The sequence below is a fragment of the Dicentrarchus labrax genome, unplaced genomic scaffold (assembly GCF_905237075.1).
Source record: "Dicentrarchus labrax unplaced genomic scaffold, dlabrax2021, whole genome shotgun sequence".
NCBI lineage: Eukaryota > Metazoa > Chordata > Actinopteri > Moronidae > Dicentrarchus > Dicentrarchus labrax.
The window spans coordinates 3,336,164-3,480,342 of NW_026136711.1; the positions used below are offsets into that span (position 1 = coordinate 3,336,164).

General features: G+C 40.3%; 1 protein-coding gene and 1 long non-coding RNA gene across 5 annotated transcripts; both read right to left on the reverse strand.

Annotated features, from left to right (window-relative positions):
• Window positions 1-5,019: 5,019 nt before the first annotated feature.
• On the reverse strand, window positions 5,020-109,051 carry phf14 (PHD finger protein 14). Of its 4 annotated transcripts, none has more exons than XM_051415285.1 (18): window positions 108,952-109,051; window positions 104,442-104,552; window positions 102,972-103,711; window positions 99,434-99,566; window positions 87,562-87,721; window positions 86,598-86,709; window positions 84,121-84,258; window positions 82,604-82,750; window positions 80,561-80,831; window positions 78,495-78,601; window positions 76,805-76,900; window positions 67,805-67,911; window positions 67,380-67,511; window positions 63,442-63,592; window positions 57,227-57,289; window positions 55,499-55,620; window positions 28,834-28,951; window positions 5,020-6,448 (listed from the first exon to the last, which is right to left on the reverse strand). In XM_051415285.1, coding segments are annotated over exons 1-18 (2,781 nt in total). In that variant the 5' UTR covers window positions 108,953-109,051; the 3' UTR covers window positions 5,020-6,376. The 4 variants fall into 4 exon arrangements, with proteins under 4 accessions (XP_051271245.1, XP_051271243.1, XP_051271244.1 ...); XM_051415283.1 differs by having other exon boundaries at window positions 63,430-63,592; XM_051415284.1 differs by lacking the exon at window positions 108,952-109,051 and adding an exon at window positions 108,587-108,843 and having other exon boundaries at window positions 63,430-63,592.
• LOC127372075 (uncharacterized) lies at window positions 11,487-24,973 on the reverse strand. The gene is made up of 2 exons (XR_007886532.1): window positions 18,357-24,973; window positions 11,487-12,148 (listed from the first exon to the last, which is right to left on the reverse strand). It is a non-coding gene; the product is annotated as an uncharacterized LOC127372075 (long non-coding RNA).
• Window positions 109,052-144,179: the final 35,128 nt, after the last annotated feature.

A 144,179-nucleotide genomic window follows, 5' to 3' on the forward strand; every position in this document is an offset into this window, starting at 1 on the left:
AAGTTCCTACAAAGACAATATACGTTAGAATAAACAGCAGATACATGACTTGACTCACACACTGATGTGCACGCGCACTCGTACACACAGTGAAGCAACAGAGTTCGTCATTAAAGTAAAAACTTGAAAAGGTCATCCAAATATCTTCACCACATAGAGGAGATGTTATCTCAGGAATTATCATCAGCAATTAAAGTGGAGAAACACAGAATCAGAACGTACTCAAATCTTCTGGTAAATGTCACTGTGAAAGCAAATCTTACTTTGCTGCCGATGTAACTCGCAGGCTGCGTGCGCCCCTGGTGCAGACTTAACTGGGGTGAAGACATCAGGACACCTGATGAGTGCTTCAAAAACATCTGACACTAAGTCAGTACCAGTTCAGTTTGGTTTAGGACGATTCATTTAGGAGCGAACAACGTGTTTCACCTGTAGCTTCCTCAGGTTAGCTCAGCAGAATTACATTAGTTCTCACAGGTGTGCCCATTAGGCTGCGTCTGGGTCACATGACCATCTGTCACGGTCATAATTTTTATCTTTTTTAATTTAAAAGTGTTTTATACATTTTACAAAAGTGAAAGTATATAAAAACATAATAAAAATACATTTAAAAACAGCATGATTACATCACAAGAATACCACCACTTAACATGCAACAGAAACAAAACACCTAAATATACAGTAGTATTATGTAATATAACACACCACTTAATATATGGTATACCAACTGTCGCGCGACAACGTGACGTCACGGAGCGCCGTGACTATATAGATTGCGCGTGGTGGTCGCAGCACTAGTTGCAGTCTTCTCCTGAACAGAGGTGTCGCTAGTGAGGAAAGGCTACCGACTTTGCTATTTCTACGCACTAGAAAAAGAAAAAGTTGGGGGGTTTTGGGGGTTTTTCCCAAATCAGACACAAAATTTTCCAGCATATGTCCTCCTCTATTCCAACATTAATGGCGATTTCTCGCCATGAATTCTGGCACCTCTGGGCATCTGTGTTCCTTCATTGAAGGATCGTACAGACCGTCCATCTTCCTGTTCCCGGTTTGTCGCGCACAGCTGAAAAAAAAAGAGTGGTGCGCAACGTCGCGCGACCAGGCCAAAATCCTGGCGCGCCAGCGAGATCTACGTCATTTTGACGTCACGTTGTCGCGCGACAGGTCGACTGCGGCGAGTATACCAGGCGCTTATGGGCATGGCTAGGTGCTACGTCATCATATCCAAAAAGCCACGTCCGTGTCCATTCGCTAATACGGTTCAGTAACAGTAAAATGGTGCAGTACGATGGAGTATAAGGCCATGCTAAGAGAAAAAAATAATTCTTTTTGGTGGAAATTATGAGAATAAAGTCATAATATTACGAGAATAAAGTCATAACTGTTTAACGACAAAATGATGAATACGTTAGCTTACCTGTCGACTGTACGGTACGACTGAGACAAACAGCGGCTGCTGGGCTCAGACTGAGGCTGCTGATTGGTTGAGCTGCTCACATCAGATCTTGATAACTCTATCGAAGCCTTAATAAAACAACTTTTTTTCTTGTATTATTATTACATTATTCTCGTAATATTGCGACTTTATTCTCGTAATATTATGACTTTATTCTCGTAATTTCCCAAAAAAGTAGTGCAGTGCTGTATCCCGTGTTGCAATAACAGAAACGACGTGAACAAAACAATCTCTTATTGCCGATTTCCCCTCAACAAAAAAGATTAGAAGAGATGGTTTGTTTTGGGTGCCGGGGCCCTCTTCCACACTTTTGTTAGACTTCCACCTGACATTGAACTAACTGTTATTACCCTATTTGAATTATAGGAGTTTTTGAACAGACTTTGGGATGTCAGTAAAGTAGGCTGTCACTGTATAATAGGTGACCAGTTCCTGTGCTGTAGCCATTGTTGTTTACGTGACCTAAAAATGCTAATGGACACGGAAGTGATTCCTAACGATTCCTTATGTCACACTAGCCATCCCCATACCGAGCCCTTAAGGGTCCAAATCACCTTTTGAGAGAGATACAAGTTAACAGCTCAAATCCCGATTAGTAAGGTGCATGCAGTTTTGGACAGTGATGCCAGTTCACTTTGTTCTAGAGCAAGATATCGCCACGAGTACGGGCAGATTGCTACAGCATTCATTCATGTGGGTCGCAGGAGATCTTATTTGGGTTGCAAATAAATGTGCAGAATTTCTCCCTCCTGCTAAATGCATCTTTCTTCTCATTTATAAAGTATTTAAAATGACTCAAGAGACTCAACTTTTCCTTAATGCATACAGTATATTCTAGCGAGCGCACAAAACCAATGGTATGGTATTTAGTCTCATTTATTAAGTATTTATAATGTGTACGTTGTTTTACTTATGATGAAGTTGTGATTTCTCAAACATATATCTCTTCATGAAAATAAGAGGTAATGCAGAAACAGCAGTAAAAATGGTCAGGAACAATTATTTATGCCCAATTTTGCCTTTCTCACTATGAATTGGGTTGCCATGGACATGTCTAAAACAAGTTGCAATATGTTTTCTGAGCACATAAATGTGTGACCCTCTTGTTTTAACCCAATGATTTTCATCTAACAAACTCAACACATTCATGCTAATAGATTAGCAACATTGACAATATTTAATCAAAAAAGATGTTATTTGTATAGCGCCAATTCATAACAGAAGTTATCTCAGGACACTTTTCAAATAGAGCAGGTCTAGACCGAACTCTTTATAACATTATTTACAGAGACCCAACAGTACCACCATGAGCAAGCACTTGGCAATGGCGGCAAGGACAAACTTCCTTTTGAGGCAGAAACCTCAGACAGACACAGACTGTAGGTGGGTTGCCGTCTGCCTCAACCAATATGTTGTTTTTTCCGATGGACACTTTTGTGCTGTGGGGTCAGCAGCTTCTAGTGAGCCTTCATACCTTAATTTTTACGTCTCCACCCCGGTGATAGCATTCGGTTTTCAGGTTGTCTGTCCGTCCCACTCTCGATATCTCCGGAATGCCTTTTCATTTAAACTGAATTGAATATTTCACTATTATTACTAACACTTCTACACTGAAGTCCAGTGGATGTTCTGATTAAGATACAGTCAGTGATGTAACAGTAAATACAAAGATGATAATGATACTGCACAGTGGAGATGAGACATAAAAATGGAACAAATATGGAAGTATGATACAAAACCCAAGTCACATGTTCTACATGTTAAAGACTTGTAAATGTGCAGCTTAAGTACAGATTCTGTAAAACTGCTGTGATTGTAACAGACTGATGTGTTTGCACTGCACTGGCAGTATCAGCATCAGGAGTGTGTTCTGCGATGGGGAGGATGTAACGATGCAGCGAGCAGCGTTTCCTCCGTCGCTCTCCGTATTATTCTCTCCATCAGAAGCTGTTTAGTATGCTGCGGGTGTAAATGGGAGATTGGCAGGGCACTGGGTGGCAGAGCGGGCCACTCTGTCATTAATGTGCCCATCGCTGTTATCATACGCCTAATGACATCGCTCTCAGATGGCATGCTGGGAGCTCGACCGCAGGGAGCCCGGCTCAAACGTCTGCAGGCGCCGACGCCTCCCGCCATCAATTCTACATGTCTCTTCACCAAAAATCTGGGGCCTCCAGATAATGTCTTTCACGGTTCAGCAGTCTTACAGGGCTTCCCTCCTGCCTGGCCTTGAAATGGGCAAATTAATAGTTCCTTTAAAACAAATTGGAATTACACCCCTCGATGCCTAAATGTCAGAATGCAAGCGTGTTGATGTCCCGGGTCTGACTGCTGTTTTAATATGAAGATATGAGGGACATGCTGGAGAGGAGGACAGTGTGAGGGGGTGTTAAGATATGCAGGACCACCCCCCCCTCACACACACATACCCCCCTCTCCCTGCTCAGCATGGACCGGTACAGTACTGTGTGTGAATGGAAGTGTTTAATCCTCGGCATTGAGAGGGAAACCCTTCAGCCCCGTCAAACACCATGAGACTGATCTCTAAATGTCTTGTTTTTTATTGAGTTTGATTAATACTATTCAGCATACTGTTGTTGCTTTTTTTCTCTCTGATCTGAGTTTTCTTGGTGAGACGTCACTGTAGTTCCTAAATTCTTAGGGAAGGGACATATTTTATGCTTAGGTTAAAGATTAAGGTTAAGTTTATGGCTTGATTAGCCATATTTTTAGTTCAAAAAATAATCCCAGAAAATCCTTGAAAGCCACCAAGATCTAAACCATCTCAAACTGGATAAACAGTCAATATATGACAGCTTCTGGCAGACAACCACAACACTGACGCAGGCACAAAGGGGATATGACCAGTGGTGTAGTACAGGGTTTACACAGAGTATGCCCACTTATTTTTTAGTCAGCACTGGGTACCTACTTCTAAACCCCCTCTGCATCATTCAGAAGCGTTATGTGATAAAAAGTTATTTTATAAACGTTACCTTTTGCAGCTTTAATTGACAATGCAAATACTGCTGCCCCATTATTGGGTGAACTAAGTATGCAATAGAGCATTTATCCTTTACTAGAAAGGCCACTTAAAAACACATTTGCGGCATCAATAAGCAGTATACCTACTTCTCCAGCAACCACTACACAACTGTATATGTTATATATATCATGTTACCTGAAAAAAATGACAGATTTCAGAGAGTTTGAACATTGTTGGAAACAATTGGGATAATGGAAGTACACAACTCAACTACATATAGAACATAGCTATAGTATTTATACACAGTTTAATGTGGAAATGTTACACATTATAGCTTTATATGTAATTAACCAACCAACATGTTCACTGAGTAACAGTAACTATTATTGGAATGTGCTCCAGACAGGATTGAAGCATGAAGGTCACCTCAGTTGCAGCCTATGGCTTTATATAAAATATAAATTAAACTTTTTGCAGTTATATAACAATCATTAACTGCTATCGTTGTGTCTCTACAGTCAGCACACTGATGAAAACATTTAATGTGCATTAAGTATCAGCAATAGAGAAACAAAAGTTGTTTGCAGTTCAGATTTATTGGCACTTTAAGGGATAATTCCAGATTTACTGTGAGAGTCTGAGTGCGTTGGCCTGACAGCAGTCTCTGGTCACATCTAATGGTCTGTTAGCTCTGCGATAACAGTCATATCAACTAAATATGATCATCACTTCAAATCAACTTTCCATTCCTTCTTATGATGGGTAAAATCACACATGTTTAGTGTCAAACTACACGTATAATTTGATTTTTTAGATAATTAGACTTGAATCGCCTATGTGGCATCAATTAATTTTCAGATGCTAAACTTTTGCAGACAAGTGAGTGATAATTCCCAGAGAGCCTAGAGACCTGGACCACAGACTACTAGCAGGTCATAGAACCATCTGGCTAAGAAAAAGAAGAGAACCCAAAACTAATTCTACTTTACAAAGTATGTAAATACAATCTCTGAGAAGACACATCTCCTAAACATGGAAAATGTTTTATTACAAATCCAATGACAATATAGATTGGTATGTAAGCACTTAAAGCTGCAGTAGGTAATTTATATAAACATATGTTTTCTCTTGCAAATACCATTAAGAGCCATAGTCAGAGGAACCTGATTTTTTCATGGATTATCTGTCTAATGTTCTACTGTCAGGATATAGTGAAAGAATTTTTTTTTATAAAAGTTACCTACTGCAACTTTAAAGGTACTATAAATCAAAGATTAAAAAAGAAAACAAAACTTCACATAAGTGAGAAAATAAGTAGGTATTTAAAATTGGGGGAGTAAGAAGATATGCATGAGCTATAAAAATAAAATCCTCCAGTCCAATGTCAAGTGAAGACGGTGGAAATAACTTCACTGCTGACGTCAGACCGGTGTGAGCGTATTCGGCAGTGAAGAGGAAGTGTTCTGTGGACTCACAGCCACTCTGCTTGCTTCGTTGTGTAAACAGGACACTGAGGATACTCTGTGTGGACACGCTGTCTGGTGATCATTAGTGTATGAAAATAGATTACATGGAAAGTGTCATAAATACATCATGTGGCAGAGTGTCAGCAGTCAGACACATACAGTATCTCTGCTGTAGAAGGAGCACGGTGGCGTGTGTGTGCGTGTGTGCTCCTGTGGCTGGATGCTTCATGAAGATATGTCTGTCTGTCCAGCCACGTTCATCACGTGAATCTACAGATATCACTGTTCAAATTGTGTTTGCTAAAATTCTCCTCTGCTTGCTAAACCATTGGGAGTGGAGGCTAACTGCTGGCTGCCTAGAAACTTTGGGAGGCTAGTAGAAAGTTGCGTGTGCTATTAGTCTGAACGGAAATGCTAAGAATGGAGGTGGAGCCACAGAGCAGCGTTGTGTTTGTGTCCTCTCATAGCTCAGTTCGGAATCTCCTGCTCTGCTGCCTCCTCTTTGACCGAGTCATCTTCCTCCGGCTGCTCCTCTTCCTCCTGCAAACACATGACGTCACATTTTAACAAGTCAGTGTTAGCAATGAACAAAAAATAAACTGACCCTTCATCAGTCGACAACACACTCTCAGTTTACCTCATATAGCTCTGGCTCATTCGTGCCTAAAGGTCCAGTGTGTAGGATTTAGTGGCATCGTAAAATGCCTTATCTAGAACCAGTGTTTGGTTTGTCCCTTCTGGGCTACTGTAGAAACATGCCTGTTTCCGGTGGAATTTTGCAAATACCATTAGGAGCAGTAAGGGGAGACAGAGGAACCTGATTTTTTCACAAATTATCTGTCTCATGTTCTACTAAAAAAAAAAAATTACTGACTGCAGCTTTAAGTTTCATTAATCAGGCAGATGGTGTTGGACCCACTGCATGTTATTTAAAGATGAATCATGAACAGAAAACCGTAGCTGTACCTGTATTGCTCACCTTAAATTTAAACCAGTGTTGTTACATACACTTTTCTGTAAATGACAAAACAAATGTGTATGTGAGTTTTAAAGCCGACAAAAAGAAAGTGACACACAGAGAGCAGGAGTCATGGTGGGCCAACCAAGGAGCCAGCTGATTTAGTAAAGCAGACAAAGTGAAAGTGACAGTGGTGAGAGCTGCAGCGGTGATTAAACGACTCTGACAGATACAATTATCCCCCCTCCAGAGGTTAATGAACACATCTACACACCAGAATGTGTGATCACCGGGTTAGGATCTGCAGCCCGCAGCACCTCATGAATCCACATCCCTCCAGCTAGCTGAGAGCACATATTAGTGAGGTTCTAATTCTCTGTCAATCAAGCCTGCTTTCACTGTTGTGTTCTCACATCAATGTACAGATATTGTAAACTTTTTTCAACAGACTCATCCTCGCACAGTTTGGTCCACACCAACATAAAAATGTTCAAAACTGCATCCAAAAAACAAAACCCATACTGTGAGTGATTGTTGTCTTGTTAGGCCGATCCACAGGGAAGCTGTTAATACTCCAGTGTGTCCTGACTGCGCATTGCTAATTAAAAATCTCTTTGTCTTTGAAAAGACGAGCTTCAGAATACATCTTTTAACAATAGATTGCATGGGGAAATTCCATTGGCTGGCTCATTTCATATTAGACTGTCATGCAATAAGCACATAGATGTTTATGTTCATGTTTTTTAGGGTTGTAAATATCTGCAAATGTATAACAATAGCTCTTCATTTTAAACTGTTAAGAAAGTTTAATGAGTCCAGGGACCAGATGCATACAACTCAGATTCACCACCAAAACTGAAAGAAATATGCATTCTGCTCGTCAGATTTATAAAGCCGTAGGTACGCCTGATTCTGCACGAGCTTATTTTCCTCTCCCACAATTATTCGTAAATAAATGTAGAAATGCCCTGACTGCGCATTGCTAATAAAATTTTTAGTGCAAACATATATCGGTCTGAAATATCGGCTATTGGTTTCCTTGATTACTAATAATCAACATCTGTATTGGCCCTGCAAAAGCCATATTAGTCGATCCCTAGTTTAAACTTGACTGCAGAGGGCTGTGGCCCCCACAGACCCCCTTATCCTGTGCTAATGCGCTGTGATGAGCAAACTGTGGACGACTTTCTTTAAATCACCAGAGAGTCTGTACTGATGAAATGAAGATTCCTGTGCAATATCTCATTCAAGGCTTTTGTAAAAACACATGTTGGACATGACAATACATAATACAGATTGAAATTTAAACTGTCACATAACCTGGGATGAAGATGAGCTCATGCATTTCCTTGGTTTCAGCGTAAATAAATCAGAGTGGAGGATGTGCGGGGCTATTTGTAGCAGTTGTTAAGGCGTGTGTAGAAACAGTAAATTAAGGTTAGGGTTAATGCAAAGGATGGCCCATGTATCATCTCTTTACTAACAGGAACCTTGTCGGTGTCTCTGGAGCAGTCTTGATATGCAGTCTCCCCTGGAGAAAAATGTGCTACTTTTTCCTGAACTCTGGATACTTTCTGGTGCCGGTCCATAGGTCTGATATAAATCTAGCTGTGGGGTGACACCTCATGAACTCCGCCATCGTATACATTCGTGCCATCCACCAAATCTCCCTGACAAGCCTGCCAATTTTCCAATTACCTGTGGCGCCATCCGTTATCGGAGGGCCAGTCAGCTCTTAAATGGGAAACAAGAGGGGAGGAGGGGCCAGCGCATGCTAACTATCTCATAAAGCCAGAAATGTGCCTCCCATGCCTCCTCTTCCACTGATTTACTGTGTGAGGGGTGACACCAGTCCTCCTGGCCTCTCAGGGCCTTCACAGAATTTCTTGTGTGCTCTTTATCCTCCCCACTCCAACCTCTCAGCCACCTATCACTCCTGTGCCTGCCTGAGGGGAAGCAGACGGGTGTCAGCGCTCCACGCCTTCACTGTTGCTGGTATTATCCTGCTGTCTGTGTGCCCGCAGAGCCTCCTCCTCCGGTCTGGGTAGGAGGACGGCAGCGGGGAGAGAATCTCCATCTGTTTTCATGTTTCTTTGAGTTTCAGTGAAATGCCGTGCTGGAAGTGATACTACAGCTTAAAATTGCCTTCCGTTAGGGCCCACTCCTCATTTATCTGCCCTTATAGTCAGGCTTATGGAGTGAGTCTACAGAAATTGCCTGTGCGGCGTGCAATTTAAAGCGTCAGAGAGATGGTGAAGACAAGCTGTTAATCATATTTGAAATGCACACATCACCTGGGGAGTATCTTACGAGCTGTTTGAGGAGAGCCTGTATCAGACAGTCAGTCATTATAATTCTGTAAAGGAGTGTCATAGCATTATTGAGCTGCCCTGAAATATCTGCGCTGCAATTAAACGATGATCTACACCTTTTTGAGAAGTGGAGCATTATTTAAAGCCACGTTCATTGACTTCTTGGCCACTCTGGGGCATCAGAACAAGCTGTAAACACAACATATTGTGACATATTGTTCCCTATTTACCAGAGTTGTGTCCATACCGATACCAGTAACGGAAATGCCCCTGATACGTAATTTATTGGCTCTGAAACAGGACCCTGCTACACCCCAGAAGCGTTCACCATTTTTTTCCACCAGATGGCAAAGTCATGAACTCTACTCTGACTCTGACTGGCTTACAGTGATATACTCAGACCCAAACCAACAAAGGCAACAAGCACTGAGAGTCAGAGCAGGGTGGGTCATCTACCAGTGGGCACGGGCAAATACTGTTCCAGAGTGACGAAGAAGAGTTAATTTCCGGTAGCGTAACATTAGCCAGTTAATGTACTTATCGTATCAGATTAGTTCTTGGTATTGGCCAATATGCAAAGCCCTCTCCCTTTTTTTATATTCCCATCATTTGTGGTGGCTTCTTATAGTTGCCCTTTTCAGGCCGTGGAGGAAGTGTCTGGGGACCTGTTGTGAATCAGCAATACAAAAAGTCTGTGTTTGTCTCAATTTACAATTTATGTAACATCCACACCAAGGTTATTATAGTTAACAAAGTGAACTAAAAACTAAAACTAGGTGTGAAAAAAATTGGTAAATGTTTTTGCATTGTAATTGCTATTTTGACAAAAAATAAATAAATAAACTGAACTAATACAAACTAAACTAATTTTGTGAGACATGTGTTATTAAAGTTTTTTATTTATTTAAGGTCGCTCTGTCCAGTTTGTCTATACTCATGATATGATGATACTATGGTCTACTTTTCCAGCTCCTTGTATGTGATTTGGAGGCTGTCAAACTGAAAATGAATGTTTGTCATTAATGCCTTCGTACTGCACGTGGGGACCACCTTTTTTGATTGGGGTGGCACAAGTGTCAGTGACTTATGCAGGGGTAGCATCTGTGCCTGAATTAAACCCCTTCTTAAAAAGCCCATTCTTGACCCAGGGGTTTTAGACAACTATAGACCGATCTCTAACCTCCCCTTCCTCTCTAAGATTCTGGAGAAAGTAGTCACCAAAGAGTTGTGTGACTTTTTACATAACAATAGTTTATTTGAGGATTTTCAGTCAGGATTTAGAGTTCATCACAACACAGAGACAGCTGTGGTTAAAGTTAATAATGACCTTTTGATTGCTTCAGACAATGGACTTGTCTCTGTACTTGTATTATTAGATCTTAGTGCTGCATTTGACACCATCGACCATAATATTCTTTTACAGAGACTTGAGCATCAAATTGGCATTAAAGGAACTGCACTAAGCTGTTTTAAGTCATATTTATCAGATCTTTCGCAGTTTGTACATGTTAATGATGAATCTTCAATAAATACTACAGTTAGTCATGGAGTTCCACAAGGTTCTGTACTTGGACCAATACTATTTACTTTATATATGCTCCCTTTAGGCAAAATTATTAGGAATCTAACTAATTTTTAACTTTTAACTTTCCCTGTTATGCAGATGATACACAGTTGTATCTATCAATCAAGCCCGATGAAATTAATCAATTATCTAAATTACAAACATGTCTTAAGGACATAAAATCCTGGATGAGCTGCAATTTTCTGATGTTAAACTCAGAAAAAATTCTTGTACTTGGCCCCAAAAACCTCAGAGACTCACTGTCTAAAGATATAGTTACTCTAGATAGCATTACCTTGGCCTCTAGCACCACTGTCAGGAATCTTGGAGTTATCTTTGATCAGGATTTGTCATTTAATTCCCACATGAAGCAGACCTCTAGGGCGGCCTTCTTTCATTTACGTAATATTACAAAAATTAGACACATCCTGTCACAGACAGATGCAGAAAAACTAATCCATGCATTTGTTACTTCAAGGCTGGATTACTGCAACTCTTTATTATCAGGCTGCCCCAATAAGTCCATTAAAACTCTCCAATTAATTCAGAACGCTGCAGCACAAGTACTGACAGGAACTAGAAAAAGAGATCACATCTCTCCTGTACTAGCTTCTCTGCACTGGCTCCCTGTAAAATGTAGAATTGAATTTAAAATCCTCCTCCTCACCTATAAAGCTCTTCATGGTCAGGCCCCTTCATATCTTAAAGAGCTCATAGTACCCTATTACCCCTCTAGAACACTACGTTCTCTGAATGCTGGGCTACTTGTGGTTCCTATAGTCTCTAAAAGTAGAACAGGAGCCAGAGCCTTCAGTTACCAAGCTCCTCTCCTGTGGAACCAGCTTCCAGTTGTGGTTCGGGAGGCAGACACCCTCACCACATTCAAGAGTAGGCTTAAGACATTCCTCTTTGATAAAGCTTATAGTTAGGGCTGGATCAGGTGAGTCCTGAACCATCCCTTAGTTATGCTGCTATAGGCCTAGACTATCGGGGGATTTCCAATGGTGCACTGAGCTCCTCTCTTCCTCTCTCTTTCTGCACTCATTCATGTCCCATTAATGCATGTTACTAACTTCACTTCTTCCCCGGAGTTCTTGTGCTTTCTCGTCTCGCAGGTTCTTATCGATTCTGGTGGAGCCTCCTGCAATGGTCCTGCTAGATTGCTATTACCAATACTGTTGTTGCTGTGTACCTGTCTGTCTGTCTCTCGCTCTCTGTGTCTCTCTCTCTCTCTCTCTCTCACCCCAACTGGTCGAGACAGACGACCACCCACCTAGAGCCGAAGGATCTGTCCTAGGTTTCTGCCTTTTAACAGGCAGTTTTTCCTTGCCCTTCTCGCCAAGGTCTTGCTCATGGTGGTACTGTTGGGTCTCTGTAAATAATGTTATAAGGAGTTCGGTCTAGACCTGCTCCATTTGAAAAGTGTCCTGAGATAACTTCTGTTATGAATTGGCGCTATACAAATAAAATTGAATTGAATTGAATTGAATTGAATTGAAAATTGAACCAAACAAGTTGCCAGTACCCTAATAACCTAATAAAACCCTAACTCTAGACACAACAAAATCCTAGCCCTAATTCTTTGTTTTTTTTATCCTGTTTAACAGACATTTTCAGTGCTGTTTTCTTAGTGTTAAGCTAGCTGTGTTTACATGGAGATGCAGATCCAAAATCTAAACTTGCAAGGAAAAAAGGAAAAAAATACTGAGGTCTATACCTTGGTGACCTCAGTGGTTGGTCTGGCCATGCTCAACAGAGCTGGCAGTACTAAATCAAAAGTAAGGGTACTTATTTGGACCAAAATCAGAAGTGCCAGTACTCAGTATTGGTAAGTACTGGCACCTTGCACATTGCGGTCACTGCTCAGGCCCTAAAACCTAATAAATACAAAACTAAAATTACTCTGCTTCACACTCAAAAATAGTCCAGCTGCCTTGCAAGGTTACTGGGATATAAAGATAAAAGCAATTTACTAAAATGGCCTTGATTGCTGTAAACAAATATACTGCTCTGACATGGAGGAAGTCCTCATATATACTTTTGGCAATATTTCATACAGTTAGACAGATATTGGCAGACAACCACCTGAGAACAGGTGTAAACTTAGATAGAATTTTTTACTTAAAAAATATGTTGAATTCAACTGTGAACACTACAGTAAATGCATAATCCATCACATAAACATGTCTAAATCCTGCTTTTAGACAACATAAAAAGATAACATCAGAACACAACTGTGTTGTGAAAACGTGTGCTGCCGTATTAAAATTTGTAGCACGTTAGCTGCAGCCACTGATCCAGAGAGGGAGGACGGAGGGGAAGCAGCATCCTCCTGTTCTCCCACTGTGGACTACAGAGGTTCAGGTACGGAGCTGCGTTTTGCATCAGTGGCCCCCACTAGAAGACGTTAGCTTTGTGGAGAATGAAGAACCAGACGTCCACCCCCCTTCCCTCCCCCTCTGACGAGCCTGCAGCAGCTGACGGGCTCTGGCATTGTGGGATATCTCCATCAATTCCCTCTGGGGAAATGAGTGGGGGGAGGAGGCCGCGTTTTTGTTTTTCACCGTTTGCTTTCCATAGGCTGGCAGGCCCTCTGGCTCCAACATATACATATATGATAATGAAATGCCACATTTTTCATTCTGGTTGAGGTCGGAGCTTTAAAGGGCAGGAGCGGAGTGTCGTCTCTATCGCATGATGCAGGGAGAGGAGAGCTCAGGCTGGGCCCTAGGTGGCAACAAAGACCAGTCGAACTCTCACTCACAATGCTCAGTCTCACATCCTGACTGCTGGCATCAGTAATTGCAACCCCTGAACGCACACAATGCACGCACGCACGCACGCACGCACGCACGCACGCACGCACGCACGCACACACACACACACACACAATGCAATCAACCTTCATAAACTAGGATAAAATTTACACTGTAGAAGAAACATAATGTACAACACAGCGTGTACTTTAATAAGCCTTCCTTTATCAAGCCTATACAGTCCTCAAAAGAATTAGCAGTTAATTAGTGTGACTGGTTTTGTTATGTTTTCTGCGTTCACTGTATTTATTTATTTATGAGCGCGTTTTACACACTGCACAATGTGTGTGTGCAAGAGGGGCTCGTTTTTGAATTATTGTTTAAAACTCAAATCCATACACATCAGCTGAATTCATATCTCAGTCATGTATACAGTACAAATTGGATTCATATTTCAAAATGCTCAGTAATGCACACAGCTATGCACTTTTATTACTATAACCAGTTGAGATAAAATCTCCTTTTCAGTGGTGACCTGACCAAGATGTTTTACATCGGGTGCACGGCATACGATATACTCTGTAATGATTAACTCAACATTTTTAAGCAACATTAACTCAATTTTGTAAGTTAAAAAGATTCTTCATGTAGCGGCTTTTACAAGTAATTTTAAGGGGCACTAACTTAACTGTAAATTAAAGAAACATTTCTGATTGTTTTCACAGTACAAATAAAAATTACAAAATTAATTGTCACTTAAAATGACAAAAGCTACTTGATCAAGGATGTTTTTTAACTTACAAAAATGAGTTTGTTTTACTTAAATAATTATGTAATTTTCATACAAAGTACATTACAAACAGTACAGGATAAGAACTAATATCAACACATCAACAGCAGGGACTAAATGAACACAGAAAGACAAAATGAATTATATGCATTGTAGCAAAAACATTTTGTAATAAAAACTAGTGCTGTCAAACGATTAAAATATTTAATCGCAATTAATCGCATTAATGTCATAGTTAACTCGCAATTAATCGCACATTTTTATCTATTCTAAATGTCCCTTGATTTCTTTTTGTCTCATAATTTTTTCTCATTTTAATGCTCTTATTAACATGGAAAAGTGGATCGGCTTGCTTTGTGCAAATGTTTTTTTTGAAAACAACATTGGCATATACTGTAGTGTTCAATTTCACACTAACATCATCCATTGTCGCCTGGCTTTGTCGAGGGGGCGGAGAATTTGCATCAGCTGTGTGCTTGGCCATCAAGTGGTATTTCAGACTGGACGTGCTGCGATTATAGCTCAGTTCACAACGACAAAACACACAGATCACTTTGGTCTTGTCAATGGAACCATTTGGCAACTTTTTAAAAGTAAACTTTCCATTCAGAATATTATTGGCACCCATTTCGGCGTCTCGCGCTCGCCATCCACTCAAAACGTAATGTCTACTACTCTTAAACAAGTGTGTGCGGCGTGCCTGTTGTTTTGTTTCCGGTCTAGCTAGATCCGGTGTGGTGTTGTAGTTTTTCTAACGTTACTAGTTGTTGCAACAGCATGTGAAAAAAACTACAAAGTGTGCTAGGCCAAAAAGAACGTTAATCTTGCAATAAAAAATTGTACGCCGTTATGGGTTTGCGTTAACACCGTTAATAACGCGTTTAACTGACAGCACTAATAAAAACTTTGGTTTTTTGTAAAACTGGATAGGGAGACGAGGAAGGTTGATGCAGGTCATTCCAAGACCAAGGACTATTAAAAAATAGACTCACCGGTGGCACCTTTAAGCCTATTGTCAGATCTAAGATTGTATGTATTACAAATACAAATTTAGAGTATATATACATGGGTAATCTGCCTAGAATGGCCTTTTACATACCAGTACTGCAGTTTACTGAGTCTACAATATGCAGTGATGAGTCCTGCAGCCTGAAATTGAAATATATCTCAAAGCAGCATGATAAAGTGGGTCAAGTAACACCAAAGTAGTGGGACAAGCAAATCCGTAAATGGTATGACTGAGTCGGGAATATACCTGTAACCAGCCGTTTACGTGAGGACTAAATGCTCTGTATTGCACAGCGATCAGCTGATGTACAGTTTATGATACAATAATGTATTCAACTATAGAAATGTGTTCAAACAGCAGTAGGTAACTTTTATAAAAATAACTTTTTGTCATTATTGCTGACATTTTAACTGTGTTCTAACAGTAGTACAAGACAGATAATCTGTGAAAAAATCTGGTTCCTCTGGCTTGTTAGCTAGAGCTTTTAATGGTCATTGTAAGAATCCACTGTGCTTGAATGAAAACAACCAATCAGAGCTCAGAAAGATAGACAGATGCTTTGGGTTGGCTTGAAGGTGGTTGTTTGTTGAGTCTCATTCCCAGGGTCCCATATATTTGAGACTCAACAATCAACTATCTTTCTTGTTGTTGTTTGTTTTACAGATTATTATATGTACTGATGTTAGGATACAGTTAAAGTTTCAGGAAATATGTCAAGACATTTTTTTAGAAAAATTACCTACTGCAGCTTTAAAGCCACCAATCCCTCCAATTGCATTTATAACTTAGCCGATACACTGTGGTCAATTAGTTTTCATATGATAATAAAAGCCCCCAAAAAATATATTTAATATTGGCCATTTTGGTGTTCAGTACATAAGCTTGCATTGACTATAGGGACTATACCGACTTGCAAAAAACATTGTTTTATCCTTTGTATTTACTTACATTGTATTTTTCTTATTGCTTTCATTAATATATTATATTTATATATTTTCTTACACTGACATTCTAAAGTTATTATAAGTGCCTCTAATGTTGTTTACTATTGTGCTATAGATTGTTGTATTGCACTGTATGTACTGTATGTGGCCTCAACATTAAGACATTAAAATGTGCTAAATACAATACTACATTTGGAAGATAGATGTACATCCTGGGGATTCACCTGGAGCCGCAGACGCGGCTCCACATGCACACTGGCATTGCGTTGGCATTCAAGAGATGACACAATTGCAGCGGGTCATAAACAGTGGCTTCATTAGCCTGTTCAGGCAGTGCGTTACGCGCTACATTTAACCACCTCTGCCCCCAGCGCCTCTCCTGCACCTCTGCTCCTCAGCACCCACAAACCAGTCACCAGAGAGCACAATTAAATTTCATGACTGCGCATATTTGCAATTCCCATTTCATTTATTACAAAGGGCATTCTTTAATGTCCTTTTTTTCCTAAGAAACTTATTTCCATTTTAGTGAGGCATGACTAATACCGAGGTGAAGTTACCAGGCAACACCTAATTTAATCAGAGGTAAAATTCACAAGCAGGTTTTTCTTTTTATCGCATCGTCAGGTAACTACACATGCATCCTGGAAGAGGATATACGGTCGGGAAAAGTAGAGCTTCTCTCTCTGTTTCCAGTTTAAAGCATTTAGAATAAAGCAGGGAATCGTAAATAGGTTTGAGTGCTTAGAAAACTGATTGTGTATCTCTACTTTATCTCTGAAAAAGCCTAGGAACACTCAACATGTCGAGGAGAAAATGTCAGACGTAGGCCGACCCTATTCAGCTACAGAGAGTTCACTCAGGAGGCAGGTTTATTTCCAATAAGATTATATATTGTTGACTGTTGTTGAATACTGAACAGAACCAGTTCAAGAACCAGAGCTGATTTGGTGGAAAAGGGGTCCTCCTGTTGGGAGGCTGTGGCTCAGAGGCAGAGCGGGTCGTTCCTTAATCGCAAGGTTGTGGGTTCAATCCCCGGCTCCTGGTGCCACATGTCGAAGTATCGAGCAAGATACTAAACCTCAAATTGCTCCCGATGCCGTGCATCGGTGTGTGAATGTGTATGAATGTTAGTTTCTGTTTGATGGGCTTTGCCATCACTGAGTGAATGTGTGTGAAAGGGTCACAATGTCTCACGTAGTGTAAAAGTGCTTTGAGTGGTCAGAAGACTAGAATGGCGCTATACAAGTACAGGTCCATTCACCATTCCACACTTCTCTTCCTAATAGTTCCTGTTTGGTTCCACAATTGAAGTGTATTTGAACCATTCATCTGACATGCACTCACTATCTGATCATCACATTTTAGCTCCTAACTAATCATGGATGTATGCACGCTATGTTCATAAACGAGGCAGGTTATAGAACAAAATATTAAAATAATACTAAAAATAATTTAAGTTACATTTCAGTAATCTTATCATTAAAGTATTTTCAATGGAAATTTTGTAGTACTTAGATGGAGTCTTATGTGGCCACAATATAAATGATTACTACTAATTTGCATTTTTAGCTGCCAACTGTTACAATGACAAACATCAGCTGTAGATGATTAGACGTAGGGAAAGTTACAGGACCAGTGTGTAGGATTTAGTAGCATCTAGCATGCATCAATGTCTGTCTGTCTGTCTGTCTGTCTGTCTGTCTGTCTGTCTGTCTCTCTCTCTCTCTCTCTCTCTCTCTCTCTCTCTCTCTCTCTCTCTCTCACCCCAACTGGTCGAGACAGACGACCACCCACCTAGAGCCGGAGGATCTGTCCTAGGTTTCTGCCTTTTAACAGGCAGTTTTTCCTTGCCCTTCTCGCCAAGTGCTTGCTCATGGTGGTACTGTTGGGTCTCTGTAATTAATGTTATAAGGAATTTGGTCTAGAGCTGCTCTAGAGATTTAAAGCTTTTGGCTGTTGTCGAGTTAAGGTAGTGTCTGCCCTTGGCCAAAGATCATTTGGGACGGAAATGTATACACAAAAAAAGCATCTCTCTAGTCCCATGTCTCTTGATACTAGTGGTGGCAACTGTTGGGTCTCTGTAAATTTTTTTATAAGGAGTTCGGTCTAGACCTGCTCTATTTGAAAAGTGTCCTGAGATAACTTCTGTTATGAAGTGGCGCTATACAAATAAAAATGAACTGAACTGAATAGTCCTACACTCATTCGTTTTCATGTTATGCCCTTTTATGTTAACATGCATCATCATAGAACCATAATTCCATTCAGTAAGGGTTAGGCTTTATCAACACTAGACTTATCTATGGTTTTTGAACCCATGGATGCGCAAAGTTTAGTAAACCTGAAGTTTGTGCATTACAGTGATTACACTGTGTCCTCAACACAAGTTAAAGCCAAAGTATATCCAATGCCCCCCTATGTTTGACTGAGGTGGGTTTATAAAAAGAAATGTTAAACTATAGTTTATTATGTATATTTATTGGAGTTGTGTCCCTACCCAGAATGCCATTAGAATATATCATGCTTTCTGCCCACGCAGCAGGAGCCAGGGGCTTGTGGGAACGTTATCTTAACGAAGGCTGGTAGTGCTGCTGCTCAGTGTCTGCTATGCTGTTTATGGCCATAAAATACTGAGAGGGGTCTGGAAAGTGGCCTCATGTACACTCTATCTAAGAGGGTTATTAGAATGAACCAGGTCCAGAGAAATGGACTGCTGGGGCCACTGGGGACCCCGGCAGCAATCACACACTCCTGTTTACTCCACAAATTGGCCCCTGAGAGGGGCATTGGGCGTCTGTAGCGCCTAGTTAAAGTGATTGAGGTGACTCCCAGCCATTGATTTTCTCTTTGTCTTCGGTGTCCCGCCTGGCCACCCTTGACCATGTCCTGTGCTCCCTGCAGGCTGCTTTAGCTAGCCACCCCTGTTTAGCTGCCACCGCTCGCCTTTAAATCACATTAAACAGTGGTTAAACTTTAGCCACATCTAAAAGACAACCATCATTGATGAGGTTATCATGCTTTAAGCGCCTCACTGTTGGGCTTATTGATCGCGTGGTCCTTACGGCATTAAGATTAAACTCGAATACAGATAAGAGAATGAGACCAACAAATTCAAATCACACTCAGGGATTTATCTTCATTCCATAAATGCACCAATGATACTGATTGAACCAATCAGACTGCTAATGAATAATGCCTCACTGAGGGAATAAAACCAGGCTAAAGGTTAGCGTTTTCCACTCCCGCTGGATGAGGAGTTGGTGAAAAATGCATTCCCTCCACTTCACTCTAAATACCAGAACATCTGATGAGTAATGATGCCTATTTTTCTTTCAATTTACTTGATATAGTAAAGTCAGCCAAGTGTGACACTTCATTAAGTTAATTAGGCTAACTTAATTACAGTCTTTCACAGGTCAAGCAACGGAGCTTCTGATTGATGGCGCAGCTTGTAAAGGTAATCTTCCTCTGAATGGAGAACCACATCAAAATTAATATTAGCCGGTACAAACCATAAAAAATCCAAACAATTTCCGTACATGTGTCTCAACACTCCGTACTGACAAAATCCAAACACTATCCTTAAACCCATAGCTGTCACATGTACATAAACAGAAGTGAATCCTCTGAGGTCATAAAGGAACTTCAAATGCAAACAGTTTGCTGAGTAGGAGTAGGCCTATGGCTGTGGAGGAAGTGAAGAAAATGAAACTTTTACACACTCTAATTTCAACAGTTGCAATCCTTTTGATGACAACAAGTCTGAGTGCAGCTAAAGTAGTGCATCCCACACAAGTTCACAGTTGAGTACTTTAAACACTGCCTGAGCAACTTTAAGAGCTTTTGGCATTTCAAACCTTTTATCCAAATCTTCTGGTCTGATTCACCGTGGAGCCCTGCATGCCAGGCAGCGCTGCAAGGGTGTAAATAAAGCCTGAAACAAGCGCCCCTTGGCACGCTAACAGGCTTGAATTAAAGGCCATCCGTATATTACGGCAAGACTGTCACTTTATTACTGAAATCAATTCGGTGAGGGCCTGCAGCGACAGCGGGAGGGATGTGGCCTTGGTCAGAGCGAGGTTTATCTAAGCCAAGCAGGCAGAGAGAAACACAGCGTCTATAATGAACTCAAGCCTGTCTAATAAAGCCTTTTATTGCCCCTTTGCACAACAGAAACCTGTCTGCAACAGCACCAACACTCAGCTCCAGCATTCTCCTGCAACACTGTAAACCAGCAGCTCCTCTGTAATGACTACCGCCCCTACAAACATCTCAACAATGCAAGCAAATCGCAGGGACAAATTATCATCAGAAAGGTACTGGTATTATATTGTTAATCAGGACTGCACAGACAGATCCCAGATAATAAGAGAAACGCAGTCTATGTATGACAGAACAATCCCATAATAGCCTGGTTTAAGACCACTGAATCACCACCAAAACCTCTGATTTGTCAAGTGACTGAAAACTTTTTTGCTCACTGATGGCTGTTTTTTTGGAGGAAACATCACCCAAGCAGAGCTTTGTGTAGCCAGATATAGAATGGGGATGTCATTTTGCTACATATAGCTAGCTACTGAGATAGATCCATCAAAATTAATGGCAAAACAAAGTGGCCCAAAGAGCGCGACAAGCTTGAATGAAATGGATGCAGCAGTACAGGCCAATCGTCATATTTATTTGATCGCTGTGAAACTGTTCCTAAAAACTCCTACCACTGCTTCTTTGTTGACTGAAAGTGTTCTTTGTAGGACAGATACATCAGTTGTAGCTGAACATAAGTCATAATGTCTGTCTAAATTAATTATTTCATTAATCAAAAGTAAAATTGATCATCTCCGTAATGGCAGACAATTTTATAGAATCAGATTAAAATTGATCTTTGTGGAAAAAAAGGAGTTAGTATTTTGAGAAAGAAGTTGGGAAATTTCAGTATTTCTCTCTTGGGGCCGAAAAAAAAAATGTTGAGGCTCCTTCCCAGGTCGTCAAACGCAGAAGCTTTGGGACCCTTGAGTGAGACTCAACAATCAGCTATCTTCAAGCTTCCAACTACATCAACTGTCCAGTCTAGTCTAGCATCTTTCTATTTTTCTTGGCTCTGATTGGTTGTTTTCATTCAGGCCTGGTGGATTCTTGCAAATACCATAAGGAGCTCTAGAAAGAGCCAGAGGAACTGAACTTCGCTGATTATCTGTCTCGTGTACTACTGTCAGGATATCGTGAAAGTTTCAGCAAAAATAACAAAAAGTTATTTTAAATAAAAGTTACCTACTGCAGCTTTCATCTTCAGACATGGACAGATGAGACTTGGTATGACCGAGACCTTGATGTTTGATGTATCTTGCTTGCGTTTTACTTATTTCGAGGAAAACTCTGAAATCTTGCAACACACAAACAGGCCAGTTTTCAAACATTTAACTAAAACTGTGGTCAGCATTGCATACTGTAAGATACTCCCTGACACTTCCTGCGTACCACTCCCCTTAGATGGCATACATCTTCCTCTCAGATAAGAGCGGTGTCTGCAGGGAGCTTTGACAAATCACTTCCTGTACTATTCTTTGTAGCAGGCGGTCAGGCAGAGGAGTTGACCGCAAGCTATCTTTGCCAGCAGCTGAAAGTCAGTCGCAGCGATCAGGTAATATTCTGCACTTAATGCTGGCATTTAAAAAACATCCCCCCCCCCACAGGCAAAAACGGTGCATGGCTTGGCATTTAAAAGCAGATAATAAAACTTTCCTTAAATACAGCTCTCATCTCAGAGTGCTTTTTAGATGCCCTTAGTGGAGTCAATTATCTCCCCACACTTGCTATTACTGAGACACTCTGAGCACCTTGCGCCTTAAAAGGTCTGTACATCATGCTTTCTCAAAAATGTCAGATTCTTGACTGCCTCTCAAAATGTACACCCTGCAATATTATTAATGGTGTACACGTGTTGGCTTCTTTCATCCATTTGTTGCTTAAACATGCCTCTTCAATGTGTCGGCTGAACTCAAATCAAATCGTGAAAATGCTTCAGAATCGGATACCATGCACCCCTTGTGTATTTTTATGAGCTGACTTCCCGTAGTAGATCATAAACAGATTGCTATAATCAAAGCTTTGAACAGGCTTACAGTTATATAGTAAACGCTCACACTAATTCGTCACGTCAACACAGCAAGTGTTATTCTCCTGTCACCAGTGAAATGTCGCCCTGCTCTAGGGCAGAGAGAGCCAAAGCTAGAGGTTCTCCCATTTGATGTTAACAAGTAGGAGGGAGTAGGAGGAAGATGGGAGCAACTTCATAAGGACAAGATACTCCAGAGGGAATGATACCAAAGTCAAAGAGATGGCAGAACCAGGGAGATGACACACAGAGTTGATGTAAAAAAGCCACAGAGAATGGCTTAATACTCACTATATTTGTCTTGTCCATACCGGTAGCATTGGTTGATTATTCAAACAAGATTTCCCTGACAAGCACTCTTTTGTGGCCATGAGAATAAGATTTGTTCATTCTTAGAAGCAAAGGTTGAAGTAGTGTGAGGTGGCAGTAGTAGTTGAAGAATTCTGATATTTTGTTTACCTTGTGATATTTCCTTTAGTTTCCATTCATTACTTTTCAACAAGAACATCATAAAATCATTGTCTGAAACCAAGTCCACCCAAAATATATTAAACATGAAACATAATGTTTACCTCACAGACAACATTTTTGTTCACGTATACTGCCATTTTGGATTTTGATACACATGATGAGTATATTTTGAATGTTGACATAAAGTCAAATGACTGGAGTCCTTGACCCATCCCCTGCACAGCCTGTTAAAAAACCATTTAAGGCAGCCATCGTGTGTAGAATTTGTAATTATTGCATCTACCAACTACTTTATCTGGATGAAGTTTTGTCGAGAAACAATCCTGGTTAAATTTTGTGCAGTCTATGTTTTGCTTTTTGGGTTGGATCAATGTGGGGGAGGTAGCAGCATACTGCCAAAGTAAAAAAAAATAAAACATTCTACACAGAAGGGCTATAAGCTTGATATTAAGCTGATATCAGACTGTATTACCATTTTGTTTCACTTCATTGCCACACTATCTCTTGAGGATTTTCCAAATACAACCAAGCTGGCAAATGAAGCAAACATGGAAATAACACAAGCTACAGTTCCACCTAAGGCTGACTCCAGAAGTGACCTATATTAAAATGTCCAACTTTACAGCAGAAATAAACATGTTTACAGCCTGGTACCAAAAACACTTTTGGTCTCTATAGCTAATTTCCCATTCATGACAACTGTACAGGGGGTGAATTTGTATAGAACTCCCCTATGCATAATTAATGGTGTTACCACTTTGAATGACATGCGGGTTTCCACAGGTGGCTGTTTTCAGTAACCAGGCATTATTCAGACCGTCTTAGCTCCACCCACACTTCATTTCTTTGCTCGTTTTGGATTGGCCACACTGAGCTTCATAATGGCTCTTACCTATGAGTGACGTCAAGAAGACTATGGCCATTTTTAATTATACAGTCTATGTTTACAACTGACAACGAGTTATCTATCTATCTAGAGTTCTACAAAATCTGTATGAGAGTTGACTGTTGGTTGTATGTAGTGTATGTATAGAGTACAAGGCAACATCATTGTTTTGTCCTGAGGACTAAATTACTTCATCAGATGATCTATTTGAATAATAAAGTGACAACAAATATAATTTACTAACTGAATGAAGTGAATTTCAATCATCAACAGAAACTAAGACTAAAAATATAAATCCATCAAGATGTCTAAAAACTTGTTTTTTCTCAGTAGAATGATGCTGAGGTTCATTAGAAGTTAGAGTGGAATCCCAGTGGACTGGAACTAACCTCAAATCCCTTTACGGATATAAGAAGACAGATGTTCACATCTGATAGCCAAACATGCTGCCTGGACTAATGCTCATATTCAGCTTTTCTTCTTGTGTTTATTGTTTGTGTTAAGACTACAGGACAATTATGCCAAAAAACACAGATCAAGACTGTTCCTGATAAAACGGAAATCTCCTGCACCCCCGTCACATTTGGGACGTGCTTTACTGTCTCTCCAAGGAAGGTCCAATGCATCTGACAACGTCTGGGGCCCCTTTCTTGAGTACGGTATGAATACGAATATGTTTTCAGATATCCTTAACTAATAATTTAAAGCTGCAGTAGGTAACTTTGATAAAAACAACTTTTTGTCATTATTTCTGAAACTTTCCCTATATCCTGACAGTAGTACACGAGACAGATAATCTGTGGAAAAAATCAGGTTCCTCTGGCTCCTCCTAGTGCTCCTAATGGCATTTGCAAAAATCCAACAGACAAAGCATCTGTATTTGATCCCCTGGGAATGAGACTCAACAATCAACTATCTTTCTCGGCTCTGATTGGTTGTTTTCATTCAGGCCCGGTGGGTTCTTGCAAATACCATTAGGAGCACTAGGAGGAGCCTTAGGACTTTTATAAAAGTTACCTACTGTAGCTTTAATTCTGGAGATTCTGGTAAGGTGTAGCACTGTGAAGGTTCCTTTTTTTGTTTGTTTTATGTACATAAAAGGCAATTGTATTTCTCATTGATACAAGTGCTGTATATCGGTGCAAAAAACCCCAATAAAAAATGTTTAAAAGCTAGCTAGTTAGAAGAATAAATCTATGTATGAATATTTATATGAATGTAAAAACATACAAAAGGTGCACTGTAAAACACATTTAAAAAAAAAAACATATATATGTATATCGGGACCACTTAACATTGAAGAGAGCTTTAAACTTTTTTTCTTCCTGATAATTGACTGTTTCGTTCCTGTGATTCAGCATTTTCACTATGGCTTTTATAATTTACTTCCTCTGCAGCAGCGTCAATCAGTCCTGATTTTCCACATAGATGGAGCATGGGGGGTCATACTACTAGTTTCTAGAGAAATTAAAATGGGGATACATTTATCAATTAGGTTGAGAGGTGGCCATATGTTACCCTTTATTGCAATATCATTTATAAAAAACAAAGAAACAACTAAAGAAAAATAAAAAAAATTAAAGATGCAAGCAGCGTTGGGCGGGACCTCGCACTCCACGCAACTCGGGGCGTTCTACGGCCGCATCGTGTGCCGTCGTAACATGTGCGGACCAAAACATGAAATTTCACGTAAATCAGCTCAAAATTGCCTAGGTGCCTGTCCTAGGTTTCTGCCTTTTAACAGGCAGTTTTTCCTTGCCCTTGTCACCAAGTGCTTGCTCATGGTGGTACTGTTGGGTCTCTGTAATTAATGTTATAAAGAGTTTGGTCTAGACCTGCTCTATTTGAAAAGTGTCCTGAGATAACTTCTGTTATGAATTGGTGCTATACAAATAAAAATTGAATTGAATTGAACTGAATTGAATTGGCACGGTCATTTCACGTAACTCAGCTCAAAATCGCCACGCAGCGCTTACTTCCTGTTGCCAGTAGGTGGCACTATCGCTATGTCTGAATGTTGTCATATAGATGTGTTCAAGGCGAGAGTGTTATCAAACACGTGAAGTTTCATTGAGATTGGACCACATACGCTGAAGTTATGAGGACGTGTTCAGGGCAAAACTGCTTCAGAATATATGAAGTTTATTGGAGAGTGGACATTGCACACTGAAGTTATGAGTACTATTTTATGGCGAATCTGCTGAAATTGACAAGTTGTCACTGGCATGTGGTTTGATATACAGTCACAAATAGCTCAACTTTTCAATCAGTTTGTATGACCACAGAATTCAAAGTGGCCAACTTTGACGGCACGCCAGGGACACGCCCTTCAACGTACAAGCACAAATAGCACAACTTTTAATCAGGACCATTTTTTGTCTGGACTGACCAATTTTGAAGTAGATCCGATAAATTCCCTAGGAGGAGTTCATTCAAATACAACGCGAAAAATCACAGAAAATGACCAAAAAAATCAAAACGGCTGACTTTGATGGCACGCCACGGACAAGCCCTTTAATGTACATGCACAAATAGCACAACTTTTAATCAGCACCATTTTTTGACTGTACTGACCAATTTTCAAGTAGATCCGATAAATTCCCTAGGAAGAGTTCGTTCAAATACAAGGCGAAAAATTCACCGAAAATGCGCACGGAATTCACTATGGCCAACTTTGAGGGCACACCACAGACACGCCCTTCAACGTACATGCACAAATAGCAGAACTTTTAATCAGAACCATTTTTTAACTGTACTCACAAATTTTGAAGCATATCCGATAAATTCCCTAAGAGGAGTTCGTTCAAATACAACGCGAAGTCCGCCGAAAGTGAAAATGAAAATCAAAATGGCCGACTTCCTGTGGGGTTTCGGGTATGGGTCCAAGAGGCTTTTTTGTACGTCCCGGCATGTTACACGTGCCCACCGAGTTTCGTACATAACGGTGAAATGTGGCGCCGGGGCTGCTGTTTTTTTATCCTGTAGGGGGCGCTACAAACACGATTTTTGGTATGTAAACTTCAGGCACCACTCTACACGCGCCCTGTGAATTTCATATTCATAACTATTACGGTCTCCGCACAGTGATTTATCCTGCCTCACATTTATTAGCGAGCCTCAGGGAGCCATGGGGAAGCATCGTACCAAGTTTCATGTTAATCACACATACCGTTGTAGAGATATAAACTTCTTCATTTTAAAGAGCGCCACCTAGTGGCAATGGCCTGAAATTGTGCACAATGCTTAAGGAAGACATGAGGAACTATGGACCCAAGTTTGGTGTTAATCGGACATACCAATGTGGAGAAATGGTCCGCTTCCTTTGTTGACGAAAAATTTACAGGGAGTGCTAATTCTATAACGTGCTTATTTTTTGAAATATCAAAATTGTTTGAATTACTTTTTTGTTAGGACGGTCCCCAGATGCTACGTGAAAATTTTTGTGCGAATCGGACAAAGCACATAGGAGGAACATGAAAAAGTAGTTCATGGACATTTCGCACTCTGCTGGAAAAAAATTCCAGGCGGAAGTGGGCGTGGCCTATATTGGGAGATTCAGCTCTATTCACTGAACGCGTGGATATAAGGTTTTTGAATGTGTGACAAACGATGCAGGAGTTATTAGCCTAAACGCACTTTTCATGATAGTAGCCCCACCTAGTGGCGGACCCGAAAGCAACACATAGAATATCAAATTTTTCACCAGGCCTGACCACTTTGTCAAATAAAATTGACTTTTCGTATATGTTCAGAGGGGCAAAAACGCAATCAAAAGTGCTAAAAATAGGGAAGAAGAAACATAGCAAATACAATAGGGACCTCCAGCGGTCGCTGGCTCGGTCCCTAATGAAATTGTTATGCAGAGATTATAGCAATATAACAATAACAGTGAGTTCCCCCAGAGGAGTCCTCCTGTGAACACACACTGTTCTGTTTGCATTCATTGTGTGTATCCTTGAAGCCTAACAAATGTGTTGCATACATTTCTATCTCCATAAAACAATTACAAAATTTGTGGAATATTTTCAAACTTGCACTGTTAACCACAGTCTTCTTTTTCTCTTTGATATGTTTTTGGGCATTACAGATACCAACCTTCAATGAGAGTAAAGTCATAAAATCGTCTGAAGGAACATGTATGACATCACCCATATGCTGTTGTGTGTAAGCATAGGATCCAAACAAATCAAGGAGCCACTCATCAAAACATTGCTGTAAGGGAGCTTGGTTGTTTTCGTCTTGATGCAGTGGATTCTATAATAGATATGACAAAAAGCTATAGCTAAATACCTAACTGAAGCTATTTATATGGTTTGACAACAAGGTTGTCAACACCAATGTCCATCTTGGAATAACAAACTATTAAAGCCTGTCCCACACATACACCCATCAGCCATAACATTGTGAGCACTGACAGGTGAAGTGAATAACACTGATTATCTGGATATCATGGCTCCTGAAGTGAACATTTTGTCCTCAGAGTTGATGTGTTAGAAGCAGGAAAAATGGGCAGCGTGAGGATCTGAGAGACTTTGACAAGGGCCACATTGTGATGGCTAGACGACTGGGTCAGAGCATCTCCAAACTTGCAGCTCTTGTGGGGTGTTCCCGGTCTGCAGAGGTCAGTGCCTATCAAAAGTGTTCCAAGGAAGGAAAAGAACCGGAGAAAGGGTCATGGGTGGGGCCAAGGCTCACTGATGCACGTGGGGAGTGAAGGCTGACCCGTGTGGTCCGATCCAACAGACGAGCTACTGTACCTTAAACTGCTGAAACAGTTAATGCTGGTTCTGATAGAAAGGAGTCAGAACACACAGTGAATCACAGTCTGTTGGTATGGGACTGCATAATGTTGGTCATAATGTTATGTTATTGCATTGATCAAATGACAGTACCAACAATTCCAGTTGGTATCAATCCCCAACATAGGAGGCACAATCACTGACGAAAAACAAACGTTAATGTTAAATGAGAGCCCTCTCATTGGTAAGTTAAAACAAACATCAAGCCTAAACGTACATACTGATATCTTATCAAACAAGTCATTCCTACCCCAAATCAACCCCATCCCCCACCACCCTCCCCCTCTTTATTGCTTGCACACACATACAGCAGGCACTTACCTTAGAGGAGGATGTGTCACACTCTTGGCAGATCCAGCCATATCCTGTCTGCTTGGGAGATTTCTTCAGCGGGGGGTCCAGACACCCAAAGTGATAGCAGAGCCGACACTCGTCACACCTGAGGCATGGACAGGAAGGGCATGTGTTACTGCTCACATAAATAAAGCCACTGTCTTCCTCCAATGATGAGGCCTGCTCAGGAGCTATGATTGATGGTGACAGAGCAGCTAGTTGTCAGTCATGAGACTTTGTTAATGCATTCCAAAGTCCCTCTAATCACTCCACTCCCTTGACCTTACACAGCCATTGACTGTCCAATGGTTCGTATCAGTGGCCAAATAAATACAGGCCTTGTTAGTGTCAGATAAATGCCCGTTGGCTCTCGTAAAGCTGGAGTGACTCTGTCCTCAGGTGAGGTAACAAGGGTCAACACAGAGGACACACTGAAAAACTTTAAAGAAAATGTGCATGAAGAAGATGACTACCATGCTTATACACAGAAGCTGTGTTGATTGAGAATATCCATATATTTATTCAATTTTAAAAGCACGGACCGATAAGTCTAGATGTCATTCATCTTTTTAATGGGTAAAAACAATTGCTTGTGCTGCTGAAAATGTGTAATTAGCTACAGTTACTAGTTACTTCTCTCAAAAGTAATGGAATTACTTTACCAATTGTTCTCTTATTAATGCACACACATGTTTTAGTACTGCTGTGGGACAAATGTATCTAGTTATTAATCCTCCCGACCACCAGAGGACAGCAACAAGTAGCCACACTTATTATCTTGGTTAGCAGACAGCATATATCTATGAGCAGACAGGAGGATGTAGTAGAAGAAGACCCACACAGATGCACACATTAACCGAGCTTTGCAACAGTAGCTAGTTAATAAAGCTTAGCTCACACTGCCTGAACTGTTATGCTCCACTGTAAGAATCAAGCAGCTGTCCACTATTTTCAGGTAAGACAAAAGTAACGAGTCCATTTAAACATCCATTGCCTAATTTATGTTGCTTGGGGGTCTCTCACATCCAAACTATAAGAAAAGTTTTTGGATCATGGGAGTTGTTCACCACCATTGCCTACCAAGGTTAACCCCCTTCCACAGCAGTTAATAGATTAGCTACTGTTACTCCTGTGTGGTCCAAACTGGGGACGTGCAGACCGCCATCTACTGTAGGTATTATAGTCATGGAAAAAATTATTAGACCACCCTTGTTTCTTCAGTTTCTTGTTCATTTTAATGCCTGGTACAACTAAAGGTACATTTGTTTGGACAAATATAATGATACCAACAAAAATAGCTCATAAGAGTTTAATTTAAGAGCTGATATCTAGCCATGTTCTATGGTTTCCTTGATAATAACCAAAATCACTTAAGTTCTTACATCAATAGCTAGGGCATTGTACTGCCAAAAACAGTTCTGTTAGGCATTCCATGTTTTCTTTTCTCTGTTTTAGTCACATGATACACACAGGATTGCATAAATGGTAAATGGACCTGTACTTGTATAGCGCCTTTCTAGTCTTCCGACCACTCAAAGTGCTTTTACACTACGTGCCACATTCACCCTTTCACCTTTCACTCAGTGATGGCAAAGTCCATCGAACAGAAACTAACATTCATACATTCACACATACATTCACACACCGATGCACGGCATCAGGAGCAATTTGAGGTTCAGTATCTTGCTCTTTTGGACATGTGGCACCAGGAGCCGGGGATCGAACCCACAACCTTCCAATTAAGGAACGATCCGCTCTGCCTCTGAGCTACAGTCGCCCACATAACCATTAATTTTGATGACATGCGTCTTGGCATGCTCTCCACCAGCTTCTGACATTGTTCTGCTGTCACAGCAGCCCATTTATGGAATTAGATTTGTGGCAAATGAAACAAACAAAAACAGGAATTTGAGAGAACATAAAACTAATTTCAAAAATAAAACTTATAACTTGCAATCAGATAATTTGTCAAATAGTGTAAAATATTGATGTTATTGTGTTCACGGTTCCCTCTGCTTCTCTCTCTAAGCTCAGACTTTTGCGCTGACTCTCGGTTTTTCGATCTCTCTGATGCTCTCTCTCGTTTGCGCTCTCTGATTTTTTGTTTGCAGTTTTGGCACAAACCTCTCGGGTGGGCGGGCTTTATCAGCAGAGCGTCCCCATTGGCTAATTCGTTTTTGACTGACACAGCACAGTAGGCTCAGTGCCCCGGAAGTTACATGTAGGTAGCAAACGGTGCGCTAACGGAGAGAAGAATAAGAAGAATAATGCACAACAAGAATAACTAATTAAATGTAAGTATTTACTACATACATATATTGTCTGAGTAACATTTTGTTGTGTTATAAGTTATAAGTAAAGTAAAGCAAGGTTTCGGAGAGGAAAGAGGAAAGAGGGATTTAATTTAGCTTTCCTGTCAGAAAGGCTGTATAACAGCAAGGTAAAGCACTGAGTGAGTGACATTAGTTGAGATACTGTATATAAACGTTATAGTGCTTTTCATTCAGAGAGACGCCAGCTCCTCTACTTTTTACTCCCTTACTAGTATTTGTTTACAGGGCTGTATGCCCGGTCCAGTGTAGCGGCTGAGCCAGATGTTGAGGTACACTTGAATTAATTTGCACAGCACTGTACTCTCTTTAAAGTTCTGTCTCAAGCAAGTTTAATCTAAAATCTTCACCAGGAATTTGGCAGGAATTATTTCAAAGGGAAAGGTAGGAAAATAGGATTCTGGAGCTTGCAGCCCTGTCTTTAAAATATTATCCCCAAGATCCTGTAAGAAATTATTTCTAGCACTTTATGATGGGGAATAGTTACTCATTTTAATTTCCCAAGGCTTTAATTTGAGCCAAAGTTGACTGTTGCAGCAGGTTAAAATTTAATTTCCAGTATTTCATCAGCAATGGGTGTCTACTCCCCTAAGAGCAAACAGACCCTAAGGTGGGGTTACTGGCCTAGGTCTGTCTCTCTGAGCAGTATTGGTCTAACTTGCTATAACTTACTGTCTTTCAGCCAATGGAGGATCTTTTCAGGGATCAATGTGTTGATGCTGACCCAGATGATGGAGTGTTAGTGTCAGAGATCGCTTGCCCCCTGTCAGACCTGAACCTTGCTGCCCTTCAGGGATTAATAAATCTCATGACATCGACATTAAATCATCGGGAGCTTTATATTCAGACACTTGATCTTGTGCAAAGACTATGTTCCTGCAGTTGAACTCCCAAAAACATGTAGTTTTTGTATTTTGCTTTTATTTTTTGCCTTTTGTACAATATAAGGCATATAGTTACAACTGACCCTAACTGTAAGTTCCTTTGAAATGACAAACTAAACTGCATTAAACATCAAGTTTGTGGCTATGCAAAGTTGTTGCAAAAGTTAAAACTAGATATATCAAAAACAAATCTTAGAAGTTTGGAAAAACACATTAAAATCAAACAGAGTAAACATACCCTTCAGTTTTAACACTGAACAAAAAAGGTAATATACTTTAGATTCTATGAAAGCCTGCATCACATTTGATAGCAGTTTCCATATTTGCCTTGAAATCACAGTAATCAAGACAATGTGCAGTGGGAAATGTGATTGTCTGTGTGCATGCGCTAACAACTGGGTAACAAATTGTGGTCAAAGTGGACAGTGACAGTAAATGTCTCTCTCTCTGAGAAAAGTAGATGTCTGTGTGACTGTCCTGTCAACCACTGCATCACGTCCGGGACAATGAGTGCATCCTCATCCTCTGCAGTTCCATCTGAGGACATTCAAAATAAGACAATGTCAAACAGTTTCAGTTGCTTGATGAGAGGGTGTGTAAGAGAAAGAAATATAGATCACCTCTGAATGAGTCATGTCTTCATGCATGAGCAGAGTTCTCTTCCCCAGACCAGCCTGCATGTGTTGTAGGTCCTGAGCTGGTGAGGGGGTTGTTTCACAATTTTTGTGAAGTAGATAAACTGTGAAATGAAAAGGGTTCCACTGTTTGGCTATCTCTGCTGGCCTATTAAAGCTTACTGAGCTTCGCCTGGACCCTCGCCTAGAAAATCCAGGGAAAAAATGTTTCACAGTAAATAAATAGTACTGTATGGTATATTCCAATGCCATTTATCAGTTATAACAAATAAGATGGGATTTGTCTGATAACAATTACAATAATAGAATATTATTCTGTGGATTCATTGTTGTTACACAGTGTTTATTAATCACTATTTCAAATCTTAGACCTGACCATTTCTTGATCCATGCTTGGGCGCTGCCCTGGGCTCTGTCCCTGACTCTTTTCTGTGCTGGCCTTGCCCAATGACTGGTTCAAAACTGAAAGAATACTCTGTACAGCTGCTGTGGCTGCCTCAACACCAGAGGTTGCATTCTGCTAGAGAGTGGAGATGAACCAGTTCAGAAGTGCCGAAACAAAAACAAACAAATTTGCTTTGTTTTTGGGCTTGTGGTTCTCCATTTTGAGTTTGATGATGTTCCACAGGTTTTCAATTGGATTTAGATCTGGTGATTGAGCAGGCCAAGGCACGGTTTGAATGTTCTGGTTCTCCATCCAGGCTTTAACTGACCTTGCCGTGTGGCAAGGGGCATTGTCTTGTTGGAAAATCCAGTCATTCAAGGCAGGTAAGAGTTTATCAGTTGATGGAAGAAGACTGTTTTCAAGAGTAGCCCTGTACGTGACCTGGTTCATTTGCCCTTCACACAATTGCATTTGCCCTGTTCCACCCATACTGAAACAACCCCAGATCATCACCGATCCACCCCCATGTTTTACTGTAGGGGCAAGACAGTCTGGTTTGTAGGCTTGTCCAGGCTTCCTCCTAACCAGTAAGTTGGCTGGAGTGGGCATCAACTCAAAATTGGATTCATCACTGAAGAGAACCTTAAGGCCCGGACACACCAACCCGATTATTGGCCGTCGGACGTCGTCAGACAGTCAGGCGAGGTCGGTGACTTGAGTCGGTTCGGTGTGTCCCATGCCGTCGTCAGTCGGCGTCGGTGTTCATTTTGGCCAGTGGCCGTCGGCCTCAATGACCAATCTGATTGGTGGAGTGCTAGCCCTTGACTAGCGAATCAGTGAGTGCACGAGAAAACCGGAAGTGACGATGGTAAACATACTACGCCAACGCCAGTGTCTTGTTATTATTAGCCATTGTATTTTCTGTTCAGCGAGTAATGACAATAACGATCCTTCTTGACTACTATCAACACTCTGATGAAAACGATGACTGATGACAGCGTGCTCTGTGTTTACTAGGTCTGGAGTGATCCGTCATTGCCGGTTTTAATTTTTTTTGGGCGACAACAAAGATTAGCGCCGCCTGCTGTTATGGGGACGTATTACGCATTGCGCACGCGCAGAACGTACACTCCAGTCAGCGTCGGTTTTGTGAGTTCGGAGGCACTTTTTTGACTGACTCGGGGAGACGGGAGCCGACTGATCAGTCCGACTGCTTTTCTGCCGACGGTCGGCCGTCGGGTTGGTGTGTCCTGGCCTTTAGCCCAACCATCAACAGTCCAATCCTTGTGATCCCTAGAAAAGAGTAACCGTGTGTTCCTCTGCCTTTCGTTGATGAAGGGCTTCTTCCGTGCCCTGTGTGACTTCAGATCAGCTTCAAGAAGTCTGTTTCGAACTGTCCTCGCTGAACAAGTCACATTTCTCGACAGTGCCCACTCATTTTTAAGGTCCCTGGAGGTCTGACGAAGATTCCTGACACAAGAACGGATGAGTGCACGGTCATCTCGTGGGGTAGAAAGACGTTTCCTGCCTCGACCAGCTAGCAATTTGGTAGTACCATGTTCAGCTTGCTTTTTCTTGGTGTAATGAACGGCTGTCTTGGAGATCTTCAGTTTTTTGGCTACCTGTCTCTCACTCATGCCATTTTCCAGCAGTGCCAAGATGGCTGCCTTTGTGGCTTCACATAATTCTTTTTTTTAGGGCATTATGTGAGAGCTGACAACACTGAGTTGTGCTACGGCTTGAATGTAAGCAGGAAACCACTCTAGGCCTTTACATGTGCAGTGCTGCTTATGACATGAAATGGCCTCTTATATACCCTGGGAATACAATTAAGCTTAAGTATGTCTAATAGGACATAAAGTATTATGGAATCAGCTGCATTTTTTGTCGTGTTCATTTCATTCTTCAGGTAATGTACCTTTAGTGGTACCAGGCATTAAAATGAACAAGAAATTGAAGAAAACAAGGGTGGTCTAATGATTTTTTCCATGATAATATACTATGGATAAGTACCTCATACAACCCCAAATCCAAACTAACCCTTCAAGCCCTGTTCGGACTTGATTTATTTTTTGAGAGGTGATTTGAACATTACCTGTGCCAATCAGTGATTTTAATCCTGTCCAGAGCGCATATGTGGGTAATTTTTCACCCCCATCCAAGTAATAATTACAGCCACAATAACCTGCTGTTCTCCTGTGAACTCACTGGACCTCCTGAAATTAAATCCCATACAGAGTGATGTCCTTAGATTTAAGTGGAATTTGTGCAAAAATGGAACTGAAAAAGTCTAAACTATTTTTGCTCATCTGACAGACAGAAACATGTCAACACCAACAAAACATTTCACTCCCACCTCCCCCTGTAATGTTAATCCTGTCTGAATGGGGCTTTAGATTGATATGGTGTTCTTCTTGGTATACTGCTCATTTGCAGTTTCACAGGTTAGAAACAACTCTTAAACTCTACCCTGAAGATTACTGAGGTCTTAAAAAGTCCCACTGAACCTTGCAGATAGACTTGTCATTGCTGTGTTTCTCTCCCGGTCTTTAAACCCCTCGTGCTGTTCTTCTGGCCCCAGTAATGGAAATGAATAGAGAGGGTTCAGGTTGACCTCACTGGCTGTTAAGCTGTTATCAGATTTTCATTGGAGAATGTGAATCTCCTTCATTGATTAGGACATAATTGGCTCTAATTGGAGTGTGTGTGTGTTTACCAGACAGGGGGAGCTTTTTGAAGGGCAGTCAGCCTCATAAATGATTAAAAGAAAAGCCTGCTCTCTTTGTGCTACAGGTCAGCCTGTCCTGGTTTAGATTTAGATTTCCAAATGAATACATTGTGAACTGAGTGTGAACAATTTCATGTGAAAATGAAATGTAAAATCAGATATATATTTAGACTGTTTTTCTGCAATCGTGCAGCATCATCTAACTTCAGTAATTTCTACATTGGAACCATCAACCTGTCTGTTAGACCCCATCCCAACTAGGTTGCTTAAAGAAGTCGTACCCTTAATTGGCCCTTCTTTACTGGATATGATCAATCTTTCTTTATTGTCAGGATATGTACCACAGTCCTTTAAAGTAGCTGTAATTAAACCTATTACCTAATGTATTACCTTGGCCTCTAGCACCACTGTCAGGAATCTTGGAGTTATCTTTGATCAGGACATGTCCTTTAATTCCCACATAAAGCAGACCTCTAGGACTGCCTTCTTTCATTTACGTAATATTACAAAAAATAGACACATCCTGTCACAGACGGATGCAGAAAAACTAATCCATGCATTTGTTACTTATAGGCTGGATTACTGCAACTCCTTATTATCAGGCTGCCCCAATAAGTCCATTAAGACGCTCCAATTAATTCAGAACGCTGCAGCACGAGTACTGACAGGAACTAGAAAAAGAGATCACATCTCTCCTGTACTAGCTTCTCTGCACTGGCTCCCTGTAAAATGTAGAATAGAATTTAAAATCCTCCTCCTCACCTATAAAGCTCTTCATGGTCAGGCCCCTTCATATCTTAAAGAGCTCATAGTACCCTATTACCCCTCTAGAACACTACGTTCTCTGAATGCTGGGCTACTTGTGGTTCCTATAGTCTCTAAAAGTAGAACAGGAGCCAGAGCCTTCAGTTACCAAGCTCCTCTCCTGTGGAACCAGCTTCCAGTTGTGGTTCGGGAGGCAGACACCCTCACCACATTCAAGAGTAGGCTTAAGACATTCCTCTTTGATAAAGCTTATAGTTAGGGCTGGATCAGGTGAGTCCTGAACCATCCCTTAGTTATGCTGCTATAGGCCCATACTATTTCCCATGATGCACTGAGCTCCTCTCATCCTCTCCCTGTCTTTCTGCACATATTCATGTCCCAGTTCAGTTCAGCCACTTTCTAAATGAACAGAATATACTGAGAAAGTAAGGGGGTTTCAGGATGAATATCATGAAATCACATTATAGACTCTGTCCAAGAGGCTGTCTGAGCATGATTTGTGGCAGCCAGTGTTTGGATATCAATTACTAGTCCTCAAACAATGAAGCCAGCTTTGTGTTGGATGTGTGAGCAGAAAGAAATTAGACAGTTTGATGGTATCAGATCTGATGGCTGTACAGGCAAATGCAATACGGTAGATGGCAACAAGCCTGTGGCAAAATTTTAAAAATTCAGTCTGAACATGAAGTTAAGAGCTTGTGCATTCTTTGGATCACAATTACCTAGATTCTGAAGCATTTTTTGCATATTTTTTATCAATCACAGGGCTCCAGACTAACTGTTTGCATTGGTTGCACTGGTGCACCTAACTTTTCTTTTTTTAGTTGCACCAGCACAAAATGTAGGTGCACCCAAATTTTTCATTGCGTTGCCTTTAACGCCATAAGGTCATCTTTTTATCGTTCTCCATAACTTTCATATAATGTGAATGATTTTTAAACAAGAATACGGTGTAGAGAAATGCTTGTCTTTATTTGATGCACAATTATATATAAAAAGAAAATAAAGTGTTTAAAGTGCTTCACTGAGCTGAAATTGAAACTAAATTTCAAACTAAAACATTAAGCAAAATAAAACAATTCCAAATAAAAGTTTGATACGAAACGTTGTTGACCCACTCATGAATGCACTATTTCCGGCCATATTCTGACCGCACTCCTCACAGTACACGCAGTGCATTGCGTTACGTCCTTTGTTGTACCTCAGCCAGGGAAATTGTTTCAGACAGTCCTGTCTGAAGGAATATATTTTGGCCTTTTTAATTTGGGTCTCGGAGCCGGGCTCTATCCCAGACTCGGTTTCCTCCTCTGGTTCCGAGTCTGATGCTGTCGCCGAAGGACCGGGGCTCGGCAATTTTTAAACACACACAATTGAGTGCGGTGAACAGGACCACAGCCAATCAGAGGCAAAGACCCGCCCGAGCTCTGTCTCTTATTGGTTTAGAACACGATATGATCCTACCATGAGTGTGTGAGTTCGGTCTCAGGAGAACACAGAGAGACGATGCGCTTGTGAAATAAATAAATGTTTTCACCCGGGCAACGTCAGGTGCACCAGTGCGACCTAGAAAAATTATTAGTCGCACTCTTAAAAATTTTGGTCACACTCTGGAGCCCTGAATCACTTATCCCTGACTTTCTCCTCGGTTGCCTGTGGACTGATTTATATGTGTTTCTGTGTCGGGATGCAGGTCCGAATTTCTGCTACGTTTATGCATGCAGTGCCTTCTCTCTACACTTGCCTACAGTGTCAGTGGTGTGCAACACTAGCTAATGTTAGCCTATAAATGGAGTCCACTTACTTCAACAAATGACCAGCACCCACCACAACACAGAGTCTGACACAAAGTCAAAAATCTAAGCTAATATTACTACAAAGCTTGTGGAATATATTATAATATGTGGTTTTAGCTGGCTAATGTTAGCTTGCTTGCTAAAATGGACCAATTCCTAGCTGGCTAATGTAGCAAATTACTGTCAGCTAGCTTCACCCAGATTAATCTGGTGTCACTAATAACGGTTTTCTGAGAGTTATATATAGAACTTTTAAGTTTCTTTTATTTTCTAATGATGTTCCATTCATTTTCCAAACATACAGCAGTCAAAAGAAGTTCAAAATCAGTTCTCTGGATAAAGTTCAAAGGGTCAAATATGTGCAGTGTTACCCGCCATTAGGGAAAAGACCAGTCTGATTCTTACTATCCCAACAACAATCCACAGTAGTTGAGCAGTAATTCATACAGGTCCTCCACACACAGCTCTCGTCTTTCCATTGGAACAATTAATAATATGTCTTATCTTATTGTTTGACATTTTTGATTGGCTGTTTAAATAAAAGTAGAATGTCATATTTCTAACCATTTCTGATTGACTGCTGTTTGTGATACCTAATTAAAGCTTGAATGTCAAAATTCTAAACTATGCATTTATAAACACTCATATAATTTTTGTTCTGTTTTTTTTTCTCCAGGGGAAACTTAAAAAAATCTACACAGTATCTTTTTTTCCTTCTTTTTTTCATTTGGTTCACTTTTGTGAAGAAAAGTAAATGTAAAACAAATTATCTAATAGAACGAAGGTCAAGTGTCAGGGACAAGAAAACACTGAATTTGTAAAAAAAATGAAAAAATACATAATACAGACAATTGTATAAAACATTTGCTAAACAGAAAATAATCTGCAGTTACTGAGTTCACTGTTTGGGTTCATTGTACAGTTTTGAATATGACATGAAATATCCATAAAATATGTCTCTTAATCAGTGGCCATCAGTTTAATAAATGATAGAAAAGGGGTCCATTGGGGAAAAAGGTTGGGAACCACTGTTTTAGGTAATAAGTTTGTCATTGGCTTTCGATTTTTTCTTCCAAGTAAGTTTGGGTAAGCTGTGCTTTTTGGTTCTAACCTGTGAGACAATGTCACCGTGATCCTAGATGTCAGCTATTAATTTGTTATTACTGGGAATGATGGCCTAAAGACAGAAATATGGCACAAGTTGTAATAAACCAGGATTATCCTCTAGCAACAAACAGAACACACGGGGACTCAACCTCTTTAGAGTGAGACGGGCCAAAATCTAATAAGCATAATGTTATGGAAGTTAGCCCTCTGGCACTAGACTAAGAAAAGCTGTGAAATAGGTCTAATAATATACCTGTAGTGCTTGTAGTGTTTACACATTAAGCGTGGCAGATTTACTAAAATCTGAGTAGAAATTTAATTGGCATATATAATTGGCATCTTATGAGTTGTAGGGGCATAAGCTAACAGCTGCTGCACATTAGCACAAATATGCAGAGGCAGGTGGATCTCTCTCTCTTTCTCAAACACACATACACACAAACACTCATAGCAAAGAATCTTGGATGGGCTGAGCAGGCATATCTGCCTAGGAAACGATGGGAATTTAAAGTGCCCTCCGGCCACCTAGTGAATAGAAGACAAATGACCAAAGTGTGTGTGGTCCACTAATGAGCACACTCCTTTTGTTGCACACAAACCGCCAATTGATTTCACATGAATCTTCTACTAAAGCGAAAAAGGAAGGAGCAAACTCTTCAGTTTCGCTGCTGGAGACTCTTTAAGACCTTCCAAACTCACAGGAGGGCTTCTTTTATTTGGCAAGACTGTGACGACTGCACACATGCTTCCCTAATTACTTTACCTTAATGAACCCTTTGTAATGTTTGTTGTGTATTGTGGGGAAGATGTTTGAATTAAAGCAGTGCTAACTGATGCAGACGCATGGTTTTCTGTGTGTGTGTGTGATAATGTGGTTTTTACTTTTCATTTATCTATGGAAGGTGGGCTAAACTTGATCCTCTTTTTCAGCAGAACAGAGCTTTAAATCTGGAAAGTTCCACACATTCACACTAGGAGCTGACCAACCCACCACAGTCCACTGCTGTAAGGATCTCGCAAAACACATACATTTACAACAGATAATGTCAAAAATAGATCCTATTCTAGGCGGTCAGATAAATTGCTCATGGAATCAAAGTAAATGCACAAGGAGCTTTCATGTAGATTACCATTTTGGTTAACTTTGGTGCAGTACTGTAGTTTAGGGCCTTGACCAATGCAGGAGGTGCGCATTTGCTAGCTTTTTAATGAATGCAGCGAAGCAGCACTCTCTGCTGTTTCTCTGTGCCAGACCACACTTCGTCCGTGTGACTGGTAGTAGTCTGCAGCAGTCCACAGGCACAGAAAGTACAGCCAAGCCTTAATACAAGGAGGTAGGGTGGGACAAGAGTTGTTGGTGTAAATAATCTCTCTCTCCATAAACATGGTAGTAAGCAAACCAGTTAGCTACAGATGAGCTTGGCTGTGCAAGTAGTCACCAGAGTTCCACCTATTGGGGGGCTATGTGCTAAGGAACATTGCAGAATTTTGGTAAATTTTGTCTTCTGCCATCAACCCAATAGTCATTCAATTGATAACTTTCATCTGTGTTTTGAACACAAATAGATAGAGGACAGATACAGATCAATTTTTAATTTTAACTGCCAAGACAACCACAATATCAGTCATTAAAACATCCATTTCTAAACTTATTGGTGACACAGACACGTCATCCATGTTTTCCTACAGTGTTCATCCAGTGTTTGGTTGGTTAACTACCAATTACCCACATGGTGTGGAAACAGATGCTTCTTGCTTGTCTTTGATCCATAAAAGTCAAATTTTAGCAGCATTTAGCCCTTGAGGGATGTTGAACTTAGATCCTCACTGTCCCATCTAGGAAATGTAACCAGTGTCGTCAGTCTCTTCACTGTCTGAGCCACCTGCTACCACCAGCCTATCTGCTCCCAATACTGCCCTTACACACCCAGTCACAGCAAGGTCCTTGATGTTATCAAAGCAATTTGGCCCTGCTTTAATCATTGGGAAAATTGAACAGCCACCCTCCCCCTCCGTTGTACTTTGGAAGCAGACAAAATCCAATCACTCATAAGAGAGGTTATTGATTGATGTAATCTTATTGGAGGTGAGGTGGTGGAAGGGACATGATTGATTGCTTTTGTCTGCTACACGTGTTGCTCTCGATTGGCGATTCGTGTCCACTTTCATCTGGTATTTAATCTCTGTGTGAAGTTCTCAGTTCCCCTCCTCCCCTCTGGTGTCACCCCGGGACCCTTCCTCACCAAGCAGGGCTGATGGCCCACAAATCTAAGCAGGCTTCGTTTGATCTCATCCACCTCTTCAATATCGCTGTCAAATTTCTGTCCATGTCTCATAAAGAGGAAGCGGCATTATCTGAGGAACCGCAAAGAGCCTCCATTCATCCACAAATCCTGCAGAAATGTTCAGTGACATTCAATTCAATTCAATTCAATTTTATTTGTATAGCGCCAATTCATAACAGAAGTTATCTCAGGACACGTTTTAAATAGAGCAGGTCTAGACCGAACTCCTTATAACATTATTTACAGAGACCCAACAGTACCACCATGAGCAAGCACTTGGCGACAAGGGCAAGGAAAAACTGCCTTTTTAAAAAGCAGAAACTTAGGACAGATCCTTCGGCTCTAGGTGGATGGTCGTCTGCCTCGACCAGTTGGGGTGTGTGTGAGAGAGAAAGAGAGAGAGAGAGCGAGAGAGAGCGAGAGAGACAGACAGACAGACAGACAGACAGGCAGAGGTGCACAGCAACAACAGTAGCAACAACTACACTAATAGTAGTGACTGATGATGATGAACATGAAGAAGAGACAGCATGTCCATAAAGTTTGCTAAAATTAGTGAACAGAAGTTACTGCTCATACCAGACCAAGTAAAAGGGTCAGCATGCTTCAACCGAAGTGCTTGTTGGAGGGTCAACAATGTAGTACCCTCAACTCCCTCCTTTCTGATGACAGAATTGTCAAGTCTGAAAGTCAATTCACCCTCTTTCAGGAGGGATGGACCAGGTATGAGAAAGTAGCCTGTCTACTTTCTCATATTCTGGGGTAGCCCGTTTACTTTCTCGTACCTGCTTCTCTCTAAAGCCCTCTTTTTCATTCTTCACAACACTATTTCTGTCACTTTTCATGTGTACAACCCAGTGCAACACTATGGATATCTGTTCAAGACTCTCCCAAAGTGTGTACCTTTACTCCCACTTGAAGGATTATCAGGTCTTACCACTCACTATGATGGCTAGCGCTATTTATACTGTTGTCTTCAGACATGTTCGGACAACACGCCATAAGTTAGCTTCCAGCATACCCAAGCCTTAAACGTACAACATGTGAGTTCTGCCTCTAGGTGGTCTCACATCAAAACAATAACAAAAGACGAAGTTTGATGAGGAGTTGTTGTTGTCTTCACCATTATTGCCGTCATTGCAGTCAGCTTCTCCCGGTTAGGATTCCTTCAGTGTTCATGGTTCAGGAGGTTTCTACCGGGAGTCCAATGATCCACAGAGGTCTCTTCCTCTCCAAAACAAACTGATTAAAGCCGCTTAAAACATGAAATAAAGCAGTTCCAGATTAAAAATCACTGCTTCTCCCAGGCTGTTGGGCAGACAAAGAACGTCCTGGAGGGGCTGCGAGCCGAGCTGCTGCTAACGTTAGCTCAGCTTGTTTCTCTGATAACTTAAGATCCAGACGTGCGATGACTAAAATCCTTCATCTGGTTCAAATCTAAACAGTGGATGGTAACAATGTGGCTTCAAACTGGATAAACAGTCAATGTATGACAGCTTCTGGCAGACAACCACAACACTGACGCAGGCACAAAGGGGAAATGACGCCATCGACAGGCGACCGGTGAAACGCAGCGTTACCTGAATAAAATGACAGATTTCTCTGAGTTTGAACATTGTTGGAAACATTTGGGATGATGTAAGTACACAACTCAACTACATATAGAACATAGCTCTAGTGACCCACCTGACGCCAAATTGAACAATTATGTGATATTATGTGAAATGCAAAAACATTAATATTTGCCATTAAACATTAAACCATAAGCTACCAGCTGTTTCTATCAGACTAAATAGGGGCATAGCAATAAACCCCTGCTTGTACTGAATTGAACAAGCATGTGTTTTGTTCCTTTGAATTCAGCTTTTCATTTGTAAGACAAAGAATTTCTTTTGACAGTCTTGCTTTAAGTGTTAGTATATCAGTTAAATGGGAAACTGTTTTTTACTTAAGGGAATTATCATTTTGCCCATTTTGATTAGCTTCTGAAGCGTCTGAACCCCTCGAGTAGCTGTTTAGAAAGGCGTCAGCTCCCATGTTCTCCTTTCCTTATCAAAACCAAAACAGATTACTACAACAATGACACAAATCAAAACCACAGAAATGACGCACCAACCTAAATAACCCTAATGGTGAGACACAGAACCTGTGAGGTTATTGATGCTTGTTGCTTCCCAACTGCTTTGTATCCACAGTCATGGGTCCATGTATTGACAGTGGGTATGTGGACCTCAAAAACTTCTTTTCTTTCCAGCAGTCCTCGTGTCTGAGCCCAAGTGCCTGAAACAAGGCAATGAATTTATCACAAGTGGGCAATGCAATTATCTTGGGAGTGGCCACGTGACAGAAATCAATATGACACAAAGCGCTCAGCCATTGACTCTCATCCATGACAAAGTGTGCCAGTGCCTTTCCATAGAAAGGACTGGATTATTGGACTTTGTGAACCTCCTACTTTTTTGATTTACTGTTGGGTCAGTGCAACATTATAAAAGAGCCATTGTTTTACAAGAGGGGGAAGTAATGAATGGACTGCTGAAGTCGCACCTATGGAGGAAGCCAAGTCAGAGCGGCTGCCTTTATTAGCTCATCTAGACACAACTCATTCACAGGGCTGGAAGGGAAGGGAAGAGGAGTGATCTTGCTTTAATGTGTGTGAAGTTTCTAATATTTTCCAGCAGGGGGCCCCAGTGAACTGGGTACAAACCTGGAGAGGAGTTGATTTCAGAATCAGGTCTCTGCCCTCACTACTGCGGGACAAACTGGAGCCTTGTACTGTCTGACCCGGCCAGAAACTCAAGACTACTCTACCAGTACTATGCTACAGAAATTCCACTAAAAATACAAACAGCTTGTAGCACACTGCAACTCCATTAAAACAAGTCTATGACAAGGTAATCAATTAAGATATAAGGCTCCCGTAGGGCTTTGTGGTTCATATCCGGTGTGTAATGATTAAAGAATGGGTTAGGAGGCAGCAAAGTGAGGTAAAAGGATGATAAGACAGAAACCAGTTAGGGAGGAGGAGAGGGAAGAGCGTGTACCTCAGGAAGCATTTGAGTGCACCCACACTGTGGCGGAATCAGTGGGATAAAGAGACGGGGGAAGAAGTTGAGGAGTAATAGATTTTAGCTGCTTGGCCACACTTCCCACACAGTCCCAGTCCCAGCTCTTATGTTTTCTGTTTTAATAGGGGGGAAAAAGGGTGAAGTCAGCAAAAACAAAATGCCGCCATTAAATCATCTCCCCAGATCCGGTGTCAGAGCAGTAATGGGAAACGCACTCATCATCGGAAAGGTTACTACTTTCCAGAACCTCCCTGCTAGCTTTTCTCTCTCTTTATCCCTCGGCCCCTCCCCGTCCTGTGCCTCCTGGCCTCAGTCTCATCCCCTCACCAGAAACCAGCTGTAGCTGAGCTGATCTCTGGTTTGCCGGCTGCTGTTCGGTCCCCAAGGACCCCGGGGTCGGGTATGAGGGATTGGGGCAGCTACAGTTCGCCACGGTGAGTTGATTCCATCTCGCAGAGATGCCACCATGTTGAAAACGAAAATGTCTCTCTCTTTCTGTCTTCTATGCAATTGTTAAAAGAACAAAAGCTGCCCATCCACCTGCAGACAAAAGGCCTTTTGCTCTAGTATTTTACTAAATCTTATGTTGGCTTTTTACAATGCTGGGGGCAGCAGTATCAGACAACAAAAAAATCTCAAGAACTACTGGCAATTTGACAAACAATTCTTCCACTTACTGGAACATTTCCAAGGGTTTCAGCCACATCTGGTGGCCTTCATCAGCAAATAGTTTTCTCAGATGTCATGAAGAGCTGTATATGTGAAGAAAAGTGATCAAGCAACCTAATCCTCTGATGGAGGTCATAAGTATGGCTGAAAGCCCTAGAAAATGTCCAATAAGTGTTTAGGTTTTTTGTGTAAATGTTATTTTAGACACATTCAGGTTAGTGATGAACTTAAAAGCTCAACTACTGCCATTAATATGTTTCTAGTGACCCCCCCTAACCTTTTCTCTAAGTTTACTCTTACGCCAGCATCAAGCTTCATTAAGATTAGAGTCAGACCAAAAAATATTAGCTAATGATAGATGTATTGGCACATATGTCAGGTGAAGTAACAGGAAAAGTTACTTAGTCTTCATTGTTTGTCCACTAGGGAGAACTGACAAATTTATGGGATTTTTTATGAACCAAATTTAAAGGATATTTATCAAAAATGTGTGTATATTTTGACTTTTGACTCTCAAATATAAACTTTGGTATTGGCTTAAAATCTCCAGCATCGGTTAGGTTCAGATCAACGGTTAAAAGGACCAGTGTGTGCTACCCTACAAAGGCAACTACAGTTTTCGTCAATTCGGTTCAATTCAGTCTTATTTGTATAGCGCCAATTCATAACAAAAGGGCAGGAAACTTTTCAACTAGAGCAGGTCTCGACCGTACTCCTTATAAAATTATTTACAGAGACCCAACCGCTCCCACCATGGCCAAGCACTTGGCGACAGCGACAAGGAAAAACTTCCTTGTGATTTAGTTATGATTGAAATTGAACTTTCAAATGTTTTATCTTGTGACAAATTTTCCAGTCCAGAGTTGCTCTGCTTAAAAATTACAGTAACTACAAATTCCAACGAAAACCAATGTTAACCGCAGTAGGTGTAGTTACTGTGTAATGTTTATTAACCTGAATTTGAATTATATTATTCTGTTAAGAGAATAAAATATATTGTAAAAAAAATTCTAAAAACAGGTTTACATCAATTTTAAACTTAAAATAAATGTGTCCAGTCATCTTAATAGGTCAAACCTCACAATACTTAAATTCTTAATTGCTCATCTATTTTAACTTTTTAATGTAATAACACATCAAATTAGACATTTAGAATTGCTCAGAAAGACACTAAGACTGCAGTTACTGCACTGATTGAAAATAATTAGTCATGATTTTTAAGCCATGAAAACTACTTAAAGAATACATATTTAATAAGCACATACAGTGGGTACGGAAAGTATTCAGACCCCTTTAAAATGTTCACTCTTTGTTTCATTGCAGCCATTTGCTAAAATCAAAAAAGTTCATTTTATTTCTCATTAATGTACACTCAGCACCCCATCTTGACAGAAAAAAACAGAAATGTAGAAATTTTTGCAAATTTATTACAAAAGAAAAACTGAAATATCACATGGTCATAAGTATTCAGACCCTTTGCTGTGACACTCATATTTAACTCACATGCTGTCCATTTCTTCTGATCCTCCTTGAGATGGTCCTGCTCCTTCATTGGAGTCTAGCTGTGTTAAATTAAACTGATTGGACTTGATTAGGAAAGGCACACACCTGTCTATATAAGACCTTACAGCTCACAGTGCATGTCAGCGCAAATGAGAATCATGAGGTCGAAGGAACTGCCCAAGGAGCTCAGAGACAGAATTGTGGCAAGGCACAGATCTGGCCAAGGTTACAAAAGAATTTCTGCAGCACTCAAGGTTCCTAAGAGCACAGTGGCCTCCATAATCCTTAAATGGAAGAAGTTTGGGACGACCAGAACTCTTCCTAGATCTGGCCGTCCAGCCAAACTGAGCAATCGTGGGAGAAGAGCCTTGGTGAGAGAGGTAAAGAAGAACCCAAAGATCACTGTGGCTGAGCTCCAGAGATGCAGTAGGGAGATGGGAGAAAGTTCCACAAAGTCAACTATCACTGCAGCCCTCCACCAGTCGGGGCTTTATGGCAGAGTGGCCCGACGGAAGCCTCTCCTCAGTGCAAGACATATGAAAGCCCGAATAGAGTTTGCCAAAAAACACATGAAGGACTCCCAGACTATGAGAAATAAGATTCTCTGGTCTGATGAGACCAAGATTGAACTTTTTGGCGTTAATTCTAAGCGGTATGTGTGGAGAAAACCAGGCACTGCTCATCACCTGCCCAATACAATCCCAACAGTGAAACATGGTGGTGGCAGCATCAGGCTATGGGGATGTTTTTCAGCTGCAGGGACAGGACGACTGGTTGCAATTGAAGGAAAGATGAATGCGGCCAAGTACAGAGATATCCTGGAAGAAAACCTCTTCCAGAGTGCTCAGGACCTCAGACTGGGCCGAAGGTTCACCTTCCAACAAGACAATAACCCTAAGCACACAGCTAAAATAACAAAGGAGTGGCTTCGGAACAACTCTGTGACCATTCTTGACTGGCCCAGCCAGAGCCCTGACCTAAACCCAATTGAGCATCTCTGGAGAGATCTGAAAATGGCTGTCCACCAACGTTCACCATCCAACCTGACAGAACTGGAGAGGATCTGCAAGGAAGAATGGCAGAGGATCCCCAAATCCAGGTGTGAAAAACTTGTTGCATCATTCCCAAGAAGACTCATGGCTGTAGTAGCTCAAAAGGGTGCTTCTACTCAATACTGAGCAAAGGGTCTGAATACTTATGACCATGTGATATTTCAGTTTTTCTTTTTTAATTTGCAAAAATTTCTACATTTCTGTTTTATTCTGTCAAGATGGGGTGCTGAGTGTACATTAATGAGAAATAAAATGAACTTTTTTGATTTTAGCAAATGGCTGCAATGAAACAAAGAGTGAAAAATTTAAAGGGGTCTGAATACTTTCCGTACCCACTGTAACTGCAGTTCTACCAAAAATGCATTTGTCTGGCCAGTCAAAAAAGTTTGAAGTAATTTTTCTCAGTGTCGTTGTTAGCATACTTACTGCGGTTAGCCTTTATAGGGCAGCGTAGGATTTAATGGAATCTAGTGGTCAAGTTCCAGATTGCAACTAACTGAACACTGCTGGCATCTGCTGATGACCTAGTGAGAATGGGCTGTGATGTGTTTAGGAAAGTACAGTGACTGTGAAACTTGAGAAAGGCTCTATCTAGAGCCTGTGTTTGGTTTGTCCATTCTGGGCTACTGTAGAAACATGGACTCCATGGAAGGTGGCCTGTGGCATCTGTAGATAAAAATGTCTTTGTGTTCTCTGCAATGAGCCCTGTTTCTGACTTGTATTCTTTAACTGAAAATAATCAGTGTGGTTCAACTCTGCTACGATGTGAATTAAACCATTACCATTAATCAAAAATGATTGTGAGATTGATCAATGTTTAATCTGGTTTCTATGGGTTGCTGCTTTTAGGGTCCCATGTTCTTAAGGATTTTTAAGATCCTTTTAATCAACTTCCAGGTGTTTCCATGACTGGAAAACTAGTCTCTAAATTCCCAGGTTTTCCAGGACACATGGGAACAATGAAAGTGCAATATCCAAATTGCAGCAGCAAGGTAAAATGTGTGACAAAACAGCATTATAATGACGTACTGTGGTGCCGCTACAAATGTTACATCATCCTGATTTCAAATTCGAAAATGAAAATTGTGACGCAAAAATGATCATTTCCACTAATTGTGAATCATATCACAATCACAATATCTGTCAAAATAATATTACAAAAATATTACTCTTTTACCAAATCGTGCAGCCCTAGTGAAAATGGCCAAAAGGTCAAGACACTGGCCATCAACAGCTACAACAGTGTTTAAAAATGTCTATGCTTATCAAACCTAGTGAGTGACTGCAGTAAGAGAATCCTGCAGATCACTTCTAGACTGTAGTGGGCTGAGAAGCAACATTTCATCTGAGCCACCACCCCCCACTCTCCCCAACAAGAAGGCCACTTCCCAGGTGATAAATCACAGATGACAGAGGGCATTACACGCACAAACGGACCGCTGCTGCCGCACCTTTAGAACAATTAATTAGCTGGCTGACACTCATTTATCACTGCAGCAATAAGGTGAAAAAGTCAAGAGTTTATTAAAGCTCCGCTTAATTTTCAAGAGCTATAGGCCAGAGGCTGAGACACTTCACATACACAACAGCAGCAACATTCACATTCTTACTTCATACAGTATCACAATAGCACAGTATACAGTACACAGTTAATCAGAAATATTCCCTTAAAGCATGTAAACAAATGTTTGGCAATTAAAAGAAAATATGTAAGTCGCTTTAGGACTACATCACAAATTAGAGTTGAACTCTGTTTACAACACAAGCTTATGATATATAATCAAGTATGTAGGCATAAAAAAGAAAGACATGTATGTTTGGCCTCTTCAATAAATACTGTACACATTGTCACACTACACAGCTACCTGGCATTCAAATTCTACAAGACCACATCACTTGTTTTCAGGTTTAATTTACTGTACAGATCTGAGTAGATAGATATAGCCATGCATTCAGTCTTTGAGACTGGTTGAGTGGGAGTAATGGGAAAGGACCGGTCAGGAAGTCATTCTGCACCAAGATCTCATCGCCAAAGACAAACCCAGGGTGGCTTTTGTTTGTGGACACACTCCAGAGAGACAAAAAGCAGTAAACTGCATGGATTTGACTGCTCCCGAAAGCATGCATATAAGGCCCTGGATAGGCAACAGAGTGACATATGAGGGCAGAATATGACACTTGTCATGAGCCCTGACACAGCAGCAAGCAGCTGTTGTTTTGACAGCACTGACTATGGGCCACCAGGGATGTGGAGACAAAGCTGGGCTTCTTTCTGAAGACATGTCAGTTTAACTGTCACTTCAAGATGTGGAGACAGAGGAAGACTTCTAAATGCCTTAAGACACTAGAGACATTTGGACCAATATGTGCTATAACAGCTAACTACATTAGTTTGTTCTACTACAGATGCTTTATGGTAGCATTATGGTAGCTGCTACACATGAAACACAAGAAACAAGTTGGCTTTTCTATACACGACACTGACTTTTTCTTAATTCTGGTCCTCCATTTACTTAGAAAACACAACACAACACTCAAGTCTGGGAGAGCCTAAGTTCAAGTATGTCTGAAGTGAACCGAATTCACACTGAAATGCTCAGGGTGATTGGGTGTCAGATGACTTCAATCAAATAGTGATTGGTACTGATGAGCAGTTGTATGGGGAGGGCAAAAGCCTCATACCAATGGGGGAAAAAAAGAGCTGATCTAAAAGAATTCGCATACAGGTGAGCACCAAGAGGCGAAGAGAGAAGTTATTCAGGATAGCGCCCTAAGTCAGAAGATGCAAAAATCAGCTGAGTGCAGCAGTTTATTAGCACTTTTTGCTGTCCACACTGTGAGCAATACCATCAACAAGCCCGAAATCTTACATTTCCTGCAGAGGCTTTGGACACACTTATTACACTCAACAGCCAAATTTGAAAATCTTAAAGATTCCATGGGCACTTGAACTATCTAGAAAACGGTGCTTCTTCAAGGAAAACCGGGCATCTTCAGTGGTCTTCAATAGTCACTAGTAATCATCAGTAATCATCAGTAATCATCAAAAAACTGACTGTCCTATCAAATCAAACTGCTTTCCGCTTCATAGCTGATAGATCGTCACTGTCTAACCTCTGTTTCTAAAGGAAATACATCAAATTAAAGCTGCAATAGGTAACTTTTATAGAAATAACTTCTCTTCATTCTTGTAGAAATTGTCCCTGTGTTCTGACAGTAGAACATGAGACAGACAATCTGTGAAAAAATTAGGTATTATGACATTTACAAGAATCCACCAGACCTGGACGAAAACAACCAATCAGAACCAAGACAGATATAGAGACACTTTATAGGGTTGGAAGCTTGAAGATAGCTGATTGCCAAGTCTCACCCTGGGAATGAGACTCAACCATCTTGCTTGCCTCTGATTGGTTGTTCTTCACTAGGAGGAGCCAGAGGAGCCTGATTGTTTCACAGATTATCTGTCTCATGTACTACTGTCAGGATATAGTGAAAGTTTCAGTAAATATGACAAAAATTAGTAAGTTACCTACCGCAGCTTTAAAAAAGTATTGACACAGACTAGGAGTCTTACAAATGAAATCTGGAACACTTGTATGCATCAACTAGCTCCATAGTAAGCTCTCTGGTCATTCTCTACTTATTTGCGTTTAATGCTACCTAAGTAGCACAAGAGAAGTGTTGTGGTTATTTGCCAAAATGGTTAAATACATTAACTGTATCAATACATAACTTTTTCTTACTTGGTCAAAACTTTGTAGATGCAGACAACTGCACTGATGCAACTGGAGCTACAATTGGCCTGTTAGTCATAGTGTGTAAAAGCAGTCCAACATTAACCAAAAATGTTTGACAGTTCCGCTCAATTTTTCGTTGGACAGTTGTTGGTCCAGTTCGGATCAGAGGAGGTTGCGGGGCAGCGTGGCGGTCACATTCTTCAGTCTGACTCGAGCACCATTCTTCAAACGCCTCAATTTGCCTCTCTCTGTCTCTAAGCCAACTGGTCATCTGTCCCCGAGTTTTTATGGGAGGTGAGGTGGCTGCCCCGGCTCTCACAACCTGTGCAATGCAAAGATACAAAGAGTCAGGGCAGCACACCTCACACCCCGACCAGCAACCCTTACAACTTAAACACTGCTTCAAGAGAATGACAAATAAAACACAAACACTTTGGTATTCAAGTGTAGGGCTTTTTTTTTCATCTATTTCCATGATTCTACTCTTGCCATGGACATATTTCTAAAAGCAGTAGAAGTTGTTACTGCATAATACAGTGAAAAGGTAAATTCTTAAATAAAAGGAAATATTCAAAAATGGCTGAATCTCAAATAATAAACCTGTACGCACAAATAAAGCCTTACAAAGAGCAGGAAAAAACATGGGGGTATGGTGGGTGTTGAAACGACCTACCTTACATATTATTTTCAGCATATTGTACATTTTGACAGCATTAGTATAATCAGTACAACAGTCATGTCATACTCACCACTCTGCTGCTTTAAATATCTATTACATTATATACAATAATTCCCAGTGCTTCAACTTTGTTTTTTTCTATCACTGTTGAGGGATAAACAAAACGGCAAAGTCAATAGAACACAATACTACCTACTTCCTGTGTATTACATTAACATCCTACCACAAAAGGGAGGGATTGCAATCATTATTATCTTACATAATTAACTTGAATGAGTATACAATTTACTCTTTCTAAGATAAAAGAGAACATATACTCACATCTTAAGTTAGCGAGCTAATGTTAGCAAATTGCTATCTGACAAGCTAATTTAAATCAATCTTTAGCTAGCTAGTCAATCGTTAATTAGCGAAAACATTTTGCTGATATTAGCTAACTTAAGATGTGACTACTACTTTTATATTTTAACCCTCTTTAAAATTTGGTTGTCTTTTTAATATAGACAAGCCTACCACATCAAATATCTAAGTACAGGAAAGGAGGAAGTTGACCAACATTCTGACTGAGGCTTGCTCAACTGTTATTATTATAGGAAGGGTAAATTATCATAATAGTTGGTTGAGTTTCTGCTGATTGTTTAAGGTAAAGAATGTAAAACATCTGTGCAGGCACTGCTGAACAGCAACTCAAAAAACAGCAAAAGCAGAAGCAGTTGGACTTAAAGCTGTGGTGGATAATTTTCATAAAAAACTTTTGTCATATTTGCTGAAACTGTCACTATATCCTGACAGTAGTATATGAGACATCTGGCTCCTCCTAGTGCTCCTAATGGCATTTGCAATAATTGTTGTTTGTTGAGTTTCATTCCCAGGGCGCCAAGTACCGACGCTTTGGGACCCTGGGAATGAGACTCAACAATGAACTAACTTCAAAAAGTTATTTTTATAAAAGTTTTTGACTTCTTGTCATGTTTAGCAGAGTGGTGAATATGGCATGAGTCTGCTGAATTAGTGCTGTAGAATGTACATTTCTCTGACTTTATCATGACAACAGGTGAAGATGGAGAAAGTGTGGAGTTTCTATCAACCGCTAATGAAAGCACGAGCAGATGTGAAGTGGAAAAGAAACAAGGGAGGAGATTAAGCATTTTATATAATTTTGAAGAAACAGCACCAAAAAATTCTGAATTAATCTATATTATAACAGTCTAGAATATGTATTTATTGAAAATTATGAAGCTCTGAATTACTAACCTATAGTTCCAGAGGTAAAAAAAAAAAAAAAAAAAGCAGCCCCTACTGACTAACAACTTAAAAATAGCACGTTAAAGGGGACCTATTATGCTTTTCCTTATTTTATGTCATATATATCATTACAATGTCAGATGTTGATATTAAACAAGGCCAAAGTGTCAAATAATGAGGTTAACATATGTAACAGTATACCCTGTGAGCAAACGTTCAGAATTCAGACAGTTCTGAATGCAGCGTTTCCAACCACTTTTTCTACTTTACATAACTAGCGGATGTTGGCTCGTCATGGATTTCTTTATATAGCTGCTCAAGGCAGAGCAGGGCTGAGCCCGCACATAAAGTACAAGGACCGGCTCAGTCTGTCTAAGTTATCGACCGCTCTCTTCAGGAGTCAGGATTCAACCTTTAAGTTTCTGCATGCAGAAAGTGCTTTTTCGGTCGTGAGTGAAAGTTAGATATTTTCTGTTGTTTCCTATAATATTGTACGGCTTCTCTGCATCAACTCTTTACTGATGGACATTTACTTATAGCTATCAGCTAACCGCAAAGGCTATATTTCCATTAGGAAATTTGTAAATCACTGAAAGCTGAAGCAGAGAAGCCGGAGGACTTCAGAGAGAAAAACTGAAAATTTGACCCAGTTTCATCAAAATCAGTGAAAAGTTATAAAAGTTGTGTGCTTTTGTACAGTAATCAGTGAGACCCGGTCACCAGAAAAGCTCTGGTGGCGTCCATCATTTTTCCAAATTCTTGTCTCATTTGTGTCGCCTGATAAACAGTAAATCCATCAAATTTAGAGCCCTGCATCACTGTTGTCCAAGCTAAGTTACTGAAGCTGTCGAAACTGTGTTAACAAGCACTGAGGAAGCCTGCCAAGGGGCAGCAAAGAAAGAGAAGAAAGTGGGCTTTTAGCAAGGGGGGCTTAAAGAGACCGCTTGTTTCAGACAGAGGATGAACTGAGGGGCTGTATGAATGGCCAGTTTAAGATAAATAAGTGCTTTTGAAGAGTCAATCATGCAACGCTACTCTAGCAGAGTCTCAATATAGAATACAGAGCTGGAAATTAGCCTGATAGGTCCCCTTTAAGAGAAACTTGCAGTGTAGTCTCGTACTTTGACTAATTTGAAAAGCTGGATTTGTGCTCAGCTCAGCTAGTTCTTTAAGCGTTGCAAAGGAAAATGATAAAATCCCACTGTAGACATTAACGAGTTAAGCAATTGGTAGAATGTAAAAAGAAATGTTTAGCGTTATGTTTCAACATAACAATTCAAAAAGTCAAGAACTCCAAGTAGCAATGAGCCAATGACAGTTCTGGAGGGACAATATCAAGTTCATGTAGGGAATTCTGGTACGATGGGACAATTTTAATGCAAGATATTCATCACATGACAATATGCTGACAAGGTGCCTGCTGTGATCTAGATTTTTATTTTCTCACAGAATTCCAATGTCAAAGGAGAATCCTGGTTATTAGATGCCTGACACCTGAAATCCCAAGAAAGAAGCTGAATAAATTGTGCTATTCATTATGCCTTAATGAACTGTGCAAATGTATGTGGCAGGTCAATATAGGGGGCCTATGGAGAAGATACCCTCAGCCCCCTCATTCTGCAGAGCCCAGGCGGCCAGAGCTTAATGAAGACTGAACTTTAATCATCAGGAGGATATGGCTGCCTCACGAGACCCACACACATACACAGACACACACAAACAGAGACTGTCTAATAACCCCACCGCCCTGTTCCCTCTCTGAGCCACACACACACGTTCCCTCACCTGACTAGGTTTTCGTTGTCGCCTGGTCCTTTGCAGGTTGTACACTCAGTCCTTGTGTCGTCAGCTTTGGGTTTTTTCTGCATTGCAGACTGGCGTTGTCGCCGTTCTCGTGGCAGTGGTTCCTATGGAAACACTGCTGATTAGAATCAAGAGCTATATGGGCACTTGTTGGTGGTTGGGATGCAAAAAGGAATTAAATGTTAAACTGGGGAGAGACGGACAGTGCACTAGAGTAATATGTCCTGAACATAATTCATGAGAGTGACTTTGGGATTTTAGATGATTAAAAAATTAAAAAGCCAATGAGAACAAATTTATCCTAGTTTTGCTGGGTCAGATCTATGGAAGAAGCAGCTGATTATGTGGTTTGTGTGTATAAAGTATTGCGGTCACAGAGTCAAGAACTTAGTAGCAACCTCCAGAATTGATTAATTGTCTATCTTCTTCTCTTTTTCAAGGGCGGTGCCCCGAGGTGAATTTCATGCAAGTTTACTTCTGTTACTCAGTATAAATACAGATTCTTCTGATAGTCGGAGTTAAGTGCAATTACTCTACTACATCTTTTGTACCAATATATGCGTTTACAATGCCCGGTGTGAGGCCTCATACCTCATATTGACTGCATATATGACTAACCCTAATCCTATATATGGTCCCCCATGCGAGTTTTATAAATGATCGTATTTACCCTTTAAGGTTGGGGTGCAGCAGATCCCATAACTCACGGTTCAGAAAAAAAGTTAACAGTTAATGTCCCACCCACAGCACTGTCTGATTGTTTACAAGTCACAAGTAACAGCCAATCAACACTGAAAGCTGATGTGCCACAGACCACCACAGTTGCACCACAACTTTAGGGCATTCATGTTACTAAAAAATTGTTACAGCACATAACTACCAATGACTTATAGTTTGTCCATCAAATTAGCTCTGGTTCTTTAACCTGCTCTGTTCAAGATTCTTGAAACCTTGATACCTTTTAGTTAACCAGCCCCTGTTTTCCACCAGTTTTGGGCAGAACCACTGAATTCACCAATGGAGTGCGCTGCACAATGCACAATGACCTGTAGAATATGACATGTCCACTTTGGTCACCAATAAAAACGTCTGGTTCCATGTGGGAACAAACTTTTCAGGTTCTGAACCAAACCAATTTATATCCAACATTACAAAACTAGGTGTGCGAACTGAAACGGTGTCGGTGGAAAAGGCCTACAAGTTCAGTCTAAACTAGGCTAAACACCTCCTGGCTCCAGCTCTGTATTTAATGCCAAAACCATTACTTTCACTCTTGGAAAGAAAAACAAGTTCATTTTACAAAATTTTGAAGTATTTCTTTCTGCTTCTTTCTGCTAGTCAATCAGCAGTGAATCAGTAAATCTACTGACATAAATTATCCAAGCGTCTTAATTATATATCAAGTAAAAATACCAAACATCTGTTTTGTATATCTTCATAACAAATGCAAAAAGTTGCTTGCTTTTCTTTATAACAATTTAGGTATTTTATCTGCTGTTTGGAAAGATTAGAAGACATAACTTTGAATTCACGAAATTTGTTTGCTTATTATTTGTTTGTTGGCAATTACCTATTATTAAAGTAATTAAAGGGGCAATTAAAGCAAATATCAGTGAACGTAAAGAACAGAGCTGAACTGGTTCATAAACAACTTGAATATGTCAGGAGCATGTAAGCAGTAGTTTCCTGCAGCAGAATGAAGTGACAAACCTCAATTTTATCTTCTCTGTCTTCACAGATAGGAACTCTCTTCCTCTTCTGCCCTCTGGTTCTCTGCAAAACACAAACATTTCACTTTTAAGCAGTGGTCAAAACACAACACACTACAAATCTTGAGTGAACATTTTTGCTGAAATCTCTGTCTAAATCAAAATGTGTCACAAATTTCAGTAATATTTCAAGAAAATCAGTAAAAGAAAATGCAAATGAATGCTTGTTTCTGTCCACTACCGCTATGCAATTAATAAGCGCTGGTTCATCAAGATGTAAGGTGGCACCAATTCTTCATACGGAAAACCAGAAGAATGGGGAGAACAAAGTGACTTTAAAACTTTAAAAAAGCACCAGTTGAACCTCATGCGGTAGAAAACAATGCAGAAAATTGAATATTTTTGTTAGTTTCATGTATTAATATGAGGAAGGTTCCATCAGATCAGTGTGGAGAGATCATGGATGTAGAGCAATGGGAGCGATGAGGAGACTGTTGGAGCAGAAACGGCTCATCAGTCATGTATATGTTTGATATGTTTGAAGAATTTAAGTACGTTTTTTTTTTAAAGTTTTTCCATTTCACATTAAGTGCATAAGGTTCTTTGCAAAATTGAGAAAGTTTTTAAAACTTTGCTGTTTCAAACTTTTCTAATGTGATATTTCAAAATGCACATCAAAATATGTTGACGGAACAAGGCTGCCAGAATCCAGATGACTGAAGTTGTGAGTTGATCAGAATATTGATAATGTTTGTTGGCTTTAATTACTACAGTAAGTACTTTTACTTTTTTACCAATGGAACTAGACATGATCTTAAAGTATGGTTAATGGATTATCATAAATGTGTGTGTGTGCGCAACAATTGTGGTCTTTCTTTTTATTTTTTGGTTGCAGGAGACTGAACAGAGCATGAAAGGAAATAAAAATCAAGCATCTCCTTCTTGTTGCAAGCAAGCGAGCGTCAGAGCTGCTGGGGAGGGTTTAAAAGGGGGAGAAAAATCGACAACATATTTAAACAGATTGTGAAAACAATTCCATCTGTCGCCTTTGGCTTGCTACCACTCGCCAGATGGAGCACTTATCATTAAGAATGCTAACTGCAAGAATGCTGCCAATTGGCTCCTACAGACCTTCACTATTTCTCCTGCGACTGCACCACCAAACAAAAGGCCTGACATTATTTTGTTATTTCTGCATTAAAGCGGTGTCTGTTAAAGCAATCTATACGGCCATGGAGAGAGCAGGGTGCACTTTGGTAGCTGGTTCAGCTAAAAAACGCCACACAGCACAGCTAATCTCAGGCTCTGCTCAGGTGAGGAAATTAAAACTGCAGGCAGTTTAGAAGTCCCAAGCAAAAATCAATCTTTTAATTAAGTACATCAGTGCATCTTTAACAAGCATGAATCATTTCACACAGGATTAGAGAAATTAACAGAGCATAGAAAGTGGTAGTAACTAGATATATTAACTTAATTCTCATAATTTCCAAATGATTAATGGCATATGTTCATATGGGAGGTTTTAATGTTAGCACTGTGGTGGTAGCAGGCGGCAGTAAATCAAGACCCATTAGTGGAGCATTCAGTAAGCCTCTCAAACCCTAAACCCCCCCTTAAACCACCCCTTCATTAGCTTTAAGGTTTAAATGGCTATATCATTGCATCAAATGAGTACATTAAAGCTGCAGTCAATCATTTTCATGAAAATAACTTTTTGGCATTATTGCTAAAACTTTCACTATATCCTGACAGTAATACATGAGACAGATAATCTGGTAGAAAAAATCAAGTTCCTCTTAGTGCTCCTAATGGAGAATCCACTGGGCCTGAACGAAAACAACCAATCAGAGCCAAGAAAGATAGAAGGGTCCTTTGGGTTGGAGGCTTGAGGATAGTTGATTGTTGAGTCTCATTCCCAGGGTCCCATAGCCCTAAGGGAGAGACTCAACAATCAACTATTTCTCAACTAATCGGTCTATCAGTAGGTGCCACCATGTTTGTTGTCAGAAAGATGACCCTGTTTTTTTTTCTGCTGTTGTTTACAGGTTTATGACTACATGTCTTAACTAGGTATGCCATATGCTCTTATTCGCAACTCCCCCACTTCACCCTTCCCTTCCCAGCACGGCCCTATCTACAGTGTTTGATTTGTCTGTTCTGGGCTACTATAGAGACATAGCAGTTCAACATGGTGGACTCCATAGAAGATGGACTTTATAGATAAAAACAGCTAATTTTAAGGTAACAAAAACACAATGATTCTCATATTCAGGTAATTATACACTAATGAAAACATATGTATAAATTCCATTTCTGACAATAGATCCTCCTCAATGTTACACACTGGACCTTAAAAACGGATCCAAACGGAGTTAGATTTCCCTTCAGTAGCACACACTGAAGAACAAATGTGTGTTAATGAGTTGTCTCTGCATGAAGCTCAGTCTGGATAGAGTGTTTGAGCTGGTCTCTATCTTTAGCAGGGCTGTGTAAAATCAGACAGGGTGTGCTATGGAACATTAATTTTTACAGCTGCTACATTACATACATGCTAAATAAAATTCAGCTCACAGGTTGACTTTAAAGGTTCTCCTCCAGTAGGCTCTACCCACTACAGGCCATGAATAAGACTCTCGGCTTCATGAAGGTGGCACTGGGCCATGTCAGCGCTTTTGGCCAAATGTAAATGTGTGCATGTGTGCACACAAGCTCCTTCGTGACATACCAACACACACACACACACACACACACACACACACACACACACACACACAGACACACAGACAGACAGACACACAGACAGACACACACACACACACACACACACACACACACACACAGACACACACACACACACACACACACACAGAGACACACCACACACACACACACACACAGACACACAGACAGACAGACACACAGACAGACAGACAGACACACACACACACACACACACACACACACACACACACACACACACACACACACACACACACACACACACACACACACACACACACAGACACACACACACAGAGACACAGAGACACAGACACACACAAGCCCCGGAGGCCAGCAGGAGGTCGATTAGCCAGTCCTGATAAAAATTGAAACATGGCTTTAGAGAAGTGCCAGTGCTTGGGTGCCCTGGTAAAAAGCATTAAAAATGCAAAGCAGGGCCCTTTTAGCGTCTGCCATTGCACGCCTTGCATTTGAAGATAAATGCTGCACTGAAGTGCCTCGCCCGAGTGGCTGCGGCTGCGAGAAAAATCAGAAAGCTGCTTAATCCCTGAGAGCTCCAGCAGGGTCCTCGGCACATGTCTGGGCCCAGGGTTTCCAAACCTGAACAGAAAAATACATTAACCCAGACTGCCACTGTGCTCCAACACTCCGCTATTTCCCCTCTAAGACAGATAGAGTGCAGGGAGCGGAGAAGTGGCTGAGACACTCCTCTTTTCTCTGTTCATTTCTCTATTTGTAACAGAGACTGTAGTTAGGAGCAGCTTCAGTGGAACTGACTCTGCTGTGAGCATCCACAGACACAAGAAGAAAAGTTCCATCAAGTCCCAGGTGAGTGGCACTGGGTCACATATTGACAGTAGGAAAAAGAAAAGGGAAGTGAAAGACAACCCCCACCACCCCCCACCCCTCCCTCACCACCCCCCACCCCTCCCTCACCACCAAGCTGTCAGATATCAATCTGGAGTGTTTCTTGAGGGAGTGGGGAGGCTGCTCTGTATCGCAGGATCAGAGCGTGGTCGGTGCAGATAAGTAGGATCCAGTGAGGGATGGAGAGATGGTTCTGTTCCCTCTCACAGCTAACACTACAAGCTGACACAGTCCACACACTGTCGCTCTTTTATGGTCTAAGAAAAAAAAAGAGGTAGGGAAACAGCCAAAAGATTTATGGTAACACTGACACTGTTGTAGCCTAAACAGTCTATGTACTTTCTGAACATTTAAAGCTGCAGTAGGAAATTTATATAGAAATAACTTTTTGTCAATATTGTTAAAATATTTTTCACTGTTCTGACAGAAGTACACGAGACAGATAATCAGTAAAAAAAATCAGGTTCCTCTGGCTCCTCCTAGTGATCCTAATGGCATTTGAAAGAATCTACCGGGCCTGAACATAAACAACCAATCAGAGCCGAGACAGATATAAAGACGCTTGAAGCTTGAAAATAGTGGATTGTTGAGTCCCAAGGTGTCTGTATTTGACACCCTGGGAATGAGACTCAACAATCACCCATCTTTCTCTGATTGGCCCAGTGGATTCTTGCAAATACTATTGGGAGCACTAGGAGGAGCCAGAGGAGCTTGTCACAGATTATCTGTCTCATGTACTACTGTCAGGATATTTTAGTTTTACTACAGCTTTAAACAGTTAACTTAGCTGTTACTGAAATAATGCACATATCTATTGTTAATTAGCCGTCTCATTATATTGACTTATGTCATATTTTGGGGTTTTAGGAAAAATAGTATTTTATGTTGAATTTATGACTTGGTAGAATGCCAACAAAACTCTAAAAAAAAAAAGTAAATTATTATTATAAGCACTAGCTAATATGTGATGTTTTTTTATTTTAGCACTTGGTTAGTGTTATTGCTGTTCTCATTTTCTGTATTGTGTTATTTTAGTTGGTACCTTCACAGGTGATAAAACGTGTTCCCTGCAGGGGCTGTAACTGTTAAGCTGCCAACAGAAGGGCCTGTTGGATGTTTGAGTAGCTTTGGAGGGGAAAGCAGGAAAGCCTGTCCTTTAACTTCTTAATAACTTTGGACTGACATTTAACTGCATGTGTGCTAAATCCTCTTAACCATCTTCTAGAGATTTTATCTTAATGACAAAAATCATTTGATCATTTTTTTCATTAAACCACTCCACTTCACTTGCAGCAGACATCAATGCTGTAATTTTGTGGAGGCCTGATGCCTCACTACCTGACTGAGCTGCAGGCTGAGATTTTAGCCTTTTCAGTCTCTTTAGTTTTTACTTCCGCACATTTCTACGCTACTATTTTTCATAACACCTTTAAAACTACTAGACTGCCCTGCAGAGACAATGCAAACCGAATTCAAAGTCTTACTTTACTCTGAAGTATTTGTGAAGGTTTTTGAAATGTGTGTGGCAGCAGACAGACTAAAACTTCCCTCAATAGAAGCCTTTTGTTTCAGTCATTTCCCACCAGGATCTTTCCTTCCTGCTCTCATCTCCTGACTCTAATCAAATGAAGTTATCATACAACAAAGGATAACCATTTTCTTTTTGTTTGCTGAAATATACTTTTTTCCTGTTGACTGTATGCACCCTGCTTTAGTTCTACCAAGCACAAATCCATTTAAAGGTACATATATTCATACATATTAGTAGTATATTGGCTCTTTCATTCATAACTATTATGCTTTGCTCAGTGTGGACCAAAATGACAAGACTTTAAACTATTAAACTTGTTTTCAACTTGAATTGATGATCAGAGTTTAGGTTTAAGATATTGCTTTGTCACTTTAGAATGTGGAACATATTGGATTCTTCCAAATGCCATTAGATAGAAGATATACTCTATTATTATTAATGGGGAAATTCTTTTTCACTCATGCAACAGGGAGAGAAATGGTGGAGTGATTGGCTCGCCACGTTAGCGGGCCCATGAGCAGTTTCTTGGGGTTAAGGTTGCCTCGCTCAAGGGAACATCTCCAGCTACCAGTCCACACTCCATATTGTGGAGAATGAGGACGTGAGACCCTTGTCCCTTGATCATTAGGAGATCTAACTGAATACTCTTTGTGAGTGGCCTACCTGTTGTAGAATATGCAGAATAAGGTATTAATAAGTGCTTTATAATGACTAATAAAGCAAGCACTTAACACTGAATGTGTGTACCTTAATATAAAGTGTTTTCTCACACTGACTGTATTCAGTCACACTGCCTTTAACAAAAGTGCTTTATTCTGTGCACCTTGTGCAACTTTCTAAAGCCTTAAGGGTTGAATGAGACTAATGAGAACTCAAGTTAATTATTTGTAATCAATACAGATCTATCAATTAGCCAACCCTGACACCAGTTACACTCTAATTAGAGTGAAGGATGAGTTCAGCACACAAACTTTTCATTATTTTGAGCCATAATAAGAACAGTTTTTGTCTTCAGAATGATATCTACTGATCATGTTTTACATTTCCAGTGTGTCGATACACACCGTGCCTCTCACTTGATGTTTCTTGGGCTCTGGCGACATCTCCTGTGGGATGAATTTGATTGGTCCTTTGATCTGCCTCCTGGACCTCTTGGTGCCGTCTGGTAGCGTCTCCATGGCGATATCTGCCTCATCGCTGCTGGCCTGGTCGCACTCGGAGCATTGCCTGAGGAGGAGGAAGAGAGCTCCTCTCAATGAACTGTATTGATTTTATTATCAAAGGCCCCAATCTTTAGTCTTTACTGTAAAAGAAAAACAGGCCTTCACAGCTTGTCCTCATCAAAAGGTAAAAAACACCAGCGACACAACAATGAAAGAGAAAAATCAATCTACCAATATGTTTGACTTCATTCAGATAAAGACCTGTTCACACAAATTCTAATGTTGCTGAATGTCAGCCAATACTTATCATTCTGTTTGTCCTTAAGAGGGAAGAAAGTATTCTGTGACTTTTACTGGTGACCTCTCTCCTTCTCTCCCATTTCTTAACAAAGCCACGCTAGCTTTTTCACCTTGTTTCCAGCCTTTATGCTAAGCTAGGCTAACTACATCCTGAGTCCAGCTCTGTATTAAACATATAGACATGAGACTGACATCCATCTACTCAGCTCACTCTCAGGAAGAAAGCAACAAAACCAATTACCAAAAACATCTGAACTATTATTTGAACTCGTGGAGGTTTTTATTTACTTTGTGTAAATTGCTCATAATGTATTACTACAGCAGAAGTGCATAGTAAAAGCAATACTTGTAAAATGTACTGCAGCAGCCTTTTAACAATTACAATCTTTATGAAGTTTAGAATGATCAGTAATTTACAGAAATTCATGATCCCAAAAAAATGAAATCTAATCTGTCTGACTTTCGTGATCCTCTGATCCTTTTGATTTGAGCCTTGCCATGAAATTTTATATGCACATTCACGTCCTTCGCAGGAAGATTTTTGTTAACTTTTAGATTTCAGTATTTAGAAATAAAGCAATTTGTTAGATACTAGGGCTGAGCAATTGGGCTGACAGCGGCCGGTTGGACAATTTTAACATATCATATAAAAACCCTGCATTCTAGGGGGTTATTATAATCAAAAACGAGGTGTGAAGTTAATTAAAACAAACGATATCGTCTACTAACAAAATAAAATAAAAACATACCCAAGATGTCTTCAATTTTAATCTTTATCAATTTGGTCAAATCCGTCAACACAACAAGCATGAGAAGGCGTTAGTGTCAATGTTTATTGAGCCTGGAATGTCTACATGACTGAGTTAATGTTTGTACTGTAATACCTATTCTGACAAATATCCCCATATTAATATATAAACTAAGACTAATTAGGAAACTAATAAAAGCTCAAATAAAACTACACATTTTCAAACAAATACAACTCAAATGAACTAACTGAAACTGAACTGACTTGAAAACAAAATCAGAAAGTAATGAAAAATACAAAACTGTTATAACTCTGCTGGACACTTGAGTGTATATCATTCAAAGCTCCAACCCTGAAACCTTTTAGGAAACATTAATATATTGAGTGGAGATGACGGTCATCACTGTGTTTTGGAGTTGTTGATGGATCCTTTATGAACAGCACTCCACTACACTCAGTATTTCAACCCCAAAGTGAAAAGAAACTGAGGTAAACATCCTCAGTTCCTGGAATTGTTTCAGCATCCAGTCTATACCCAAACCTTATCAGAGCTCCTGGCCAAATGCACAGCCCCATTAGATAATGCTGATATTTACTGCATCAAGTCAAAGATAGACGTGGGAATGGAATGCTTGTGCCTCCACTGTTTGTTGTACAAAAGAGCACAGCACCCTGTAGTCTCTGTGGCTTTCTGTAATTAGCTACGACTCTGCATCCACACACTTTTATCATTCAGTGGTTCCTAATTTTCACCCAATAAACCAAAAGAGCTTTGTACATGAAATGAATGCTAAAATGAATTACTCCAGATTGTGTTACACAAACACAAAATATAGTAAGCGCAGCTGCATCTCTTCGTTTCTTTAATTTGCTCAAGAAAGAGAAAAAGCCTCTCCCGTTTTCATCAAACGTTGGAAGGAGTAGTCTGGTACGCGAGAGAATATCTTAGAGCTATCGTGTGGAAAAACAGATGCACTAAAACAGATAAGGAACCGCAGTAGTGGAGAGAAGCGACTGTGACATTTCCACCATCTCAGCATCCGTCATCTGATAATCCTGCTGCCACCGAATGGCCTCAAATGTCAGGACTAATACGAATAAACAAACTGTGGATCCTAATGTGTTACAGCGCCTAGCAGGCAAAGAATAAATGTGAAAAGCAATCCAATACTCACATAATGAAGATGTCTTATGATGTTACTATGTAACTATGATTGTCAAAGGGACTGATTCTTTTGAAGCATCAATTCTCTATTCATGCAATAACAGATCATTAAATTAGCTAAATAAAATGATAGCCAATGTATTCATCCAATCCCCCAACCCTATGTCATAGGGTACAGTATCCTAAACCTTATCAATCTCTCTTTTTTGCTCTTTTGGGTGCCCTGGTTCTGGAAGTGAAAGTCCTGTTCATTTTTCCCACAGGCCTCACAGTTGGATCATTTTTTGTCTTGTCTGGACCGGCATGAAACTCTCCTGGGAAAAATGAACAGCTGCGTCAGAAAATATCTGGTTCTTTGATAAAAAAAAAAAGTCCAAGGTACAGCCTGTGTACAAAAAAACTTTGGTAAAGAAGTTAACTACTACGACAATGAAATTCGACCGGGAACAGCTTTATGGTGTTTCTGCCGCAGTGCCGCCAGAACGTGTTACAGTTGTGAAGGTGGAAAAGGCTTACTCTGTTGAGAAAACTGAAAAAATCAGCAATTTTGGAGGGATTTGGCAACAATGGCTCTGTGTTTTGTTCTCAACTGCACCAACAAAGAGTTTTGACTTTGCTATCGCTCTAATTTGCGCCTCTGACTGTCTTCTCCAATGCTCATGGATATTGTAGCATTTAGAACCATGCGTCATGGCAAATTTGCTCTTTGCTGCTCTCTCTAAAATTTTAATTATGAAATTACATTACATACATTTTGCGACTTACAGTAAGCAAGCATTTTTGAGCTAGCTAACATTACAGCTCAGGTTCAGTCAGACGATACCATTAATCACATTTTTCAAGAGTTTTTACACAACAGAACTTATATACATATACACAAATATAATTAGGGTTCATGATGAAGTGTCTCAGGTTCTTTATGATGCCGAAAAGATTGCTGCAAGTCTGTTCCACTACACTGACTGACATGGCTGTAGATACGTAGAGAGAAAATAGTTCCTACATAAAACTGCTCACAACAAGGTCTGTGGATTATCTTGAGTAACCAGGTTAGGATTTCTGGAATGTTTGTTTTGGTGCTTTCAACACTACAAGCCAGTGCCATCTGGTTCCGTTATATTGGGGGAGAAGGGAGACGTCTTTACGGCCGATATCTCCGAAACTCAGCAACTCACACCAAAACTATCTAGATGGATATATAGCATTACAGGTAAGAGGAGGTGAACTGTCCCTTTAAAGAAAGAAAACCTACCGTGGCCCTGCCTCCACCTGTCCTCTCATATTCTCTGTACTGTCTTTACTGTCTTGTTGAATTATGTTGTAAAGCACAGTTGCATGTACGGTGGAGCCTCAGCAGACAGTCAGGACTGACAGAGTACCACATTGATATGCGGGTGTGCCTTTTGAGAAATCTTGAACTGTGTAACCTTCCCAGAAGGCTCTCCAGCAGTCCTGTTTCCTCAAGCTTACAGTGAGTTCATACAATACACTTTTGTATTTCTCTGCCACTGACATTTATTTACTTGGCACGTTTTTCAGCAGAGGGCTTTAAGGTCCCTTACTTTCAGTATAACCTCATGTGTCCTTACACAGTATACCTCCTCGCCACCTCCTCGCCCCCTCAACCATTTCTCTCACCAGTAGCTGTTCTTGGTCTTCTTGGGCATGCGCGTCAGTGGTGGCTCCAGGCAGCCCAGGTGGTAGTAGAGCTTGCAAGTGTCACATAGCACCAGCAGATGTTGGTCCTGATTCTTCTTGCAGATGCCGCAGCTGCAGGAAAAGGTCAAATAATGTGTGAAAAAAAGGCTGGGTATTGTTGTTTTTTAGTCATGATTTTAGAATGTAAAAATGATGGAACACAGTAGTGAGATACATCATTTAGCCCAAAAAAAACATGGGGTCTGAGAAATCCCCAAATGGTCTAAAAAGAATGATGGACGTACACAGTAAGGCACACAGTTTTTGCCCCTGGCAACTGGTAATATTTAAAACAACTATCTTTACTTTATCATTTAACCTTCTTCTTTAATCTCTTCTATTCTTTGCCTAGAATCTGAGTTCACCTGTAGAGGATTGCTGGCAGGCTGGATGTCTTCCCTGGGGTTCCTCCCTCCTTCTTGCTGAGCTTCCTCTCTTTTGGGGCTTTCAGAACAGCTGGGGTGTTTAGTTTCTGCCAAAACAAGGTCCACAATTTTATTCATGTTCATATATAAACACACATATTTACATATATATGTGTTGGACATTAACATGACCCAATGGCCACAAAAGTTTCCCTGTGGCCACCAGATATTAATGTAGGTGGGCCTGAATGTCTTTATTTCTCCAGAATCTACAGCAGAACTAATAATGTCAGAGTTTATGATACTTCCATAATTTAGCCCTGGGGCCCCATTTAATACCAGTTTCCGGTACTCATCTCTACTAGTGAGTGGTTTGTTCATCCAACTGGAGTAAGGACGTTGTTAAATGAGCAAATTCATACACAGTTTTACCAAAAACTCTACACCAGAGAGAGAGAAAAGATAATTTTTATGCTAGTGTTGCAGAGTTAGGGTTTCCTACAAGTGACACTTCATTGAGCACCTGCTTTGTGTTGGCTGAGAGTGTAGATAGTCCAAATAAAGTGTTAGCAAAAGCAGAGCTGTAAAAGTTCCCTCGCAGCAGAGTTGTGAGGAGAGGCAAAAGAAACCTGTTGTATGTGGCAGGTGAAAAGCAGCAGCAGACAGCCAGTTCATTCTCCCCCTGCATCTCAGGTACATTGCTGCCACGCGGGTTAATTAGAAAACTTATCTCATAGGGACCGAGTCTGTCACTAAACAGACAAGGTTTTCCCTCAGGAAGTTCTAATCTGGACGTGCTCGCTCTGCCTGCAGCACCGAGGGAGCGTCCCCACAGGGAGGCCTGATAGATGTAGGGGGACTGGGTGACCAAAGCACAAGGGGCTGCTGGGGCTATCTCCTTAACCTGGACTGCAGTCTGCCTGCATCCGAGCACAAGGAAGCCCCTCTGCTGCTGATATGGAGCAGTTTCAACATTGTTAACATGCTTTATCAGACAGATGGAGAAGTTTAGAGGTACAGATTATAAATAGTGAGTGGAAAAAGTCACAGGTACACAGGCAAGCTTTAAGCTGGCTGGCTTCCTGCCACCCTGCCCCATCGTCAGAATGTTACAATGCAGGAGCAAATTGGGCAGTTTCTGCTGCTGAGAGAATTTTCATCATATTCATTACAGTAAAATAATGATTATCAAACTGTGGCATAAAATGTCACTTCAAAACCGCTCTGCAAAGGCAAGTAGGCTCCTTCATAACTATGTCAGCAAGTGCTACAGCTGTAAATCTAATCCACAGATGCAGGCATCTTCGGGCCCTAAAGCCTCTTCAATCCTGAAACTCTCTGATCTAATATCAGATTCCAGAATGCTAAAATATCTCCATTACCCCCTGAGGATACATGTGGCTGGCCTCTAACACCACCCAACTAAACTCCTGTTTGCAGGATACTGGAATACTGAATACCATAAAACTTACCCCAGGCTTTTATTTGCTTTTATCACTGAACTCAACCAGCTATTTGGAATAGGTTTCTATATGGGACAGGCCTTTAATTCCTTTGCACAAAACTTTTTTACATAATAATTTTACATAAATTGAAATGTTTGCTTGTGCTCGTAGCCACCATCATTTCTCGCGAGCAAACCATTTTGGTAATAGATGAGAAGACTGCTCAGTCCTTTTTTTACCACTTGTCCAATCGGGCAGTAGATTCACTAGCCAGACATGGAATTTTACTTGTCCCGGGCAGTCAGGCAATCCTTAATGTTGAGCCATAGACTGATCTACCACAGTCTTTGGTCTTAATCAAGTCCAGGCAATTTGCTATTTTTCACTGCTGTACATCATTACACACTGAATATCTTGGGTTTTTGGAGTGTTGGTCAGACGGAACAACAAATTACAAATACAAATAAATTACAGTGGGCATTTTATCCTCAGAACAATTTGTGGATTCATTGTAAAATAAGTGACAGATTAATAGATATTCATAATAATTTTTACCTGCCACTCTATTTCTGTATTGGGTTTTTTTTTTTTACCTTTTTTGGCAAATCTGTACTGTAGTGCTTTATGGGTGCTTTATTCTTCCTGTTCCACCATTTTCATGGTACCCACTCTTTTTAAGAAATCATTTTCTAGGACCTTTCCAGGACATTTTTCAGGAGTTTTCCTAATAATACAGGACAGCACTTGCTCAAAGGGTCAGTTTTATTCTTCCTTTTTTAATGATGCAGGTGGTCAGAATTCAAATCAGGGACACCTCCGATTAGCTGTACAGTTTTCCTCTAACCTAGGTTTATGTAGGTGATCTGAGAGAGGGGATTTTTCTAAGACAACGTAGATGATTTCCAGGATATTTGGTAATTTTAATCATTTTCCAGTTGTTTCCATGACTGGAAAAGTCTCTAATTTTTTTGTTTTTCCAGAACATGTGGGAACACTTAAGTGATCCATTAATTTGAATGACATAATCTGGTATTGTTGTCACTTTAAACTGGCATCTATTCCTTTCAGTTTGATTTAATATCTATACTTGTGAACCAAATTGCCCCTTGGGGACATTAAAGACATTTCAATTCAATTCAATTCCTTGGTAATTTCTGGTCATATTGTTTCACAATCCCATTTCATTCTGCGCATCATGATATGTTATCTTAGTTTGGAGATAACTATACTTCAGACTCAGAGTTTTTTTCTACAGTGTAAACTAATTCAGTGAACCTGAAAATGAACTTTTTGAACTTTGGTTTTAAGCAGATAACGGGACTAAAACTAACAGACATTTTTAACACTCATGAGTCAGGTATAAACAGTTTTATTCTGAATGGTTTTGGTGCTGATTTGGACTCGAAGGCTGTTTAGTACTGGAAAAAACTGGCAGTGGTCAGTGCCCTCAAAGCACCTTCACTTCTAAATTGCTTTAGATGCTTAGACCCCGATATATCTTCTTACAGTTCTAGTTCGAAATATTCTTTTTCTGTTGATTGACACTAAACTGGACTGTCTCCCTGTACACAATATCTGCAGCCTGGTAGCTGTTTGAGCCCTGTGGCATTTTATAGAGGCTGGTGGAAAATGAGTGTTTTCTTGTGAAGTTGCCAGGAGTGTTAAACTTCCTGGAATGTCAGGAACAAAAGCACTGACTGTGTACTGGAAGAAGGATGAGAGTCCCAGTTGGGGACATCAATAATTTCTGCAAATGCACAGGCAGGATGACAAATAGGAGATGAAAATGTGGCAGATAGATGACACAAAAGCATGCGGTGCAGTGACTGATGTTGCTACTTAAACCGTGCATGTTCATAATTAGATGATTTATGGTGGTCATTGCAGATTTACTGCCAGTTTTCCTTCTAGTCCCTGTCCATTCTGCCGACTCGCCGCCGCATTAATATCATTTGACCATTTATCTACACGGCTCATAGTCTCAACGACCATACTTTTAATAAGCCCTTTTATGGCTTTAGCTGATACTTATGTACATAAAACCTTAAAGAAGTGACTGCCCAGGCACCAAGGTGAATATCATATACATTTTCTTGAATCATTTTAGGTAACGGTTCAGAGAGAGCTGCTTCCTCTAATCTTTGAGGTCAAGAACAGGTGATTGTTATAAAGATATAAACATGTACAGTACAATATATTATTCTAATCCAATATCCTTGTATTTCACCATGGCTATGGAAATAATGTACACTGGGGCTCTCAATGAGTATTCTGCAGTTGACTTTATCCTTTAATTAATTAAAAGCACAGTTCCAAAAAGAGGCAGGTCTCCTTTACTAGCCTGGTGTTTCTACATGTTTTGACAAATAAACACAGGTCTGTGGCAAAATGTAATTAAAAAAGTAATTGTGCCGTAATTGTGCCGTACAATGGTCCCTGTTGCATTTTACTGCTGTATTAAGTATTTATATTTTTATATACTTTATATACAATAACCGATACATTTGTTTTTATCAAAAGGACAAAGTGGACTTCCAGTTACGCAATGTGGTGGTAAGACGCACGTTGTCCGAGCTCCACGCCTTTTCGGTATAACCTTTTCATAAAATACCCTTTTTCAACACACAGTGCTTTAATCCGAAAGTTACTTTGCTTCGAATTCGAGAGTCGAATGATCAAAGCAGAAAAACCGGGGGGTAAAACCGAAAAGCAACAGGGTGCTAAAGTTGGTAGCAACATGGCAGTTGACCCTGCGGCACCACGCTCGAAACCCTTGTTCAAGAACTTGAAAGCTGGGAGGGTGACCGCAACTCACGTTTACTAAATAGCTCCTTGGATCCTTCTGTCATCTGTCAATCCTTTCAGATGAGTTTGCGGCCAACTCTACTATCGGAGATGGAGATGGCCTGTCACCAAGCCATTCACAATGGGCTTGGCCACACCTGGATTTTGAGAATCGAGCTTAAAGAGCTTTTTTTGTTTCATGCTTAATGCCATTATAACCTTGGGACTATGCACCGCCACTTCATAATTTACAGTCTAACTAACTACAGCACAGCTTTGGCTGTGTGGGCACCTGTGCGCTGTTATGTCACTGAATATAACCACTTTGAAGCTTGCGGGTTGCGATGCGCTTCTCAGGCTGCTCTCCCTCTCAGTCTTGGTTTACTATAATATTCAGGGTATCTAAAAATACAATGTTAGGAGCAGATAACAGGAGCAGTGGGGGGGGCAGATTAAGCGTTCCAGGGTTTTCTCACACCTAAAGTACCTCTCCATTGATATTGCTTTTTTGCAGGAGACACACCTGCATGCAGTTGACCATATAAGGCTCCGTAAACCATGGGTTGGACAAATATTTAATTCCAATTTCAATAGTTAATCCAGAGGCACAGCAATTCAAATAAAATACAAAATACATCAGCGAATTAAGTTTATCCCAGATCACATATATTCTGATCCTGGTGGTCGCTACATTATAGTTTCTGGTACTCTTCATCAAACACCGGTTGTATTAGTCAGTGTGTATGCATCGAATTGGGATAGCCCAAAATTATGTCCATGATGTTTTCCCATCTACCAAATTAGACACTCATCATCTAATATTAGGAGGAGATCTAAACTGTGTTGTTAATCCAAGCCTTGACGGTTACATCAACCACACCAACAGCACTATCTAAGACTTTATCAACACGATCAGGTGGGTTGTGTTGACCCATGGCGTTTCTTTCCCCCTAATGCTAAAGACTTTTCTTATTTCTCTACTGTCCATCAAGTCTACTCCTGCATAGATGTTTTCTTTATTGATAAGGCCCTTCTACCTTCCGTCAGATCTACAGATTACACTGCCATAGTAACTTCCGATCATGCTCCTCACATACTTGAGTTATGTCTCCCCTTGGATTCGCATAGACATCAAGGAAGCTGGAAGTTGAACACAGGCTTGCTGGCCAATGCAGAGTTCTGTGACTATATATCTTCAGATATAGATTTCTTTTTAGAGACCAACAGGTCTGATCACATTTACCCATCGCTTCTATGGGAAACATTAAAAACTTTTATCCGTGGGCTTATCATCTCTTTCAGTGCGCATTTGGCCAAAACCAGAAGAGTGAGAAAGCAATAACTTATCAACGCTATCTTAGACATAGTTAGCAACATGCCTCTTAACCAAATCCTGCTCTAGCAGCTAAACGTCTGCAATTGCAAACTGAATCTGACCTGCTATCAACAAGCAAAGCAGAATACGACAGGGCCAGTCATCTTTTAGCCCCACAGCTGAGGCATCAACATGTGACTCTTCTCAGAACTTGACTGCAGATCCAGCGAACATACTTTGAGTTTTCTTTGTTTCATTCTAACCTTTACAAAAAAGAACCTGCTGCTGCACAGCTCGCTCCTTTATTATTAGATGTTTTCAATTATTTACTAGAACGGGGTGTTCTGCCACCAACATCGAACCAGTCTCTAATATCTCTTATATTAAAAAAAGATAAGGACCCACCTAAGTTATGTGGTAGCTATAGACCGATTAGCTTGCTTAAAAATGACGTCAAGCTGCTGGCAAAGATACTGGCGTGCAGACTTAAGACCTGCCTCCCTAGTATTATATCAGAGGATCAAACAGGCTTTATTTTGGGCCGTCAATTGTCATCTAGTGTACGTAGACCTCTGAATGTAATTCTGTCCCCCTCTGCTTCTCCAAATCCTGAAATGGTAATTTCATTAGATGCGGAGAAGGCATTTGATCGTGTGGAATGGCAATACTTGTTTGCAACCCTCCAAAAATGTCGACCCTAAATTAATCTCATGGATCCACCTTCTCTATTCTGCTCCATTGGCAAGTGTCAAAACTAATTTGGAGATTTCGCCCCCTTTTTCCCCTCACACATCAGGGATGCCCCCTTTCTCCGTTGCTTTTTGCACTCGCTATAGAGCCTCTGTCTATAGCTCTGAAAGGCTCTACATTGTTCTCAGGCATAAACAGGGGAGGTATTGAACACAGAGTAGCATTATATGCTGATGATTTATTATTATACGTCCAAGACCCAGTAAATTGTGTTGATGGAATACTAAATCTGTTAGAGATCTTCGGAGTATTTTCAGGTTACAAACTGAATATTGCAAAGAGTGTATGTTTTCCTGTAAACCAGTCAGCCAAATCCATCTCTCCTGATGCACTACCTTTTCACTTATCTCCCAGTGGCTTTAAAACATCTCTCACTCCTCCATTTGTGGGTCAAATCGGAACAATTAAAATAAATGTATTACCTCAATTCCTTTTTCTTTTTCAGACTCATCCTATCTTCCTTTTTTTAAAATCACCTTATACCACTATACTTTTTAAAATCACCTTATACCACTATACTTTCTTCTTACATCTGGGCAGGCAAGCCCCCCAGGATTCAAATATCAATTCTCCAGAAGCCCAAACAAAATGGGGGCCTTGCACTTCCCAATATGCAGTTGTACTACTGGGCCGCTAACCTCCAAAAGCTTAAAAAAATGACACTAACTGGTGTATTATAGAAGCCAGCTCTTGCACTTCATTTTCTCTTTCTGCATTGCTCTTTGCTCCACTCACGTCACGTCCCTCTCAGTACACAAGCAACCCTGTTGTACTCTCATCGCTAAAAATCTGGAAACAGTTTAGACAACACTTTGGATTAAAATCCCCCTCTGTCCTTACCCCTATGTGTAATAACCATCTCTTTCTACCTTCTTCACTAGACCCAGCTTTTACTGGAAGAACAAAGGCCTGGTTTCTTTTTGTGATCTCTTTTTTGACGAGACATTTGGTAGTTTGGAGAACCTCGTCACTAAATTTGATCTAGCTAATTGTGGTCGATTCAGATATTCCCAGCTTCGTAATTTTTTAAGAACTCACTTTATGTCTTTCCCTAAACTACCAGAGAAGACTCTTCTAGAAAATATAATGTCTCTCTCAGCATCACAAAACAGCATTGGATCAATTTACATTCTTCTTCCCTCTTCGCAATCTCTTTTATGGCTAAAAGACACAAAAGAGCTTGACAAGGATTGGTGGAGAGAGTCACTGCTCAGGATCACCTCCACTAGCTCGTGTGCTGGTATGAGCCATATTCAGTTTAAAGTGGTTCACAGGATCCACTATACTAAAGGCAGGCTGAAGAAATTGTTTCCTGACACGGATGATTCTTGTATCAGATGCTCTCTCTCCCCAGCAGACCACACGCATACATTTTCTCCAGCCCAAAACTCAATTCCTTCTGCTCGTCTTTCTTCAACTCCCTTTCTGAAGTTCTGGACATCCCCCTGACCCCATGCCCTTTAACCGCTATCTTGGGTGTGTCTCCTGTGGGAAGGTTTAACAAGTATCAAGCTGGAAGAGTCCTAATCCCCCTGGCACAACCTCTTGCTGAAACCATATTATCACTACCTTGTTGTCGCTGTTTACATTCAGCCTAATGCAAATTCAAAAGATGACCTGCAGAATAATTTCCTGGGTGTATATGTGTATGTGTATAAATAACTGTATTTATTAGTTACTTTTTTTTTTTTCCATTTTATGTTTACCCCACCCATTATGTTCTGTGTGTGTAGCATAAAATAAGTTTGTAGCATAAATTACCATGTACCTTATTTTAGTTTATTTATATATTGTGCTCTATTATTATTTAATTAACAATTTCTGTTTTATTTATTTTACACTGAACAGTTGTTGACAGATGTGGTGTTAAGAAAGTAGTAGAGGACAGATGTGTTATCATTATATAACTTGGCTTAGGAACCGGAGGGTCGCTGGTTCAAATCCCAGATACCACAATATGGAGTGTGGACTGGTAGCTAGAGAGGTACCAGTTTCCCCTCCTGTGCACTGCCGAGGTACCCTTGAGCAAGGCAACCTAACCCCAAGAAACTGCTCATGGGTGCTGCTAATGCGGCGGCCCATCAATCCACCATCTCTCTCCCTGTTGCATGTCCACAAGTGCATGAAGTGTGTATTTCAGCCTGTGTGTGTAAGAACAAAAAAAGAGTGAAAGGAAGAATTTCCCCAATAGGGGATTAATAAAGTATATATATATCTTCTTCTTCTTCTTCTTCTATAAACTATTAGGTACACACTTTGTATAAACCCTCCCAATAACCCTGTGTATAAATTCAAGTATTAGTCTGTTCCAGTAAAAACACTAAAGATCTCAGTCTATTTCTGTATACTGCGGTTCAGACTCATTAAATAACCCATCAGCCATAGTGGCACATCTTAGCAATTGGTTGCCATAGTAACGAGAAGAGGGAGACAGCTTTTACTTCCCCACATTCAGGACTGACTTCATGGCAAATGACAGGTCAATCAGTTAGTGCAAAATGAAAGGATTTTTATAAACAGTGGGGTTATTACAGACTGCGGTACCACCCCACTACTGGCCATGAGGGTTGGTACTCGCAATCTGCACAACTCTCCAACACAAATCATTGCTACGCTAAAAAAGGAAATCTATAAACAGGAGTCTTCCGGAAACTTGGATTGGGGGGGGGAGGCGGTGTGAAGGAACAGTGATGGCGGTGATGGTACCTGGCCCAGGATGCCGCCCAGCACAGTCCACATGGCCTGGCCTTCACTTCGCAGCTCTCCATTGACATTCAGCAGCTCCTCCAGAGACTCGCAGAGCTACAAGAGGGGGGAAGAGACAACGTGAGGCAAGGACACCACTGTTTCTAGCTCACACACACACACACACACACACAGCACACACAGCACACACAACACACACAACACACACACACACACACACACACACACACACACACACACACACACACACACACACACACACACACACACACACACACACACACACACACACACACACACACACACACACACACAGATGTTCTACAAGTTCATTTTTGCATTATTACGAATGTCTGTAATTTAAAATGTAAAAATATTAAAAAAAATGTCTTTTATCTGGAAGAAAACCTAGACGATCTGGTTTTTACTAGCTCATTTAAAAAGGTCCAGTGTATAACATTTCACTGCTAGATGCCATTAAAATCATTCACACTGGTCCTTTAAGGTTACACGACTTGCTAACCATCTAGGCAGTAAAGAAAAAACAAGCACAGAGCCTTCTTGATTTGTCACAGCCAATCACAAGGCTATCTGATAAAGCTCCTCCCTAACTCTGGTTTAATTGGCTCATGGTCACAGGGGCAGCGTAGTACTAGGAAGGGTCACAGTTTGAGTAAAAAGACAGCTTCTTTGTCAGTTGTGCGTTAACACTTGAGAGTTGAGCCTTGTGTCACCAGTAAACCTTGTGCTGGGCTCTACTGCAGTATACCAGTCAAAGAAAAACTTAATGACACTCCTCTGCTGGCATTTTCTCCAAGGCCAGAGCTGTGTAAGAGCAGCTCAAACAGTGCAATTAGCAACACACACTCCATTAATGACGCTTAACACGTACGGCAGAAGACTGAACGCAACATTAACTCTTGTGACTTTTACTCAACTGGTGTATTCCCTTCCTCATGTTGACAGATGGAGCGGCAGTCTCTTTACAGAGGTTGCGTGTTTGAGGAGAGAAAGGCACGCACTGAATTCAGCTTTCATCACACAGCACAGTGAGGAAACATCTAACGTGGTGATGTAGTTGTACACGCCCGGCTGAACGTTGGCCGTAAAAACACTGAGCTAACAACTAAGGTAGGATGGCCCCCTACTCAATCAAACAATCATTCAATATTCCCAACCACCACTGGAAATACAGTCATTGATTTTGTTTTGCCTAAAAACCATTCTTTCACTAAATTCTTTGACTTCTGTTTTGCACTTTTAACTGACTGAAAACAGCACCACTGCTGCTGCAGACACTGTTACACTGCAGATAGATATGAATCTTAGTTTATGGTTATAGCTCATCCCGCTTCAGTTTTATTTTCAGGAGAAGCAAAGAGGGCATGACATAAAGTAAAGGACCCAGGGCCCGATTTGAACTCGGGCCGCTGCTGTAAGGACTGTGATATGTGGCACGCCCTCTACCCAGTGAAAGCATACAATAATAACCCTGAAACACTATCTACCAATATATTCTTAGCTTGATTATGGGATGCCACAGTGCTGTGTTGTACTCTGAGGTGATAATTCTTTGTTTAATAATTTGTGATGGAATTGCTGCCAAGCATAATATAATGTCAGCACTCCACTTGTACATTTAGTGAACCAGAAATGACCCATTTCTTAGTGGGTCTGGACCGTGCTTCACCTTGTTGTACTCCAAGTGCAGTTTTTCTTGCTCACTCTCCAGCTTGTCTTTTAAGTTCTTCTGTTCGGAGATGTTGTCCTGGATCTGGATCATTCGCATGTTCCGCTCTGAATATCAATGGGACAAAAATCAATAGCACGATCGCAATCTATATACAGGAAAAAAGCACATGAGAGAGCGTACTGATGGCAGATAGGCCCTTTGCTGCAGGCCAATGGACTGTGCTCTCAAGGTTACCAGCATGGTGTGTCACACATCTGGAATCATAATCTTTAATAATTTATTTGGAGAGAAAGTGCCTTCACACAGCATTAGAAACAATAACTTAACCACCCTGTACAACAGCTAAAGATATACAGTGTGCAGATACATGCCAAACCCCTTTTAGCTGAGTGAAAATCACAATACCAGGCTTCATTCCTGCACTTCAGATCTAAAAAATAGAGATTAGAAGCTTCTTACTATAACATTGTACTGATCCTTTAATTGCTTATCTATGAATATAAGTGCATGGGGCAGAATACAACCATACAGATATCACATTTTAAGCTGAGTGCTCTTCCTCAGGCAGCTCTGAAGGAGAATAGGAGGAGGAAGGGAAGGAAATATAGGCTGACACATTCAAGAAATATTTCAAGTGTACTGTTTGCTAAAGTTGCATGAGAATAGCATTTGAACCATTCTTTAAGTAAAGCTCTGCCTTTGTTTTAAAACAAAAAGAGGTTAGGGGGTTTGATAGTGCTATGGTTATGCAGGGTTTCCCCAAGGACATTCGCTAGTGGAGGTGGGAAACGTTTGTTTAATAAGCCTAGCGTTATATTTCATGAAATAATTTCCTCTGATGTTAGCGGACACGCTCTTTATTTAAGACGAGGCGCCTCCACTATAAAACAACTTGAAACCATGTGTTTTTGACACTCATGCATACCTTTATTTAAATCATGTTTTAGCCAGTGAGAGCTGGAGAGATGGACAGGAAAAGCAGGGGAGAGAGGGGCCATGACATGCAGCAAAGAGCCAGGGCTGGAATGGAACCTGGTCTGCTCATTGAAAAAAAAGAAGCCTTGTTTGTGGAAAATTCATATTTTTGTCAACAAAAAAAAAATCTTGTCAAGCATGTTTTGCATCGGGAAAGTAATATGGTTTTAATAAAATACGTCTAACTTTACTTGATATTATAGGTCATATTGAGCTAGATTTAAACAGTTAATGGTTTAGTGGTTTGCATAATATCCCAGCAGAGGAACGAGAGGGTTTTCCTTATTTTAAGAGTAAGACCACTGGCACAATGTCTAGTTTAAGAGAAAGTAGTCTTGTCCCAGTGTTGAAAATGAAGCAGCTGTTTAATTTTTCATTGTTTTAATAAAATGGTAGAAATAAGAATGCTTCTGGTGCCTTAATTTAAGACAGTTACTTATTTTTATTATGCCAGAAATTGGGTCTTCTTGAAAGAAGAATTATTAATCTTAATCTTTAATCCTAAATTCAGTTCAATAAAGTGACCAAAATACTTATTTTAACAAAGTCTATCTTAAATAACTGAGTTAGTCTAGTTTTAAGGTCCATTACAGTCTTTCAGTGGCACAATTGGCTTGGACCCCACAGGCAGACTTTTGCTCAATACAAGAAAATGTGATTATACTTTAGAATATTTGATTTTTCTACGCATTTTTTCTTTTGATTCTGTTTACGCAGTGCTGCCGTAAGGAGTCAGTCTTGATAAATAAAGTGATCTATGCACAGGAATGGATTTTCATGTTTTTTTCCCCCTAATAATGACCCCTTGGGGGCTCTGTAGGCTCCTGCACTTGGTGCATCTTGTTTATTTATGGCCATCTAAAGCATCAGTTTCACTAACTGTAAACAAGGAGTTCAGATCTAGAAAACCTTTCCCCATCAGACATGAAGGTGTCTCTTTCCACTGTTGTACAACAATAACTGATAGAGAGGAAATAGTTAAAGGCTCTCTGCTGACTCTGAAAATTAGATCAGATCAGTAGTGTGGACATACATGGGTTGGAAGTGTATTTGTTGAGTGTATATATTGAGTATATATATTTCCTCACCCAGGTAGTAGTTGACGAAGTCTGCTGTGAGGGCAGGCTGCTTGTGTTTCCTGCGTCCATCCATGCTGGCGTTGGCGTCAGACGTGTCCACAGGGAAAATGTCAGTGCTGATGCCCATCAGCTCCGCCTTCCTCATCAGCTTCCTGATGGCTGAGGCACTAGAGGTCAGAGGTCGCGGCAGCTTCTCCCGGGGCACCCACGCCTGAGGCCGAGTGTTCCTGGACAGCTCTGCTTTCGCCCTGTACTGCTGCAGGCGGGTGGTGATTCGGGCCTGCAGGTGGGACACACACGTGTTCACATACGCCCACATTCTAATGTGTGTGGACACCTGAGGATTACCCCATATAGCATAGGTGGACATGTGATTCCAAAACCATGTTCATTAATGTGTTGCTCTAACAGTCTCTTCTTCAGGCTGTCCAGCATATGTTGGATCCCGGCTGCAGGAACCTGTTCCCATTCACACATAAGAGGATTGGTGAGGTCCAACACTGATGTTGGCTGATAAGGTCTGGCTCTTATTGCCAACTGTTGAGACAAACTGGAAGCACACTGTTGTCTGTAGCATTAAAGGCCCAGTGTGTAGGGTTCAGTGGCATGTAGCGCTGATGTTGCAGATTGAATTTGAATACAGCTCACATTCCAAGCATGAAGGAGAAACTACAGTGGCCACGGAAACAAGCGAAAAAAACAAACAGCCATATCTAAAGCCAGTGTTTGGGCTACCGTAGAAACAAAGAAGTTCAACATGATGGATTACCTGCATTTTTCTGAATCAGTTGTTAAATGGTCTGGCTTAGTTCCTCAGGTGTTTATCGGCAATAATCTGGCAATATAATGAGTATCACGATCACGTTGCAATTTTCTTTCAATCTAATTTTAGGAAAATTGTCACCACTAGATGCATAAAATCTGAGTTGAAAAAACGTTTACTTTTATAACACTGCTATCAGACAGTTGGGAGTTTAAATACATAAATTGATACAATGGTTTTTGAGAATCGACAATATCGTGATACAATATTTTTTACATTTACTTAGACCCCTAAGACACCCCCTGAGTGTGTATTGGAAAGAATCTAGCGATATGATATCACAATACACAGTTTACAATGTATAGCGATTTTCTTAAAAATGTATTTCAGGAAAAGAGTGGGATCAGAATTTGTATTTCTCACAGTAACAGTGCAACCGTATTGCATTTGGCCATATTGCCATTTCGATAATATTTTGATTAATTGTATAGCCCTAATAAAAACTAAATCATACATTTATAGCAAGCAGCTACTAACATGTCCACTTCTTGGCCATATCAATATAAGTTCAGGTTCATGCCATACAATGAGCCCTGTCTGTTTTTTTAATTAGCTAATGCAACTAACTATCACACCTTCATATGACCATAACATGGCTCAACTGCACTGTTCACAATAACTGCACTGAAAAGAGGGTCAGTGTGTGAAATAAACCCGACTGATTTTGTTATTTCTATATTTATGTTATTTATACTAACAACATCTAAAGTTAACTGAAAGTTATCATTTATAACATGATCACTGTAAATCTTGGGAACTCTGTGGGTTTTTTACTATTTTTAGTTTAACCACCAGTCTCTTCTTCTGTGGTTTTCTCCCCTGCCACAGTCCTTTTAATAGCTGATATCCAGAAACAAATCTGATGCTTGCTGAAAGGAATAAGATAGAATTTAACTCTGGGTTTGGTGACGTCCTCTATTCGTGCAGTTTTTTGTGTGTTTGCTGTAGTGGCAGAAATGTTCTTAGATACTCAGCAGTCAGCACTAATGCATCCAATATGGGGACTGTGAGAGGCTGTGACGTCACCTTTCATAGACCAAAATGGGACTGGGTACTGACATTAATTCAAATAAAATGCCAATTCTAATGACTACCAACAACTGCATTTTAACTCTACTATATTCATGCCCTAAACCTAATCGTGACCCAAGACCTAATCTTCTACAAACACACAAGCACATGTCTGACAGTTGTTTATGCTGCAGCTTATATGAATGAAAGAACCTTACCTGAGCTTCAGGAGTGAGCTGTTTCTCTCTCTCCTGCAAAGAGACCTTACAGTAAGACTGTAAGGCCAGGTAATTCTTCCTTTTCCACTTCCTGTCAAAGCGGTCTGCGTGCTGTTTGCAGTACGCAAAAAATGGATCTGCAATATCCTGAGGAAACAAAAACACACATGCATGAACAATGCAACACAATTAGTAACTTATACTACATTGACATTTTACAACCGAGTCCCCTCGAGTCCCCACAGTTTTCCAGCTGCTGGCCTTCTGGAATCATTTAAGGCTAACCTGTTGCAGTGGATGCCATCAACAGTTTGACTTGTTGATAGATGCCTTTCTGTAAAATTGACTGGATGAAGTGGTTTGCAGTGGGTAGGTATTTCTCTGGATGCTAATATTATGCAAAAGACGAGGATGGATGGTGCGTACATGAACTGCCCAGCAGATTCCACAGTGATTGTTAATACTCCTGTCCTATCCTCTCAAAAAAACAAAAAGTCATTCTGTAAAATAATAATAATAATAATATATAAATCATGTATTAAAGGCTCCATAAATAAGATTCTAAAGAATTTTAGGTATGTATGTATGTGATGCCTACAGCGTCAACAGTGTGCAACACTAGCTAAGTTTAGCTTATAAATGGAGTTCGCTAACATCCGCAAACGGCTGACACCCACCACAACACAGACTCCATCATAGTCCAAAGTCCAAAATCAAAGTTAACATTACTGCAAAGCTTGTGGAATATTTTGTCACATTGTGCTTTTAGCTGACTGATGTTAACAACGTACTAACACAGACGAATTGTTAGCTAGCTAAGGTAGAAAAATATGTTGAGCTAGCTTCATCCGGACTCCCAGAGCTAATGTTGGCTGGCTTGTGGCTGCTCTGTCGGCTGGTGCTGCAGGGATAACGTTGTTAAGCATGGCCGGGTTGCAGCTGGCATGGCTAACCCCAGCTGGCTTGCTTGTTTGCTAACATTATTGTTAGCAAAATACTCTCCATCTGAGTGGATATGATAGTTGGCTAAAGTAAGCTTGAAAAGTTACTTCTCCAGCTAACGTGATCGACGACACTAACTTATGTATCATGACAATAAATTATGCAACGGTACATAGCTTTCTACTAGCAAGGGGCGATGCGAGGCAGGGGCATCCAACTAGCTAACTGTAGCTAAGCTAAGCAGGGGTTGTCTGGCTTGCTGTGTTTTGACCGCATGGTGTGAGTCTGCCGTCGGTTGCTTCGTGGTGTTGGCAAGCTTGTTAGTAGTATGGAGTCCAAATATAATAAAGGAACTTTGCAGAGAGTAAAGTCCTACACACAGAAAGATGTGTTACACTGAAAGTCATATGTAAATCTACCAATGAAAAACTTTCAACTGGGTGTGACAGAAGTCGGGATGTATTTGATGTTTTGTGTCTAAAAACTCAACTTTTTGAATATTACTTCATTCACTGGAATTTTTCCACCCCTTCCAAAACAGCATTGTGGTTTGAATATCCAGATTTTTTTCTCACCTCCTCTGCTGCAGCTTCAGACAACAGTCCCTCCCTCTGTGCACAGGTAACATGGAAATAGGAGCGACACATTCCTGCGTCACAGCTGATGCACACACCAGTCCTGGCAAAGCGGGCATCCTCACAGAAACTGCACTCCTGCATGCAACAGAATACAACAGCGAGACTTCAAGTTGGAGCTGCAACAAGGAGAAAGTGACCACTGGTTTCTGTGAGCCCATCCACATGAGTGGCTTTCTTATACACATATGTGCAATTAGTTTTTCCAGTTGTGTGGTGGCGAGAGACATGCATCTACCCCCCAAAATGCATTTTCTCTCATGAGTCACCAAAGGCAACTCCTTTAGCTACACTACACAATGTATGAAGTCTGAAAACAGGATGGATAAAATGTTAAAGCATGTGCTATGTTCTCCCTAGGAGCCAGGCTTTAAAAAGTATTTTATCCGACATTCAAAGTGTCCAAATAGACTTTCAGTGGTATGGTGTTTAGCAGCTTAAAGTACCAAAAAGTATGTCACTGTCAATGCTGTTGATGCTTTCACCTCAACTGACATTTCAACTGCTTTCACAACTAGGGCAAATAAACAAATAGTTCAAAGATTGGTTCATAACATCAACATTCGAATGCTACGCCGGTCCGGACTCTATACATATATATACATACGTAGCGACCACGTTACATTGATGAATCGTAAATGAACCTGTATAGCACTTTTCTAGTCTCAAAACCACTCAAAGTGCTTTTACACTACATGGCACATTCACCCTTTCACACACATTCACTCAGTGATGGTAAAGCCCATCGAACAGAAACTAACATTCATACACATTCAAACACAGCATCAGGAGCAATTTGGGGTTCAGTATCTTGCTCAAGGATTCTTCGACATGTGGGATCGAACCAACAACCTTCCGATTAGGGGACGACCCGCTCTGCCTCTGCGCCACAGCCGCCCACGTCACATTGTGGTCTCCATCTCTATTCTCTCCTCTCTGTCTGTATAAAGCCTTTTCCCATGGAGGGCCACAATTTCATTAACAATGAAACACAGGCTAAAGTATTGTTAATCTGCAGAAAACTCAGCTCAGGTAGTTGGTCTAATCAATTTGCACTTTGTATTGCTAAAAGTTGAATATTATTGGTGGAATTGGTTAGTTCCAGCTTACATAAGAACACGTCACATTTTGATGGGTTATAAGGGTTAAAAAGTCATTTTTCATTTCACCTGGACTTTAAATGACAGTTCAACTGTTTTCATTGTTGCATGTGTTTTCACTGCTTATACTTGAACTGACACTTCAGCTACTTTCAGTGTTTATATGTCAACTGACAATTCCCCCAGCTTTCACTTCTTACACATTTAAAGTACCAGTATTATCTGAATGAGTGTTAATTATGAGTTTATCTGGACATATTTTAAGATACAATACAGTCAGAATACACTGATAGATGCGTTTCTAAGACATGTCTGCAGGGTTTTGAACATGTCACTACTCAACATACTGGTCTGGGCATGGGACGATATGAAACTTTAATGTCACGATTATCGTGACCAAAATAACTGCGATACACTGTATTATCACAATAATCATGAAAATATACTTCCTCCCTTTAAAGTTGCACCAAAACATGCTGGAATCACTTTACCCTACATTTAGTTTAGAAACACATAATTTATAGCATCACAGATAGGAACCTCATCTCCCTGTTCTTTATTTTGGAATCTATACTATTACCACACACCCGGTTGAACTGTTTTTTTTTTTGCCTTCAGCTATTGTGACAGGTTTAGGATTTTGGAATGACTGGAAAGATGCAGTGCTAGTCCCCTTGTTCAAAATAAAACCGGAAATCAACATAGGACTGTATGCTGGAGAACAAGACAGACTCATGTGAGGATATTCACGATTATCCCGAATCACAATTATCATGATATTGGAAATTCACCACAATAAATAGTGTTTTTATCGTGATATGCAATGATATTGTATATCGTCCCATCCCTAATTTCAACAGTGTACACAGCAACTGTTTTCACAGCTGCGTAATCAACAGGCACCTCGACTGAGACACTTAAATTTGACTTCAACTGACATTTTAGGTGCTTTCATCACTTCTTAAAATGACAGCTCAAATGTTTTCATTGCTTACACTTGAACTGACAATTCCACTGCTTTCATCTTTAACTTTTTGACCAACAGTCCAACTTCAACTTATTCTTCAAACAAGAGTTCATTGTAGAATAGTATTTTCTCGTTCTAGTGGACAATAACTAAGAAGGAATGACGATGAAACATAATTATATATTTGGATATACATTCGGGATAGACTAATCAAAAAGAGCATCTTAAAAAGCGGCTCCAGCAGGATGTTTAACATGCCAGTAAAACCTAAATCAACATTAAACCAACCACCATCAATATGTAAAAAAAAAAAGGAAAAAAGGAAAAAAAGAAAAAAAGAGAGCACTTGCCTTGGCTCCATATTTGGAATAATTCATCTCTGTGAGTGTTACTGGTCGTAGTTTATCGATGTCTCCAAATGCAACTCCGGGAACGTAAAGTGCACAAACCACATGCACCCATCTGAAAACAGAGAGGAAGAAAAGCAAACAGGCTGATAAACTGGTTTGTTGAAGAGAAACAGAACAGACTACAACACATTTGTATGCAAACCATGACCAGAAAATTTAGATTTCGTAGACCTGTAAAGTAGTTTTTAAAAGGTGACATTTAAAATGTACTGATTTCTGGTCACTGATTTCAAGAAACACCACCGAATTGATTAAAATCTATGGCTGTGGTTATTTTTGCATTTAGTGTAGTGAATTACAGCAGACAATAAGAAACTTAATATCATGAAATTGGCTGCAGTGAGTTGCTCAGACACTTCAAAAAGAAATGGATTCATAGATTTATGTAGCCCCAGACTCTAGCTACAGTTTGGTGTGACACAATTTCAAATGCGGACTTTAGGGAAGAGAATCCGAAGTCCAATATAAAGATATCCATCTCTAGCAAGCAACAGCTTCACAGTTTAATTTGCTGTGTTTTTCATGCTCTAGTGAAGTAGTAAATTCGGGCGCAGCCTGGCTGAGGAGCACTATCAGCGATAACGTGGCTGAAGTCTCCACGCTTCACATAACACACTCTTTTCTCTCACTCCTTTTCTTTCTCTATCTGTTCTCTTCCCTCCATCCCCATCTCTCATTCCTCTACCAGTTCTCTCTCTCTCTCTCTCTCTCTCCTCCTTAATCCAACTTCCTCTTTTTTCCACTGCTGAATATATGTACAATTTAGCTTGTACATATATTGCCTTCAGCATTTCAACCAGCTAAGGTCATTAACTGAGGCGTTATTTTGTTTCTGAACACGTTCCACTGGCTGCCTCTCGTAAATGGCAAGTGACCACCGGGTCAGTGCGCTACTGTATCCCACCTCCCGGCGTCCGTCTCTTTGAAGATGCCATCCTGGTTTGGGCACAGCTCACAGCTGGGAGTCACTCCATTCTTACAGGCATCACAGAACCAAGGTTCTGTCGAATTCTCTGAGGCGGAGCTCATGATGGAGTCGCTCTCACCATCCACGCCGTAACATCCTGGAAACAGATTGGAATTGCCAGTTTAGCAATATTAGCTACATTGTTAATTAAAGACAATATCAGTCATCCTATCGTGCATGTCACTGCCTCTCATAAAAGGCAGTGGCCTGGACGATACGGCCTGTCGCTACCCTCCAAGAAGCAGAAGGAATATAGGCCAATGACCTGACAGTTCATATCGGTCAGTGGCTAAAGCTAAAAACACTTGAAAACCTCAAAATCAGATTTTGGGGATTCTCAAAAAACAACTTATTTACTGGTTATCTATTATGTAAAAATTACTTACACACACTTTCAAAAATGTTTAATCCTTTTCAAAGTAATACTGTAATCATTCTGTTTAGGCTGCAGCATTTAAATATTTGATTTAATTAATTTGCAAGGGGGCTGCACCAATGACTAATAAGTATGGTATTTAAAAACAGACCGGTCAGATTTAAGGCAGCAGAGGCCAAGATTTTGACTTTTTAGTCCCAAGAATAGGTCAAGCTCCGAAAACACCAGACCCAACATTTCCCATATTACAACTTGATGGCATCTTTGATTCAACCATACCCTAGTACATGTCTTTCAACTCCCCAATCTCAGCTTGTAAGGCAGGCTTAGTGTTGTGTTAAGACAAGCACATTTTGAAGATGGTTAAAACATAAAAGTGACATATATACACCTATAACGTTAGGCTCAACCGGCCACCCTGGTGCTAATAATGTTCTGCAGTCCCATACCAACAGACTGTGATTCACTGTGTGTTCTGACACCTTTCTATCAGAACCAGCATTAACTGTTTCAGCAGTTTAAGGTACAGTAGCTCGTCTGTTGGATCGGACCACACGGGTCAGCCTTCACTCCCCACGTGCATCAATGAGCCTTGGCCCCCCCCATGACCCTTTCTCTGGTTCTTTTCCTTCCTTGGAGCACTTCTGATAGGTACTGACCTCTGCAGACCGGGAACACCCCACAAGAGCTGCAGGTTTGGAGATGCTCTGACCCAGTCGTCTAGCCATCACAATGTGGCCCTTGTCAAAGTCTCTCAGATCCGCACACTGCCCATTTTTCCTTTTCAAAATTTGTAATAAACTGGGGAAAAAAATATACTGGAAACCAGATAATAACATAAGTGTGTCAACAATAAATAACTGTGAATAACTATGCAACCCACATGAATTGTGTTTATTACATCTTACATGTAGCACGTCAGTCACAAACTATGACTATTCAGCTGCAAGTTTTCTACTTTCTGGAAGTCATTCCACAAAAATTCACATTCAAGAAACATTCTGCTGTCTTGAGTGACATCAATCGGATGACATAATCCATCAATCCTGAAAACTGAATGCGAAGAGATGACTGCATGGACCTCTTGCTCTGCCATATATTTGTTTATCCCTTCACTGGTAACTGAGGTAACAACACAAAGCAATGAGATGGAAACATTGTCTCTGTTGAGCAATCTGTTTTTGTGGTTGGACTTCTGCCTTTATGTTTAAAACCAACAGAACAAAAGGATGCTCTGAGAGCTTTTCTTGGAAAGCTACAACACAATTTAGGGATAAAACTGAAACCAATCAGCATCCGGAGACATACTAGCATTGCTGTACTGTCAATATTGCTGACTCTACTGTATAGTACATATAACCCTGTGTTTTCTCTAAAACTCTGGGAATCAAGTACAAAACACAAAAAAACTGAAAATAGAGCTTGTCTACTCTGGTCAAAAGCTGTCAATCTACTGTGACACTGCAGCACCACAAATTGAACATTTGATTAAAAAAAATTAAGCAAGAAGAAGCCAAGCGAAATAATTTTAATGTTGTCCTCTTAATTTTCTGAGGTTGCCTAAACAATTACTTGGCTGATGCGGTTTCTATGGCAGCTATTACACCAGGCAGACGTGCTCTCTACTACCAATGAGGGCAGCAATCAGTACTCTGCCTCCGTTGGGGAGATAACACTCCAACTCCTAATTCAGTCAACCAGCCTTCGGGCTTTTTGAGCATTGGGAAAGACTCACAAATCAAAAGCTCAATGTTCTGCATGCCCGTCACTGTGTGCCACACTGGGGAGTCGGGGAGCCCATTGAAAGCAAACACTGGGGCAGACTGAGTTGTTTATTCAGCTCTACACTTTGTTTGGTAGGTGCATGTCCTCTTCTGATTGAGAGACCATTTGCTGTGTGTCATGGTGAATCACTAATTTTGAACTCTGCTCTCAGAGGCTGGTGGGGGTATTCAGTTTTTACAGGACACTGTTTTTTTTCTTGAGATCAACTCAAAGGCAGGATACACCAATCAAGCTGCTGATTATTCCACAGGGGCTATTAAGTCACAGCTGGACTTCGTCCTGACCTTCAAAACGGAAGAACTACTTAGAATGTAACTACCTAAGATGTGACTATAACTACTGCCTATTTCTACCTCCATCTTCTTCCGCAGTATGTGGCAAGGGCAAGAGGCCATGTCCTGCTAGCACCAATATAGCTCCACTCAACGTTTATTTTCCTAAAGAAAGGTATTACTGGAATACCTCTGGCAACAGTTGGGCGCTTCATCCTCACTGATTGGGCTTTGAACCGTGGAACTGGGGGTTGTGAACGACCGCCATGCTGGTTTAACTGACTTATGGCTGAACCGTGGCACAAATCTTCGGTGTTCCTTTTGAACTGCGATACAAAGCTCAGCCCGTTAAGCTACGGGTTGCTGGCTAATATGAGCTAAGCTGACAAAAAGTGATGACTACAGGATAGCTTCATAATCCCCGAAGGAAAGATTATCCTTGTCAGAAATGACAAGCTTGGCAAGAAAAAAAAGAAGGGGCAAGGTAGAGTTGACTGTACCAAGAGAAGTACTTTTAACTGTATTGAGATTTAATAGAAAGAATTGTTGGCTTGCCTTCAATGGAGGCTAACCGGCTACGGTATGGATGCATCCAGCAGTGAGAATATGAAATTATATGTGGAAAGACATAGAATAAGGTAATGCAGGGGGGGTTGTTTTTCCATGAGATGAAAAGACAAGTGATGAGCACCTCACATAAATGAACCAGCCATCTGTTATTCTGACAGCAGCCTCCTACTAATCACCTATCTATAGCTACATACCCAAGAATAATGGTGACAGATTAAAATAAAAATATGAATAAATGAGTGGAGAAACATAATGAATGCAGATGCTTCCATACAGGAAAAAATGGTCACTGAATGGTTTGATGAGTATGAAGATGATGTTGATCATATGCTATGGCCTGCATAGTCACCAGATCTGAACCTAACTACAACTATGGGAAATCTTGGAGCGACGTGTTAGACAGCATCCTTCATTTCCAACATCAAAACAGTAATTGAGGGAATATCTTTCATCTCTATCGTTCCACACACTTGGAGAATCTATGACAAGGAGTGCTTTAGATGTTGTGGAGGCTTGTGGTGGAGCAACATCTTACTGATACACTTTGTGTTGGCTCAGCAACAAGTTGGTTAATAAATTGTTTAAATTAATGTTTTAAACAAGAATTCTAACAAAGTTCCAGTTTTTCAAGTGTAAACTTTACTGGTATTTTTAAGTCTTCTATGGTACTTAACTGAACTCAATCTGAAAACTGTATAGCCAGGCCATTATCATTGCATTTGAGATTATGTTATTTGTTCACATCCAAAGTTCTTATCAACACTATAGAAATTAGGGCTGGGCGATAAATCGATTTTGTCGATTAATTGGAATTCGTAGTTAAACACGATTTATTTTTAGTTAAAAACGGTTTTCTCTTGAACTTCCACAACACCGGCGCTCCCTTTGGGCTCCCGTAGGTCAGAGTGCGCTGACCCCTCCCCCCGCCTCTCCACAGATAAACACAACACGGCAGCAAGCCAGGATGAGCTCGTCCCCAAAAAAGACACAGTTTCGTCGGTTGTTTGGAACTGGTTTGGTTTTGTGGCGTCTGACAGCAAACAAACCACGACCCACTGCAAAGTTTGTTTGAAAGCTGTTGCAACCAAAGGTAGCAGTACGACCAATTTATTCCAGCACCTCAAGCAGAGGCATGATGCTCTCTGCGAGATATACAGGACCGCAGCCCACAAACACCCGCTAAAAAACAGTCTACAAAAAAATCTATTAAAATCGTAAATCAGGTTTGGTGTGAAAAAATCGGAGATTTTATTTTTAAGCCATATCGCCCGGCCCTAATAGAAATCAGCCCCTAGGAAATTCAATATGGATAAATTATTTTGGCTATAGTTACTTGTCAAAAGTTCTTATTTTTACCAACCCCAATTGGAGTAAAATATCACAAATGGTTCTTTTATGAGATTTCCTTTTTTATAAATCAATTTAAATATAAATCTTAACATGTTTGTTGTTTTTAAAAGCCCTCATAAAAACATATGAGCTCAAAATCATATTCAGCTACTTTCTTTTAAGGCTGTGGTTCCCGACCTTTTTTGTAAAACGTACCCCCACAGCTGAGTCCAATGAACTCAAGTACCCCTTCATCAACACCACCATTTCTGTTCCACATGTGTTAATTTGAATCCATTTCAGACTGGTCGTTATGTAACTATTATTCCTCATATAAAAGTGGATATAATAGGGGATGTTAAAATGTTAGAAATGTACAGTATGCGTCCCCAGCATTTAGAAAGCCTAGCCAGATGCTAATTGGCAAATAGCATAGTTAGCATTAATAAGCATAATCACTTACATGGACAATATTTCATATTTCACTACTTGGCCAGTATAGGAGTGGTTTGGGGGATTATTGAGGATGCTGAATCCATATCTGACATCTTCAAAAACAAAATGGCCATTTAAACTGTAACTGACCACATTCCAACTCCCAGTGGGCTGATTTTGAGAAATTTTTAGTCCCGTTTTGAGGTTACAGCTGGACATACTTTCCAAATGACACACTCCTATGAAAGTTATATTTTGTGTACTCAGTATCATTTATAGTGTTCCTATAAGGCTGAAATTCAATATCACTTTAACATTACTGGATCAGAAAAGGATGACAGCTTGATGGTGATGTATTATAAACATATCACTGACAACAGAAAACTGTTGCCCTTTAATAACAAAATAAGCAACCCACATGTACAGAATACTAAATAAAAGAAAACCAGCAGAGCTTAACACATGAATGTACAAAAACAACAAAAAGGACCTTCTTTGGCATTTACAGTCAAAGGCAAATAAAAGCAGAGGGAGAACTTGTGGTATGGTAATGATGTCTGCCTGTATGACTGGCAAGAGTCTGATAATCAAAAGGCAGGCTGTTAAGACCAGGACTCCTCTATGTGCTCTGTGGAGATGCTTGCTTTGTGGACTATTGCCCACTCCAGCTTTTGATCTCTCACCCAGGTCTTGTGAGCCTACCTTTCATGTCAGCCACTCTCCTCGTCTGAGAGGGAGTGATGGTGTCCGGACAGTGGTGCGCACACAAGAACAAAGAGAAGCGGTGAAGGCGAGCAGCAAGACTGACTCGTATGAGCTCCTGATACTGACAGCTCATCTCTCATCTCTGCCTTCCTTGCTTGCTTGACCATGTCTTAACCTTGAACAAGGTGCTTTGTGATCTCTGCAATGAGCTAACATGTTATGAGTTCACCTTTTCAGCAGAGGAGTGTGATATTATCTCCAGCATCTAGACTACTCAAATAAGCAATTTAATCTGTCAACATACTGATTCTTAAATGCAGGACAGGATTATTTTATTGGTTATTTTTCTGTTAATCCATTAAGCATTTAGTATACAGACTGTAAGAAAATAGTAAACAATGCCCAATGTCCCAGATCCCAAGGTGATGCTTCTTTTGGCCAACAAACAGCTCAAAACCCAAATATATTGTTTTTTGACATGAGGTAGACAGTCCTATAGTGAGCGCAACGTACTCAGTCAAGTAAGTGGACTTTATTATAAGGTATAGCAGTTTTCTTTTTTAATAAGTCTCTTTTAGGTCTCTTACTTTAAATCACAAGTTATCATTGTCGTTCTCCCCCTACACGATACCAGCCTGGTAATAGCCCAACTCGACAGATGTATGGAAAATGGGCCTTGGACAGTTGATTATTTTATCCCATGTAGTGTATTATATTGAAAGACAACCAAAAGTGCATCTGGGACGCCTCACAACGTCCTGACAGAAAGAATAGCGGGTTAGACATTTTTTTTTGCATTCCCCAACAAATTCCATGACGTGTTCCAAACCAATTGACCAATAGGAGCGCAGAGCGCTCTTCGGTAAACATAGCGAACACGGTGACATTTGTGTGGCTAGGTGGAACAGAGGGATTCTCTATCTTTTTTAGGGTTCTCCATACTCAAGACAGCCTGCATCATACGCACTTTTTCAGACGGCATTGTTTGATTATATACTTCTTGACGGAAGTCCGTCCCTAGAACCTTCTTCAAGTTACATCTATTGTAAAAGACAGCGAGCAATGATTGGTCAGGCACCAACATGTAGTCTGTCATGTCTCTCTGCCAAGAATTTATGACTCTATAATCACCTAAACTGACACCTCTATACAGACAAAAATATTATTTAGTCTGAAGCCAACATTAGTTAAGTTGCACTGAAAGTTCTGATAGTTCAACTGTTACAACATAGCATTGTTAGTAGTGGTTTTTACTTCATACTCAAATTTATGATGAAACAGTGGCCACACAGCATGCAAAAAAAAGTGAACGTCTGTAGATAAAAACGGCTAATTCTAAGGTAAAAAGGTAAATTCTTATTTTCAGGTGATTATACACTAATATAATTATATTCCATTTCAGTCATTAAATCCTGCTAAATGTTTAACTGTTATCCATCCAATGAATGGACATTAGTACTGGCATAACTAAAAGCAACAAAAAAGAAATGGAGAAAGAGAAACATCGTTCGTTTACACAGATTATTTTTATTGGAGAATCTCCCAGTATGTCGGCACACATGCTGTTTATTACCGTCTACCCAAGCATTCCTTGGACTAAGATGCATGTTCCAAAAATTATAAAATAAAAATTCCTTTCCGATAAAACATAGCCTCATTAACAATTGTGCTTATAGGAGGACAGGAAATATTTTCAGTGCCAAGTCAAACTAGTCTGCCTCAGCACAGCAGTTCTTAATTATCAAATAGCTAGATCTCAAGGTAGTGAGATTACAGCTCAGCACTACTGAAAATGAATGCATGGAAAGGCTTGTTATTCATTAATGCTAGAAACACCTTAGATCACAGCGCAGTACTTAAAAATGACTGGATTAGAACTACACAAGTCAAGAACTGGGACGAAAATGTTTCCTCATCCAGTATGCTGACACGCTTTACGGAACAAAGAGCTCTTAGCCTTAGCCTAACCCTAAACTTGAAATTCCCTTTGGTGACACTGCTAGGAGCTATTGCACCTGACAACACAGCTCCGAGGTTATGGTGGTAAACAAACCCCTCCACCAAATTAAGCCGGTAATTCCTGGATCTATTCCAACATGTTGACATGACTGGTGACATTTCAAATTCATTTGCGTGACAATTAAACCACCAATAGCACAAGATATCTATCCATTTTGAGTACACAGGAACCAAAAACGTATTGCTATCCAAATTTTACTGCCCCAGAAAAAAAAGGAACCATTCATGTCCTTGGAGAGGAAGATAGGGACTGGCCGCAAGTGCTGCCACTGCCTCCTCTCTCAAGCCTCCACTGCAAACCACTTAGTCTCCCTTCTGTGTCTTTTCAGGGAGATTAAACATGTCTCAGAGGAAGAAAATATCAACCAACCAAAGGAACAAGATAAATTTAAGACCTCCTAATATCTCATGTCTGCCTATGGAGAATTGGTGATTAGGACGGTCAGTGTATGCACGCGAGTGTGTGTGTGTATGTGTGCATCATAAGAGTGTGTGTAAGTTAGACTGTCTGAGATAATCTAACAAGACTTGCTTGCACCTACTTTGCTGCTTGAAGGCTAAACCCTGATACAGTTCTGCCAATTGCAGTGATGTTGGACTGTGTCAGTGTGAGGTTATATTATGTCTGATTACAGGTTTATGTGAACATGGCAGCTGATTACGTAACTCAATGAGTGTATTAATATTTTGAGTGCTCAATATTACAGTGTTATTTTATTATTAAAGATCCCCCCCCCAGACATGTATTAAGCTAGATACAAACAGTGTTTGATGTAGAAGCTCTGAATATACAAATGTTGTTCATTTCTAAAGTTTTCCTGCTGGAAACAAGATGTCTCCTACTTCACTGTAAAGAAGCAGCTCTCCTCAGTCTGCCTTGCTTGCTTTTAAATTACTACAAGGGAAAATAAATTAATAAATAAAGTGATCGAAAATTAGTGGTGTCACATTGATCCACCTTGCATGGCCGGCCTTAACTATGGATGTCTGGGAGAGTTCCAGTCCAAAAGAGATGACTCACAAAATCATTGATCCTGTTTCCAAGCAGTCAGGCTCACTCAGCTTATAAAGCTGAAACAGGAAGTTCATTCCCTCCTTAACCACTGTTACACAGTTCCAGTTGTAATAATACAACAACACAAGATTGCACAGGATGCTGAGGTCTAATAAACATTTTGAATTAATTTCCCAAGAAATAAAAAAAAATGAATTCAATATTTGCAGTCTTTGAAGCCTTTAAATGTTATCCGTCCAATGAATGGACATTAGTACTGGCACAGAGATGGGGGACTCAAGTCGAGTGACTTGACTCGAGTCAGACTTAAGTCGCCAGATTGAGGACTTGTGACTTGCTTGATTAACAGTGATAAAAGACTTGACTTGACTTTGAATTGCTATTCATGACTTGAGACTTGACTTAGACTTGCATGAAATGACTCGACAAGTCATTGCTGTCTTTATTAATATGTGAATTATTAAAAAATATATATTTTTTCGATCGGATGTTTCCTGTTGCATGGGCGAACTGACTGCAGCGGTTGTATAGAGGCCGGAGCGGAGCACTTGGAAGACGGAACTGGAATGCGCTGCTGGCACAGCAGCTGTTCCCAAAATTTAGAAATTTAGAAAATTAGAAAAAGACTTTTCTTATGAAAACAAAAGGGTCTGCAGTGCCAGAAATTCAGACACCTCCAGCACCACGTCGAATTTCATTCGGCATTTCAGGCTACACAAGGAAAAGTAAGTAATGTCGCTAGCTATAGCATTCTTTTTAACCTGACGTTAGCTATTTCCATAAGTCAAAAGTGACAAGAGCTTACTGTTTGCATTACAGACCACATCAAGTTTGAATCATGTTGACGTTTAAGTTTTAAATTGTGAGACTATCGTGCTAAACAATATTACCTATCATTCAAGTCAATGTAGTGGCATTGTGCTAGCAAGGGTTCTATCTCTTTGGTAAAAGCCTGCATTCTCCTCCCTCACTTTCCCATAGCCCACAGTACAGTAGTAAATGAAAGATGGTTTCAAAGTTTTAGTATAGATTATGTTAAGGCAAAGATCATTAAATCTTGAAGAGTACATGCACTAATTGAGTGTACAATGTAGGGCTGCAACCATTAGTTAGTTAGTCCCACGTCGTATTATAAAACCCCACTTTATGATCACATACTGTTAAATATCATGGCAGCACTAATCATAACACAAACACTATGTTACATTTAAGGTTTACTTTTTCAAGTTCATTCTTTGATGGAATGTTTTTTGCGACATATTGAAATATTTGTTGCAAATAAAAGTCCAGCACTTTAAGACGGTTGTCATCCAGCTTATTATATTTCTATGACTTGACTTGTGACTTGCTTGACCTAAGCTATGATTTGACTCGACGTGACTCGACGCTCGGACTCGGGACTTGCTTGAGACTTGCACATGTGTGACTTACTCCCACCTCTGTACTGGCATAACTAAAAGCAACTAAAAAGAAATGGTGCAACATCATTGGTTTACACAGATTATTTACTTTTTTTGGAGAATCTCCCAGTATGTCAGCACACATGCTGTTTATTACCATCTACCCAAGCATTCCTTGGACTAGGATGCATGTTCCACAAGTTATATAACAAAATTCCTTTCCGATAAAACATAGCCTAAAGTAAAGCACAGTTGAAAAGCAAGCCGCTGAAAAGTGAAAACAAACACTGATCCATCTTTAAGATACGCCAAAGTGTGATCCTATCGTCACCCATTGGTTTGTAGAGTACCATTTTGAAGCCTCCAGTTTAGCATTTTGGGCATCGCCATGACGGTTTGTCGCTCACTGGCTGCATAGTTTGGACTTGTCCATAGCAGGAAACAATAGCAGCTTGCCTGGTCACAAACTGCTGGTTTAAAACACTTTTGCATCAGCTTCACTTCACGGACCCGGAAGCTCTGTCCATTATACACACTGTCAATGGATACGCCTTTATTTAGAAATTCCCATGGGCCGTTTTCAATCACCATCTCTGTCCAAGGGCACATCCTTCCTAAATAAAAAGTAGCTATACAGTACAGTAAGACATAACAACATAACAACACTACAGACAGTTTAACAGAGTTGAATTTCTCCACAGAAACAACTTTGTTGCTGTTGTTTTTTCCCTTGTTTTTCCAGCTGCAGCTGAGTACATGTGACTAAAAGTGAGTATTCCCGTCAATAAACGGAGAGTTTTATATATGCTTATATCACTGTATTATTTTACAATTTTAACTCCTAATTTCTTGTTGGTAAAGCAAGTTAAGAGTTACAGGTAAGAATTACAACTTCTGGTAGGGCTCTGCTGCTGCTGGGACACTCACAGTGAACTGAAAGTTAAAGCTGCAGTAGGTAACTACTAGAAAAATAACTTTTCTTCATATTTGCAAACCGCTAACAAACTTTCACTATATCCTGACAGTAGAACTTGAGACAAATAATCTCAAGTCTCATGTACTACTGTCAGGATGTGAGGATAGTGAACGTTTCAGCAAATATGACCAAAAAAAACACAACAACAAAACACAACAACAAAACTCTCATAGCATGGATTAACGTGAGTCAGAAACAGGCACAATAACTTTAATTGTTTTCCCTGTTGGACTAGTTGCAACTGGCTGACTGACAATCTCTCTCTCTTCGATCCTCTGCCTGACTATTGCTGTTCAAACCTGTTACTGACTGCTCACATGACTGCTCACATTTGTGACTGTCAAGGTGTCTGTTACACTCAGCTATCCCAGTCATCGCGTAGCCTAACGGATATTGTTAAATGGGCATATGATCTTGTCTAATATCAATCGCAGGCTGCTGAATCGAATCGAAATCATATCGTGGCAGACTTAGCGATATAAAAAAAGCTGTGTTGCGTAGATGGCAAGCATTTCATTAGAAGCACAGTGAGGCCCTAGAAATCCCTGATGATGATGACAATGATATCAGTCTTATCACTATTACCACTTATGTTAAAAGTGCTTGAAACTAAAAAGAATAATGCAATCACCTTTTAACTTGTAGTAGTAGTGAAGTAAATATATAAAGTACAAAGTGACTGTGTGTGAGTTTGTTGGCAGTGATACACAGCCTGGGAGTACAGACTGCCAACAAGTCCCTAAAGCATAAATCTACTTGCAGAGAAGTTGGCTGGTTGAGGTCAAAGTTCACTTTTTAGTAGTTTTCTAGTCTTTTTGGACCAGGGATCTTAACGGTTTTCATCATTTTAAGAAGCAGTTGTGAGAAATAACTGGACAGTCGCTTGGCTGATTTCAGGCATGAATCTGTTGTATGTACACCAGTTACCTTCGTGCACGGTCACCCCGCAGTTGTCACACTGGATTATCTCATCTGCATCCTCGCTGTTGTCACCCAAACAGACGCAGCAGATGAGGATGTGCTGAGTGCTCCAGGTCTGGGACCGGTCCAGCAAGGCATCCTGGGGAATCGGGGAAACAGAGCCACAGTAAAGCCACTTATCCAACGTCCCCTCCCTCCGATCTGACCACAGATGCAGTGATTGGCAGTTAGTAAATCCCATAGACAATGCTCACAGTGCTAAGTCGATTACAACAAAGGCAGAAATTCTCCTGGAATCACTTTGATACCATCTAAACCTCTCACTGGATTATATGGTGACTCTGTGACTCGCATTGTTTGGTATTATGCAGTGCCATACAAAGTAGCCAATGTGCAGACCAAATTCATCTGCAGTGCCTTTCATAACTAGGATAAGGTGGAAGACTGCTCAGTATTAGCACAAAGTAGGCTCCACTAGAAGTTTGTCCAAATAAAACACAGGTATAAATAACACAATTATGACGTAACAGGCACTATCATATCAGAGAATAAGAAACTCGATCAAGAACATATGTGACCAATGGCTTTCAGTGCCAACTTTTGGTGACTAACAAAAATGTGGAAAATGTTTCTGGACTAAGGTCTGAATACCCTTTTCTTACAACTTGCTGGCAGTTCAGCAACCTGTAGCAGCAGCTGTGTCTAGATTCAGATCTAGTCTAGTTAAAATGGAAATTATTACTCATTTGGAATTACTAAATTAAAAGCGGTTGTCACATTATTAGACTCACTGATGGTAAAACAACAGCTGCCTCACAACATCATTTTTTCATTAATTGTACAGTGTGACACAGTAATCACACAGATACCTAATTTAATAATGTATTTCAATATCGATTAGTGTTGCACGGTGCACCGATACTTCTAAAGTATCGCGATTCTCGGAAATTAAAAACGTCACGATTCCTAAATTTATTAGTATCGATACTTTTAAGAATGACTGCGTTGCAGATTTGTAAGAGACTATTCATGTTGGGGGTGCAACGCATGCTTCCAGTGCCTCCCTCACGCACGCAGCAAAGAAGCTGCAGCTGTCATGTGACACACTGTAACGAGATGGCTGCATGTGCGAGCACAAGTGATACTGTGGCCGCTGGTCCACGACTGGTAGAAAAAGATGACGCGAGGAGTGAAATATGGAAGTACTTTGCCTACCTTGCTGATAGTGAGGGCAAAGCTACCGATAAGTCGAGACCTGTTTGCCAGGATTTTGATTGTGGGTGGGCCGCCAGAAAACTGGATGGGCCAGTTAAAATATAGCCCTATTCACACGGGACTAGTAGCCTATTACCTGGGGACTTCATGTTATTTAGTAATAATTACTCCACCACGTCTGTGTTTCGTGCGGCGCATTCGCGCGGGATAAGCAAAGCCTTTGTTTTAATTCGAATTTATTGACATTATCCCCCGGATATGATCACAACAATAGCATGTCTTCATAAACCACCCTTGTTCGTCTTCATACAATATGTTGGGAAGTTGCAGTAAATATCAATACAATATGTTCTATATCCCTTTGTGTTGTGTCTCTCCTTCGTCTGTTAAGATAACTGAACATTTTGTGAGTCTCGAGGCATTGTCAGCCTTTATATCTCATTTGTAAATGCTTTATTAGCCATAGATAGTGCTCACTTCAGATGGGCTCCCGTAAAATACTTAATTAATGAGTAGTAAGTGCTTTGTAACTGTGAATTCCTGCATTAATAACTGTTTATAGGCCATCATTAGAAAATGAATTTGTTGTGAGTTTTATAGAACATCTGCTAACACAGTCACTAATCATTAATACATGTCTGAATAGTGGATGTGCAAGTGCATGCAGAAATGTACAGTACAATGAAGAGTAAAACATTTATAACTGCGATTATAAACCACATAGTAATGACTATTTACAGCAGAATCATGCTTTATAAATGATAAATTCAGTATTTACTAATCCATAACTAATGTGCTTATCAATGATGAATAAAACATTTTTAACTGTGTTTATAAACTACATACTAATGTGTATTCATGCGTAATAAATGATTAATTCATTATTTATTCATGCTTAACTAATGCTTAATAGTGTGTACTCATTATAAAGTGTTACCTGGTAAGGTAATGGTTAAGTAAATGTTAGCTGCATATAGAGATGCTAAGTTAGTCACAAGTTATTGTTACTATCACACATAAACTATTTAGGTCCTCTGTTACGACAAATTTATCCCCATCATATTTTAAATGTTTCCATTTTCTTCTGCTACAGAAGTCTGGAGCCACGGGCTCCGAAAGAGCAACTCCTCAAAGGCAGCAGCCAACCCAGCAGCCAACCCTCCAAGCTATGTTTGAGCAGCACAAGTACCCCAGGCATTATTATATTTAATCTTTTGAATGTTTACATTGTTTAATAAAATCACTGTTCATGTTTTTATTCAAAGTTCTGAATCAAGATAAAGTTATGTTTTCTCTTATGTTTCGTATGATAACTGAGATAATGCTGCTAAATTTATTATTTTTTTTACCTTGAATGTCATTGCTCTAATTTATTTTTTATATTTTGATATTTCATATTTTGTTCAAATGTTTAATATATCTGCTACTCATATGTTCATTCATTAGTGTGCTATTTGATTAAAATGTTGTCCTGGTTTTAAAATAAAGCACAGCAATGATATTTGAGAGTGTTTCTCCCTTTTCAGGAAAAGTATTGAAAAAGTATCGAAATCGCAATTCTTGACTTGGTATCGGTATCGAAACAATAATTTTGGTATCGTGACAACACTAATATCGATCTATGTGCTTCGATGCCAAGTGGCTCATGCCAGCCAGAATGCTAATGGCAAAGGAACTCTATCTTTGATGGTTGACTGGCCACTTCCCAGTTATTTTATTATTAACTGTGGTGCAACCAATTTTAGTAGCTAATGCAATTTCAAACTAACTAGTAGTTACTGAGCCTCTAGTGTCAGCTTTACTCCCTAACCAACACTTTAAGAAGAGAACTTAAACATAGCTGGTGCAACCAAGTCCTGGTTTTGTTGTAACAATTGTCTTTAAAGGCCTAGTTTGACATTTTGGGAAACATGCTTGTTCACTTTCTAGTAGTATTAGAGTATTGGATGAGACCATGTCCATGCAAAGCATGGAGCTAGGGCCACATTTCAGGATCTTCCTCAGTCTGAAATCCTTTCTACTGGCAGTTTAGGACAGCATTTAGAATTTCTGGTATTATAGAGACATGTTCCCTAACTTCCTTTATGAAAATAAATCTCCTAAGACAAGGTTTTACAGAACTGTTCAAACTGAATAATTTCCTAAATTAGGAATCCTTCTAGAAATTTTTTTTAAATTGTTTTTGTTAAATTCCAGAATTGATATATATATACAAAATAAACAGCTGTATCTGTTAGTTTGATGCTAACAAATAATGGAAATTACCATTAAATAAATACGAGTGCTGTAGCAAAAACACAACATGTAATTGAATTTCAGTGGCACTCACCTCGTTGCCCTTTCCCTGGGACATGCTGTCATTAGTCAGCTCTTCATCAAAAGCACTGCTGCTCTTAGTCTTCTTCTTGGGCTTCTTCATCTCTTTCTCACTATCGCTGCTACTGTTGTTGTTGTCATCGCCATCTTCCTTGTCATCCTCGTCGTCATCATCCTCATCATCATCATCGTCATCGTCGTTATCGTCGTCGTCGTCGTCGTCACTGGCACTGCCACCGTCCTCTTCCTCTGTCCCACCTTTCTGAGCAGCTGCTTTGCCTTTCTTCTTCCCTGCTGTGGGCCTCCAGTCGTTGTCGTCCTCGCTGTCGTAGTCGTCCATCTCGTTCAGTTCCTCCATGGTGGTGAAGTCCAGCAAGGGCCGGTTCCTGCGGAAGTTCCATTTCTTGGGCTCGGCCTGAGACTCTTCTGCGTTGGTGACGCCGGGCCCTGACGTTGAGGTAGAATCAGCGCCACCAGCCGCAGGAGCAGGTTCAGGCTCTGATGTCTTCTTGCTCTTGCGTCGGCTTTTTGGCGGGGTGGTGGCGGGGGCGTCTTTGGTGGAGCTGTCTGAGGAAGGCTGTTGTTTGGCCTTCTCTTCATCTTCCGTTAGGTTGTCCTCAGCAGCCAGGTCTTTGGCCTCCTCTTCATCTATACCATCATCTGCTGAGCCAGCGTTTTCCGAGTCACTTTCTGAACCTGGAGCACTTGCTTTAGACCCTTCCTCGTCGCTGCCGTTGCCTGTGCCGTCTGATCCTGTCAGACAACAAGACAGTGACAATAGGCTCAAAAGTGGTTCATAAGTCTGGAATGGGGAACCCAGGATACATTTCGGAGGAGCTCACAAGATGATTTGAAACATAAGAAAAATACATATTCTGTCATAGAATTTTTTTTTTAAAAGAATATATATATACTTTTTTTTTTCTTGCTAATTTTGCCTCTTTAACACTCAAAAAATCCTTCAAATGAAACAATCCAAGAGTCTTTAATTCAAGTGCACACAACCCATGTCAGCAGTGAGGCCGTAACTTGCATAAAGGGGTCACAGGTAGAGTTGTTTTAAGAGGCCCTAAGCCAAAAAGGTTGGGAACCACTATTTATCATATATGCTGGGGGATGTACACAATAAAGGAAGCTTCGGTAGGCCTGCAACAAATCTTACCTTTGTGAATCTTTTATTGATAATTAGGATGAAAAATTATATAGGTAGGTAACTTTTTGTCATATTTGCTGAAACATGTTGGACAGTTGGACATGACAGATAATCTGCAACCAATTGGCTCTGATTGGTTGTTTTTGTTCAGGCTCGGTGGATTCTTCCAAATGCCATTAGGAGCACTAGGAGGAACCTGATTGTTTCACAGATTATTTGTCTTATGTACTACTGTCAGGATATAGTGAAAGTTTCAGCAAACATGAGAAAAAGTTATTTTTATCAAATTTACCTACTGCAGCTTTAAGGCATTATAAAGACTGTGCCTACCTGAGGCATCTCCCACTTCAAAGTCACTGTCATCGGAGCTGTCGTAATCCAAGGCGTCTAAGAGAGAGGCAGCAAGTGGCTTCACCTGCCGGCGCTTCAGACTGCGGTCCACTAAAAAAGGTGAGAAAACACAAGAATACCAAGTTTGAGTGAGTTGTGAAGTCCATGCAGCAGGATAGCAGCTTGTTTAGGATTTACATGCAGTGACAAGACTCTTTCAAAGCAGGTAATTAGAGCAATCTTGTAAGGCTACCATGTAAAAGCTGTAATTAAAGTGTTGCCTAAAGATGATTACTCCCACTCATTGACATTATAAGCAGATCTAGCCTTAAAACATTGGACTGATGATGAGAAGATGAAATACAGATTGTGAAAAGGAGATTATTCAAAGGACCATCAATTATGTCATCCTCTATAAATATGTGTATGTAGGTCTATATCAAAAACTGAAATTTTGTCCAAATTCAGACTGAAAGTATTAGATTTGGGTGTTTAGTGATTGTTCCTTTAGACGTAAATCATTTCTAAACTATCAGACAGCTTAGATCAGTTTCTGTAACTTTATCAGGATGGATGGAAGTGAGGGCTGTAAAATATGTAATGTGTGAAAAAACGTTTGTTGTTCTATCATTCCCTACTGTCTGTTTTGTTTGTTCTGCACGGCAGGTGAACGTAACACAAAACAGGGTCATTCTGAACAGGAGGAGGACTCTGACCAGTCAAGACAAAATCAGGAACTCGTACCTAAAAGGGATTACCTCTGTCACGTGGGTAAGAAAACTGTACTATACGCTAACTGTATAACCAGAGTACTTTGTTGGTTTCTCTGAAGGACATTTCTACCAGCTGTTTCTTCATAAGGGTGCTCATAATGTTCTGCAGTCCCATACCAACAGACTGTGATTCACTGTGTGTTCTGACCCCTTTCTATCAGAACCAGCATTAACTGTTTCAGCAGTTTGAGCTACAGTAGCTCGTCTGTTGGATCGGACCACACGGGTCAGCCTTCACTCCCCACGTGCATCAATGAGCCTTGGCCCCCCCCATGACCCTTTCTCCGGTTCTTTTCCTTCCTTGGAGCACTTCTGATAGGTACTGACCTCTGCAGACCGGGAACACCCCACAAGAGCTGCAGGTTTGGAGATGCTCTGACCCAGTCGTCTAGTCATCACAATGTGGCCCTTGTCAAAGTCTCTCAGATCCGCACACTGCCCATTGTTCCTGCCTCTAACACATCAACTCTGAGGACAAAATGTACACTTGCAGCCTAATATAACCCATCTTGTGTTTCTATAGTTACGTGTTGTTACAGACATGTAGGGTATTGTTCAAAAGTGTTATATGGTGCAGGGAGCTTTAGTTAAATTCAAACTACACTCCCCTCCAAAAGTAATGGAACAGTGAGGCCAATTCACATCAAAAGATGAGCATGAGACAAGAGATCAACATTTCAGCTTTTATTTCCAGGTATTTACATCTGGATCTGATACACAACTTAGAAGGTAGCCCCTTATGTTTGAACCCATCCATTTTTCATGTGAGCAAAAGTATTGGAACATGTGGTTGACAGGTGTGTTTTGTTTCCCAGGTGTGTCCTATTACATTGATTATTCAAACAATAAATAGCACTGAATGTCTATGCTCAGTTTCAGATTTGGGTTTTGCCTGTGCATTTATAGTTAGAGGTGTAACCAACATGAAAACCAGAGAGCTGTCTATGGGTGAAAAACAAGCAATTGTGAAGCTGAGAGAAGATGGAAAATCAACCAGAGCCACTGCACAAACATTGGTCATAGCCAGTACAACCATTTGGAATGTCCTGAAGAAGAAAGAAACCACTGGTGTACTAAGTAACAGACATTGAACCGGTAGACCAAGGAAAACAGCAGAAACATTGTGAGAGCTGTAAAGAAAGACCCCAAAACAACTGTTATTGACATCAGCAAGAACCCCCAGAGGGCAGGAGTGAAGTATCACAATCTACTGTTCACAGAAGACTTCATGAACAAAAGTAAAGAGGCTACATCAGAAAATGCAAACCACTCATTAGAAAGAGGAAAAGGAAGGCCAGGCTGGAATTTGCCAAAAAGTACAGAGACGAGCCTCAAAGATTCTGGGACAAAGTTTTACGGACTGATGAGACAAAGATTAACCTTTACCAAAGTAGGATCTCTTCATGATCTCACACATACAATCTCATCTGTGAAACACAGTGGAGGTAATGTCATGGCTTGGGCTTGCATGGCTTCTTCTGCGACGGGCTCATTAATCTTCATTGATGATGTAACACATGATGGCAGCAGCACAATGAACTCAGAAGTCTACAGAAACATTTTGTCTGCCAATTTAAAGAAAGATGCAACCAAACTGATTGGGAAGTCCTTCATCATGCAGCAAGATAATGACCCAAACAACACTGCCAAAACAACAAAGGAGTTCATCAGGTACAAGAAGTGGAAGGTTTTAAACTAGCCATGTCAATCTCCAGACCTAAACCCTATAGAGCATTTTACCTGCTAAAGAGGAGACTGAAAGGAGTAACACCCCCAAAACAGTCAGTTTTAAAACAAACCCTGCTACAGCCTCTGAAAGACTCTCAGTTATTAGTTTCATTTATGCTTTAATAATGTGTGTATTGATAACTGATGCTAGCTGATCAGGCTAATTATCAGCTTTCTTTACTCGGTTCCTAACAAGTGTATTCTGTAAATGTTTCCTCTTTGTGTGCATGTTTTTAAACTACTTTCCTCATTGAACATGATGTCCTTGTAATTAATGGTGTAATTAATGACTCCTGATGAAATGTAGTTTGGAGACCAGAAGACTCACTCCCGATTACAAGGCAGAAAGTTGTGTAGTGTGAAATGTACAGCGATCTGATGACGCTGAACGCCATGAAGTGCAGCGGTTCCAACTTTTTTCCTTAAGGGACCCTTTTTCTAAAGTTTAGTAAAATGACAACCCCTGACTAAGTTGCATATGTTTTATGGATATTCCATATTATATTCAAAACTGTACAATGAACCCAAACAGTGAACTCAGTAGCTGCAAGAAACCTGTGTCAAACGAGCCATTTGGATGAATTTTGAGGATATTATTTTCTGTTTACGGAACTTGCTAATACTGTCTGTATTATGTATTTTGCGTCATCTTTAACAATCGTATATACTTACTGTGATACTTTTCTGACAAATTCGTTTTTTTCTTGACCCTGATGCTTGGCCATTGTTCTATTAGACAATTTCATTTACTTTACCTTTACTTTTCCTCACATAAGTGAACCAAATGCTGACATATAGGCCTACCGCGTATATATTCATTTAGTTGTGTTACACCCCTTTAAACCAAGAAGGCCCTGTGACCACCCATGAAGCTTTTGGCAACCCCTAGTCCTAATCCCACCCACCGCTTGGGAACCAATAATGTAGTGTGACCAAGGTTTAACAATCCACTAAAAACAGAGTGGCACAGCATCAGCCACATTATAATCTCAGCATTTTTCTCATGTTTTTCCTCTTCCCATTAGAGCGAACTTTGGTTAGTCTGCTGCCAAAACCTCATTTTAAACTCAATAGTACACCTTTAGCTGCAGTAAACTGATCTGAGTTCTGTGTGGGATTATAGAATAAGAGGTTACCTATTAAATATTTCAAAACATAGACAGCGTTTAGGTTAACTAAGCTAACTACCTCTCATCTGAACCCACTGCAGCTCCCTTTGCATCAGATCAGGACCCCACTCCTCCTGTAGGAAAGGCCCCACCACTAACGTTTGTTTACATTGTGCAGATCTTTCCACATCCACAGCGGCTCCATAACGCAGAGAACACAACCGCCAAACTCACCTTTAATGGGATTCAGCCCGACAGATTTAATAACAGGTAACTGTGACAGTGAAACAGAGCCATGGCCGCTCCTCACCTGCACACTGCGTTAGCTAACGTAGTAGCCACATGTTAGCAAACAAATATTAGCTGACGTTACCTGTTAGCAAACAAAGAGCACCGCAGCGCCTCTGCAGCTAGCACAACGCTGTGCTAAAGTGTTGCTCCTTCGGCCAGTAGTTCACCACACGCACTATTTAAGCGAACAGGATTCGGTGTACACAGTAATTCCACCAAACAACCTCTCATTTACTACACTTACTCGCATCCTCGTCTGCCAGCAACGTAGCTAATTGTGGCTAGCATTAACGTTAACTGTGGGCTTTCTCGACAAATGACGGCACATTCACACAGATATAAATATTAGGACGGCATTAAGGGCTTAATATTCCAGTTAGACTGCCAATAACAGACCGAACTGCAGTTAAAACAAGCCTGCATCAGCAATCATTAGCAACACCAAGCGCTAGTCACAAAGCACGGCTAGGCTAGCTTAGCCGACTAGCTATCTAATTAGCAGCAGCTGGAGCCGGCAAATAATGTGGTTCAATCTGCGCCGGCAAATGCAGGTAAACAAAATCGTGCTAAATCTAAGTGGAAGATGACAATGTGGAAAGCAGCACTCACTCTGTAGTCCGTATTTATTACAAGGAGGAAGGCAGTTCTCCCCTTAGCAGCATGTTATGTGGACAATGGAGAGCAGCAGTGACGTAGAGGCGACTGGATGTTGTTGCCATGGGGACAGTAAAGACTCAAGATACAGGACAGTTGCAATAAAGGTAAATTAATGAAAAAGAAAGATGGGTGAATGTTATTCATTTACCCCCCCTTTGTTTTAACCAGTTGTTATAATGTAATAATAATTAAAAATAAAATAATTAAAAAAACATCTGCAGATAGATAGATAGATAGATAGATAGATAGATAGATAGATAGATAGATAGATAGATAGATAGATAGACTTTATTAATCCCCAGAGGGAAATTGGGTCGTCATAGCAGCCAGGTACATTAAAATACAATAAAATACAACAATAGAATAAAATACTTCGATAGAAAAGCTAAAAGAAGATAAATAGGTAGGTAAGGTGTATATATATTCAGAGATTCTGGAATTTTTAATAAGCTAGAAGGAGCCAAACCTAACTTTTACTGTATAAGACTGAGAGTTGAACCCAGAACAGTGTTGCCAGCTGAGACCAGTTATACCTCACATCATTGCTTTTTTCTAAGCATCATCTCAAATTAAAACAAACTCTAAAGCATTGCAAAGAAACATATTACAAACAATAAAAAAGCAAGAATATTTTTGGCTCCCTAAAGATCTTAGAAAGTGTAAAAACATCTATTTACTGTTGTTACTTTAGTTGTATTATGGACAGTAAAATACAATTAAAATACATTGATACATTAAAATTAGAAGAGAGAGAGAAATGCAACATTTCGTGTCCCAATAAAGTGTTATTCCAAAGTGAACCTCCAGAACAGTTTCTGTACTCCTTGTCATAGATTCCCCTAGTGTGTGAAACTACTGGAAGGATGAACAGCATGTGGTTTGAAATCTTCCAAAGTAGCTAAGACAGATTTGATAACTGAAATACTAAAACCCCAGTCATAGCCAAAATATCACTGCACAGAGTATGTACACGTACATACTCTTTGATTGCATATAGGCCTGATATTTATTTCCCCTGTTGGGGAACAGGGGTTGTAAGAATAATAATAATAATAATAATAATGTAATAACTTTGCAATTAATTAATTCACACTGGAAGACGTTGAACTACAGAAAAGCTAGCCTAGGAAGAAATCTAGTTTGGTTAACCAAAGCTACTTAGAAAAACTAGTTAAAACTATTTTGTAATAAAATGATCAAATTGACAATAACAAAATATGATACAAAAAAGTCACATGCCAGCAAAATATGCCCCCAGTTAAATTTATTGCAAAGAAACTAGAGTCCAGATGGGGGTAGTAAGCTACCATCTAAAATAGCCTGCAGCAACTTTTCTCTAAACATTTCTTTATAAATAGCAATAATTAATATACTTAATATATTCAAGTTTAGTTTTACAAATTCAGATTCTAAACATTTTGCACATGCACTACACACAGGTCAAGTGTGTGGAGGTGACCACCTGGCTGATGCATTGCCTGCAATGCTTACAGCAGCCAGGAAGAAAGAAAAAGGGTACAGGGTCAAAGTTGGGTCAGTTACCCTAGTGTACATTCAGCCTAAATTTGGAGTGTTATTTAGCTCTCTGCTTGACAAGCTAGCATGATATGGTACCAATCGTTGTGTTAGGTCATCTAGTTTTTTATGACACCAGTATCTTTACTGGTATCTAGCTTTAAAACGAACCCTGCTACAGCCTCTGAAAGACAGTATGGAGTGGAAGAGGTAAGGATAATGGAGGGGCCAATCAGATGGGGCTATCCATTTATCTCGTAAATCCCCCCATCTTTGTTTTGCAAGTTGTACGTTCACCCTCGTTCAGCTTGGTGTACTCTGAGGAGCCCCGAGTGGGACAGCTGATATTACGACCAAAAGGGGGTGTGTCTCGGTGAAATGTCGCGAGATAGCTGCGAGATTTACACTTTCCAACTCGGGCGGGGGATTTACGAGACAAATGGATAGCCCCAAGATGACACACCCTGTGAGAAGTAGGGCCATTCTTTTTAAGACTAAATGCTTTCAGACTTCTTTCTTGTAGCGCAATGAGGTGCCACCTGCTGGCCATTAAAAATAATGCAGACCCGCAAGCTTTGTCCATTAATTATATACTGCCAGTACTTGGTACCAGAATTGCAAAAATCCTATTTTCTCTGCATATGCTTCTTGAAAAAACATTTCATGCAATTACTGTATCCAGACTTTCTTTTGGATTCATTAAGAAATGGTAAAGTTCCTTCAAACGGGCACATTAAAACCAACTTTGGCTCATATTCCAAACAGGCTTTGTATTGTATCGTCCTCCTTTGACTTTGCCAGTTTAGCAAATAAGAGACGATTAAAACAAATGAGCCTAGATTGATCCTGATACATGGTAAGGGGAAGACTGATGGGGCCAGCAAGCAAAAGGGATGATTACAACTGTCCTTGCTTGATGACAAATGCCCCTGTATTGTTGCTGGAAAGAGATAGTTTTTTATCAGCTTGCATCAAAACACTTTGGGGATATCACGGTAGCCATCATTGTCATCATCGCTATCGGCATTTTCATCGTTTTCCATCCTGCCCTGCCTTGATCAACATGGAGCCTGTGATGCAGCCAGATAGCGTTGGAGGGAACATGACAAGTAGTGGGGTCTGAAATTGCATCGATAATATTTGTGAGGCCAAGTGTAAATTTATCAGAATAACACTCACTGAACTGCAGATCCTGGTTTATACCTGAGCAGTGCAGACGGATATGGAGCAGTAAAGTAAAGGCTGCACTTCTAAACATTATTGAGATGAGACATTTAATTCCACAGTGTGTTTCTGACCTCCACCGGGCCTCCTGAGGATAAAATTTGTGAACAAGCATCATGCTGAGAGAGCCTGTGGATATCAGGCATTTTAAAGCTGTAGCAGTTTAGGGTTTTCATCTTTCTCTTTTTTTAAATCCAACTGTTTTATTAGGCTCAAAATAACCGTGAACAAAAAATACATCTGTGTCTGTTTTTTTCCCTCCCATAGAAATTACAATAACAAGGCTAAACAAAATAATGATGCAGGCTCTTTAACAACAAAAAGGAAGCACGGGGGAGATAATACTGTATGTGCATGCTGTGGATGATTGGGTGGGTGAAATTAAAGGACCAATGTGTAGGATTTAGTGGTATGGTGGTAATGTTGCAGATCCAAGTGTGTAGGATAAACTCTGTAGGTGGCTTCGAAACCTGTGAGCAAAAATCATCTAGAGCCGTCTTGTATGCATCTTGGATGCCATGTGATAGATAAAACACAATAGTGCCCTCCAGGGTACTAATCCCAACTCGGGCTAAGCTGTTTCACCATAATTGCACAACTTCCTGCATGCTGGTGTCCTTTTCATATGCTAGTCTGCTACTGCTGCTGCTAACCTGTTAATATCTTTCTCTGCTTTCTCTTCTCTCATGGGTGGCTGTGGTGCAGAGGCAGAGCGAGTTGTCCCCTAATCGGAAGGTTGTTGGTTCGATCCCTGGCTCCTGCCGCCACATGTCGAAGTGTCCTTGAGCAAGATACTGAAACCCGAATTGCATCACTGTGTGAATGTGTATGAATGTTAGTTTCTGTTCGATGGACTTTGCCATCGCTGAGTGAATGTGTGTGAAAGGGTGAATGTGGTGTAAAAGCGCTTTGAGTGGTCGGAAGACTAGAAAGGCGCTATACAAGTACAGGTCCATTTACCATTTACCATGTACTAGGATATAGTTAGTATAGTTTCAGCAAAAAAGTTACCTACTGCAGCTTTAAAAGGGACAAATGAGGTGCACAAACATGCTGTATACATTGAAAATAACCCTCCATTCATTAGTCCAAGGGGTAGATTGAAATGTGGCAGACGATAAAAGTAGATGGTGGAGACTTTAGTGAGATTTAGGAGGAGCCATAGGAAAGGCTGTGTGCTCAGTGCAGAGAGCTGAGATCTTGAGAGAGTGTCCTACCACAGATATCACTCAGCCTGATGAACCAGAGGACAGAAGCAATTACATTGAGAGCAAGAATAACACAGGGTTTAGGAAATAAAAACATTACTATGAGGACGCACCATGACAAGTAAGGTTTAAAACCTCATTTGAGGAGGAGTAATTGCATTGGATGTTATTTATGAATCCTTAGGTAAAATGTACCGAAATGTCTGTGTTGATCTACAGCTCCGCTCCAACACCAGATTTAGCATTTAAATTGAAATATTTGTCCATTCATATGGTGTAAATCATGTGACAACATGTTCTGCATTTATCTTTAGTGAGACTGCCTTTACATTTCATTCTACATCTGGAGAAAGTGAATTGTGTTACAACCCCGCTGGCAGCGCTCGACGATGTCTCGCAATAAAATGTTCACTGGTAACCAATTACTTGTGAGGCATGCAGAACAAATTAGATTTAAAGAAGTGTCATTTTCATCTCTCACTAAAATTAATCTGATAATGTCATTTGTTGAACATAGAACAAGATGTTTTACTATTTAATACAGTGGCTGTCAAACTGTGGTTCCAGGAGCCCTTGTGGAAGAGGGTTCCAATAGGTGGACAATTAACATTATAGTTCAATTAACTGTAGTTTCATCATCCATAAAATACATAAAAAGAAGAGTTTGGGTGCTCCAATCACAAATGGACAGCTCTATGTACAGGTGTGACCACATTCAGATTCTTTAAGCAGTGTGTACATGAATGTGTCCTCGGCCACACTGAAGGACTTTGTAAGCAGAAGTATGTGATTGGTTGTTTTTGTTCACTCCCGGTGGATTCTTGCAGAACACAGTGAAAAGTTTAGCAATAATAACAAAAAGTTATTTTCATAAAAGCTACCTACTGCAGCTTTAGTGCAAAACAAGCAGAAGAGGCCATAATAGGCTAAATTAATTCTCAATTCGGTCATGTATTACATTTGTTGAAGGGCATAGAATTGATAATTGCAGCAGCTTGAGGAAAGCAGCTGTTGGAGAGCATAATGGCCAGTATCACTTTTGACAAGACAGCAAGATGTGAGTGTGGCAAGAGCAATCTTTAATAATATTCTGTGCTCTTTAATTTCACAGCAATTGTGATTCATATCTGAGATTGGTGGCGGTGATGAAGCACTGTTGCACTGAGAGGGCTTAATTATGTGCTCAATATCCACATGTTCTATCTTCTTTGTATTTTTTGTGATCAACATTTTTTTTTCACGATAAAGGTGCCTCATTTAATCTAGCAATCATATATTCAAGGTGAATAAAACTTTGTTAAAGATGAGTCAAGGTCCGGGATTCTATATGGATATCAAGAATATCTCGAAGAGGGCGCCTGGTTAGCTCAGTCGATAGAGCTGGCAACCCATATACGGAGTCGCTGCAGCGCGCCAGGCTCAAATCCAACCTGCGGCCCCCCGCCGCGTGCCATCCCCCTCGCCCCACCCACCCCCCCCACAGCCGTCCATCAAAAAAAAAAATAACAAAGAATATCTAGAAGTTGTTGCTTAAAAAAGTAAAAAAAAACGTATAAAAATGTACATACCTACACTTTAAACTAAAGTCCAGGTGCACAGAGAAGGACAGAGACAAAGGTGCACAACAACTATACTAATAGAAATGACTTATTATGATGATGCAACAGCCACAACGATTGGGGACAATGATAATAGTAACTATATAATAAAAATAATATCAGTGATATTAGCAATGGGAGTCAAGCAGGACCATGGCAGCAGGCACCACCAGGATCCATGAGAACCTGCGAGACGAGAAAGCACAAAAACTTGAAGATGTGAAGTGTATGCTGTCTGTCTGTCTGTCTGTCGGGGCTCAGAGGCAGAGCGGGTCATCCACTAATCGGAAGGTTGTTGGTTCGATCGCCTCCTCCCGCCACATGTCGAAGTATCCTTGAGCAAGATACTGAACCCCAAATTGCTCCTGATGCTGTGCATTGGTGTGTGAATATTTATGAATGAGTTAGTTTCTGTTTGATGGACTTTGGCATCGCTGTGTGAATGTGTGTGAAAGGGTGAATGTGGCACGTAGTGTAAAAGCGCTTTGAGTAGTCGGAAGACTAGAAAAGCGCTATACAAGTACAGGTCCATTTACCATTTACCATTTACCATTCTGTGTGATTCTGCTTACCGAAAGCCTGCAATTCCTAAACCCTCTGGTCCCACACTTAAACTGGCCCCCTTTACAGAACAAGAATCAGAGCATTTAGAAGATTTTTGCCAGCTGTCCTCATAATGATAGATATACAATATACAGCTACACACACTATCGGTCACAAAAACACATACACAAGTATAAGCAAGGTTAATATCTGGAAACGCAGTTCATTAGCCCTGGCACCTTCACACTGTGTTACTGGGCTGTGAAAAGACTGTTCTCAGTGCAGCAGGAGATCCAATCGTTTCCAGATAAGTTTCCAGCTCTGCCACTTTGTATGTTTTGATGTTTCAGTCATGTTCAAAGAGTGCCTCTATTGGAGATATTCTCACAAAAAATGCAGATGGCATGTGTCTGACAACTTCCAATTTCCTTTAAAAGGCACAACTATTTATAAAACTTCCAGGCAGTCTCTCCTTGGCGCTTTAGACACAGCCTCCATTTCTCTGATGGATTAGCTGTCATATTCCGACAGTGCAGTGCTTCTTTCACTTTATAGACGTCTCTGTGCTCTTGACTGTGCACTGCGAGCTGTAGTTTTTCTCCCTTATCATTACACTGGTGTTTCTGGCCTCCTCAACAAGCAGCACAACTGAATAATCATGACTTTGGGATTGTTTAACTTAGGTGATGGAGCTCATACACAGTGTAAGGTCATTATAATCACTTGCCACCTCATCAGAAATGTTAATTACTTCCATATTTGTGATGTCATGCAGGGATAGGGGATCTTTTATTTCTACAGTTATGAGCAGTAAATGAGATCCCAACAATGAGAGAGGGAAACAAACTGGTGTAGTTGTCTTTACAGGGTTACCATTAACACACTTTTTTGTATAGCACTTTTCAAAACAAGTCCTGTACACAACAAAATAAAATGGTTCAATCTGTCAAGATAAAAACAATAAAATCCTAAATAACAAAATAGAACATTACAGTGTGTCATAAAAACATGTGAAATACAAGCAATAAAAGAGGGATAGAAACTAGACAAACAACAAATTTACTATGGAAAAAAAGCCTTCCTATAAAAGTGATCTAAAAGCAGGTACTAGGTTGGCTAACCTAAGTTCTTCAGGTAGGCAGTTCCACAGCTGAAAGGAAAAAGCCTATTTTGATTTTGTAACGAGGCGGGCTGTGGGAACAGTTAGAAGGGTCCTATCTGAGTAGCGCAGGCATTGGCTAGGCTCATAGGGCACAAGTAAACTATGAGAAAGGATTGGCGTGATATGGTCTCGTCTCTTAGAATTTATGAAGTATGGCAGCTGACTTTTGAACGTGCTGAATATGGCAGTGAAACTGAGTCCTGAATCCACGGAGTTACAATAATCCAGATGTGACAAGATGAAGCATGGATGACTTTGTCTGCATGATATTAAAAAAAACAACTTTTGCAATGTTCCTAAGTTGGAGAAAACATGATTGGACCATGGACCTTGGTCAATACACACCTCAGAGTCAAAGATTACACCCACAATACAGCGCAATGCTCCCCGAAATTATTTTTTCAAGTCAGAGGTCAAGTCTGGGGTGCAAAGTAAAATGATCTCAGATTTGGACTCTTACCATCCAGTATTTGACGTCAGAGAGACAAGACATAACATGATAAACTTTGTCGATGTCACTACCAGTCAACAGGACATACAGTTGAGTGTCGTCCACATAACAGTGGAAATTAATATTACAGGCTACATACCTGACCCAGAGGAAGAATATAAATAGAAAAGAATTGACCAATTCAAACAACAGAAAGATCTGTCAGTCAGTCAAACCATGTCAGAGCAGTACAGTTTTCAAAGCACTTTATGATAATATTGTGTTAGTCTTGTCAAATGTGGAACTTAAATTGAGCAGATTTAATATTTAACAAATCCCAGAATCAGCGGCGAGCAGTAAAACATTTGTAACCCTAATAAGAGCTGTTTCTGTGCTTTGCTGGGCACAGAATGTTGATTGGTATTGCTGAGAAATATTACTGTTATTCATGCGTAAAAGTAATTGAGAAGCATCAGACTTCAACCTAAATTAAAAAAAAGGTACGTTTGAAATTGGTCTTAAATTGTTTAAAACAAGATGGTCAAGTGTGGGTTTCTTGAGGAGAGGTCAAACTATCGCATTTTTTTTTTTTGAACAGGACAGAGCCACCAGATAATGAGCAGTTGATAATAGAGAGAATTTGTGGGCCAAAATAACCTCTTTTAGAAATCTTGCGATAATGTCTAATTGTAAGGTGGAGGAATTTAAGTAAGCACCTCTAATTCTAATTTGAGAAATTGAACTGAACATAAAATATCAAATAGTCAATATGTTTATGTAGTTCATTGAACTAAATTTGATCACTGCTGAGGCAGTGATACTAAATTCAAATTCCAGGTACTTTAGTACTAGTGCTGGATCACCTCACAACAAGGACGATTACAACAAATACAACAACAGTAACCACCATTTTACTCCTTCATCTTCATCAATGCCCCAGCATCCCTGAGAACGGACTTCCATTTTGAATTCCTCACCTCACAATTTATATCTAGTAACAACATTAAGCACTAATGTAGGAAGGTGTGTGCCCTGTCACCGATTGAGTGTGTAGCCCATCCGATCAATGTTCATGTTCTGTCTATAGTATAACCTTAATCATATCATAGTTGCCATGCCATATTATAGAATCCTCAAATTTAAAAAAAAGTTGGCAATGGAAATCAAAACAAGTCCTCCAAATTAATCTTAAAAATATGTTGTTTGTGCATGCCCTCTACATTTCTGATAAAAACAACTCTTCTGATTTCAAAGGGAAAGCCGAGATCATTAATCCTCTGGTCGCTAGATGGTGCTGTCAGTTAAACATGAACAGATGTTGCTTTGGGGCATCTGCTGAAACGACTGATACCGTAAATTTTCTTAGGAGTACAGTCTGCATAGAAATGGTCAATAAGCAAAATCCCTATCTGGATATCAGGTTGGTATGAACCAGGAGAACTAATAAAGTACTGGAGAATGGAGACATGGAGAATACTTGTTGGATACCAAGGTGTCCAGGTCCCCATCATTGACAGTATATATAATAGACAGAGCTTCTGGCCCGGTGAAGTGAAGCCAACACGGAAGCGTCTAAAACCTGAATTCTATGTAATGGCCAGCAGGGGGAGCGCCATTGGCTGCAATAAAAGACAGATAGCATGCAGTCTAATGGAAAAATTATCCAATTTCTGACTTGATTTATCATGATAGGTTCACACTTGGTCCCCATTAGCTTCTGAGAAGAGGAGGCAGATTCAGTAAAGCTGGAGCCAGTGATTAGTGCAAACATTTTTTAAAAAGATGATAGAAGAATGAAGATTCCCAATGTGTGATATGGAGCAAACCAAAAACTTATGAAGTGTCATAGTGCCATTTCCTCTATTGTTGTCTGACTTACAACCGCTTCTCTCAGTTTCCTACAGAACAGCACATACATGACATGGCTGATGTTAGCTGGTCTCCCCATTGGCTTTTTAATGGTGTATATTCGAAATGTCCTGGTTTGTAATATACAGTTGAAACACAAAGCAGAACGTAGTATCAAAGCCTCACAAGGAGCTTAAAAATCCAGGTTATGGGAAGGCTGAGGCAGTTCCCGCAAAGGGAAAGGGCTTCCAGTGTTCTTCTAATCTCAATGTCCAGCCCGATCAGCAAAAGCAGCAACTTCTGACTAAATTCTACATTCAAACTTCCCAATCTGCTATTTCAAAATCAAACAGACATACCCAGCTGAGCTACTGGTTTGTGTTTTATCCAAGAACCAGTTTCATCTAGCAGAAGGGTTAGAGGTTGTGGCATAAATGTAGCTGTTGTCCTCACAAGAATGGTTATACAGATGAGTGTGTTTATGTGTCTGTGCGTGTGTTTTTCACATGTGAGCGTCTGACCTCGTGGACATTGTCTTCCTGGTAAATCTGGTCCCTCCAGCAGGCTTGCGTGTGAGCAGCAGCTTATCAGCTCCGACCAGAGTTGCCCTCACTCCCAACCACCTCCATCGCCTGAGAGGAAAATAAATTGCACCCATGCAGTTAATAAGAATAAAAAATATATTGCGACGGAGTCTCACACAAGCATTATACTGCACAGAGACGTAGCTGCGTGTGGGGGGAGTGTGTGTTTGTGTGTGTGTGACAGGAACTCGTTGGCAATGGTGTGACATCTCCCAGTATCAGACTAGGGGTTCGACCTGCTTCTCATGATGAACAGCCGAGGTGGTTCTCGCCCTCCTCCACAAAGCCAAACAAACATTTATTTCCTTCGCGTTACACCGCCAGTGTCATGGGTGCATATTGAATTCCCGACAACACCGTGACGATATCTATGGGAGGTAATTACATATTGAATGTTCTTTTTCTTCATTCAGCTCCTGGAGGGGAAAATCCATCTGTTGCGCCCAGAGATTGTATAGAGAAATCATGTTTCCTCAAGCCCTCAAACACAGCCATTTACATCAACATCAAAAACAGGTAGAGCAGCGCGGGATATCTACGCCATGGTAAATTAACTTCTGGCAATGCTGCACGTGATACATTTCCTGTGAAATAAGGGAGATGTTCTATTATACAGCGCTGGAAACTCTCCCTACAGTTCTTCCTACAAATATGATTTAATAGAAAGATGTTGTGTTGGGTTACAGGAGATATTTTCTGAGAGCTGCCTAGCAACACTGCTATTCTGTTACGGGCTTCTGTGAACACAGGCCGGAAATGAGGAGGAGAATAAAAGCATAACACAAACTGCATTTTGGGGCATTGAAAGTTTCAGTGAAAGGACACCCAGGTATCAATGTGCTCCACTCTGCAACACAGAAAAAAAGGACTTAAAATTGAGAGAGAGAGTGGAAACTGAGACACTTTTATTCTGTAGCCATTATTAAAGGAATACTTAAAAATAAAAATGGCAACACTTTATCCATTCAGTAAACACAATTTTTGGTACAGGTGTGATGTTACCAAACCTTCATAGCCTGATGCTGCACTCAGTCCAGTGTTTCCAACTTACTTTCTCACTAGATTTAACAAATTTTGTGAGATAAAAAGACAAAAAAAGCATCCTGAGCTTCAGCCTGTGGGATTAGGGCTGGTTATTCACTGCCTTGGCAGGGGCTGGCTTTGGTTTGCACATGTCGCACAGTGGCTGCAGCGCCACGCTGCTTTGGTTGTGGGAGGGGGCCCGCAGTGGCGATATAGGCTGGTTACAGTTCTTGGCAAATAACACAAAAGCTACTACTGCTACAACCAGGGTCTTGGCTACAACTGACAACACAAAGGACATGTGTTTCTTTGGAGACTTTGAAGGTTTTAATGACCTGAGTTGGAGTCAACAATCTACAATTGCACACAAATTAAAAATTGTTAATTTTTTAATCCTAAATCTGAAACCTGTTTAGAGTAAAATTCTACAATTTGATTTTTTTAGGCAAAAAACATATTTCTCCACCAGAATTGCATTCCTTACATTGTGGGGAAGGTTCATTAGGAGCACTAGGAGGAGCCAGATAAACCTGATTTTGTTCACAGATTATCTGTCTCATCTACTACTATTAGGATATAATGAAAGTTTCAGGAAATCTGAAAAAAAAAAAAAATCTATAAAAATGACCTATTTCACAGATGATTTCACGCATTTCTTAGAGTGGTCAAGTTGCACTTTATTTAGTTGGACTTTGGACTTTGAACTTTTGAATGAAACTATCTCTTTCTCACTTCTTTAAATATCTAGACGAAGGAATGTTAAATAGTCACTTAGGGGACATTTTGACGGTCTTTTAAGGATGCAAATGCAAAAAAAAAAAATTTTTTTTAGGAACAAGTAGCTGCTATATGCAGTATTGGATTATTGTGATCTATAGAATTAACTTGTGCTGGATTGTGCTCAATATTCACAGTACAGTGTGCACAGAGCTCAGTAAAAGAGCATCCATGTGGGCAGATCCATTTGCTTGGAATGAAACACTCCATTATGTATATTAGTCTAGTTAGTTCAAATGGTTTTAAGTAAGTAAGTTGGCCAGTGTGTTTGCTTCTAATGTGCAGTTTTTGTGTCTCAGAAAATAGAGGCTCAATTTTCAAAAATTAAAAGAAGGAGAAGAAAAAGAAGAAGAAGAAGAAGAAGAAGAAAATGAAGAAGAAGACAACAAAAACAGTCATTACACAGCAAAGAGAGAAAGTTGATCGTTGAGTCTCCAGGGCGACAAACACGGACGCTTTGGGACCCTGGGAATGGGACTTAACAATCAACTATCTTTAATGTTCCAATCCAAAGTGTCTTTATATCTTTCTTGGCTGTACAGATTTTTAAGCATTCTGTTAACTGGCAATGGTACATATATAATAGCTTCAGCCCCCCTGGGGAGCATGCCCCGGACTCCTCCAGGTTTGGGCTAAGCCTCGAATGTTTACAACATCTGGCTCTGCCCCTGCCATGCAGAGAGCTTTTCAAAACAACACAACAACATCTTTCAATGTCTTGGTTTCCCTCAGTGAACCAACTCTATTGCAACTACTTTCTACTAAAGACACAGTCCCTGTGAAAAATGTGGAGACTTTGTTCTGTGGATTATCCACAGTAATGAGGACACAAACTAAATTGACAAAACATTTTTTTAGAAAAATTACCACTGAAGCTTTAAAAATTGTGCTCTTTGTGATAGTACATCAAGCGGTGCATCCATGGGTTTGCGTCGAATTTCAAACTCATCATGAAACAGTAGTGTCCAGGTAGCTCACCTAGGTAGAGCTGGTGCCCCATGTACCAATTCAATTCAATGCAATTCATTTTTATTTGTATAGCGCCAATTCATAACAGAAGTTATCTCAGGACACTTTTCAAATAGAGCAGGTCTAGACCATACTCCTTATACGTTTACAGAGCTGTGGCTCAGAGGCAGAGCGGGTCGTCCCCTAATCGGAAGGTTGTTGGTTCGATCCCTGGCTTCTGGTGCCACATGTCAAAGTATGCTTGAGCAAGATACTGAACCCCAAATTGTGCATCGGTGTATGAATGAGTTAGTGGGGCTTTTAGATGGACTTTGCCATCACCGAGTGAATGTGTGTGTGAAAGGGCGATCGTGGCAAGTAGTGTAAAAGTGCTTTGAGTGGTCGGAAGACTAGAAAGGCGCTATACAAGTACAGGTCCATTTACCATTTACCAACAGTACCACCATGAGCAAGCACTTGGCAACGGGGGCATGGTTTTGAATCCGACCTGCGGCCCTTTGCTGTGTGTCTCCCCCTTTTCCTGTCACACTGCAGCCGTCACTATTGATTAAGGCAATAATAATAAAACTTGACATCTGATGATGACTAGAAAGGCGCGATACAAGTACAGGTCCATTTACCATTTACCATGATGAGTCCCGTGCTGAACACATAAGCAAATATTCGGTCATAGTTAAAGCGTTAACTACTGGAAACAGGAAGTAAGGCTCATATGGCAATCATCATCTTATTTACGTGGAATTGTCACATGATGATACTGGCACAAAATGCATTTAGCCTAATCTTTCAGCAAAAAAGTCACGTACTGTAAGAATATGGTGGATCTTCCATTAGAATACAGTTAATATTTTGGGTTCTGGACTGTTGGTCAGACAGAATAAAACATTTCATCCTGTCATTTAGGATTTGAGGTAATTTGGAAAATTGTGAAGGAAATCTTTCACAAAATAAGTTTTAGATTAACTGATAATGAAAGTAATCGTCAGTTGCAGCATTAATTATATGCTATTGCCTATCACCAAAAATCTACATTAAAGATAAAGAACCTAAGAACCACATAAAGTACATGAAGAACCATCCCCTGAGTAAAGAAGTTCTTCAGTTCCTTCTGAGGAACCCTTTTAAGAACCATTATTGTTCTGAGTGCGGTCGCAGCTTTAATTATTGTTGTTTTAACAATATATTGTTTAATAAACACATTATTATGCATTTAAAATACATTTTCTATGTCTCATGTACAAATGTGTACACAATGCAACCCTTGTTGTAACCAGTGTGTGTTGGCTAATTGAAATACAGCCTAACAATGCCCTCGAAGTTCATTTATTGAATCACTGTTCAATAGCAGACAGTTCAGGAAATTCAATAGAGCCTCCCTCTCTTATAAATAACCCTCCATTCAGTATTGTGATTGCTCTTTTATGAAACGGAGGAACACTTTCCATATCTGTGTCATTCATTCACTCTTCAAACAGCATTTGTTTCTCACCACGAGACCACATGTTTCTCCTGCCGCCAGACGCGGCACATTTGTGTCACACACACCTCTCGGACCACTCCAACACACAGCGCCGAGTGTCAAAAGTGCGCTCCGGCTATGTTCATATTCATTTCCTCCTGATTATGTCTTTCTCGTGTCTGTGATTACTCCCAGACAGCGCACTGGGCCTGCTCATTTCAGAATACATCATAAACAATTTACACGTCATTAGTTTTGTTTTGATCATATTTGTTTGACAAAATGTCTCCCTGCATGGTGAATGCTGGGGTTATTTACCCCATTTAGAGGCCCAAGGAACACCACGCAGAGTGTGTTATGTTGCATTGTGTGATTAATTGTCATGGCTCCGTGCAGAAGTTTGAATGAGACTAACTAAGAGAGAGAAAACTGTATTGAGTGTTTATGTGTATATGTGTGTGTTGATTGGTTTATTGTTCTATGCTAGTAAGAGAATCTGCAGTGTGTCATTAAATACTAATGCAGGTGATTCCATGTGTTTAATCTGTCATACAACCACAGAGGATGTGCATCTGCTGCTGCACTGCCAAAAGGGTACCGTTGTTTGTTTTGTGTGTTGTGTGTGTGTGTGTGTGTGTGTGTGTGTGTGTGTGTGTGTGTGTGGTGTGTCCTGTGCTGATGCCCTGAAAAGGGCAGTAAAACTAGCAGCAAACATAGAGGCTGATGTAAGCCAGAGCAAATAAACAGCGTATTAACATGCAAAAACATGCAAACAGAGCATGAAATATGATATAACATCCACATTGTGTCGTTCTGCCTGTGATCTGTGGTCCAAACTGCTTTCTCACATACACTACATAATGTTCATACTTCTGCTATCAAGTCTTTGTAGTTCCTTAAGAAGAACTTGCTTGACAGTGACACACCTTAAAGCTATAATCTGTAACATTTACAAATTAAACTGTGTATAAACACTAGCTCTATGTTCTATATGTAGTTGAGTTGTGTACTTACATCATCCCAAATGTTTCCAACAATGTTCAAACTCATTTTATTCAGGTAATGTGTGTTTCATCGGTCGTCTGTCAATGGCGTCATATCCCCTTTGTGCCTGCGTCAGTGTTGTGGTTGTCTGTCAGAAGCTGCCATACATTGACTGTTTATCCAGTTTGAAGCCACATTGTTACCATCCACTGTTTAGATCTTGGTGCTTTTTAACTCTAGATTTGAACCGGATGAAGGATTTTAGTCATCGGACGTCTGGATCTTAAGTTATCAGAGAAACAAGCTGAGCTAACGTTAGCAGCTGCTCGGCTCGAAAACTGACTGTTTGAAATCACCACAGAGAGGAAATGAATGTCATGACTGAAAATTCCACCGACCGAACTCTGATACATTGGTTTTAAAGAAATCACAAAACGCAACATTTTATTCATAAAACTTTTTAATTACATTAGCTGTAAATCATATCACCCTACATTATGGTCTAAATTTGTGGTCTCCAACCTGGGAGTTGGACCTTTCAAGAGGTCCCAAGATAAATCTGAGTGGTCAAAAGATGATTCAAGATTTAATAAAAGAAAGATTAGAATTTATCTTATGAATATGACATTGATTTTTTCTGACTCTTGCCAAATCTTTTATGAAATATCAGATACTTCTACCTTAGACACCAAACTGTTCACAATTACATGGGTATAACTTGTGAAGAGGGGTCAGTGTTCTTAATGTTATGACTATATATATAATCAATCAATAATCATCATTAACTGACTTTACTTGTGTTACTTGCACAGATCCAGAGAAAGTTATCACCACTTCTGCAGTTCCCCTCAGCTCTAAGGGCTATTTTAGCCTCTTAAATTAATTGTTCTGGTTTTCCGGCCTGCAACTCTACTCGCATCCTCATTTCCAGCTGCAGCAGGCAGCTATTTTCAGTGCAAAACCTCTGGCCTATACTGAAAACATTTAGTGGCTAAAGAGTTTTGGTGGAGACCAAAACAGAGCTAAAAGGAGAATAAATATTGGACTTACACTATTATTATTATTATTATTATTAAGATCTAAGAGGCCTCTTAGTTTGTCGGTGGCTAAGTCTGAAAAATATCCTGCTTCCTGAAGACATACCTTCTTTATACATCTGGCAACAAACATTATTATTAGGTGCTTTTATGTTGACGATTCATAGACTGAAGATTCTTGTGTTATTGGATGTGTCTGTTGATCTGGATGAGAACAGCAGCTTTGGTATTTGCCCCAAAATAAAAAGCAAATCCGTGTAAACTGGAGGTGAATTTGACTACTTTGATGTGTTTGCGGATTCTGACATGGAAGAGGTTGGAAGTGGTTGTGGTGCCAGCTGCTGCTGATCACTTGCCCACAATCAGTTAATTGGCAGGTTGAGTAAAGCTGGGTGCTGGCAGCAGGTTCAGCCTCAGCTTTGTTTTCTCTCTTTATCTGTTGACTGCGAGACAGCTCTTCCAAAGGAAGTTGATTCCCTTGTTTCTCAGCGCTGGCATCACATCGAGGTAAACGCCTGGAAAAACCTCTTGATACCTTTTGTTGTTATTTGCTTTAAGATAAATCAGAGCAATCAGTGAATTCCATTTTTCCATCCATATGGTCATATGAAAGTCCATTTTCACCAATGTGACTCATTATAATGAGAAACTTTCTAAAAATTTTGATTTAGTATTTCAAAATAATGACTTTGTGATCTTAAGTCAAAATATTAAAAAGGCTTCTCATTTTCTTTAAAATACTAAGTCAATATTTTGAGATCCTAGTCGATATTTTGAGAAAGTTTCTCCTTATATTGACTTACCGAATCTTTTTTTCCCCTCACATTGGCAGAACTGGGCTTCCATACACCCACCCCCTTTACCAGGTGAAATGAAATGTGCACAACATCGTGCTACGCTCGTGTCATCTGCGATAAAGGGTAGTGATGGGAATAATTCTCATGGTTGCCACTTGCAAGACAGCTCTAGATAGTGCCTGGCAGGGTTATTAATAACCAGTGTAATTAGCACACTGAATGAACAGTTATCTGGGGTTGAGATACAGTTGAGATGGTGGTGTGAGGGTAAAGAAATAGTGTCCCTGATCAAATCTGCAATACTGGAGAGATTTTATTAAGCTGTGCCACTGCCAAGAAGTGCCAGACAATACTGACTATTGTCGATACTTTCTCATTAGCTTCCCAAAATCAAAACGTATTCATTATTACTTTTATGAGCTCAGCTGTGTTTTCCATGTTGCAGCACATCTGTGAAAATCAAATGTACATTCCAAGGTCTAATTATGTTTTCATTAGTGCAGGGGTCTCAAACTCAAATTGGCTTGGGTCCCCTGCACGTACTGTCATCTCACTGGAGGGCCACTACAAGAAAGATCAATATTCTGAAAATATAATTTTAATTCCTCAAACATCAAATAAAGCCTCTTCTTAACAACCCTTTGCACACATTTGCGGGCACCTTTGACCTTTGCCATTATTTTGCATTTTAATTTAAATTCATTTAAATTAAATACATTTTAAAAATAGAACTGCATTTTTATTTAAATGTTATATATGAAGGGGTAGTTTAAATTGATTGAAAGAACTAGAAATAAAAAAATTTAAAAAATGATTATCTCATTGGCCGGATTATGTTATGTTTCTGACTTCATGTTGCGGGGTAGAGGTAGGGGAATGGAGGCCCAGTATGGCTCTGTTACCTTAGAATGGGATGTTTTTATCCAACCTTGCAAGGCAGCTGGAGTCTCGAGATCACACGAGAATCCATGTTGCCAGGCTTCAATCTAAGCACTTGTGTCTAACCATAGTGGTTCGACCAATCAGTTCCAATGAGTAACTACTGGCAGCTACAGCATAAGCTACGGGTGTGGTTTAACGCTAGGTATGCGTGACAACGTGTAAGAGAAGTGGCTGTAAAAAGTTAGCATCGATACTGATGCTGCTAGCATCAGTTCTATCAGAACTGGAGAGTATTTCTTTATTGGAAGAAGAGCAAAGAACGACACTGAAGGCTTTTCTACATGGAAAATATGTTTTCTCTCTTCTCCCGACTGACTTCAGTAAGAGACTGACCACATTATATCGCTCGTTAGTCTGATTGCCCATGATAGATGGAGATAGAAAGATGGTTCTGTGTGACAACAAGTCAGACTAGAGTGGGATGCCTTCCATGGAGTCCACCATGTTGAACCGCCATGTTCCTACAGTAGCCCAGAATGAACAAACCAAACACTGGCTCTAAATAGGACCAATGTAGGCCAGTGTAGTTTCTCCTACACACTTGGATGAGTCGAACTGTTTTCAGTTGGTTGCTATCTGCAACTTCACCACTAGATACCACTAAGTCCTACACACAAAGGAAAACTATGGTTTGTTTAAATTTTCACTATCAGCTATGAAAACATTGTACTCACACAAAGCAGTGAGTATTGGTGAGATAATGCAATGTGTGACACTGCTAAAAAAAAAAAAGGGCAGACAAGACAAGAAACCCAAGGAGTTTGACTAACCCCAGGTTATCACTCCGACATTAGCCAGATTTATTTTGTAGATAAAGCAAAGGCCAGTGGCAAAATTTGTAAAGCTCCATTACAGTTTACAGACCTACTTCCTTCTTCAACTTTGACCATAGCAAATAGCTGTGCTCGGATTTCCTGGAAAGAAAGTGGTACTAATCAAATGGGAAAAAGAGACAGTGTTCAATTAGTACACCTCAATTAATTAATTTAAATCAATTGCCAGTGTAACCTGGAGAGTCTTATGGCATGTCCACTGAACTTGAAAATGTTGACATTTGTCAACAGGAAAGCATACTACATTAATAATTCCACAATCTAAAGTGAGCTCTTAGAACAATAAAACCTACAACTTCTTTAAATGATCACAATTTAAATGTAATGTGTTAATCTGGTTCCTCTGGCTCCTCTGGCCTGAACAAAAAAAAAACCAATCAGAGCCAAGAAAGTCGCTTTGGGACCCTGTGAATGAGATGCAACAATCAACTATCTTCAAGCTAACCCAAAGTGTCTTTGTATGTTTCTCAGCACTGATTGGCTGATTTTGTCCAGGCCCCGTTGATTCTTTCAAATGCCATTAAAATGAGAATAAGACACAAGAACCTGATTGTTTCACTAATTATCTGTCTCATGTACTACTGTCAGGACACAGTGAAAATTTAAGCAAATATGACAAAAATATATTTTTATTAAAGTTACCTACTGCAGCTTTAAAATAATAACTCAAAATGTCCTTTCCTTACCAATAAGCAGTATTTAGGAAGTTGTTGAGGGAATACTCTTAGTTAATAGCCTATTTGTAGAATATGTTCATGCAGCATAAGGCATTAATAAGTGCTTTATAATGACTAATAAAGAGCCAAGAGCTAATGGTGAATATGTTTTTTTAATGATATGACTGGGAGGTGATCAAGTCAGAAATGTTTTTTACATGGCGTCTTTAATGGTGACCATAATGAAACATACAATTACAAGTAACTTAAAAAAAATCACTACTCCCCATGGATTACTTTAAGAATAGAGAAAAACAAATGTTACTAGTGGACAACACCAGTTTACCTGTCAGATACTTCCTTCTTACTTTTGGTTACACACAATAAAAGCATAATCAAAATATCATAGCACATACCTGCCGTTGGCTAGATTGCATTAATCCTGAGCAGGTTCGGATGTGTTGTCATTTGCTTTAACTGTATAAACAGCTTTGTAGGGACAGTTTGTGATTTGCAGAGGGAGACTGGAGCTCAAACTGATACCACAGAAGCAAAATGAGCTGCCAGTGGCAGGGCTTTTCACACTGAGGGATTATGCAGGACTCTCCAGGTGTACCATCGCTGTACCTGACTGCCAGCATCATCGCTATGTACCCAGCAGCAGCAGCATTCCACCAGGTTCACAAACAGCTGCATGAACAGAGTGCAGCTTTTAAATGATCAGTTAGCTTATGGAGAGAAACCATTAAGCACATCATCTGCGTGTTGAGCCGTGTGCATATGTTACTGCTAGTCTATACTATATATAGAGCACAGTACACAATATGTTTTATTCTGTTTTCCTCTAACTGGGGATCTGAAACATTGTCATTTATGTAATATTGAAGTATAACCCAAATGTGCAGATTGTATTCACAGGTGCACAACACCTGTACAAACTAATGCAATCCAGTCTTGTTATAAATCTAATTGAATTATTGATGTTGTGTTAGAGACTGTGTTGTATATTCTATGGTCATACCTGAGGCTGTAGTTAGAGGTAGTGGTGCACTGGACTGACTGACGTTATTTTGTCTCCCTTATTTGTGTTGTATTATATTAGACTGTATTGTGTTCTAAGTGTTCCTATAGAGTGTCTACCCCCTTTAAATGAACACTTGAATATTATAAATATATATAAATAAGTCAATAAAGAATCAACAAACAAACTGTCGATGTTTCAAAGAATGGTAGATGATATATGGTAACCAAAGGAACGGTGAATAGATAAAAAATGAATTTGTGAATCAATGAATTACTTTATGGAATTAATAAATATAAGACTGTAAATGACAGAATGAATAACTGAATGAATAGTAAATGGATAAACTAATATACAAATAACTAAATAAACATATATTAAAGCTGCTTTAGGTAAATAAGGTAAATAAGAACATGATATGTGTTTTCAGTTAATTGAAACGGCAGTAGTTAAGTTTTATAAAAATTATTTTTTTGTCCACTGGCTCCTCCTAGTTCTCCTAATGGTATTTGAAAGAATCCACTAGAACTAAAACAACCAATCAGAGCTAAGAAAGATATTTTGATTGTTGAGACTCAACAATCAAATATCTTTCAATATCAAGACATTCAATCCACAACTTTTAGCGATACAGAGTGAAGATTCATTAGTTAGCTAGCTGTCAACAACATGGGTAGCCACCGGAGCTGGGGGCCAGGTCTCACGGATTGCTCAACTTTATCAGTGATTTTGGTGAAACTGGAAAATATTTTCTGGTTTTCCCTCTGACATACCATACTTCCTGTTAGCATGCCTCCCAGTGAACATGGCCAGACCTGAAGTTTCTAGATGGTTGCTTAAAGAAGCTAACTTCCGCCAACAGTAATGTTCGATGCTGTTAGCTCATGCAGTCACCACTGGCTGACTCAGCCACAGGGTACCAGGAGCCAAAATCGGAAAAAAACCCACCTTGGGACTTTATTCCCCCGTCATCAAACTGTCCTCCGTCGGCATTAGATGCTGCATTCAGAATTTGGTGGCCATGTTCTTCACTGGAAGTTCCCAGTCCATTCCATGTGGACTAAATATTTGTGCCCTGGGCCCCCTGTGATGTTAATCCGGCCCTGCTGTCTTTGTTAATCATATAGATCTATAGGCTAAGATACATAGAAATTACATTAGATTACATATTCCTTATATGGTAGTGGTTAACATAATAAAATGCCACCATCCCTTCAACAGCAGATCCCCTATACAATACACATACCTGCATGTTTAGCAGCAGCTCTTTATCTCTGTTGACAGGCCTGAGTCCTGAACCATGTTGATGTTGGTCTGATGCTCCTCCAAATGAATGCTAACTGTGCTGACCCGCTATCAGCAGCATATCAGTTATTACTTCAGAGCTCAGCAGGCTGAAGGTCTCTGCTCTAGTGTCTGATTCAGGAGATCAACCCAAACAGCCCAGAGTCAATTACCAGGCTTAGCTAGGATATGAGCTAAAGTAGCTAAGGTCTCCACCAACATACGGGGAAAAGAAAGGCAGAGAGTGAGAGAAGGCAGGAGAGAAAGTAAGAGAAGCGAGTGAGAGGGAAAATATCAGGGAGTGAAACCTTGAAGGCCATTTCAATACTTTCCTCCAATTTATCTCCTTCGTTTCTCCTCCCCTGCCTCCCTCCGAATGCCCGCAGGTACAGAACAGACTTCCACTGAGCAGTTTTATTTGAATAATTCCTTCCTGTTATATATATATATTAAACCAAAATCGGGGGAGATCAGAGAAAAGGGATTATGCCTGAGTGGTAATTTGTCTCTAGCTGCTGTTTTTTTACTCTTTTTCTTCACTGGTTGTGCGTGAACGGAATCAGTGTGAACAGACTGTGATGGCTTTAAACACTGAGGCCACTGGAACAAAAGGCACCTTTACAAAGCAACCAAGTTTATATTTTAGCTATTAATGATATAGCGTGTAAATTTGTACTCAAAAGCTTATGTGGACAGAAAACAAGGTTGGCAACCGGATAAAAGAGGAAGGTTTACTGTATTATTGTCTCTTTAAAGGAGCTATATGTAAGAATTTTTTGTTTAAAACTAACTAAACTGTAAAGTTTAACAGTTTCGACATTATGTCAAAGAAGTCGAAGTATTGTGTCAGGGATAGCTACTGGTTAGCATGCTACCAAGCTAGCTGCGATTATATTTCAAGAGGCTTTAAAAATGAACTTAACTAGCAACAGAATGTGAAGAAATAGCATGCTAACATGAGAGGATGAAGGCCTGAAGGCAAAAAAACACATTTGGAGCAAAGAAAGAGGTGAGGTTAATATTACTAGCAAACTGTCACATATAAAGACATATAAAAAGAGATATCTGTTGGTTAGCATGCTTACCACCTACCTGTCTCATAATACCAGTTTTATCTGAAGAGGCCATAGAGAGTCACTGTAGTGTCCAGTCTGACATCAGTCCAACATGTGAGGATGAAGAAGGAGCACTGGGCCGAAAGGCAAATCAAGAGTTACCATTGGTGTTGCCTTTCACCGCTGGGATGAAATGTGATCTCTGTCGCTGTCCTTACCTCTATTCTCTCTCTCGTTCTGTCTCTCTCATGGTGGTACTGTTGGGTCTCTGTAATTAATGTTATAAAGAGTTCGGTCTAGACCTGCTCTATTTGAAAAGTGTCCTGAGACAACTTCTGTTATGAATTGGCGCTATACAAATAAAATTGAATTGAATTGATGCTGGCTGTATTACTAATGTGGCTATTTAGCGATAGCATATAAAGGTAGATAATTGTATAACCTTACTTACAGTGTTAATATGTTTGCTGAGTTAGCTGTAGACCTGGTGTCTTCTGGTGATATGCCGCCCCCATTCAACATGTGGCCAATTCTTACATAATGGCTCCTTTAAAACTGTGCAATTCAATAGTCTATTTTAATGTTAAATGAAACTGTCACGGCCACCGCCATTTGTTTGTGTGTAACTGTCACTGTTTGTAGCGATATGCTAATCAGGCTGTGTGGCTCCTCGCTGAAGACTGGTCTGGCCACTGCCAGGTTGCCGATTGGAGCGGCATCCCTTCACTTTCTCCATTCCTGAAGCCGTCTGCTGTTTGGTGACGCTGATTGGCACGGCGCTCCACCGGTTCCTCCAATCCAGAAGCTGCCAGCAAGACCGCTCCCCCTTCAAATAGGCTGCAGGCCTGCTGCTCCAGGCAGCTCTCAGGCTCTGCCTCGTTGCCACGCGTGTGATTATGTTGACTGCATTTGAGTGGAATTGTTTGTGCTAGCATTGCAGCTAATTAGTAGATTAGATTAGTGTGTTTGTTTTCCGCTACTCGAAGTATCAGTGGTGGGTATAAACTGTTACCTGTCTGGGTCGTCTCCTCAGGAACTGGGCCAGGGTTTAGCTTTAATACTGACTCTGTTTGCACACCCGTAGTTTCTCTTTATGTTAGTTTCACTAGGTTTAGGGGGTGTTCTTTTGTGCTTTTTTTCATGTTTTTTTTAGTGTTAGTCTAATCTTTCCTAGATCTCCTTTGTATATTGTTTTATTTTTACCCATTTGCCCATTCTGTTGGTTGAGTTCTTTTAAACCTCTGAATAATAACTTTAATTTACCAAAACCATCTGGTTTATGTTGCCTCCCTTTCCCCTTCCGAGCTGGGTCGTAACATAATCAAATTACTCTCTGTGATGTGAAAGGTGTCGCTGATAGTGATGAAACGAAAGAATTATGACCTGACTCAGTTCCACCCAGGTTTTTAGCCTCTTTTGACAGGTTTGTTTGCCAGCCGGAAAACTTTGTTTTCGTCAACTTTCCAGCGGCAGAATGGAGCTGTTTTACAAAAAGAAACTCTACACTGCTCCAAATATTTGGTGCCCTCTGCTGTTTAAAAAGACCATTCATTTTCTTATTCTTATGTTAATGTCACTGCAAAGTCTATCCAGTAGAGTGCACTGTGATTTACAATACTGTGGCAAGCAGCACGAAGTAAGAAAGAAGAAGCAGCTCTCAGCAATATCAACTACAATTGGTTGACAGTGTATATTTTAAATTATTTAACATGTTAAAGAATATTTCATTTAAATATTCTTTACAAAGTTATTTGTTTTTAGGAAGCAGCCTTTTGCTAAGTGCCTTTGCAAAGTCATATCGAAGCAAAAAAAAGTAACTGCACAATCCGATGATTCACTTTATTGATCACCACATTGGTAATTTGTGTATTTCTCTCCTCTAAAAATCCCATATTGATTGGGCTCTAGAATGAATGCTTAGCTGACAAATCTGCTACATGTGAATCCACATAACCTTTCTTGTTTTGTCATCATTTCAGAAACTGTAAATTTCTGCTACACTACTGGTAAGAGTCTGCAACATTGTCAGTATGATGTTTCTATGCATCACTTTGGTATGAGAGAGAGAAATTAAACAGTTGGTCTTGATTTTCTTGTGAATTTTGGGAAAAACAAAGAGACCTTTTAAATTTAAAGCTGCAGTAGGTAAAAAAATAGCTCTTTGTGATATTTGAAAAAACTTTCACTATATCCTGACAGTAGTACAAGAGACAGATACTCTGTGGAAAAATCAGGGTCCTCTGTCTCTCCTAGTGCTCCTAATGGCATTTGCAAGAATCCACTGGGCCTGAACGAAAACAACCAATCAGAGCTGAGAAAGATATAAAGACTCTTTGACTATCAGTCTTTATATCTTCTTTCAGCAAATATGACAATTTTCTTTTAGAAAAATAACCTACTGCAGCTTTAAAAGGTTGGTATAACTTGCTATAGGTTGAATCACTACTCTGATACATCAATATGATAGATATCAAAGATATTACAGATATTTGTGGAAAAAATATGTATTTAAACAAGACAAGAGGAAGAACATGTTGAGAGTGATTGATGGTTCATATCATAGCACACTAAGGTTTGCAAGTCACTTCTTTAATTCCTGAAGCAATTTACCCCACAGTCTCTGACTTACTGAGTGCGAGCAGGAGCAGCACACTGTTCAACATCATAAAATCCCAGATTTATCTGGGAGGGTCAGACTGATCTATTAGAGGCCCTCTGTTGACATCACATCCACCATGTCCTGTGCTTATGCTTGCTAAACGCCCGCTCTCCGCTAAAGCTTTCTGCTGAAATAAGCAGCGCTCGGGCTCCTCGGGGTGGGACAACCTTCGCTGCATCGCGCCTGGATCATCCATAACCATGGAACTGAGGCACTGATAAACATCCCCCCTACAGTGGAGGAAAAAGTAGTGGGGGGGGTTGCTTTGGCAAACAATGTGCGTTTCTTTTGGTAATACATTCATTCAATCAGCCTTGTCAGAAGCGGTGCAGCCCCAAGATGGTATTGTATTTAATTTTCAAACTGGCCTTTGATTGCGAAAGGGAATGGCACCCCTGTGACACTGAAAACAAGTAATGCAATTACTCTACTACTCTATGTTCTTCAGGCAATTAATTCATTTTGATTTGCTGTGCACTTCCTGGGCCTCCTTCCTCATTAGTAATGATTAATCACGGAGTAGCCTACTTCAGTCATGGGCTTCGGTTTCTTACTTTTAGCCAGCAAAGAGAAACACCGCAGAGTGATCTCAGCTCTATCGGGTTGGATGTCACATTTTTTGCAGCGTTTAAAATCAATAGGCCAGATTACAGGCATTGGCAAATTTCTCAGGTGTGAAGGCAAGACACGTTTCTAATTTCGCTCTGAATCATTTTCTGCGGACAGACTGAGGCGAGTTTTAATTAACATTTAAACTACAAGATCAGCTGAGTTAGAAAGCAAATTCGGAAACAGTTGAAGTAAAATAAACATGTATTTCCAGTTCCTCTGATAACCGGACCCGATTTGAGGAAAAGATTGTCCAAGCTTTCCAGCAGCAGCCGCAGACCTCCCTCCTCCCCTCCCGCCCACTAGTGGTCTCTTCCAAATGGAAGGCACGGGGTGGGAGGGTGGCGGGGAGGAGGAGGCAGGAGGGAGAGTGCAGAGAAGAGGAAGTTATCACCAAATTGCCATATCTACAAAGCTCTCCCTGCACGCCACCGATTTCCCCTCTTTAATCTGACACATACAGCCTCATGCCTGCTAAAACCCTGCAAGGCGCTGTGAAGCTCAGCATCCTGGGCTGAAAGAACACCGCAGCCAAGAGAGAGGGGAGTCAGAGGGATAGACGGAGAAACAGAAAAAGAAAAGATAGCGTATGTGAGAGAGAGAAAGAGAGAGAGAAAGGGACCATTTTATTTGTTCTTTGGAGCAAACATGCGCCGGGCTCTATGAAGGGAGTTAAATCGTGGAGGTTAATTGAAAAATGAGATAAACAAAGGCTGTGAAAAGCAGAGAGAAAGATTGTGGCTGGCAGCGCAGGCGGCCACCACTGAACCTCCTTCAGACTGTGCAACCCTGATAAAAAAGCGCAGTTAATTGTCTCGCAATTTCTTCCACTTAATTTCAGTCCAATTAGAGAAAAAAATAGCAAGGAACTGTCTTCCTCCTTTCATTGCTATGCACGTACTGTACCTCCATAGAAAATACCTTTAATGGGTGGATCTATCAGTAGACAAGCGTTCATTTTGTCATGAAGTCATGCTCAGCAAAGATGTTCCACTGTCTCTGAATACGAACATTATGTCCTAAACAATCTTCCTTTTGAGTTCTTACATTTTCTCAGCATGGTTCACAGTGAATTCCAACCGAATGAAGTTCAGCTCATTGGGTGACTAATAACTCCCTTGTGAATAAATGAGGCTGCCACAATGCTCGTATATCACACTTTACTGTAGAGACGTCTGAGAGGATCAAAAGCAGTCCATTTGGTTGAAGACCCCTATTTGAGGTAAGAGGGAAATCGAAATGTCAAAGCACTTAAAGGTGAGTGAGTGACCTGTGAGATCACAGCAGTGAATGTTCTGCATGGATTAGTTGTAAGCAAATTTCTAAATAACAATTTGAGGCGTGTGTGAGGAAGCATAACAGTAAAACCACACAATCTTCGTATTTGTGTGGTTTGACCACTGTATAAGATTAAAGCTGCAGTAGAAAGTTTGTATTAACATATTTTTTGTCATATTTGCTTTGATTCTTACAAATACCATTAGGAGCACTAGGAGGAGCCAGAGGAACCTGATTGTTTCACAGATTATCTGTCAGAACACAGGGAAATTTTCAGCAACGATGACAAAAATTTATTTTCATAAAAGTTACCGACTGCAGCTTTAAATATTTCGTATTAACGTTATTATCAGAAGTTTTTTTATTTATTTTGTAGCGAATAGTCAATTTTAAAGGTCCAGTGTGTAACATTTAGGAGGATCTATTGGCTGCAACTGCAACTACACAGCTAAGCCACTCAATCCTACACACTGGTCCTTTAATTACATTAGCTGGCTTCACTATTTTTACCATAAAAGGACCTCATAGAGCATATTTTTAGATAATTATCTGACCCTTATAAATTCTCAATTTACATACATATCTGGAGGGTCTTTTTTGTTGCTAACTTCCTGTAAGGCGGTAAACTGAAAAGGGGGCGTAGTACCTAAAGACCTATCTATTGGATTTCTTTTAGCATAACAGACCTAAACCGAGAAAGATGGCTCAATCAGGTTGAGTTAACACATTCTTTAGTAAGATGACTCGAAATGTGCTCTACCAAACAGTTAAGTGAAATATTAAAGAGTTAAGAATCAAATTCAAACAACAAAAATGAAAATATCTCAATTTCAGATTTGTGGTTGACTTTGAAGACTCGTGTCCCCACCAACACCGAGGCGTGATTAGCATATGTTTCCAGCATACAGAATGAATCTGAGGGGGGGGATATACATACATTAGGAGTTGTCCCATTAGCAGCCCGGCAGAAGGGCTGATTTATGTTTTCTGTTGGCATCACCTGACAGGGACATTAGTGTTACAGATGGGGACAGGTGACGTTGTCAGGATCATCAGTCTCCAGGTGACGCACTGCCAAAATGATGTGAGAGGAGCAGGCAGCAAGGATTATGGGTAGCGTCAGAGTTAGGAAAAAAAGCTTTTGCGGCAGCTCCACTCGCTTTCAGAGCACCTAGAGGAAGATTACCTTGTCAGCATCAGAGGAAAAACACTTCTGCAGCAAGACAAATGACAATTCAATAATTTTGAATGCCTTGAAAGTGTCTCTCTCTTGCAGAACTCAATTACAGTGATAAAGGCAACTAATATAAGTTCACTGGGTACATGCCCGGATGCTGACAAGATTTATCGCATCGTGTGAGCTTATGACTTATTCATGGCCTATTATACTTTATGATTGCTATCACTTTGGCACTAAATACAGTTGACACCATACAGCACAGTACTGTATGAAAGGACTGTTTGAAAGATCTAGGCAGATATGTTCCAATGGGAAACTATTCCTGTCAAGAAGTAAGTAATTATTCTCAAATCACTAAAAAAAAATACAAAATTACTAATCCTACCTGTCTCTGCAAATTTCAACACTTGTATGAACATGTACATATAGGACCAATAACAAGTCACAAAACAAAGTAATCAACAAAGATATGTGGCACTGTCCATAAGCGCGAGGTAGAGTGGTAACTGGCTTCAGTGAATAAATATACTGGTGGAGTTTAGCAAACAAAGTTTCATAATATGAAAAATAGCAGAACCATACTGCCATACAGCCTCTGTCAGCACTTAAACCTCTGTTATTTGATTTTCTGGCCACTTGGCAACATGGTCTCACTCCCAAGTTGTTGAATACTGCAGCTTGGTAAGTGGCCCTCTGCTTCAAAACATCACACTGTAGGTGTCCCTCTGGTGTCACTTCTGGACGCCCGTGCCATCAAAGTCAGATGATGTAGTATAAAGAGCAATGATTGTCCAATCAAACACAGGACTTTAATCCAGGAGACCACTGTTCATGTACCATGTGAAACCACTTACGTAGCCTACTTAAGTTACGTCAGGTAAATAACCCCCAATCTTTTTTCCTGAACCTGTTTTTTGTGCCTATAACCCAACCCAAACTGCAAACCTTTCACAACATTAACCCTGCAAGCTTTTTATCTTGAAAGTCTAAGCGAACTTTGCATATTTGTTATTGCTAAATTTACAGGAAGTTGCAGACGTTGCAATAATTATTATTGCTCACTTGACTGACTGGAGCCCAAAGGATCCAGGAATTACTCTAGAGGAGCGCCTACAGTCATGTTTTTTGCAAGTTTTGCGACTACCGCAGTTTCTGTGTTAGCTGGGGAGGGTGAAACAAGAGAGTTGCGATCTGCAACTACACCACTAGATGGCACTCAATCCACACACTGGACCTTTACAATTTTTTAAAAATATAATGCATTATAATGAAGTTTTGTGTATGAAAGGGGCTGTTTAAATGTAGAATTTTATTATCCACATTCCATATGGAGCACCGCAAGGCTCTGTCCTGGGAACACTACTTTTTAAATGTCAATTAATTATGGACAATATCTTGCATTTTTTAATTTTCTTAATTATCTATCTATCTATCTATGTATCTATCTATCTATCTATCTATCTATCTATCTATCTATCTATCTATCTATCTATCTATCTATCTATCTACGCTTTTCACGTGTTTATTAATTTAATCACACATTGCAATGATAAACTCTAAAATCAGACATTGTAATACGCTGAGAGAGATAGACAAACAGAGGGAGGGTGAAGGGAAGGGGGGGTGTAGTGGCATGGGGGAGGGGTTGTATGCAGAGAATGTGTGTGAGTGAGAGAGAGAGAGAGAGAGAGAGAGAGAGAGAGAGAGAGAGAGAATCAAACGCTGGCTGAATTGGGCCCAAATATCCAAGGTTAATTTTGTGAGAAAGCTGCAGTGCCCAGATAAGACCATCCCTGCAAATGAGTTCTGCCTGCCTGGATTACAGCTAAATTTATGCAGCTTTCCTTATCCTTTCACAAGCTCCTCTGAAGTGGCATAATTAACTTGCGCACATAAAATGTGCACATTTTCTGCATGGTGGTAACATTCCTCATTTTACTGCTTTGATTTTTTTCCCCGTGCCCTATTCATGAAGGTACTTTAAATTTTGCTTTTTCCTCAAGTTTAGAGATTTGTCATTGTAATGGCACAAGATGAGCCTTTCACTACTTAATCATTCTAATTACTCAGTGGCTAAATCTCTGCTGTCATTATATTCTGCATAGATACGGCAAATAAACAAACACAGCGTTCCAATTATCCTCAAGTGTGCATGGTTGGGGCTATATACAGTAAAAACAAAAGGTGAAAAGATGATTATGCTAAGCAGATGTAACTACTGACTCATCATTCATGCTTTATGTATCACAGTATGTACACATACAGTACAGTACAGTACATGCATACAGAGAGCAGGTAAGCATGTACATAGTAGACTGTTTGACAGTGAAGGAACAAAATTCTCTGATACATGTCCAGACCCAGAGAAATCCGTGAATCTTCAAAGCACACACAGTTGAGATGCAAATATGGTAAGCTGCACTTGAGGACAGTAGGATATGCTCTGCTATTACAACACTTTTTTCCCCCTTTCCCATCATGCTCCGGGCTGCTCTGTTTATCTGCCCACACCCCCTAAAAAAACCAAGGAGGGCTGCCTGGGTAGTAGCAGTAGTCCCAAAAACCAGCTCCACCATTTCAATTTCCAATCCTTTATCATCAGCATGTTTAAGTAGTTGATTAATATTTATCCTACACAGAACCAGCTGCACGCACACACACACACACACACACACACACACACACACACACACACACACACACACACACACACACACACATACAGTACACACCAGGTAATAAGAAATATCTAATAGCTAATATAGAGCAGAGACACATTTAGCCTAGTTCGTGGTGGGATCTTTCAGAAAGGAAGGCACTAGGGATACTGTACAAATGTCTGCTGCATGTAAAATCTAGGAAAGAGATGAAAAACAACAAATACATATACATACATATAGACTTCTGTATTTCACACAGTCTGTTATTTAGCATTTCTTTCATGCCTTTCCTTAAAAAAAAAAATATGTCCCTGAGGTATGCATTTGCTCAAAACAAATACATTGATTATATATACATTGATTTTATTTTAAATCAATATACATTTTATTTAAACCAATATATAAAAGAGGTCAACAGAATATACTATACTCACAACAACTAAACAACAAACTGAACTCACACAATGACACATGAGGGAACGTGTATATTGGCTTGGCCAAACCAAATAACACACAGGGGGTAAACAGAATGGACGCCAAATTAGAGATGGGATTTATGGTTCTTTAAAGGGAGCCGGATCTTGCAGAGTCGTTCCTTTCAAAAACCCATTCAAAAGACTGGCTCATTTTTATATTTTTTTATTTTTAAGAAGCTAGCCTGGGGGTAACCCATTTTATCTGGGAAATAATTACTGGGAGGAATGATAGGGTAAGGGTTGGATCAGAATTATTTTGAAATATTGATTATAATTTCATTTGAAATATTATTTTGACAGATGTTACACTTTGCTTTGCTGTTTTTTTTCATCCAAAAAGTGCATCCAAATGCTGCTGCGCTTTCTTTGGCTCATTGTAGCTGCAGTACTGACACTCCGCACTTACGTGAGGGCAGTGTGCCACTGTGTCGGACAACTCAGATGACGTCATGCGAAACTTGCATATCAAATTAGCACCCCATGTGTACTCTGCTACGCTCCTCCCCTTGTGCATGCTCTTCGTCTCAGTGGAGTAGCAAAGGAGGAGCTTGTGTGCGCATGCTGTGTGCGTGACAGCAATTAAAAAAAAAAAAAGAAGAAAAAGAATGACTCTGAACTGCAACTCGGTTCCCACCGTTCATGTTAAAGAGCTGTTCAATAGATTCAGTTTGTTCGTGAACGTCACAACTCTACGCCAAATATACACTGAACAAAATTATAAACGCAACACTTTTGTTTTTGCCCCCATTCATCATGAGCTCAACTCAAAGATCTAAGACTTTCTCTATGTACACAAAAGTTCTATTTCTCTCAAATATTGTTCACAAATCTGTCAAAATCTGTGTTAGTGAGCACTTCTCCTTTGCTGAGATAATCCATCCTCCTCACAGGTGTGGCATATCAAGATGCTGATCAGACAGCATGGGTATTGCACAGGTGTGCCTTATGCTGGCCACAATAAAAGGCCCCTCGAAAATGTGCAGTTCCATCACACAGCACAATGCCACAGATGTTGAAAGTGTTGAGGGAACGTGCAATTGGCATGCTGACTGCAGGAATGTCCACCAGAGCTGTTGCCCGTGAATTGAATGTTCATTTCTCTACCATAAGCCGTCACCAAAGGCGTTTCAGAGAATTTGGCAGTACATCCAACCGGCCTCACAACCGTAGACCACGTGCAACCACACCAGCCCAGGACCTCCACATCCAGCATCTATTAACCTCCAAGATCGTCTGAGACCAGCCACCCGGACAGCTGCTGCAACAGTCGGTTTGCATAACCAAAGAATTTCTGTCAGGAACCGTCTCAGGGAAGCTCATCTGCATGCTCGTTGTCCTCATCGGGGTCTCGACCTGACTGCAGTTTGTTGTCGTAAACGACTTGAGTGGGCAAATGCTCACATTCGATGATGTCTGGCACTTTGGAGAGGTGTTCTCTTCACTGATGAATCCCGGTTTTCACTGTACAGGGCAGATGGCAGACAGCGTGTATGGCGTCGTGTAGGTGAGCGGTTTGCTGTTGTCAACATTGTGGATCGAGTGGCCCGTGGTGGCGGTGGGGTTATGGTATGGTCAGGCTTGTGTTATGGACAACGAACACAGGTGCATTTTATTGATGGCATTTTGAATGCACAGAGATACCGTGACGAGATCCTGAAGCCCATTGTTGTGCCGCCGGACATGTCACCCATTGAGCATGTTGGGATGCTCTGGATCGGCGTATACGACAGCGTGTTCCAGGTCCTGCCAATATCCAGCAACTTCGCACAGCCATTGAAGAGAAGTGGACCAACATCCCACAGGCCACAATCAACAACCTGATCAACTCTATGCGAAGGAGATGCGTTGCAAGTGGTGGTCACACCAGATACTGACAGGTTTCTGGACCCCCATGGACCCCCCAATACAGTGAAACTGCACATTTTCGAGTGGCCTTTTATTGTGGCCAGCCTAAGGCACACCTGTGCAATACCCATGCTGTCTGATCAGCATCTTGATATGCCACACCTGTGAGGTGGATGGATTATCTCGGCAAAGGAGAAGTGCTCACTAACACAGATTTTGACAGATTTGTGAACAATATTTGAGATAAATAGGCCTTTTGTGTACATAGAGAAAGTCTTAGATCTTTGAGCTGAGCTCATGATGAATGGGGGCAAAAACAAAAGTGCTGTGTTTATAATTTTGTTCAGTGTAATTAAACACAAAGCAAACTAACTAAACACAAATCTCCCCCATGACATATTAGCCAGTGGTTTGGCCCAATGAACTGGCTCTAGTATTTAAGAGGCCAGGAAGGGACCGCCCCCAACTAAAAAGACAACGAAACAAAGGACTAATATAACATAAAATTGCTTGTGTAACTATACAGTGTTAAAATCAGACAAAACAATGTGAGGTTAATAAGCAAACAAACAAAGTGTGTGTTGATGGTAATGTTAATAGTTTGGGTGTGGTTGACTACAAATGAAATTAATCTGGGTAGATAGGCACTAATGAGGTGAGGTAAGTGTGAGCTGGGGTGACATTATTACATATTACTGTGTGGCCTTGGCCATCACAGATGCTTTGGGTTGGAGGCTAAAGTTAATTGTTGAGTCTCATTCCCAAAGTGTCTTTATTTGATGACCTAGAAATGAGACTCAGGAAGACTTCATTAGTTGGCGATAAATACGAATTAATGTTAAAAACGCACTGAAATTTGTAAAATCTTCTTCTCTCTCCTTCTATTTCCATTTTTATCTAATGTGTTCCATATAACAGTAACAGTATAGGTCAGTATAATGCAGTTCTCCTTGAAGCACATTTCAATATATAAATTTGTTTGAATCACATTAGCCTGAAAAGTCTTAAGGGATTTGACAAACGGAACAAATTTATCTTTTCCTTTGAAACCAAGTAGCATTCTTCCACAATCACCTAATTAGTTTGCGCTTATTTAATTAGGATGCATATTTGTCATCAAGATGAACATCTCTGTGGGAGAACACATATTAGGTGATTTTCCACCTCCTTTTAGGGACATCAGGGAATCTCCAGCAGCACGTCAGAACATGGATGTACAACTGAGTGAGTGTGAAATTCGAGAGGTTGTTCTACAGATACTGAACGATCCCTCAGCTTTAATTAGCCTGTTGGTTAGTCATTCCGGTAAGAAATAATTAAACATGGTAAGCAACAAAAATGATTCTGCAGTATGTCCACCAATACACAAAATTTGTAGTAGTAGCAGGAGTAGTTCAGTAGAATTGCTTCTACTTCTATATTTGCTACAGAAGCAGTGATGGACACTTTCCATGACAGCCATTTTGGTTTGTTGTGACAGGACAAACACAGGTGTAGTTAATAACCTTAATAATGGCTGTAACA

Coding starts and splice junctions, on each gene's coding strand:
- phf14 (XM_051415283.1), bottom strand. Junction 87,722..99,433: donor CGGGGTGACCGTGCACGAAG/GTAACTGGTGTA, acceptor ATCTGTTTCCAG/GATGTTACGGCGTGGATGGT. Junction 67,512..67,804: donor CTGCCAGCAATCCTCTACAG/GTGAACTCAGAT, acceptor CTTTTCCTGCAG/CTGCGGCATCTGCAAGAAGA.